Consider the following 104256-nt stretch of genomic DNA (forward strand, 5'->3'; position numbering starts at 1 on the left):
GGAATTCTTGGAGATTCAAGGGAATGGCTGCGCCGCGGGATTATTGGCAACCTGTCACCTGGCTACACCTGTGTTGCTGCAGGAATTGGAATAGCTCTCCTCCTCCCCCCTCCCTCTGTTCTACTGCTCCCGTGGTGGTTAGCTCAGGCGAAGGGCCCCCTCATCTCCACAGATAATAGCGAGGAGTGTGCGAAGCTTCGGGTCAGCTGAGCCCTCAGACGTAAACCGAAAGGCAGTGGACGAAGGTGAAAATATGTGTGCGGTCATGAGAAGTGATGGCACCCTCTCACACGAAAGGTACCTTATGCCATGGGGTGCGCCGCATCCAAACGAAATCCTGAAAACTGTGATCTCAGACCTTAATGTGGCAATTTGTCAGGACCAGACAGTCTGGTCCTCAGCTGGTTTGTCCCTGTCTGGGGCTGCAGGAATAGCAGAAACATTAATGTCTGGTGTTTAGACATGTCCAGTATCCACCAATCATCAACAATGCGCTCCAGTGCTCAAAACGTTAATCATTTCAGATACATTGTTTAAAATACTAAAATAACAGAATGACTTGTGCCTCAAATTCCTAGGCACAAGGATTGTTCAAGAAAAAGGCTGAAACTCAAAATTTTACCTAAATAGAGGTTTATTTCTTGCAAGCTGGTTTATGCCGCTTGAAAAAAAAAATAGATGGCTTCAATACAATTCAAATCAACACATAATCATCAGAAAATTATTGTTCAATTATTTACTTGGCATCAAGTGTTTACCCTCATTGACCTCAAAATTTGATATGAATTCAGGAAAATATTGGTAGCAAAGAAAAGTATGAAATCTAAATTATTATAGATATTATCAGTTCTGTTCTGTTCCACCATGTGTATATCAGATCAGGATTTATTCAGTGAATACTGATTGTTCCATCAGATAAAGGGCACCGTCTGTCATAGTTTATACGAGTTATAATGAATGAAGACCTCAGACTGTTTTATATTCCTTGATTGTTCACTGATGATTATTTGTTTGGCAAAAGAGTGGACTTTAATTTTAACATCGGCTCTCCTTTATGAAGGCGATGAAACCTTTATGAATGTATATTGGTTTGCAGCTACTGTTCTGTTTTGGTCTGTGCCGTTTAGATCAACCTAGAATAAGGTACAAGTTAACCAGCAGGGATGCGCGGTATGCCAAACACTCGGGGGCTCTGTGCAGTCCGTGCACTGCATGTGAGGCGTATCTTCATCAAAGCTGCTCAGAACGCGCTCCATAACCGTCCTCCCTTCCTCGGTGGCGCGCATCAGTCGCTGAAACGTGAGCGCGATTCTGTGTGTATATGAGAACTGTTTGTGAGTGTACCTTAGAGAGAGTGTGCAACTCAAGCCGTAGAGAGCAGTTAAATTAACGGGAACAGTTTCCGATGTATTTCACAGCAATGTGCGCATTACCGCGAGTTCTACACTGATCAGCGCGATAAACTAGGAAATAAGGTAAGGCAAAAAGTGCTTTGACAGTATGGCTGCAAATGAGATAAGTATTAGCAATTCTTGTTTATTTTTTACAGTACACACGATAATAACTGGCTAGAAATGTCTGCTGAAATGCATGTGCATTCCCAACAGGTTTTGAGCTTTGGCTAACAGCTTTTTTCTTTTCATGAATCATTAATGTCATGGTTTTAGTTTATATCCATTCATGTGAGGAGCTACAGTAGCTGTAAGATAAAATTTACTCATGTGTATCTTTACGCACGTTTTCCTTTAGTCACCCATTCATTTGGATTCAGTGAAATATTCGCAGGGATATTATTATTATTGTGCTGTAGCAGAAAGAGTTTGTCTTTGCAACCTTGCACTAAACACGTATAGACATAAACAGATAAGCTTGTGTTAGCTACAGTGATGATGAATAATTTTCATTTCTGTCATTACCTTCTCATTGTTGGACGTCAGCCTTTACTTTCTGGAGAGACGTACAGGGTCTTTTTGAATCGTTAACAAAATGACAAGCTGCAAGATTTCTCCTAGCTAAGTTTTCAGTAATGTGTTCGTAGTCTGTATTTTTAAATCTGTACATAAGTGTTATTTGGAGAGGGAAAAGCAGGTAGCAGTTGTGATGGTAAGGAAATAAAAAGCATCGCTACTTGATTTCGAGGCGAACGGGACGAGGTCAGCCTTTTTCATAAATATGTCTAGCTGGCTTTATGTATCGATTAACTAATTTCTTGGTCAGTGTAACCGTTTTGTGAGTAGATTGAGGTGGAAATACTGAAATAAATTAGTATATCTGACGATAACGGGGGTATTCTAACCGCTTTTTATCATTTTTGTGTTTAATGTTTTATGCTGGTGATGCTACAATAACGCAGCTTTCGCAAAATGTAGCCAAGTTAACGTTACTGTAGCTTGTCTTTTCGCCCGAGGAGGAGGGTGGCTTGGTCATCCATTTACATTGCAGGGTATTACTTTCCAGGCGGTGTGTAACGAAGCCCAATGGGCTACACAACAGACGGAGCGAGGGACAGTGACAGGTTGCGTCTAGACGTACAGTCCTTTTGGCAAAATCGAGTAGGCAAATATACAAGTTATTTGCAATATGAATGTTTAAATAGAGCAGCAAGTTGGTTTTGTGTTTGATCGAAGCTGTTATATTGTGTTCAGTTCATCAACGTTATGCAGTTTGATCGCATTGCTCCGTAGAATAATCCCAACGGGTTGTGAATTATTATAATAACCGTAACAAATGAATCTCCGATCAATTAACTGGCTTACAGACGTATTTTTTTTTAATCTTAGACTCCACTTGATGTAGTGATTCCTGTGTTTCTTTGGTGGATTGTATCGGTAATAACGGAGGAGGGAGGGGGGTTCACTTGGGCGCGCAGCAGTTCCAGCGAACAGGGCTTTCCTCGGCTTGCCTGGGAACGGGTGTTTTCTGCAGTTGGGGTTTCCCTGCGCTTCCCCTCTCGAAGCTCCTCAACTAATGGAGGCGATTCCATCATGGCCAGGCTGCTGCAGATTCTCTTGAATCATCTGCTTTTACTTTTAAAGGGCTGGACCGGTGTCCATTCTACACGCCTATGCAGGCTACCTCGTTGTAGCATCGGATCATGTGGCTGTTTGACCCCGTGCAAGATTTGCAATTTTCCTGCGTTTAGGTATTTTATTTACAGTTTAGCAACGCTGTTTATGAATGGGGGAGAAGTGTTTTACGGAAGGAGTATAAAAGATTGAATTGTTATTTTGTGCAACAATTACGCAATGAAGTATAACAGTCTGCAGCTAGCTATATCTTGTCTTCCGTCACCATTATTTACGTCCGAAATTTGTCTCGTGCTCAGATGTTTGAAGTCACGCTATCCGCGTTTTATGCAGTCTTGTGCCTTGCAGTGTCAGAGGTCAGCCTCATAAGACTGAAGTCAGTTTTTCATGTTAATTATATTGAACAAGCAGTCCCCTTTAACTGATTCGGGAATTGCAACCTTTGCTCTTTGAAGGTGGCATTTTGTTCCACGCTGAAATGTTCTTCTCCCTGGAGTGATCTTGTGTCGTTCTTAATCAAACAGATTACCTGCTTCACCAATCAAAATGAAATTGTCCCAGCCGTCTCCAGTCGTGATTTACCAAAAAAGCTCTTGAAGGGTTGGGGGGAGGGGGGTTGGCAAGATATAACACCCATGGCATTGTATGCTCTACAAGGATGAGATCACATTGATAACATTAAGATAAAACCCTCATTTTTCTAAAGGCTGAGTAAAACGTGAGTTAGGGTTATTGCCTTCTCGTGACCAGGCAGTGACGAGACTCTTTAACATTAAATGGCCACAAAATCCCCCCTTATCCAGCGGAAGCATCTTTTAGCCTGTGTGTGTATGTGTGTTTATCTCATCTGTATGTGTGTGAGAGCTCAGTCAGTCAGTTGTCGCTGTGTGAGGGTGTCGGCTGTCTGTCAGCCTCCTCCCTGAGTGAGCGTGACTGCGGCTCTTGAGCACTGTGAAGGGGAGCATGACCCAGCCATCATATAAAATGTCTATTATTCTTGCCATGCTTTAATCTGTGCTGAGTGCAAAACAGAAATTGACACTCCTGTCCTTATTGAGGAGTTTTCCTCTGTCTGCCCCCCCCCCCCCCCCTTCCCTGTCTTTGTCACTCTTTACACCTCCATCTTTCTCTCGCTTTTGTTCTTTCTTCCTTTTCTATGTCCCACAAGGGATCCTTGTGCTTGCTGTTTTAAGGGCAATAAAAGATGTCCTCCCTCCATTGCTAATACGCCAACGATGGGGGGGTACAGACATTAATTCAGAACAAAGACTGTTAGACATATCTTTATCCCTGCATTACCTGGTTCCCAACCTAAACCCTTTTTATTTAAGGAAGATACAGTGTTTGCTTAAGAGTGCACGATTCCTGGCTCACTCCTCACCCACAGCCACAGGCACCCTGGAGCAGGGCCTGAGGACATAGTGAGTAAATTAGCCAGGCTGTTGCACAGCCATGTGACTGCACACAATGATGCATGGGTCTGCAGACCCATCACACTCTTTCCCACTCCAGGTGGTTACATGTCTGACACGTCGATGCAAACCTTTGTTGGGGGTATTTGCATTGTCAGTCATTTACAAGTATGCTATTTTATGTGCATATTTGAAGCCGCATTCCAGTTCCTGTAAAGACAATACAAATGCACCGTCTTGCATGTCACACCTCTAGATATGGACAGTGATATGATAGATGGATTGACACATGCATACACTAACTATGCGGACAGAAGTGGGACCGCACACATGCTGAGATTGTACGTCATTTGTACAGGAATACAACACGCACACATGCTCCCAACTGCTCTCACCCACTGTCTCCTATTGGCCGACGTCCAGATACTGGGTTACCAGCTGTCCTCCTATTGGCCACTTCATCTGTCGTCATGGCAGGGGCTCCCATTTCCGTGCTGCAAACTATGCCATGTGTCCCCCCTCTCCCACCTCCCCCCCCCCCCCCCCCCCCACGCTACAGGTGCCTACGGTACCTTCTGCTGACACATGGCTCTCTTCCTTCCCCTGATCTGTATCACTTTAGTTCTATAAAGGTTAGGGGCACTGTCAGTACAGAATCCTTTTGATTAAATCCAAACACTGACCCATGAAATTGGAGCAGGGAATTACAAACCTGGTGCTGATGGTGAGTGCTCTTTGGGGAAAAGCCAAAAGCTGACATCAGTGGATGTAATTTGAAATCAGCGGCTGGCTGGAAATCGTTTGGCTCTTAAAAGCCGTTGGGAGTCAACTGGTTGAGCGTGCTCGCCAAGCGCGCTGAAAAAAATTCCCGTCACGTTCCTGCGCCGCGCTGTGCCCTCGCGGCACGGCGAGGCAACGTTGCGGCCACGTTGCGGGAATGCTGCACGGGCCGTTTGCTGGCTGGCCCTCCCGGCGCGTTTCTGCTGGGTGACACAGGGCTCTGTCACGCTGCGCTGCGCTTCCCCCAACGCTCGCTCGCGGCTCCAGCTGCCCCCCTGGGAGCGCGGCGGGCCCGCGCCCCTCCCCGGCTCCGCCACACCTCCCCCGGGGCCGGTCGTTGGATCCGCGCTGTGCATCCCGCTGCGTGGAGCGGGGCTTTGGCTGCAGCCTTGGGATCGTCCTGTTTTTGCACCAGCTGAAGCGCTCTGCACCTGGCTGTGTTTGGTCACTTTGGTATCAGCGGCTTGGTGAGGCTAGATTCTGGACTGTCCTCTTGAGCAAGGTAACTGAACCAAATTTTCCCCAGTGAAAATCCAGCTTTATCTTTCTGCCTGCTACATTCACTGTCATACATACATATACATGAATTTATCCAGCTGTGGAACAATCTGTGCAATGTTAGTTGCCCTAGATAAAAGGATCTGTCACACGCGCTCAAAATGGAGAATTACATAGATTGCGCATTCAGTGCACAGCCCGAGGTCGTGTACCGCCATACCGACTCGTTTCATGCTGCTATTTTTGGTGAACTGTGCAATCAGGGTTTCCCACTGCTTTATCCCCCCGATAACCTCACACTGATGCACAGGGCCGGGCCCCTTGCAGCCAAGGCGACGCTCCATTTGGGTTCAGTCTGTTTCGGTCTGGTGCTGTTTTGAAAAGCGGGGGCGGGGGGAAGCGGCGGCGGCGCCGGGCGCAGGCAGGGGGAAACGCTCATTGTTCGAGCCCCCCGGACAGAGCAGAAGGCTATTATCCGCCGGCCATGTCAGCGTTAACCCAGGCCCATACAGAGAGCATGTTTTTCTGTGGGGAACGCGCACGTTTTGTTTCCTTTCACCACCTGGGCCCGCCGCTTTGTCCGGGCGTGCTGACTGCCGCGGCCGTTTTGTTTAACACTTTGTTGCTCCGCTGCAGCCCGGCCGGCGTCAGCCGCTGGCCTCAGCCTGCGGTTACGCTGTTGTTTTTGACTGCGGGGCTTCACGTACTGTGAATTAATATCAATGTTCCCACCGCCGACGGTGACACTCAAGGACCGTGCAGCGCTGTGTTCATTAGCAGTGTCTGTTGTGTGATGCAAACCCACAATTCTCCCGTGACCGGTCCAGTGCCCCCTCACCCTAGCGAAACAGCACTGTGCAGCAGCAGCAGCAGCAGCAGCAGCAGACCCCCCCCCCCCCCCCCCCCCCCCCATTGAGCACGTGTGAGAGACAAGTGCAGGGTGTGGGCCAGGATCCTTTTCTTTCCTCCTCATTTCTGTTTCCTGTCAGGCACCCATATCTTCACTCATGGTTGCACTGCAGACCAGCCACTGTCCCCCATGTAAACAAAGGAAGAAGAGTGCTACTGGGGAGGCCGGGCTCAGAGATCTGGTCTGCATTTTTGTTTGGTATATGTGACATGACCAGGCTTGTGGCGAGGTCGATGACGTCGCACCCACGACTTCTCATAATTTTGCTTTGCGGGAGCGCTGGAGGCACGTTTTGTTGTTATTTCGCTGCTGTCCTCCCCCTTCCTTAATATTGCATAACCCGCTTCTTGCTCATGGGGGCTTTGGTGGAGAACTGAGAAGGCTGCTCCTTCTAAGGTGACAAGGGCCAGCGACGGCCAGGTAGGGTGTCAGGGGTAACGGAAACCTCCGGGCCCGTTGTCTATCGTTTATCCGTCTGTGTGCGCGCACGTGAGTGTGAGTGTGTGTGTGTGCGTCCTTTTCCTCTCACCCACGTCGCTCTGGTCTTATAATTGTAAAGGTTAGAAAAGGTTAGTCTCCATCACAGCTGTGGTAATTAGAGGGAATTGCATACTGGCCAGGGTCAGGTCTGGAACAGGAAAAAGATAAAATGTCAGAGATTCTACAAGAAGTGACATAACTATTAAACTCTGTGGGGTTTAATGAGTGGAAGGAGCTGGCTGTGTGTGTGTTGCTTGTGTGGAAGGGACAGATGTGTGTGTCTGTGTGGAAGAGACAGGTGTGTGTGTGGAGGAGCCATATGTGGTGTGGTAGGGCCGGGTGCGTGTTCGGAGGAGACGTGGGCATCTTGGCACGGCACAGAGAGACAGCAGGGCAGTCAGGCACTTCGGCACATCAGAGCTGGAGGAGTTGGCACCGCATGACCGACAGGAACTGACAGGGAGAAAACAGGAATGCAGTGGAGCTGTGAAATGCTCCACCACTCAGACACCAGCGACCGCTTTAGCAGCCCTCTAACTGCGTCTGCCCAGATATCAGATCTCACCCAATCGCACAGTTAATATGTCACACTCTTTCACTGAGCCAATCGCGGTGCTCTTCCATTGCCCTTCTGAACGGCGAGCAGGCCCTGGCCTTTAGTTACGTGGGGGGATCGATGTGTTGATCAGTTGGATCGGCGCAGTCCTCTCCCTCGCTCTCAGAAACCTCAAGATAACAGAGAGACGCCTGAAGCATGATAAGTTGGTGGTACAGTCGGTGGTGTGTGACAGAGCCTACTTCTGCTGTCCAGCACAGACCCCACCCTCTGTTGCAAGGCCAGGGATCAGCTTTGTGACTCGGAAGAATAAGAAGACAGTGTTTTATCTGGTTTCCAGACAGGAGCACATCAGTAATTTCTTTGTGTTGCTATACGGCACGTGACCAGTGATGTATTGATGTTGTTGTACAATATGGGTGTACAATGGCACCCCTGCATTCCAGCTCTCTCTTGCATTCGGTGTCTAGGGTAACAGAACAATGATGCGTGGTGGGCTGAAGGCTGATGTTGAAGGCTAGCCTTTGTAATGCGCAGTATTAATTGAAGTATATTAAACAGAGTGTACACGAGTCCCCGTCCGCCCACGAGCACAGCTCCCAACCTGTCACTGCGTCGGCACAGCCTCCCTCTGCCTGCGTAAAAGGGGCAGCATATCAAAGATGGCGTGTCTCCCTCTGTTGCGCTGTTTCTTTCTTTCCTCCCTTCCTCGGCTTTCATCCCTCCATCTCCAGAATCCTGACTCCTCTCCCATCCCCTACTCTGTCCCAGGCTGTCCATCCCTGGGCCCCACGCTGTGTCAGTGAACGTGTTCCTTCTAAACACTGTCAGATAATTGCATTCTGCCTCTTTTTTCATACAAAAAGGAAGAAAGAGGCGAATATTATTATCTAGAAAGAGTTCATTAAGGACCTCTTAATGCCGGATCAGGGATAGATCATTCCTCGGGACGGAGGGTGGGGGAAGCAATCTGTGTGGGCTTTTCTGCTGTGTCGGCCTTCCTGGGCCTGCACTCCACGGAAGCGGGTCTATTTTTCATTTTCAAGAGCTCCTTGATTAGCCTGGCACTGTAAATTGTTGTAGATTGTTAGCATTTTGGCACGGGCATAATTTTTGCACATCTCCTCCTCTCTGCTGACTCCTGCTAAGGCTGTTAGATAACTAATCCTGCATTATCTGTATTGAACCATTCACGAGCTCTTAAAAGCTTAGGGAATATGGTGAGCAAACCTATATGAGCGTGCCTGCCAGGCCGCTTCCAAAGGACATTATTAGTGTGTTTAATTCCTTAATGTGAGGCGCAGGGGGTGAAGCGTGCCAACTAGCAGAGGGAGTCCAGATGCATTGTACCTCCTGCCAGATGAAACGATGCAATTTTCACAGAGGTTCAGAGGGATATGCAAGCCTAAGTCCTTTTGTAACAATATCAATCTTCAAAGAATTGAATGAGCCTTTATACAGGATTAATAACCAGATAAACAACACTGATTTACTCATTTATCTCAATTACATTTCATTATTGTCATTTGGTAGATGATCTTATCCATAGCAACTAATGCATCTAATAAAGTGGCATGGAAAGTTGCACAAACAGGACTATAACTGGGACATCACTAGCTACATGCGGACAAATGTGGTGCTGATGTGATAATTGTTGGTTTGTTTGCATGTGAGGATGGGTGTTATAAATGTTAGGGAGACTATGGAATTCTTTTTAACAGTTTTACTTCCCTTAAGCACGCAGAATGTACATAGCAGCTGCCATATCATGCCCTCATGTTTTTTTCTCTCTTCTCGTTCTCTATCCTGGTATCGATAATTGCTCCTTTAATGTTAAATTGAACACAGTGTATGCTGCCATATTATGAGCACAGTTTTTTTTTATCTTATGCTGAGATCACAAGGCATACCTAGGTCAACATGTTATGTTATGCAATATATATATATATATATATATATAGAGAGAGAGACTATAGACAGAGAGACTATATGATTGCAAATCCAATTCACATACCCTGAGGTAAAGCTCCACATAAATAATTATACATAACACTGAAGGACACTAAAGAAAGTGCAAATATGACATTCATTTTCACAAAGAATCTATATTCATAAAGAATCTTTATTCATAAATAAAGACATATGTTAATTTAAAGAGCAATTGGGTGTATATCTTTGTGAAACAAATTTTTGTCACATCACTAATCACTAACGTTCATTCTTTTTTCTTCTTGTCTAGTCACAACAGAAGAATAGGGTTGTTTATTTTGTAATTCTGGTATTTTTTCCAAATGCCTTCCCATGTTGAAATGGGCACAAGACATTGCACAGGTCAGCCAGCTTTGCACAGTGGGCACTTTTCTGATGAGGTAGCAGTGTCAGACCACCCTCACACGTGGGCACAGCATGCCTGTGCCAAGCCTTCAAGAACCCCATTGCCAGTCGCAGGTGAGTAGAACATTCAGTGCCAGGCCAGCCTGGTGTAGATGACAGAGAACAGATAACTATACGTGTCCACATATTGGCTGGAAGGCCAACCCCTGCCCTTTTGTAAACTGACCTGTGTAATCAGTCGAGCTTGTGTCCGCTGTCCAGATTTCATTGGTTCCCTGCCAGTGGCGAAAGGTACAGACTGTTCGATTCGGATCTTTGTGTTTTCCTTCTCACAAAATAAGCCAAATAAGACAGACATTCAGCTGAACAGGCTGAGAAAGTCTTTTGGGGAATGGGGTGCTCCCAGTTAGGGTGTTACAATGTTGTGAATCACACCCTGAAATGAATGCGTGCGCACACGCACACACACACTCGCACACGTGCACACACACACACGCACTCACACACACACACGCACGTGCACACACACACTTATACAGTCACATTTGCACATATTGACATCTCCTGTAATTGCATAATGGAATGTGTTATCACAGGTTCACAGTGTCTGTTTGCGAGAGTGTATGAAGTGTTCCTCTCCTACCTGGGAGGATCTTTACTGAGGAAAGCCACTGTGACACTGCAAGAAGTACATATTTAGAAGGTGGCAAAAAGAGCCCTTCCACAGATAATAATAGCAGACTGAGGTGCTTCCTGTTCTTCCTGTTTAATATCCTGGTGACATGAGTCATGACAAGGAAATGAATATTCTTGTGAAAAATGGTTTCTTTCAATATATTTTCTGCCTATGAAATGTTATACGTTCATGACTAAAATATATTACTGGCCACAAAATATTATGCATTATTCAATATCAAATATTTTAGAATATATTAATCTGATTGTGGTATCTACTAGTCCGATGAGATGCATTATTCCCATTTTAGACTTCGAAACATATGTCAGTGTCATAGCTGCACATTATCATAATAATTATTATCAGAATATGTGTATCATCAGAACATGTACAAATGTACTACTGATAACTGCACTATGTAGATATGGCAAGACCCACACAGAAAAGAACATATTGAATAAACAGCGCATTATGAAGTAAGTTAAATTCAATGAATTCTCTTTAATGAACAGAAATTCTGTTCCAGCTACGCCGCTGTTACTGTGCAGAGTCTCCTCTCTTCATCAGTGGACCAGGCTTGCATCTCGGCGACTCCCGTCAGAATCCGGGTGTAGCTCATCAAAGCAGCCAGTGCTCTGAGCTCTTGATTCGATTATTGAACGCCGCGCGCTGGGAGAATGCTTTAAACCTATAAATTATGTAATGGTGACCAATGCGAGGGAGCGGGAGCAGGGCGCTGCGCTTCAGCGTCGTTATAGCGGTCGGGCCCCGCTCGGCGGCGTCGAGGCGAGGTGTGATGTGGCGCTTTTATCCGTCCGTGACACGGCCGCTTTCTGTCGGGAGAAAAGCTGACTCACGCCAACGATAACGTCCTTGGCGATTCTCGAGCAGCACCGGAAAGCTCTTGTCTGAGCAGTAAATGCGGCTATTATGTCCAAGCCATTGGCCACGTTTTCACTGGACTCCGCTGACTGCACGGAAGGCCTGTTTGCGCAAGGGGAAATGGTACCAGCGAGAGGAGGGAGTCCGCCTTTGACGCGTAACATGTCTGCCGCTTTGCTGCGGCTTTACCGACACGCTGTGATGAAAAGACGCAGGCCGGGCCCCTCGTCGCGCCCCGCAGGTGCCGGGGGAGATGTGACAGCGTGATGTGGGCAAACTGTGGACGGCCGTTTCGTTTGAGGCCGGTCCTCCCGCCCGCTCTTTGCTTCCTTCCACCGACTCCAGCCCTCCCCCGGTTTGGATTTATGACCGCAAACCTTAAATGTGATGAGGTCATTTGCTTTGAAGCACTGCCACTTTGAAGCGGTAATGAAAATGTGAAATGCGGCGAGGGTCATTTCAGGGCTCACTGCTGGTTGGTAGTTGGTAGCCTTTAGCAGTTTTGCAGCACTGGTGACCTGAATTGGTGTAATCCTGTCAGCAGAGACTGGGTCCTTGACCACCTCCTCTCTCTGTGCTCACCCTATTCTCTTTCCCTGCAGTCAGAATCGGACCTAATAAAGCTTTGTTAATAAGACACAAATGTTTGCCAAAGCATTTAAAAAGTCATCCACTGGCAGTGAAACAGTACAGAAAGGAATCTCAAGGGCAATAACTGTAATTTTCTTATTTTCTTTGCCTGTACTCTTTACCCTCTTTTTCTCTCACTCCGTCTGTCCTCTGTCCCTTTCTCTATCCCTAACACCTGCTGTTTCTGCCCTCCTTCTGTTCTCCTGCTCTTCGATCCAACCTCTCTCTCTGTATTTTTCTCTTTCTCCCTCGCTCGCCCTCATTCTCCTTACATACCATATGAACTGAGACAGGAGAATTACAGTATACATGTGCATTTTGTCTCAGTATTCATGTTTTGATGTATAGCAACTGCTAGCTTACAAAACAAATGATGCAGTCTTTTAATTAAATTAAGCCATCAATTTCACTGCTTTGATTGATTCTGTAATTTACTAGTGCCCAAATATCTGCTGAAATTGATTGGTGGAGAAGGCCACATTCCCTTTCCCTCCCCTATTCCCTGGCAAATAGGTGTTAGATGACTTCAACTAATCACAGTTTGTTTTGGGAGAGGGATTGGGTGAGCACAAAAGATCTCAGGCCAGACCCACATGGCTGCTGGCAGGAAGTGATGTCATCAACTCCAGTGTATTCTGCATGTATCCGGTGTCATACTCCGGTGCAGATCAGCTGACACAGTTGAGGCTGGTCAGGAGAATGCTTGCCATTCCTTTTCCTGTTTTTTTTCTAGCAGATGGAGGGTTTCTCAAGGAGTGAACAGGTGTAATGTATCTTATGTACTGCATTTTCATGAGGTGGACAGGTGGAAGAACTGTCATGCATTGTGCCGTAGAAGGGCTCCTTATTGGGGGAATAGGTGGAGGTGTTCATTCAGTCAGTTGGTGAAGGGCGTCTCATTGTGGAACGAGGTGGTCGTATTGATAGAGCAGGCGCAAGTTTTTGCCATAAGATAAAGAACTGAAGTCCTCTAGGTCATGGCAGGCATCCTTGAAACATGCAGCCTGTCTTATCAGGACCTGAGAGCTCCATTCTCTTATTCCATTCCAGTCTCTCATATGCATTTTAATGAGGCTGCCTGGCTTTGCCAAAGTGGGAAAGGAGGGAAAAATCAATGAGAAGAAAACATAAGGCTCTCCATCCCTCGCGTCGGTGTTCAGAATCTGTCAAATGCTTTTATTATTGCTCTGTATTTTTTACTGTTATTAGTTTTGCTTGTTCTTTCTGTTGTGAAACCCCAGGAGAATTCAGTTAGTCTTTGCAGTCGAAAGCGCAGGACGGCATAACAACAGGTTTTACTGGAGCTCACGCCGCCCCAGCAGCACACACGCTGACTGCTAAAGAGAGCAGGGTAAGGAGATAAACTCGCACGTACGCTGCCTTACCAAGCAACTGTGTTTCGCTCTGGACTCTGGCCTCATTCTCTCACTCTCACACACACATGTGCGCGTGCTCACACACACAAACACACACACACACATACACACACACACATGCACACGCACACTCACACACACACACACACACACACACACACACACACACACACACACACACATACATGCGCACACACACACACACATACACACACACATGCACACACACACACACACACACACACACACACACACACACACACACACATACATGCGCACACACATACATGCGCACACACACACACACACACACACACACACATACATTCATTCACAGATGCAGATACAAAACAGACGTGCACACACAGGCCAACACACACTCATACATGCACAGACATGCACGTCTCATCTCTCATACTCATGCTCACACACACACACACACACATACACACACACACGCGCGGTCAGCAGTATGAGGCCGTGTGGCTCACAAAATCATGAGCTGCCCTCCTGGGCTGCTGCTGTATCTGTGAAATAAAACCACAGGCATCACAGTGTTTTAAAAAACACTGTGATGGAACAGACTGTTCATGTGGGGGAGAGGCATTTGGGGAGGCATTTTTACATGTCCTCTGAGGGCTCTGGTGAAGTCCATCCACCTCATGGGTACCATACCCACCTGTATGTCCATGCCTTCCATTGCATTCTGACTCAGAAAAAAAACTTCTACAAACGGCTATCATGCTGGGTCTTCCTCATCATGTAGTTAAACTGTAGGAAACCACAAACATTTTGAATCCAGCAATAGCTCATGACCCACACCTTTCTTTTTGGGTTATTAGGGTAAAGTGTTGAACATTAAACATTTTCATGCATTCTAAAGGAATCTCTCCAGTACAATGTGGACCCGCTGCAAATGCATTAGTAAAAATTATATATGCCCATATAAAGGAGTGAATGCATTTGTTGCATAGAAAGCCATAATGTGTGTTGTATTGTATTCAAAATTTCAATTATTCAAAAATCAAGGTTTGTCTTGAGAACCATATGTGTCCATAATATTTGACCTGAATTAGACACTGCAAACAATGACAGTGAACTGACAGACACCTATGCATTCCTTGTTTTTTTCATTTCTTCTGTTCAGGAAAAGTTCAGATTGGATGGAAGTTAGTGTTATTCATGATTCTGTACCCTTCTTTACACTTCTGTGGGCTGACAGGTAAGGTTACTGCAAGTGCAGGATAAGTAATAAGTTGCTTTGGGATTAAGCATCCACACACATACACACACACACGCACACACACACATTGTAGGACAGGATGTTCTTACCCAAAGATAAACACTGTTGCCATGTACCACCCCTGCTTTGATGGAGGACACCAAAAAATGTCTGTCCCGTAATAATGCATAACATTCTCACTCTGTTCTTGTGATTATAAAGAACAAGCATTATAAGGAACATTATGTATATGAATACTAATGGGTGCAGCTGACTTGATGTCATTTTTGGGAAGTGTATTATATTACTCTGGCACATTTAAGTGAATCTGGTCTGTAAAAGAGAGAGAGAGAGAGAGAGAGAGAGAGAGAACCTGGATTTAGGCTTATGTTTTACCTCTGTTCTGGTATGCTCCACCTGTTCTCTCTCCTGTGCATCCCTGGTGAATGAGTGATTCACTCTTGTTACCAGAGCAGTGCCACAGCTGAGACCTTTTCTGCTCGCCAAGCCTGCAGCGTGGTGATGGCAACGGGCTGCTCTGAAGCGCTGTACCTGGGCATTTGCAACGCAACAGTTTCACAGTGTTAAAGAAATGTTGGGGGAAGGGTTATTTTTGAGCGGGCACCTGCCCGGGCTCCTCAAGGGCCTCGGTGCTAACACCAGCTGGTTTTAAAGGCATCACCAGTATATAAGCCGCTTTATAAAGGCAGCATCAGGCCAGGTCCCCTGTGTGTGCTGAACAGCAGCTGTGGAGGTTAGTGTCTCTGTGACGCTGCTGGCTGACGCACTGCCCGTAAAAGCAGCAGAAGGTGCATTTTACAAAAAAGTCATTAATTAAAAAAAAACTGAAAGCACAAGTCAGGATTCCGGGCATCTGCTGAGCTCACACAGCAGAATTAAGTTCCCTCCTTTCAGCAGTCCTGCCGCTGTTTTTTAAGCAGGGGTGATTGGACACAGGGCTGACTGTGAAATTGGCTTTGCTTCCAGCGCCCTTTGTTAGGTGTGGCAGGCTGGCATGCTGGGAGGGCCAAACTCCCATAAAGAAGCATCTGTCCAGAACTGTTGACACGGCCTGAAATCCCTGGCGTTCCCAGGTGAGGGGTGGGCGGTGGTGGGGGGGGGGGATTGGGGGGTTGGGGCGGCACCCATGCCTGTGGCTGCGCTCCGCGCATTAAGAAGACTGATGCCACTGCACTCTCTGCTCAGCGGGATGCTGCTCGGCTCGGGCCTCCGCCCAACACTCCCCCCACCCAGCCCCCATTAACTTTCCTCGCCTGGCCAACGCAATCGATACCCAGCATCTCCGGCTGCCCGGACCCAGGTGCGGCCGTCGTCCCCAGGGCGCCGGCGCTTCCCCATGTCATTTATCGTCTGTCTCTCCCTCCCAGCCCCGCCCGTCTTTTCTGTGGATCTGTCTGGGGCTCGGCGACCCCGACTCGCTGCTTTGTGAATGTCGGGGGAGCCTGCGCTTTCACAGCTAGTTATTCTCCATCAGGCCTTTATCTTATGTAACGGTCGCATTAGCAGCGAGCAACACTGAATCACAGGCCGGGCTTATCTTTTGTTATTCCGTCGGTAATGAAATGTTTTTATGTGCGAGGGCTGCTCCAGTCCCCGAGAGGGAGAGACGGCATCTGCACCTTAAGTGGGAAAGCGGGCGGCAAAGTCTGATTGGCTGGTGGGCGGCGGCAAGGTGGCGGCGAGGCGAGACCGTCTGGGGTAACAAGTGTGTAATGCGCTGATGATGCGGCCGTCTCGGACGGTAATTGCGTTCCATAAGCGTTGTCTGGGCACAGTCGGGTGCGTGCGCGTGTTTGTCATGCATCCCCGAGTCTCCTTCAGCCAACCTCTACGGCCGCCGCCCTCCAGTTGGGTCGGATCACCGTGAGCTGGAATGCCACAACACTTCACCTGACACCTCCTGCTAAGGGCGGAAATTGGGTGTGAGAAACTAGGACATTCTTGATTCCAGCAAAGCCAGGATGAGCACCAGACTTTCAACGCTGTTCAATACAGTCTCTCGGCTTTCTATTTTTGTTTTCTTTGGTACTTTTTTTCACTTCGGCATTTTGTTCTACATTTTACTTTCTTGCTTCTGTGATGTATTGGTGTCTCTCACGTTCCGTCTTGCTCTTTCTCTCGCTTTCTCAGTCTATCCTTGTCTCTTCCTTCCCCTAGCCCCCTCCTTCCCCCATTATGCTTTCTATTTGCTTCTCCTTCTCATCTTTCCCTCCCTCCTCATGTCTCTCCTGCTGTCTCTCTCTTTCTGTCCCTCGGCCTCTCTCCCCCGCCTCCTCTTGCTCTCTCTCGTTGTTAAATTCCGAAAGCGGGGATTGGCCACTGCAGTCCTCTTGGGCTACAGTTCCGAGGATTTTAGAATCAGCTTCTAATTAGCACCATATTTACACCTGGGTCGCCAGGAAAGTTTACTTCCTGTCCAAATGATGCCCTTAATTGAACAATTAGGAGACGTGCCGGAACTGCCCCCAGGCACTATGTCCCTGAGGACTGCCATCCCTCACGCGCATGTTAACCCCTCTAACGTCAGGATCTCCCTGAAAGGATCACCATGCACAGACCACACATAGACCCCAACAGCTAAGCACTTACTTGGCTCTCCAGCTGTACCACCCCTGACTGTACCATCATGTCCCACACATTTCCATAGTTTAAAACCATTGATTCAGCATTGTCTAACACTGTTTATTTTCGATGGCCAAAAATATATTAAAGCAAAGGCAGCCCTATTTGTCCACCTCCAAGCCTTCAGAGGAGTATTCGGTGAGCTATAGACGTGTTCATTTCAACTGTCCATCTGATACAATGCAGCTGTGTTTCCCAGAGACAAGGTATATCTCCTCCGTTTAGAGACAACTAAGCTTTATGGAGATTGGCAGGCTTCTTAACCAGTGAGACTCAACCCTTGCTTCTGACCTTTCCTGCCAGGTCCATCTTTAATCTCTCTGTAGCCCTGCAGGAGTACTTAGCGTGATTGCTCTCCCCGAGATGGACACAGCACTTTATTTTCCTCTTTCCCCCCGTTTATCATTTGTTCTTCCTTCCTCATTGGCCGCACTGTTTTTGTTCCCAAGACTTTTATGCGCTTTCATTTTTAATAATGTCACTCTCTATTGCCGTAGCACCCATAACCGGCTTGCCGTCTTTCTTCTAACCCAAGAAAGTCCGTCAGTCCGTCTCCTCCCCTCTTTAAGTAAGGCTGGCCCTGCCTCTCCCTCTCACACCGGTTGCCGCAGTGGCGGCACTCACCTGTTACCTGTCCGGTGCTGTGCGGATTTGTCACGCCGCTGAGAGGCTATATTAAACTCTGAAAGGTGTTAATTCCCATTTTGCTGTCAGCGCTATCGGTGTAAGCTAATCCCGTGCAATCACTTACCGGGGCGTGTACAGAGAGAGAGAGACAAGGCTCTTACTGTAATGAGAGAGTCACTGTCGCCCAGGTCCATATGACGGAGGGGCTCTCAGCACTCACACACACACACACACACACACAAACACACACTTTGAATTACATATGTAACTTGTAATACTCTCACATGTTGGCTCACCTTTACCGAGACACACAATTATAGAAACACATACATTGCTGACAGACTCAAAATATAAATTCCTGCACTCTCCAAAAAAACCACAACACACACAAAATACACAGTACAGACACACATATCATCACCCTATTACTTAAATAGACAATTCCATGCTGAGGCTTGCACTGACACCATCTCTCATATATAGGCACACATCCAGACACATATATAGTTCTAACACAAAGGGACTCACACACTAAGTAGTACATTTGCAAAGGCATGCTGCATTTGTCAAAGGATACCGTATCTGCAGCTTGACTAGTGCTGGAACAGGAGCTCCCAGCTGTCAGCAGCACTTCCATAAAAAACCCACAATACCAGGGGAAGCCTTCATCGTCTGGCTATTTGTGGAAGTGTGATTCTCACCAAACGTCAGCACATTTATAAGTCCCTATTACTTTCCCTTAGCATCAGTAAGAGTGTTCACCTTGACCCCAGAAGATTTTTGTAGTGTCCTGTGATAGACTGGCATCCTCTATAGGGAGTGTACTTGCACGTCAGGAAAACTGGGACCAGCTTCATCCCTCTGAGCCGCCAGGGCTCAGATGTGGATAACTGAATAAACATGGGCTGTCACACACACCTGGACACAACCACTTGCGCTTTAAAGCACACAAACAGTCCATACATTTGTATAGAGGCAAACGTTCGCCCTCAGCCGAACCAGAGATAATAACGTGTCAGTTTGTAATAAGCCTTTACTGCTGCGTGCCGGTGTTCACACTGCGACGGGGGCGCTGTTTAAAGTGAAATAAGGCCCCCCGGTCTTCATACTGTCTGCACTCACTGCTGCAAGCTGACAAATTTGTCTGCGGCGTGACAGGTGATGTAGTGCATGATTACCCAGGATGTGGTGGCAGCGGTGGGATGCTAATAAGTGCAGGACATTAGCGGCCGTGGGAGGGGGGCGGTGAGGAAGTGTCAGTCAGGGGCCCTGTAATTGCTAGAGCCCCCGGCACTGGCAGATGGATGGCAGCAAGGCCCGCCGCCAGGTCACGTGGCGTTCCCCGCGCTCTGCTGGGGGTTCTGCAGCTGCGTGGGTCGGGGGACACGCAGGTACGAGCGAGAACAGCTCTCAGAGCGCTCGTTCGGCGAGGCGGAGCGGTTCATTCACCCCTCACTCGCTCCTTGGTGTCTCTGGGATCTCGGGAGGTGTCAGATATCCCATAGTGTTAAGTGGAAATCAAACTGAACGGGGCCAAAAAACAATAAAGACAAGAGTGTGTAAGTGGTGGTGGGAGGGAAAGATGAAGTGAAGGTGGGGAGAGGGTTAAAAAGAGGGCGAGAGAAAGAAGACAGAAGAACAGAGGGAGATTGAAAGCCAACTCCCCCCCCGACTGCCACCACCACTAGAATCTTAGTCTTAAGAGCAGCAGTGCGGGACCATCAGCTGTTACAAGAGAATGACCCCAGGACTCTGGAGGCTCTAAGAGGAGTCAGAGAGGAGCGAGCTGCATGAGAACTCAGCCCTGAAACCATCGTCCCCGTCAGACGCGAAGGAAGTCAACCGCTCACACAGCCCCCAGCCCCCATACAGTCTAGCTGCGCTCACACAACTTTCCAGCACGTAATGTTCCGACATCATGGCTCTCGCTCTTGTTGCTCCACCATGGCAATGCTGGGAGGACACTGCGCAGACAGAGAATTAGGCCCTGTAGCAGAAAGCCTCTTAAACGGGGGCATTTTAAAGGCCGTGAAGTGATTTGAGGCAGGATTATTGTGTTGGGGAACACATCCATTTTTTCTTGCGTCTGAACAGGAGAGAGTTGCTTTGGGGCATTGGTAGAGCTTTGAATGAGGAATAAATCTGTTTGGTTCCACACTGTTCATGAATGTATGGATGCCCCTTATGGTGGGTGCAGCTTTTTCAGTAGCCCTGCATACTGGACTGAAGAAACAATGTGTATGTTTCTGGTGGAAATGTCTGTGAGTTTGTGTTGCTTCCAAGCAACATGTTGGCTGTAAGTAACACATTGGCTAGAAAAGAGCGAGAGAGTGGATAAGAAGAAAATATGGTGGCTAACAGTGGAAGAGGGAGAGAGATTTAGAGTGCAACTCCCTAAGCTCTCAACTCGGCTTCCCTTCCAGATTGTCATCTCATAGTGTAACACACACCCATTCCCCATACACACGCACACACACTCACACACACACACACCTTGTCTCCCGGCACAGACGCAGACACTCAGATTGGGTTGCCAGGGGCTGGCAGGGACTGTGATGGGTAGCTCCCTCATTAAATTATCAGCACAAGGTCCACTGTTGCTTCCATCAGTACTGTCAACACCAGCCAGGGAGGCCTCATCCATCTCATCCAGGAGGCCCCCTGCCCTCCATTCTGAGAGTGCGTGTGTAAAAGAGCCACCCAGGCTGTGTGTGTGTGTGAAAATGAGTGTACCAGAAAGATACAGAGGGAGGGACGTAGTCTGTATGTGTGTTTGGCAGAGAGAAAGAGACTGTGTGTGTGAGGCAGTGAGATATAAAGGAGGAATTGAAAATGTTTGTGTGCGTATGTGTGTGTGTTTGTGTGGATAGAGGGGAAGAGTCTGGTAGAGAGATATATATTCATAGAGAGAGGGAGTCTGTGTGTGTGTGTGATTGAGAGAAAGGAAAAAGTATGACTTATGAGAGGGAAAAGGAGCAATAGAATATGTGTGTCTGTGTGAAATAGAGAGTGTGGTTAAGAGAGAGTTTTTGACAGGGTGAGCCAAAGAAAGTGGGAGACAGAAAGTGAATATATGTGCCTAGAGACAATGTGTGTGTGTGAGAAAGAAAGAACGTGTATATTTCTACATCTGGTATCGTGTGTATGCGTGTGTGTGTGTGTGTGTGTGTGTGTGTGTGTGTGTGTCTGTGTCTGTAGCAGAGAGAAAATGCATGTATGCATTTTCCTGTGAGGGAAAGTTTGTGTATTTCTATGTGTGTGTGGCAGAGACAGAAAGAGAGAGAGACAGAGTGTGTGTGTGTGTGTGTGTCTGTATCTGTGACAGAGAGAGAGTGTCAGAATGAACCAGTGAGAGTGGAGAACGTGTTCCTGTCAGAAAAAGCTGTGAGTGGATGGACTGAACCTTATACTGAGAAAACTAACACTAATGAAGGCGAGTGAGGCTGACACCCTGGGATTCTGAGAAAAGGAAAAAGGAAAGTTATTCAAATGACTTGTACGGTGTCCAGCAGAAGCATGATAGGGCTGTGCGGTACTTAATGCATCGTACTGAATCACAGGAAGATCAGTAAAGCATGCCTTTTGAACTGTGAGCAAAGACCACAGGCCAAGTGTGGAAACAGACTCATTCCTGCGTGTTTCATATTTTTGTCACATATAGAAGAAATGGAGAACAAACCAGGGAAGAGACATGGTCCTTTATTCATATATACAGTACCAGTCAAAGGTTTGGACACACCTGATTAAGATAATGGGAAACATGCATTCAAAGACATCTTCAACTAAAGACATGATTAAATGCTTGAAATTTGTTTCTTAGACAAATATAAATGGTGAAGTTGATGCCTATGTATGAATTAATTTTTTTGTTTTTTGGCTATTTTGAAGAATCTAAAATGTAAGATAGGTTTACTTGTTTATAACATTTTTTTGGTCACTGCATAATTCCATTTCTGTTATTTCATAGTTTTGATGTCTATGGAAGACAGTAAAAATAAAGAAAGGAAAGTGTGTCCAAATGTTTGACTGGTGCTGCATATGTGTGTTTGTGTGTGTATACATAGATACGTTCTGTGTCTGTGCATGTGTGTGTGTGTGTTTGTGTGTGTATTCATAGATATGTTCTGTGTCTGCGCATGTGTGTGTGTGTGTTTGTGTGTGTATACATAGATACGTTCTGTGTCTGCGCATGTGTGTGTGTGTTTGTGTGTGTATACATAGATACGTTCTGTGTCTGTGCGTGTGTGTGTGTGTGTTTGTGTGTGTATACATAGATATGTTCGTGCTATAGAAAATTCTCCAGAGCCTGGAAGATGAACAGATCAGTAAACATGGAAACAGACCAGTAATAACACTATATTTCACCCCAGGGTTTACTTTAATATGGTATAACATACAACAGTAATTCTATAGACTTGCTGCCTTTAATTCCTTTTCTCTTAGGGATGTGTATGTGTATTTATTGATTGCAATCACATCTCAACATATTCACTTGCCCATATTTATGTCAAAAAAATTCAGTGTTTTTCAGACATAATGCAATTTTGGACAATGTGTATTGCATTTTAATAATCCAATCAAGCTTTTATTTACCAAGGGTGAAATCAGAAGCTCATGTTCGACGCGGGATTAATCGTGTAATGGAGAGATGTCTGTGTTCACTAGATTCACGTAGATGCAGGGAGGACATGTTGTGTCAATGGAGAATGTTTCTGTGTGTGTTTGTGTGTGTGTGTGCGTGCGCAGTTTAGTGAATAATCCATTGTGTCTGGCCTTCTGGTTGCTGCTCAGAGAGAAAAGTTTTGGTCTCGCTAATACAGTCAGCTGTTGATGCAAAGCTCCAGCGCCACAGTAAATCTGTCTTGTCTCGGACAGCTATTGAGCTTCGCGTGAACTGCGCAGGAAGGAAGCAAGGCCTTCCCTTCAGGGTGTGAGGAGAATCTCAGCTGCCAGCAGAGTCCCCAGCATGACCCAGGCACTGAGGGCCCGGGCGGGGTCGGAACTCGTCTCTACCGCCGGAGCTCGGCTGGCTGGTGCTGCCCTGATCACTTTAGAGCCGCCTTAAATGTCGTGACTGCTTTATGCCAGCGGGCCTGTCTAATCAGGCCCGGGCAGTGTGCACGGGCCCCACAGATCCATCCGAGTCCGCCAATATGTCTCTCCGCGGGGCCGCGGGGTCCTGGCCGAGATTTTCTCCCAGCGTCACGGTAACGTTGGGAAAACATTAAAGCTAGGCAGCCGTGATTTAAGGGCAGTGATTCCGGCTGATCCCTGCCTCACGCGGGGGTAGGTATTACCCTGGCAGAGAGTAATCCCCCTCCCTCGCCTGTTGGATTAAAGGAGGTCCCTCATTCCCCCCTCGCCTAGAAGTAGCACACCCCCACTGTGCCCCGTTGCATTAACACTTAATCCAAAAGAGGCGCGGAGAAGCATACTGATGATCATCCAATGGCCTGATCATCTTATTCTGCTGAGGAATCGGCTTGTGACGCATGTGTAAACGCACCCACACGCACACTCTTGCTTACACATGTGTGCTTGTTAGTCCGGATTGAGGAATGACTACTTACCAATCAAAGGATATGATTATGGGCTAATTAGTGAACAGCTGCTTGGTGCCGAGGCGTGACATGCGGGGTCTGTCAGCTGAAACATCATAACCTGATTATTCCTGGGGAGCCGTTGGGCCCTGCTCTCCTGCATTAGGGCGCGGCGTTAATGTGCAGTGATCAGCATTCCTGTTCTAAAGCCTAATTCACTGCCGGGCTTTCATCCTATTTGACGGCACGCGTTAAATAAATGAATTCTGAGCTCCTCGGCGTATTGATTTGCCCCGTCACCGCGAGAAACGACTGAAAAACAGCGCTTGTTTTTTTCCATAAATCGTGGAGGGGGGTGGGGGGGAGAAAAAAGCAATTTCGGTGGGCAGGCGGTGGAACGGGATCCGGTATGATGTGACGGCTACAGAACGTGAGTGCGGGCCGAGGAGAGAGGATACCCCGCGGCGGGCGCGCGAACGTTCCCCTCACATCGCACTAACAGCACCGCAGCACCACGCGCGCGTCGGGTGCTGGCTGCCCAGGCGGGGCAGACATGGTCTCTTGTCAGAGCCAGCAGTGTGAGCAGACCACGGGCCTGCAGCTTTGGCGGGACTTCCTCCCGCTCGTACATCTTGGCTCCCTATAACTGTCGGCCAGCACAGAGGGTGCTGTTCAGTGTCCAGCGCCGTCTTGCTGGCGGATCAATACCTACAGGTGGCGTGCAGGGAGAGAGGGAGGGGAAAAAGAGAGAGAAAGGGTATCAATAATGCAGGCTCCCTCTCCGCCCTCCCAGCTCCTCGCCCCGGGCGGCTGGCGAGGTATCGCCCTCCGGGGCGGGACGGGGCAGGCGCCCACGGACGGAATTAGTTATTAAACACCCGGGTCGGGCTGCCCGGCCCGGGAGGAGGCCGCGTATCATGTGAACGCTTGCGGGTTTCTGGCGCGGGCCCCCGATAGGCCAGTTGCGTCTGCACAGACAGGCTCAATTATCTGGCTGCTGTTCGCTCCCGCGGCGGGCGAATCTCAGACGGTAAATGCCTTATCTGTGCTGGAACGGGGCTCAGATGCGTCGCGGCGATAAGGCCCCAGGCGATTTGTCGCCCCGCTGCAGACGCTGCTGTCCCGGCCAGCGCTGATCGCGCGCGGGGGGGAGGGGGCGGGGGAGGAGGCGGCGGTGCCTGGAACGGCACCGTGGCGGTTCCGTTCGGCGATTCTGACGGACCCGCGGAGCGGGCGGAGGGCTCTTTTGGGGCTCAGACCCCGGCCGGTGTTGGGTGTCGGCAGGCCCGAACCCCAGGTAACCGTAGCAGATCTTGGAAAGTGAAATGCGATGCGGCCGCTCTCACAGCCACTGTTTCAATCTCAACCCAACAATGGGCCGGCGTGTCAGGGAGCGCATGAATGATGCAGGCGTCAGTGTCTGTTACGCTACGTAATGCTGCGCTGCCTCTCACCTGGGCCCAGACCACCGCCCCCGCACGAGACCGGGGGAAGGAGTGAGCCTAGCATCATACACACAGGCAAACACACACAAACACACACACACACACACACACGCACACACACACACAGGCAAACACACACACACACACACACACACACACAGGCAAACACACACAAACACACACACACACACACACACACACACACGCATACACACACACGCACAGGCAAACACACTCACACACGCACACACACACACACACACACACACACACACAGGCAAACACACTCACACATACACACACACACACGCACACACACACACAGGCAAACACACTCACACATGCGCACACACACACACACACACACACACGCACACACACACACAGGCAAACACACTCACACATGCACACACACACATACACACACACACACACAGACAGACAAACACACACACACACAGGCAAACACACTCACACATGCACACTCACACACACACACAGGCAAACACACTCACACACACAGGCAAACACACTCACACATGCACACGCACACACACACACACACACACACACACACACACACAGGCAAACACACTCACACATGCACACACATGCAAACACACTCACACACACACACACACAGGCAAACACACTCACACACACACACACACACACACACATACACGCGCACACACACACACACAGGCAAACATACTGACACACACACTCGCACACACTTACTCACACACACACACACATGCTCACACGCACACACAGTCAAACATGCACACACACTCACACATGCTCACACACACACAGTCAAACACACTCATACACACACACGCACACACACAGGCAAACACACTCACACACACTCACACACACACACACACACACACACACACACACACACACACACACACACACACACACACACACAGCACACTGTCAGCCCACACTGTCATACAGTCTCACTCAGCCATTAGTCACACAGCTGACCTCACAGCTACGAACGGCACCATCAAACGTGAATTCCCAATCACATGGACATGTCTGTGCACGAGTGTATGATATCAACGCCGGCCGTCCCTCTCTCCCCACCTCCATCTCAATCCAAAACCTAAACAGCAGATGTCCGGCTTCACAGCTCCCTCTCCCTCCCTCTCCCTCCTGCCGCACCCTCCTCTCTCCTCCGCTCTCCGCCGCCTGGCATCAACAAGGAACGACAGCCATCCTCGTCCCTGTTGTCAGAACCCCCCACCCCCCGCCCCCCTCTGGCTCGGTTAGGGACAGCTGCCAGGGGACACAATTTGTCGTTCTCATCTTTGGAAAGGAAATCTATTTCTCATTATGTGCCTCTCCCTCCATCTTCAGACTCCTTCGCGGCCTCGGCCGATCCCTGGCCACCCAGCATATTGAGGAGCAGGAGGCGTCAGAGGCCTTCCTGTTCAATTCCAGCGGTTACAAAACCTTGGGGTCCTTGGCAATGAGCCGCAAAAATCCAGCGAGCCAATTAACAATTGGCTCACAGTCCACCCGTCAGAACCGAACATGACTGAAGGGGTTTCCCCTTAGCTCAGCTGTCATGATCTATCAAGCGTCGTACAGGAAGAAAAAAAAAAAAAATGTTACATAAAGCCAATGCCGTGCAATCAAGTGCAATCTCTTAATTGATACCAACAGGCTAACTGTTCAGGTTCACTGTGAAAAGGGTCAGCTCAGAATCACTCATTATAGCTGTAAACTCTGCTGATATTATGCAGTAGCATTATTGTATATCCAGTATGTGATCACGTATTGTATATTACAGTATGCCTGCTTGGTTCAGTAGATTTTGTAGTTAAATCAATTCTATTATTTATTTCTACTGCTAACAAGCATTAGCAGTATACTAAGTATACTCCAGATTTGTCAGTTATCTGGAGTATAATATTTAGCAAAAATGACATGGATTTTATGTTTTTTTCCTATTTTCTTCTAGCTGTTACTCTGCATATAGTCCTTATTTATTGGATTGAAGATGTCAATACACACTTTTACATTACAAGACTGTTGAAATATAAAGTATAGATTGTGATTATAGAAAACACACATTGCAAACAAGAATGGTTTGGTTGCAAACAAAATTTTCAAGATCACATCTTTAAATATTACCCTGACATTGTATGCGATTTAAAGATACCTGGAATGTACACAACTGAGGCATATTTCATAGCAGCTGTTCTGTGTTAGCATTAGCATGTAATTAAATTCAGAAGGATCTGATTGTTTATCTTCGGGATTAAAATGTCTGGGTAGGAAAGGGACTTGTCATTCTGTTTTTATGAACTCTGGGTGCCATACGGAGATAATGTAATACGTAACAGGGAGAACATTGCAACCAGTCTAGTAATTCTATATCTACTGTATAGGGTTAAATTACTGACACAGACACTGCGGCAGTGATCCGGTCGGTATCGGCACGTGCGCGGCTGAGGTCTACTCCTGTGCTGGTAGGCCGCCAATGTAATGACGAAACGACGCCTTCTCTCTCGCCAGAAATCTGCCTCAGTCCCGTTCTGAGGGGCGCAGCGCAACACGAAATGGGCCAATGGATTGGCTGATTGATACCTGAGACCCCCGGGGGAGAGGCTGAATACCCAGCTGCTGTTAATGGCTTGACGGTTTTGTCTCTCACAGTGTGATGGTGCTTCTCTTCAGCAGGTAGCCCTGCGGAGGGTGGCTTTCATTGCTCGCAGGTGCCTGGCTAACATCCTTCATTGCAGGACTGAAAGTCAGGCACAACGCAGGGCTCTGTGTCAATACTACATCATGTTAAATAATATCGAATGCTGTTCTCCTGGTTGAACACTAACGTTGTGACCTGTGTAGGCAATATTTACCGACAGAAGCCTAAGTGATAGGAACGATAAACAGCTGGCTCAAGTCAGTGAGGCTGTGGTGTCAGTTTGGTTTTCAAGCACAAAATGTTGATTGGTTAAAGATTTGTTACAGAAAATATTGTAGACGTATGGTTTTTCTGACAGGGGAATGCTCTCTTCCATTATGTTAATTACATATTGACTATTTGTTCTTTTGCAATCATACTCTTAAAGTCATTTGCATTTCCTATTGATTCTGTATTGATACTATCATTATGTATTTGGCATTTATCAGCAGCTAGCCTCCCCTCTTTTCATCCAAAACCTGTACCGTGGACCTGAAATTTCAGATACAGAATATCCCATAATGTTCACAAATTAAAACCAGATGCTTATAGGTATTGTTGATTTCCCTGGCTCCATGTTGCTGCAGTCACTTTTTAAAGTGCTTGATACGAGTGAAATTATTTCAATAGCTGTATGTGGTGTTTGAATGGGCGCTAATGGCCTTTTCTGTTTTTAGAGCTTTTGGCCTGTGCTTTTACGTGCACGTAGCCATGGCACTGGTACACCATCAAGCTACTCCAGATCAGCTGAAAAGGCTGTAATAATAGCAATATTAAGCTCAATTGAACTGGTATTGCATTTAAGCCTAAGCAGGCAGGGATGTGGTTTGGAGCTTGAAAGGCATGAAGTTTATGTGGGATATTTCTGGTCTGCTTTTAGATGGACCAGAATGTGAAACGAAGCGGTTTTCTGAAGCCCTGTGAGCCGGTGGGGGAAGGTGTCACATGACTCCCTCACAGCACAGTGGGGCGAATCTCCCAGCCTCTCTGTTTAAAGATGCAGTGCCGTTACTCTTTCCTCAAGACTCCTCAAAAATATGTTGATCGGTCTGATGTGTCCAATCAGATCAGACCCAGTCACATTTCCGTTGGTTTTCCATTAGGTCTAGTCCCCGTTAACCACCCCCCCTCCACCCCCCCGCCCCCTGCCTTCTGCTCATTTGGGATAGATTCAGCTCTGAGTAGGATGAATGGCTCTGGAAAATGGATGGAACTGAATGTTATTTAATTTCCCATATTCTATGCTTCCACACTGCTTATGTTTCCCGTGGATTCATTAGACATGGCTCTACGGCAGTGAATGCAATGGGAGAAGACATGCACATCCGTCTTATCTCGCATCCCTGTCTCTCTGACTCTGCCTCTCACCCTCCTGTCTATCACTCCTGCTCCCCCTCTTGTATCTCCGTAATCACCCAATGTCAGTCCTCCCCTCTCATTTATTTTCGTGCCTCCTCTCTGTCTCCCTTGTTCCTTCTCTTCTCCTTGCATCGCCCCGCTCCCCTCGTCTCTCCCATGGACCCCCCCCTCTCATAAATACGCGTATCTGTGTCAGAACCGCGGCCGAGTCTTGCTCAGATGGTACAAATATAGAGCCAGGGACTGAAATTGCTACATGCGGCCGCTCGTACGCGGGCCTCCTCGCCCACGTCGTCGTAATGCGCCGTTCCATTACGTTTTAAATCAATGACAGAGGAAATGGAACCGAACAGATGCGGTTTGCCCAAGGAGAAGCGGGCCGGGATGCAAAGGGAGAAAGTCTTGTTATTAGCCAAGGAAATAAGGAAAGTAATTGACTCGTGTTGCAATTTTCCGACGGCTGTATGTGGAGGCTGCCCACTGTCAGCGGCTCGCGCATTATAAATAGCAGTCCTTCACACACTCTCTAATGATTTCCCAACAACAGCCATTCATCAACGCTCGGATAGGTAGCCAAGGGATATTATTAATGAGCGGGCTTGCTGTTTCCCAGCATGCAGTGCAGCGCCGAGACACAGACCTTTCGCCTCGCGCTTGGAGGCACTCAAGTCACAGACAAAATCTCTCAACTGAATAGATAAAGAAGCAGGATCACGGGACACTAACAATCTCAGTCATAAAAACCAACTGTCTTGTCTGGCTGTGTGTGGCTGGCACACTCGCGTAGACAAACACACGGACAGATGCATGCATATAGGTGTTTCTCCCCCCTTCCCTCAGCTTATCCCCACACACACCTCTGAGGAGCTTCCCACACTATGTAAATGAAATGCTGACTAAACACTGTTCTGTCTCCAACAGTGAAAAGCACAGGAAGCAAAAAAATGATAACTCTAATTTTTTTTATACCACACACATGCACACGTGCACACGCACACGTGCACACGCACATGTATACACACGCACACACGTGCACACTCCCAGTATGGCTGTGGGCTCAGGCCCAACAGCAGTGCAGCTGATTCCAGATTAACCCAGAGGCCAAGGGGAGAGATGAAGCCACCCAGCCCTGTAATGCCCGTTCCACCAACCTGCGCTGACTGTAATAAAAAGAGATCAGTGTGGCAGTAAAAACTCATCACTATATATGTATGTGTGTGTGTGTGTGTCTGCATTTGTGTGTGACTGCACTGCATTGCATTTTGGTTACAATGCATGACAGGATTTAAAATGCTTGAGAGGAGATACAGGAGATGCAGGTCTGACACCTCTTGGTTTCTGTCAGTTTAGAGCTTGTCTTGCAGTGTGCAGGTTCGCCTCCTTAGAAGCTGCCTCTTTCTTCACAACGTGTAACTTTGCTTTGTTGCACCTATGCCCAGCTCCCTCATGGCAGAGAGTCATTTTCCCCTGGTGCGCCATGCCAAGTGGGCCGCACCTCTGCGCAGAGCACACAAGCATGGCTCTTTCAGCGGATGAATGGGGGCACACGGAGGGGTGAATTCAGCTGTCAGAGGGAGACACTTCACGTTTAATCACATCCGGAGTCACGCTAGAGGGGCTGGGGCAGAGCATCAACGAAAAAGGACTCATCGCAGGGAGCTTGTCATCGCAGCGGCCGAGGGGAACCTCGAGTGTCAGCTTCAATGATAACGAGTGGTTTGAGCTCATTCCAGAGGAAGAACCGGATTTCCTCTCATCCCGAGACCTAGTGAAGTTTGGGAGAACCCCTGCCTGTGTATTCTGTCAGACAGATAAGATCAGTACCTTACTTTCCGATAGCATGGAAATGTTATTGAGTGCTCTGTCTGTGTTTTTCGGTCTGTTTATATCTATCTCCAGAGGCAGTGGGCCTCCATTTTTCAAGAGGCCAAGAGCAGAATGGGCTATTGATTTGTCCAAGCTCACAATCATGAAGTGGTCACCCGTGATTGGGCAGTCTGGCCTTGATAGATGTAGCTCAGGGATTTTCGTACCTGAAGTACCAAGTCCTTCCAATCCAGCAATGTTACCCCACCCCCACCAGTTAGAGTTTACCCCCACCCCTCCGAAACCCCGCTGCCTGCTGGATGTTCATAGTGGAATATGTCCCACCCTCTGTCACCTTGACAGACCTGTCCATTGAGATCAAGGAGGGGTAACACCAACCCTGGTTTGCAAGCTAGAGTTTCGGGTGTCTATTCCACCTGAGCTCTTAGTGGCTTCATTCAAAACTGTTCTTCTGTTTGACCACAGCTCCAGTGAGCTGTTTTTTGTCCCTGGTCCAGAGCAATGCATGATGGAAGTTTTTCCATGAAACCAGCGGGGGTGTCTGATAGGGTGCTTAGCGCTTGATGAAGGCCCAGCGGTGCTCTGCTGCGCCGCTTCATTACCTGTCAGGGAGGCGATGTGATGGTGACCTGCTGTCCAATGCGAGTATTCCCTCACTCTCTCACTGCAGCTTTGGAGAGAACGCCTGCAGCCAGGGGCCGAGAGAGCACCGAGGCTGAGCACCATTCAGAGGAGAGGCAGAGATAAAATTAAGAGCCAGACACAGCACATTCAGTTCCAGTTTGTATACACAAGAGAGGCCCGATGGCCCTGACGACACCCCTGTGGTACTCACGTGAGTCGCCCTCCGATGGATTGACAGCATTTTGCCAAGAAGGTCATGTAAACAACCACTGACTTGGAGTGGTTTGCGAATGGTTGTAAAATGAAATTTGTGGTTTTTTCTCGGAGATAAGTACCTGTGGGTGTCTTGATTCTGGGCCTAGTGTTGTGTTTGGTTGCTGGTGTCCATCAGGGCAGATTGTCTGAGGGCATGCTGACACACATGGGCAATACAGTCAAACTTAATCATCAGTTAATCACTGAACTCAAAAAAGATGCTCACCAGGGCTACTGTGACAGACTTGATTTAATTGCAGCTGGAATATAATTGTTTTACGATGTCACTTCTCACCCTTCTGAGTGCTTACTGTGCTTAGTCACCGCATGTAACCATAACAGTATGTATAGAATTACTAGATCAGTTGCAGCACTCTATTTGATATGCATTACGCCACCCAACCCAATATGGCAATTGACACTTGCGCACAGGGAATAACTGCCATACTTCACACTCCATTAGATGCTAGAGTCGCCGCAGCCTCTATTATAGATACAGAATCGCATTTGCATTTGAGCAAAAATTCAGATTCAGTGGCATGCAAATGTGCCGCCTGACCCTCCCATGCGTTCCATGGTTGATTTTAATAGATGACGGTGATTAAGTGTCTGCCCATGTAGCGCCCTTGACATCAATCCTGACGAGTAGGCGGAGACATTACTGGGTCAGTTGTTACGCGTGTCATGAGCATGTTCTGTACACCGTCTGAACTGGGCTGTGTTACTCGTGGGTCTCTGTGGTCTTAGTCCCCAGGAGGTGACCCCAGTAGATGCAGTACATGCACTGTGCACTTTGCCTGTCCTCAGTTTCGCCTTTTATTGGGCTTTCCCAGGACAGGGGGCGTTGCAGCTCGCGTGTGATTTCTGCACGGCTGCTTCGACGACAGCGAGCGGTTGAGTGGCCCTGTAATGGCCCCCGTGTCTGCAATGCCGTACCGGCGTCACTGCATCGCCCCGAAATGAGGGGCTGTGGGAGCGTCAGGGGGGTGGGCTATGCACTCGCCGGGGCGGGGCTACGCGCCCTCCTCTCACCTCTGCCGTGACAGGCCCACAGCGCCAGGGCGCCGCCGGGGGGACTGCGGCATCGCCATACAAACGTAGCACAATGGGCCGTTCCGCACACCGTGCCGAACAGCAGCGAGAGGCACGCTAACTCGCCTTCCCCGGCCGTCAATTGGGGGGGGGGGGGATTCGGGGCGCATGCTTTAAGAGCCGAATCACATGAGCCAGCGCTCAGCGTATTTTCAAAAGGGCACCCGGGGTTATTGTCTGAAAGAGGTTAAACAAGGGAAAGTGTCTGTTCCCACACGCCAAGCAAGAGAGGGAATGGTGAGGGCCATCCACTGCTCCGGGGTCAGTTTGCCTGACTGTAATCTTAACTCCAAAAATTGTGTGAAAAGTGGAAACTGATCCAAGGGCATTGCTTAGAGGCAGTATTCATTTATACTCCTGTGTTATATGCAATACTTTGTGTGCGCCAGGCACGTCCAGGGTGGAACCACTTTCTCAGGGTTCCATTTAAAAATACATTTTTTTGGCAATGACTTTCTGAGAGAACTTAAAATGAATTTAAGGCTCCAGTAAGTTGTTTTGTTTTATATTAGCTATAGCCAATTAAGCCAAGTGTTGAAGAATTTCATTCAGGGGTAGCCGAGCCTGCCACTTAAATGATTTCATTGTTTTTTCAAGAAACATCTCATTAGGCAGAACAATACACATGATTTGATTTTCTGTCCAGATGAGGACTTCACTCAAGTGGTCCAGAGCCGATGTCACTGCTTATCCAATTAGCCTCAGTGTTTTACAGCCAACATACATTGCCCGTGGAGGGGCTCACATGCAGTCGAGGCCTGTGCTGTTATACCTGTGCTGGATGAAGGACGGTTGAAGCTGGCTGACCCACATGGATGATGGGGGTTGTGCTGTAACTGCAAGCTGGCCCCGCCCTCACAGTGGCACGCAGCTCGTTCTGCTTTCGGGTGGGGGAAGGGCAGATGGGCCCCTGCACAAAGGAGCTCATTGCAGCAGTCACAATGGGATGACATCATCTCCGGAAGGAGAGAATGGCGGTGATGGTGAATCAGACCGGGCTGACATCTGGGGTCGGGGTGGGGGGGGCATAGTGGGCAGGGGACAGAATGTGAGGGGTCCACCCGGGTTTTGTGCCACGGTGAAAGTGCAAACATCCAGAGCACAAACGTGTTTATGTGTGTCTCTCTAATCCCTTTTGTGGTTTTTTTGTGGTTATTGTTTTCAGCAACATATGAGCATGCACTTGAATTCTGATTGTTATCTCACATTGAGACATCCATTGTTGACTCTCTGCATTGGGGGGAGGGGGGGGGGGGTATTTTCTGTACTGTGTCAACAGACACTTGAGTCGTCACTGCCTTACCGTACTCACCGTACATCATGACAGCCAAAATCCGGTGTAATAACAGCTATTGTGCAGGCTGGAGCTGATGACCTCACAGCGGAAAGTTTCCTACTCGGTTCCTGCCAGGTGTGGACTGGCCTGGGGCCGCTGGATGGGGTGCGCGGCATCTGTGCCACCCTTTTACTCCAATTAAAGCTGGCCCACTTCTAGCCTCCTGTTCCCTTGACAGCTCTGATCGCGTTTGTGTCAGCGGCATCATGGTGTCCTGGGGGGCCAAGCACGGTGATCTTATTAAATAATCCTCATCCCAATGACCTCACCACACACTAATGGCTCTCCTATAGGCCATAAACGCCATTAAGTCAAGAGAATTGATTCCAGATGGCCCTAATGGCCCTCTCCACCAAGTTTGAAGATGTGACCCATAACTTATTTGGGTTGTTTGTTCTTTTTTTTCTCCTCTTGTCTTATTGACAAGCTTGTATCTACGGACAGATATTTCATGTTTTATTTGGTATCACAGCTAAGTGATGGTTGAAAGTGAATAAAAGATAAACTGTTCCCTGCCATACATAATTGAAGGGTTAATCCTACCAACCTGATTCTGTGTGTATGTGTGTGTGTGTGTGTGTGTGTGTGTGTGTGTGTATACAATATCTTTGCGTGTTGGTGTTTTTTTTTCTTTAACAGGGACAGCACCAGAGGGGAAAAACTCTGGTTCTCTGGGGCTCTTCTTTGTCTTCGCCGTCTCCACACTCCCCTGTCTGCTCCCGCGGGAGCTTGCCGTAGGGGCCTGTGTACACGTAGTCTTTGACAATAACAATTCCCTGCTCTGGATAGCAAACAGACCCATGCAAAGTTGCTGCACGGCACAGTTTACTCAGAGGTTGTCTGCTTTTCTTTGTTTTGTGCTTTAAAAAAAAAAATCACCATCTGCCGGATATAGTCAATACGCACAATGGCACACCGACCCTGAGGAGCATGCTACACGCCCAAATGCCTCAGACAGCTGAGTTCTGATGATGGCTACATAAATAAATTCATTAGTAGCTGTGCAGGGAGTAACACCTATTATAACACATTTACAAAGTGTGAAGTAATATGACTTATAGACATTCCTAAATATTCATACCCACCTGTCACAAAGCAAGAGTAACCCTTATTGCATTCCATAGGTTACTCATGGATTACCCTCAATGGCAGTCCCCTGATCCACAGAATGAGTGATCGAGAGAGGATGAAATCCCAGATCTCTCTTTCTCTGAACCTCCATACCCTACTGTCTTATTCTCTCTCTGTGTGTCTCTCTCTCTCCCTGTCTCTCTCTCTCTTTCCTAACTGAAGAGAGGATTTGGGTGTTGGAGCGATGGGGACGGGTGCCTGCATGGCCCTTGTGTTAACAGGAGGAGACAGGCTCGTTGTCATAGGTTGCAGGCTCCCTTCCCCTGAGAAGGAGAGACAGTTCGGGGAGAGCTGTCAGTGCAAGAGCCATCCCACTTCTCGCACCATCCCCTCACTCGTACAGCCTCCGGAGCCGCAGAGCGTAACAGGATTTACAAGTGGCCGTGATTGCTTTTCCGCGCTCTCGCGTAACGCTGCTTGTGACTATTATCTCCCTATCAAATGTCAGCCGCGCTGCTATTCATAATGGAACCCCAATCCAACTTGTTCACACTTCTATTACATATTACATATTCCTGTGTCAGTCTTATTTGTACAATTATACATACAGTACCAGTACTGAATACATTTGAATTCTTTTGAATAGAGAATATCACATGTCACGCAGACAGAGTTTAATTGCAGCCCTAATCCCGAAGTGAAGTTTGATTGTCCCTATTCAGAAGTTAATGAAATCAAGTACAGCCTCCCCACCCCTTCCAAGAATCACTGATGAAAGAATGAATTGCTTACAACGGCCGAGCCCTGTGGGACTTATCCTTGTAAATTATTGCACTTAGGAAAATGGATTTGCTCACGTGATTAATATGATTCTGAGAATGAAAGGGCAGCGCTCTTCCCTGAAGATTTCAGTGCACCCAAGGTATGCGCTTACGGATGGGGGCACAGATGGTTTGGGGGCGTGTGGGAAGAAAGTTGATTTTGGGTCCCAGGCAGCAGGGAGGCTTGGCCCACCTCCAGGCAGGGCATTGGAAGGACGTCCGGCGCAGGCCCGGCCTGTTCCAGATTACGAAGGACACTTGTTTTCAAGCTGTGCCCATGAGGGCTTTAGAGGGGTTTGCAGAAAAGGAGGTCGGGAGCGGAAGCCCAAAAATAGACCACAGAACCTCCTCCGTGTCACTCTTCTTCATTGTCTGACATCCATGTCAGTTACAGTGTGGCGGTGCTCTAACGAGGTGGTGTTACCCAATCTTACAGTCATTGCTCTGTAACAACCCACCGTATATGATTGGTTTATGCTAATTCCAGTGTGACTTCGGATTCCTCTCAGTTTGACCCGGCATGTGGTTGTCAAATGAGAGAGAAAGCAGGCCGGATTGTAACTAGACAAGAAAGTAGCCTGGCCACGGACTCGTTCCCAGAAAAATGGAAGCTCGAACCAATTCCTCAGCTGCGATCTGTCTCTCATTTCCTCTCAATTTCATAACAGATGGGTACAATTGCTGCTCCCTTGTACCAGAGATATATTCACATGACATGTCTGAAATTTCAAATTAGTTTAGTTATAGTGGTTATGATCTCCCCCTGTTGCAAGGCCCTTCTTCATCATGAAGTCCTCTTGCTGCAGTAGCAGTAACAAAACCAAATCCTGCCTCAGGGAGAAGTCTGGCACTCAGATAACTGATTGGATTTAGTTAAACGGTAAGTTAGAAAGTGGCTAAATTAACTTGACGTAACAATCAGTGGTAATCCCACTTTACAAATAATGTGCTTACCAAAATGGGTCCGGTGCTCGCACATAGAGCAAAACGGCAATTGCATCAGGGTGAGCAAGCAGCACAGCGGAGCATCTGCGAATGTCATCATTAATGTGGGCTTGTATGATTCTGCCCGTTCAGCCAAAGGGTTCCTCGGCCGCTGCTGAGTGAGTCAAGCTGGCCCTGGGTGCCCGTGGCGTGCGGCAGTGACGAGGACGCGCTCTGCTCGTGCTGCAGATTAATGAGCGTTCCTTTTTAATGAGTTTGTCAGTGGCGGAGATGAGAGAACGGATCATGTTTGCGCCCGTGAGTGTGCACACAGCGCATCGGACACTGTGAGCTCGTGGATACACAGCATACGTTAACGTGCACTGTGATTGAGTGTCCTTCTCTGCTCTCTTCCCCTCCTTCTCTCCCTCCCTTTTCCCATTGTGATAGATCACCCTTTCAAACCCTTCACAGAGTCACCATGGAAACACCGGGCCTTGCGGAGAATATCTATGAGTTCGCTCGTAGCAGGGCTTCCCTCGCTCTCTCCCTCTCTCTCTCTCTCTCTCTCTCTCCCCTTCTCTCTCTCTCTGGCCTACTCATGTTAGCATTCATTTTCTGTACCCTTGTCTTTGTGACCTATATGTTTTCTGACCCAGCTCTCTCACTCTCAGCTTCTTTTTTTTTTCCTTTCCTCTGATCTCCATTTGTAAATTTCTCAAAATCCTTCAGTCCTCCCGCCAAAAAAATGGCAGCACATATCAGATCCCAGTGCATTACAATCTGCCCTGCCAAGGCTGACCATGTTCGCTCTGTGCACAGGGCTTCTCGGTTAATGGCAGAGCGATACACTTGAAGGAAAGCAACACGATCTCATCTTTCTCTCTCCTTCTGGCCCTCCCTCCCTCTACCCCTTAGCTGATTGGTATTCTGGGCACTACAGGAGAAGGGGTGCGATCCAGTAGAGCACAGTGTAGAAATGGTCCCCATCAGCAGTGCATCATGGGAAATTAAATTAGAGCACAAACACGCTAGGGCAATCTGGACATCTGGCAAGGGGAGATGGATGGTTCAGGGGAGGAATGGTATTTGGTTGAGGAACTGCTGGCCCCGGCGGTGCGTTTTGTGTGCATGCGCATGAGAGTGTGTGCGTTCATGTATTCCCATTGTGTGTGTGCGCGTGTGTGTGCGTGTGTGCGTGTGTGCGTGTGTGCGTGTGTGCGTGTGTGTAGTACTGGCCTGATTTTTTTAAAAAAATCTGTAACTACGTCCAAGAGGCAAGTGTTTGCAACTATGTTTTCAAATCTTACTGATAAAAACTGTGTAAGGCCTTTGCGATGTTTAAAAAGTACAGTAATGTGTTGTCAGAGGAAGAGTGTCAGTTATTTGCCATTATCTAGCACTCTTTCACCTGTGTACGCACGGCAGCCGTCCAGATTGGACAATATCACCACCACCAAAAGTGCTGACGTGTCTATTTATGCAGGTCTGCTGCTTTGCTGAGGGACCTTTAATGATGACCACACAGGTCGAAACATTGTCTTCTTTTGTAATGAATCACTGGGGAGCATTTAAACATTGCGTGGGTGCGTTTCTTTTTCCTCTCATTTATGTATTTTTTTTTACCATCCAGCACCTGTTTTAATTATTGGGTGTGTGTATAATTTTCTTCTTCTCTGCAGCTGTGTTACTGCCACACGGTAGGATTACGTTGTTCGTTATGTATATTGATATAAAATATATATCATGGTTTAGGATGTGTCGTACTTTCGTTTTTGTCGTCAGAGATGGCATTCAACCCAGCTTTCAGCGTGGAGCTGGCAGAGGCAATGCTGTTTCCGTGAGAGAGTGAGAAAATAAACAAGTGGGTTCGGTGAGACGATAATCCAGGGCATTGGCACCCACAGATACAACATGCAAACAGACACACACACACACACACACACTCACGCACGCACACGCAAGCACACATTTCCACCCAGACACAGAGAGCATAGACACATTACACACGCGCATACACCTCTCTTCACTCAGTGCCTCACTCTGAAAAATTTACACAGCCCTTCACAAAAACAATGAGGAGCCTGAGCCAAGGGAAAAACAGAGAATTTGCCCATTGAGAGCCTGGCTCCAGTTTGGCCTGTGTTCCATTCTGGTTTGAATCAAGAATTGTTCATGATGCCATTATCTCTGTCTGAGCAACAGTGTTGCTGTCTCCTCAGTAACCGTTGTCTCCCAGTCCAGCCCTCTCATCCTCCCTGTGACAAGTACTGTCTCTCAGCTGTGCTGTGCAGTGTGGCCCCAATACGGACTGAACAGAACATTGAGCTTATTCTGGTTACAGTCCTTGTTGATTAAAAGTCGGCTTTCTGACGCTTCGCTTTAAGGGTTGTCTGGCTGAGTCCATTTTATGCATCTGCTGGTTGCAGTTTTATGCCTGAAGTAAGCTCCATTTAGCAAAAATAAGGCAGGATTCACAAAGCCTTGTTTGGGTGTGTAATTATTTTGGTTCCATCCATTCCTTTCTCTCCCCCCCCCCACCCCTTTCTTCACAGGTGACCTGGGTCCACCTCCGCCTGCTCTGCCAGCTTCTTCTCCCCGCCCCCCTTCTGTTCGCCCCCCACCCCCAGAGGAGCCATGGCTCTGTGCTCCTCACCTCTGCACCTCCCCATCCTGCTCCTGCTGCTCCTGCTGCCCCAGCCCTGCACCCCCGAGTCCCAGAGGAGTGGCGAGGAGCGGGCGTCGCCCTCCATCTCCCCCGAGCCCTACAGCAACAGCACGGCTGGGGGTGGCAAGCGGTCCTGCACCGGCTCGTCCTACTGCAAGCCCGGCACCCTGCTGCCCGTCTGGAAGCCCCAGAGCCCCGGCCTGGGGGACCAGGTGGCCCGCGCCGTGGTCTACTTCGTCTCCCTCATGTACATGTTCCTGGGCGTGTCCATCATCGCCGACCGCTTCATGGCGTCCATCGAGGTCATCACCTCTCAGGTACGACCGGGGCCTCGCGTGCCCAGACCGCCCCTGTCCCATCACTCCTGTTGTCGATTGTGTGCGGTACGCCGCTGAAGTTGAGCGTAGCTCCACACAGCGAGACATATGGTCAGACTGCATCACAGGTCCCCAGGCACATTTGCTTCTCATGACACATTGCTCTCACACCATTCTGTTTATTGCACCAGATGCAAACTTGTCTCTTTGGCTGGTCTGACTGATATGAGAATGAGCTTTATGCCTTTTTAATGGCACTCTATTGCATTGTGTTGAGCTGAAGTGAAACACTTGCTATACAGCTGTACACTATTAATTTGTCAGAGGTATTGATTAGTGACACAAGCGTTTCAGGTTTTAGAACTTGAAATCAGCATTGCTGAAACCACGGTCAAAAGCGACAAAATCCGTAAATTCACACGGAAGTCTACACAAAAGCAAAACAAAGCTCTCACAAAACAGACCTTCCAATATTTGGAACAAAAACCATTTGAAAGTGCCCAGGTATTGACTGAATCCAGTTTAGTTCGTTTTGACCGTACCTGTGCATATGCACATGACTTAATTAGTAATTGTCAATTATCCATCAGCAGGAATAAATTAAACCAGAGGTAATGTGTAAGTATTTTGGAATATCTGGCTATGCAACTGGCTTCACTCCAAACAACAAGAGAAGACATGGCTGAAATGGCAGTGGTGGCCATCTTTGATTCTCTGGGCTGTTACGGAGGGACTGTCATCATGCATGTGGCAGAATGTACATCAAAATGTGGGATAAAATACCATTCCTGCCAAATAAAGCTGAATAAACCTGAAATGACGCGCTGACATTCCTCAGTATATTCTCCATAAATTCTCCCAGCGTGACAGCAATACGAGCACCTCAGCCAGCCGTCAGGGCGTCGGCCGTCAGTCAGACACTCATCGCTGTGCGGTGACTCAAGCGTCTGTCTCTGTGGCCTTCGTGCAGGAGAAGGAGGTGACCATCACCCTGCCTAATGGGGAGACGTCGGTGGCCACCGTGCGCATTTGGAACGAGACGGTGTCCAATCTCACCCTGATGGCCCTGGGCTCCTCTGCCCCGGAGATCTTGCTGTCAGTCATTGAGGTAAGCAGGTGGCGCTTACTCTCTCTCTCTCTCTCTCTCTCTCCGTGTAGCCCTGTCCTCCCAGGTTTAACTCGATTAGTCAGCTCACAGGCCTCGCCCCTGCCTGTCAGACCTTCAGCAGTCAGTGTTCTTTTTGTCAGACTGACACTTCAGTGGATGAACATTGATGCTCCTTTGCGTTAGCATTCATTAGCATTCTTGACTGACAGAAGAATAGCCAAAGTATTGATAATCGACATTGATTATCTGCCTAAAAGAACAGCAAATATTTTAACAGATGTAAGCAGTGATAACACATGAAAGCCTGTACCTGTAGGGCCATGAGGTGAGAGCTGAAGATGGCAGTTTAAAGTGTGCCGTTGCGTGTGCTCTGCTCATAGGTGTGTGGGCACGGTTTTGAGTCGGGTGAGCTGGGCCCGGGCACCATCGTGGGCAGCGCCGCCTTTAACATGTTCGTGATCATCGGGATCTGCGTGTGGGTTATCCCCGATGGCGAGGTCCGCAAGATCAAGCACCTGCGCGTGTATTTCATCACCGCCTTCTGGAGCATCTTCGCCTACATCTGGCTGTACCTCATCCTGGCCGTGATCACGCCCGGCGTCGTGGAGGTCAGTCAGTCTGCCTGTCAGGCTGTCTGCTCGGCTGGACGAATTTTGACTTACTGTGTGTTTATGCAGGAACGGCATGACCAGTGTGTATGTGTGTTTGTGTGTATATGACTGTATCTCTGTGTGGCTGCCTCCCTTTGGCAGTATCTGTGTGTTCCTTTAAAAAGTTTGATTTACCTTTCTCTCTCTGGCAGCCAGACATTATCATAGCAGTGGCAGTGTTCTAGTTGTCAGATTATGTGGATAACTAGCTGGCTGTAGGACACAGTGTGTCTGTGTGGATGCTGAATACGGCAGGCAGTGGCTGGTAATGGGCAGTGCTCGAGTAGTGTGCCCGCCAGTCTGAGAAATGGCTGTATGATGGGGATGATCCCTCTCTCACGGCCTCTGGTCTGTGCTCCCAGGTGTGGGAGGCCCTGGTCACCCTGGCCTACTTCCCTGTCTGTGTGATCCTGGCCTGGATTGCTGACCGCCGGCTGCTCTTCTACAAGTACATGTACAAGCGGTACCGGGCAGACAAGCGGCGGGGCATCGTGGTGGAGACGGAGGGCGAGATGACCCCCAAGGGCATGGAGATGATCATGGACGGCAAGTTCCCGCCGCGGGGGGGAGCGGTCGGGGCCATGCCCCCCGAGACCTGCCAGGAAGGCAACGGCACGGTGACAGCCATCACGAACCTGCCCAACTCCAACAGCACCGCCATCAACATGGAGAACAGCAAGGAGCTGGACGAGAGCCGCAAGGAGGTGAGCTCGGGGCAGGAGGTGGGGCAAGGGGAGGAGCTTAAGGAAAGGTGGCAGCTGGGTAACCAGGGGACAGGATGGATGATGATAGAGGGATGACTGGGAAGCAGGGGGAACAGGGAGCAAATAGGGTAAAGCCTATTGCCATGTGTTTCAGATTCTGTGACCTAGTGACTCATATATAGTAGTATACTTGGTTTCCTTTGTCTAGTCATGTTGTACAAGGTAACTTGTAGTGGGGCTTGAATAGTGTCATGCTCACACTCACTGGTCTGTGAGTGTTGTTAGCCTGGTCTGACACTGTTGCTCATTCAACTTGAATGGATACACTTTTTATTGTGCTGGAAGTCGCTCTGGATAAGAGCATCTACTAAATGAATGTAATGTGATGTAAAAAGACAAGGATAGTGAAGGTAGGATAAAAGAGAGTCAAAACAGCTAGAAGCATGGTGTGGCAAATGGAGGGAAGATGCTGGCTGGGAAGGAGGGGCAGATGAATCTGCTGTCTGCCTCAGCCAATCACACCACAGCACATCTCCTGGCGATAGATATGATTGGCCTGCTGATCTAAAGCCCTGTTGCCCTCTCCTGTGTGCGCGCAGGTGATCCGCATCCTAAAGGAGCTGAAGCAGAAGTACCCGGACAAGGAGCTGGAGCAGCTGGTGGAGCTGGCCAACTACTACGCCCTGCTGCACCAGCAGAAGAGCCGCGCCTTCTACCGCATCCAGGCCACGCGCATGATGATCGGGGCTGGCAACGTGCTGAAGAAGCACGCCGCCGACCACGCCCGGCGCGCCGCCGCCGCCGAGGACGCGCCCGAGGAGGACGACCTGGCCACCTGCAGCCGCATCTCCTTCGAGAGCGCCCACTGCCAGTGCATGGAGAACTGCGGCACGCTCAGCCTGGCCGTGGTCTGCCAGGGCGGCACTGGGGAGAGCACCTTCTACGTGGACTACCGCACCGAGGACGGCTCGGCCAACGCCGGCTCCGACTACGAGTACAGCGAGGGCACGCTGGTCTTCAAGCCCGGGGAGACCAGAAAGGAGATCAAGGTGCGCGTGTGTGTGTGTGCGCATGGGTGTGTGTGTGTGTGTGTGTGTGTGTGCGTTTGTGTGTGTGTGTGCGTTTGTGTGTGTGTATGTGTGTTCGCACATGCATGTGTGTCTGTGTGTGTGTGTGTGTGGTATTTCAGAATGAAAAATCAATTAACAATTAAAGCATGAAACATGCTTTGAAAACAATGCCCCTTAAAGCTTTGACCAGGTGAACGTGAGGCCATACTGAAACATTGGTCTGTTTCAGTAAAAAGCCATGTAACACATTGTGGGAATTGTAAGGAACGAGAATTCTAGAAGAAAAATAATCAATTCACTGTTTGTGGTATTGAACTGGGGGAATGTAAATTATAATGTTTAACACCAATTTCAGCCCACGCACGTATTCCATTGGGGCACAGATATTTAGGCATAAATTTTTGCTGAAACTGCAGGTACAAGCCCTCCAAAAATATATACTAAATATGATTTCAAGCTCCCCCTCCGGGAGTTATTACCCTCTGAAAATGGAATATGTATTTTTCCTTATTTTGCATTTTCTACTCCGTGTATTTGTTCGCTGCGAAATAAAAAAAATACAAACATAAATTCCTCAGAACAACAGGTAAGCTGTTAAGATTCAAGCAAGAGAAAGTGTATTGTGTAATTAGGACCGTCAGTGGTGTAGCAGCTGTCTAGTATGCAGATGTAAAGCAATTGCTTTTGAGTGTTTAGACCTGAAGTAAAAGTAATTCCCTTGTAGAGTGGTGGAAGACACGGAGTCCCACAGAGAAAACTGTCTCCCCTCGTTTATTAGGTGGGCATCATCGATGACGACATCTTCGAGGAGGACGAGCACTTCTTCGTGCGGCTGCTGAACTTGCGTGTGGGCGACGCCGAGGGCATGTTCGAGAGCGAGGGGGCAGGCCTGGCCCCCAAGGGCCGGCTGGTGGAGCCGCTGGTGGCCACTGTCACCATCCTGGACGACGACCACGCCGGCATCTTCACCTTCAGCGAGCGGCTGGTGCGCGTGAGCGAGAGCGTGGGCACCATGGAGGTGACGGTGGTGCGCAACTCGGGCGCCCGCGGCACCGTCATCCTGCCCTACCACACCGAGGCGGGCACTGCGCGTGGTGGCGGCGTGGACTACGAGGACACCCGCGGGGAGCTGGAGTTCTCCAACGACCAGACCACGTGAGTCGCGGAGAGCCATGCTGGGAAGTGCCGTTTGCCTAGTACTCGGAATCAAATACTCATGTCATTTACTGATGAGCGCTGGGAGGAAAGTTGGGAGTAATTAGTGTGGGACATTGTGGGTTTATAGAAACAGTAATTGAATCAGGACAGTCGCAGTGTTAAACATGTATAGTATTGTTTAATTTGAGATTATGGCAAATATTTCACCCTGATGAAGGCTGTTTTAGTCGCAACACGTTGGTTGCCAGTAGTTTTTTTAATGTTCTGGCCCAAAGAAAAGAAAGACATCTTAATCCACATGAATGCCTTGGAACTCTTTGTCTTTTTATTAACTCTTTCACCCCTGGCCACAAAGAGCACCAGCGGTTATCAGTCCTTTTTTCGCTTATATAAATATTTCATATGTTGTTGTGCACAGAACACACAGCAAACCAGCAGAGAGGAGAATATTTACTGGGCAACATTTGCTGCGAGCAGCACCTGGAGCAAGCAGTGCTGCTCAAAAAACCAGGGCCACTAACGAACTGAAAGTTCGGAGCTGGCGCTCAGGAAAAAAAACGGCAGAAGGAACACATCTCTTTGGTTGCCACAGCTACTGCCACTGTGGGAACATCACGAGAGCACTCCACACCCCGTAGCTGGCTGCTGGTTACAGAGGAGATGGGACTCCCCTGGCAGCTGGCCTGTGCGTACAGCTGCAGCTCGGCGTGGCCGAGGGGCTCGCGGCGTGACTCCGCCCTCCCTTCCCCTCCTCTCCCATGCCTCACGTGCTGCTCCATTATTCATCAAGGCCAAAGTTCTGTGAAGCTCGCCTTGTGAATTGCTGGGGATGGAGCTTTGCAAGCCAGCAGAAAAAAAGATAAAGAAAGCGCAGCCTCTGCTGAGCTCGACATGACATCTGTGTCTATTAGCGTGCATAAACCAGGCTGCGGGTTGGGTGTGTGTGTGTGTGTGTGTGTGCATCTCTGTGTTGCTGTGTCACCAGGTTAGTGTGGCTGCGTGCAGTGGACGTTTTAATGTCATTTTGGCAGTCAAAAATAATGTTGCCTGTTAGCATGCATATCTGCCAGATTTCAAATTATGCCTAAGTGTGGGTTTTGAGTGTCTGACTGTGGCATGATTAAAGTGTAAATGTGGTCTGTCTAATTTGCTTGCCACTGAGGGAAGATGCCAGGTGGCAGCCCATGGATCTTAATGTGCTCTTAATGTCCCCACAACGTTCCTCTAACTTGGCAGCAACGTTCAAAGATCACGCGGCAATTAGTCATGTGAACCCCAGCAGAACTCCATTTCGATAAGAGACTGGAATCTGGCTGCCTCTTTTCTGTTCCCTCACTCCTGACAAGCGGGTGAGGGTGGCTCGTTACCCTGTGACAGCCGACTTACGGCAGGCCCTGACAGGCACTTTGTAGCCAGACTCCGGGAGTGACAAATGAAGAGACCCATTCTCTCTGGCGGCTGTTAATCCAGCTGCCACTGCCAGAGTGTGGGGTGCGTTTGGGCTCTGAGGTGATAAAGCTTTGGGAAAACTCCAGCGCATACATGTAGCATGAAGCACTTCTGAGTGAGTTAGGCCGTATGTTCTGCCTATGCCATTATTATTTCATTAGTGCGTGGCGATAATGCTGTTTCTCACCGGTTTTGGGCAGGGACAGTTCGGGGTTTTGGAGGGGCGCACGATGGCCCCCATCTCACTGATAGGATGTCCTTAAAGGATCCGACTGTGCCATTAATCCTTTAATCTCAGAGCTTCCTAGGTCTTACATTAAACTGCTAGGCTTAGGGACCTCTCTCCCAGACATTAATGACAAAGGATAATAGGATCTGATGATATCCAATATTTATTGATCTGACATATTCCATATTTCATTAGCATTAATGTGCTAGGCATGAGGTGCGAGGGCAGCAGTGTGTGTGTGTGTGTGTGTGTGCGTACGTGTGTGTGTGTGTGTGTGTGTGTGTGTGTGTGTGTGTATGCGGGCATGTGTGTATACAGGTGTGCGATGCCCCTGACCACGTGCAATCACAAGTGAGGACACGCATGCATGCGCTGTGGCATGTAACAGTTGAAGGTGACACCTTGGGCGTGTCCCCGTACGTGTACATGTGCCTCCCGGAGCGTGTATTATTGATGGATTGGTGTCTAGCTGCTGACAGATCTTCTTCCCATTAAAGTTTCAGCATATATGACATTGGCCCACATGTCAGGCTAATCGTGCAGTTAGCTTTCCCTGTGCACTCTATTCCACATGAGATTAGTCTGAGCAAACAGCATAACCCAGACTTAGGCTAAACAGCACAGCAAAGCCCTCAGCTGCAATGCTAATCAACCCTCCCCAGAGCTACGCTGCAATATTTCCCTGACACAGATTACACTGCACAACATTGCCTTCAGCTATAATTCATTGAAAAACATTGCCCCTAGCTACATTGTAAGACACTCTCATGAGCTACACTGTACAATTTTGCCCTGAGCTACACAACACTGTACAACATTGCCCTGAGAAACACAGCAATAATTCATTAAGGCTACACTGTGCAACATCGCCCAGGGTTAGACTTTATTTCAACTGGCTACAGTTGTCTAAAATTGCACTGAGCTGCACTGTGTGTCAGTGTGACCAGTGCCAGACCAGTCACATGTGATGTAGTGCATATAGCGTTGCTCTGTGGTGTGCAGTGAAACAGTGCTCTGATCAAGGTGGTGGGACGCGCCCTGAGGAACAGCGTGACAATTCCCTGAGCAAACAGTCACACGTCATGGCTCCACAGAGCGCTGTGAGCCTCTGTGCAACACAGCCCAACGCAGCCCGACGCAGCCCAACCCGGCCTCCCGTACCTGGGCACTGTGTGCCTCTGACCCTGCCTTGGCTGCAGCCTTTGCTCCTCAAGTGAGGCTGTCCCTGTGCAAATTTTGTTGGAAATAGCAGGAAGCGGCAGCAAATGGGGCTCTCCCTGTGATATCGATTCCCTCATAAATGTCCGCTATCTCATTTTCCAATTTGCCACAGCTGAGTCCTCACCCACGGAGGGGTTCGATAACACCTTTCTCCGAGGGCCAGGATCGCCTGCTCTGCCAAGTGTGCCCAGGTGCGCATCTGCAAACTCGGGGATCAATAGAGCTGTCCTTGTTCATTAACAGCGCGGGTGTTGCTCCATATACACACTGTACACTTTTGCAGTGCAGACCCTCTCCGCCTATGAGTTCCTGCCCTCTGCTTTTCCTTCTGTTCTGGGTAAAGAGATCTCCTTCATCACTTTTGAGCTAGTTTGAAGGGGAAGGCTGGTGTAATCCTGCCCGTATTGGCCACCCCTTTGCTCTTGATATGTTTGACTGTCATTTTTAATTAATAGGATCGTACCATTCTGTCTGCCTCTGTGGTTGCAGCTTGCACTGTCTGTGGTTGCATTTTGTGACATGTAATTGAAGCACCACGGTGAGCATGGAGGGCTGTTGCCGGGGAGACATTGCTGCCCCCCTGTCGTGGCTGATGGATGGGAGGGCGTGGCTGGTCCACCCTACAATGAAGTGAGGTTTGCTGTTCTTGGCCTGAGGGAGGCGAAACACCGTTGTTCTCCGGTTCCCTCTTTTACCTGCCCTCTCTGACACTCTGTGTCTCTTTGTATCTTTCCATATCTCTTTCTCGCTGTCTGTGTGTCTCTTCTCCCTCTGTTACTGCCGTGCCACAAGGGGCCAAGTTGCTGTGGAGACACTTCACCCACAATGCCACCTGAGACTCTGACAGGAAGACAAATATTGTTGCCCGGGCAAGGAAATGAGTGCCTCCACCTGTCAGCGGGGCACACCTGCTCCATTCCCCTCTCTCTCACTCTTCTCTGTCTCTTTTTTCTTTCTGTTTTTCTTTATATCATTCCATCACTGCCACTCTCTCTCTCTGTCACTCTGCCACCTTGCTCTCCTTTTCTCTGTCCTTTGTTCCCTTGTCTTCCAGCAGCACCTATTTTTTTCTGGCCCATATTGTGAAACATCTGCTTCCTCACACCTCTCCCACACTCTGCCGTGTGATTGGGTGGGACGCGGCCCTCCCTGTGGAGGAAGCCCCCCGCCCCCATCAGGAGAGCTTGTGCACGAGCCGAGTCAAGCTGCACTGAGGGGGGGCTCTGGGGAGAGGGTGCACTCAGGGCCGGGGGGAGAAGGGAGGGGTCGGAGAGGGGCCTTTCCCCTCTGCCCCTCACCTGCCTGGATTAGAAGGCATCACGGGAGCCGGTGTGCATGTCTGCGGCTGAATTATTCAGCCTCTGAGTGATTAAATATTGAAGCAACCCCAGTCTCTGAAGTGATTTAAGTGGAGGCTGCGTGTGTTAATATTTCAGAGGTCGCGAGGGGAGGAAGTAACTGTTTGTCTCGCTTTGTGTGCTTCCTGAATACGTTGCGCGACATCTGTGGAAAAGAACCGGGGAGACAGTCCTGTGATTGGGATTCAGGGAGGCCATCACTCGGCTGTGGCTCAAAAAGTTCATTTTCCTTTTAACTTTTGAAGGGCTAAACTACAATGACATGGAACTGGCTGTTATGAGACCTACCTTCCTGCTAAAGCATAACCCCAGTAGTGTCCCCTGATTACAAACAAAGGACTTCCAGTTTAACTGTATACAACTCTATATCAGTACTATGTATTATTGTCTTTAAGCACTTTGATAGTCACCCTCATCAAGACTGAACTAAAGCAGACAACCTGTTGACATATAATTTAAAAATGGAAGATAAATTATGTATGTGTGTCTATATACATATTTCTATATTATGTATACATACATCTATAGTGTGTGTATATGAAATATGTATACATACGTGAGAGAGGGAGAGAAAGCAGTGGACAGAGGCAGCCGGGACAGCCGATACATGTGTAGCTGACTGTTTGTTTGTGTCCATTCACAGTCAGACCCTGCAGGTGCGGATCATCGACGATGAGGAGTACGAGAAGCACGAGAACTTCTTCATCGTACTGGAGGAGCCGCGATGGCTGAAGAGGGGAATCTCAGGTGTGTGTGTGTGTGTGTTTGTGTGTGAGCACCTGTGTGTGTGCTGTATATGGTTGCGTTTGTGTGTGAGCCTTAATATGCACATGAGCTGTAATATGAGCAGTAGTAAGCGTATACATAATATGTGACATAAGACGTGAGGCCCATCTCAGTCAGACTCTATACAGACAATTTGGCTTGGCAATATTCTCTACTACAGCTTGAGTTTGCAGATCAATAGCAGCGGGACAACGGGCAAACAAACTCAAGCTGTCTTTTTCATCAGCTGTAATAACGACAGGTAAAGGACTGTTTCAAACCAGGAGCTGGTGCTGAGGAGGAGATCGCTTCTGAGCTGATCTGATTCATTAAAGGACTGGTACTGTCAGTTCCAGCTCAGTGGGTGAAACTCAGAGTCAATGTGTGTCGATGTGGGACTGGAATTGACTAGCAGCGACAAGTGGAACAGGTAGTGCGTTGAGGCTGAAGCCGAGAGACAGAGTAATATAAAGGAGAGATTTTACCATGACATACAGAGTGGGACTCCCAAAAGGAAGTTCAGCTCTCCCCTGTCAGCCCCTGTGATGAAATGAGAGATGTTTAAAGGTGTTTGAGAAGGGGGAAGATGCTTGTCCTTTACTGTGTGTTTACACTGACTGCTCTCCTGTTCCCTGTCTCCCCACAGCTCTGCTGCTCAACCAAGGTAAGGCCACCTCCCAGACGCCCTGCACTTCTCCTCTGTAGCTCATTTCGCCCCAGCTGACACAGCATGTTTCTCGCGATGTTGTGGGAACGTTGCGGGAATGTGAGGATGTGGCAGGACCGTTCCGTGTGCTTTGAGTTTGCTGGTGAACTCATGGCTCTGAGCCTCCCTCTTTCTTTAGTTTCAAAGCTGCCATTTGAACACCCTCCAAGGAATCAATGCACCAGTGTAACCTGGACACACACACACACACACACACACACACATGCACAAAGAAAAACAGCAGAAATATATCAGGAGCTGGGTCATTCATGTCCTTTGAGAAATATAGATGATAAACCCGCACCCCCCTCTTTCCCACACCTCCATATAAAGGCCATGTTTTCCTCAGGTTGCCAAATAAGCAAAGGATCTTTTTCATCACACATGTAGCACAGACAGATTAAACTCCTCTCATGCCTGACACGGCTTCGCACGCCCTTGCGAAACAGCGACAGTGAGTAGGGAGGTTTTCTGAAAGGGCGCCTGATTGCAGCCGCACACCGAGCGGAGAACGCTGCGGGAACATTGCGAGAACGTTCAGTGGCCGGCTGCCGTTCGTTCCGTAATGAGAGCCTCCCTCAGACAGAGAGACGGGAGACAAAAAAGCGATCCTCACCCACCCGGCGAGCGACGAGCACAGGAGCCTGGAAATAAACCCTGCTCCTCGTCATCCCCATTCATCTTGCCAGCAGAATTAGCTGATGACTAATAGACTGAAATGAGACAGTGAATCACTCAGAACCGAAGCAGGGAGGTTTGATTAGCACACAAATTCATTTGTTGTGTGTCTGTGGCGTGCTTTTTGGCCCGCGCTGTCTTTTCAATTTGCCCAGCTGTTGGGCCGATTGATTGAGGAGTGGTGAATCACACAACTGTGCCTTCACATTCGACGTCTCCCCCTCTCTCTCGTTCTCTTTCTCTCAGTCCAAACCAATTAAAACTTCTTCATTGTCATGACAAAAATAATTCTGTTATTGCGAGGCATGAACATTACATAACCAACAAATACAGCGATCAAACAGGCAATTAAGGACCCGAGGAACAGCTGACAAAAAAGAGCAATATTGAAAGGGGCAGAAGAATGAAAACTCTTAAACGGGAATGACGCCCTGTAATTTTCGACACTTAAAAACTGTCCCCTTCCTTCCTTATTCCTTTTTCCTAACTATCCCTTTTCCTCTCTCTGCCCCTCTTGTCTTTATCCTAAACCTATCCTCTGATTCCCATTATTGCTTTTGCATCCCTCTCCTTCCACCACTCCATCTCGCTATCTCTTACTTTCCCCCCGCTCTATCTCTTGGCCCCAACCTTCTCTCCCTCACTCAATTTTCTCTCTCTCTCCCTCCCATCGTCTCTCTATTCCTCCCGCTCCCTATCTCGCTCCCTCTGTCCATCTCTGTTCTGCCCTTCTCTCTCTCTCTCTCTCTCTCTCTCTCTCTCTTTCTCTCCCTGTCTGTCCACTCTTGTTCTTTCTCTCTCTTGCTCTAATGTGCTCTCTGTCCCCCTCCATCTCTCTCCCCCTCTCCTTCTCTCTCTCTCACTCTCTTTCTCCCCCTCTCTCTCCCCCTCCCTCTCTCTCTCTCCCTCTCTCTCCCTCTCTCCTTCTCTCTCTCTCACTCTCTTTCTCCCCCTCTCTTTCCCCCTCCCTCTCTCTCTCTCTCTCTCCTCCCCTCTCTCTCTCCCACTCTCTCAGAGGACCCAGAGGGGGAGATGAGTGCGGAGGAGGAGGAGGCTCGTCGCATTGCGGAGATGGGGAAGCCCATCCTGGGAGAGCACAGCCGGCTGGAGGTGGTCATAGAGGAGTCCTACGAGTTCAAGGTATGCAAGACCCTCACCTGCCCACCCAGTACCGCCTGCACCCCTCCATCCCGCCAACTATTGGTGCTGACCACATAGGCACATACCCACAGCAGAGCATCATGGGAAATTACTGCCATACAGTCCTGAGCTCTGGCCCCACTTACAAACAGAATCACTGAGCACCTCTACCACTTATTAAAGGTCACATGTGGTCACATATGTCAATACATGAAATATAAAAACAAAGCCATCCATATGTCTTAGTATCTTTCATGTGTTCACAGTTGCCACTTTCACATATATGTGTGTATTGCACAATGTATTGAAATGTATTGATCCGTACACTCCACAGATAGGCTTGAAATACATTTAAACCATGACACATAGAATGGAACATGCCAGGAGGCTTCTGTAATCATTTTATGTAAATGTCCATTATTAATACCTGCTCCGCTTCAATGCATATGCCAAGTCCTCTATTATTTTTTTGCATTTTAAAGCCATGGTCATATCCAAAAGAAAATTGAAAAATAATCAACCGTGGGCAGAAATTGCTATCAAAATGCATCATTAATTTGAGTGCATGCTAATCCAGGGGCATTTATGCATGACAGAATTCATTTACTCCTCTTGTAAGACCTGAACCTGCTGGCTGGGCACCAGCCGTGTTGGTTAATGAGCTTTAATAATTTATTGATTCAGCCAGTTTCTCTTTTTTTGGCTTTTTACATTTTTCCAGTTTTTCACCCGACTTGCTGTAATTGCCGTTTGTACATTAGGCTCATCTCACCATGACAACCTCTGCATTCAACACAGGAGCGTGAGGTGCAGCAAATCTGATACACACACACCAGCTAGGGCTGTTTTTCACACTACAAGTCCCACAATGCACCACGATGTGGATACTAGGCAAATCTCGCTGACATCATCAATCAACCGTCATCAGCCTACAGTCTTCCAAATGAGTTGTTAAGTGCAGAGAACAGTGAGAGGCGGTGCTGACATACCCAGCTTAACCCCAGCTGAACAAAGCTTGTTGTGGCAGTGCTGTGGTTGGCTTCCGGTCACTGTCAGCAGATGACACAGCTTGGCTCAAACCCAGGCCATAGCATAGCCTGCTGTCAAAACAGCTCGGGAGGTTGTTTCTCACATTTTTAATGTGTACGATTATGGCATTTGAATGTGATTGGGAAATGGATGTGTAATATACCAAAGTATAGGTAACGTTAATGTGTTATTGTTAGATGTGTGGTAAAAATATAGTTAGTAATATAGATAGTGAACTTTTACATACCATGGAAAATATATACATTTTTACATCTCAGTTGTAACATTTAATGCTTTTTCATAACATATCAGCTTGGCACCACACATGGTCACATTATACAAATGTAATGTAAAAAAGCACAGTGGCAGTGTCTGCTCGACAAGAATGTGTTAGGTTCTTGCCCATGATCATAGAACTTTTTATAGTGAAGAAACTATCACCTGCCCTCTGACGTCCCCTCTCACCTGTCAGATCCGACAGAGAATGACACCCAATGGGATCCTCAACCCGGTAGGCTCGTGAGCCCCGCTCTGTGATTGGACAGGGCCTTGGGTGCTCTGTTTGAAACCTCTATCAATGACGAGGCAAGATCCGCCTTGTCTCTCTGACTTGACCTACGGCCAATCAGAGGGGTGGAGCCTTTTCACTCATATCCAGCTAGGCTCTGTCAGTTCCTGTGATTGGATGAGCTGGGGTCTCGGTCTAATGCTGAGTATCTGAAGGTTAAGTGGCAGTTAGAGGGGTTCTGGATATGACTGGACTGGATTTTTTTTCTCTCTGATTTTCTTGTCCTGAGTCTGGGATGTGTCTGGACTTGATGAGCTGTGAGGTGATCTTATTAGACGAAGAAGAATTCAGTTTTTAAAAAAAAAAAAAAAAAAACAGTGATTTGCATGTTTGAGTGTGTCTATTAATGCATGTGTTTTGCTTTTAGAGTGTTTTATATCATCAATGTCTTAGACTCACATCACAAGGTGAATTGTATTTCTAATAACATTTTATTATCTGACTAATAAGGAACAATTTGTTTCAGCTGAGAACATTTGATACAGAGAAACAATTTCTGTTATCAGATGCTATTTCATTATGAATCTCCTTTTTAACAAAAACATTCTGATTGGCCCACCATCTCTCTCTTGTCTGTGATTGCACACTCATGGTGTTCTCTCACTGTTATTTGCAGAGCACAGTGGATAAGCTCATTAAGAAGACCAACCTGGCACTAGTGATTGGTACTCACTCCTGGAGGGAGCAGTTCATTGAAGCGGTGACTGTTAGCGCAGGTTGGCTTTAATTCCTCCTTGTATGTATGTGTGTGTGTGTGCAAGTGTGTGTATATATGCGTGTTGTACCTCTGCATACCCATGTGCATGTATTAATTTGCCCAGGCAAAGCACCTCTTGAGAGCAATGGAGACAGAGAAACACGAGACAAATTAAATAACTGCACACAGAGACGCATACGCTTTAAATGACTTGAAGAGGCACCGAAGTTTGCGTCTGTGTCTGGAGCTTGCTGGACTGGCACAGTGGTTCCATTGTTCCCCCTGGTGGACAAATTGGCCCAGTACAGATTAAAAGACTCGCGTTTTTTACCTTTGGATACATCACAAGGTTTTGGCTTTTATGTTAAGTCGGGGAATTTGTTGTGGCCCATTTAAAACAACAATGGAAACAAGCAGGAGAGAATCTCCCAGCACAACACAATCATTTGAAAGGCAATAACCAAACTTGACTATGATTGGATTATTGATGCATTAGTCAAACATGAACACTAAGTAGCCATTGTAAGCGGTATAATGACATCGTAATTGATATGGGCCTTGATACCATACAAACATTTATGAAAATTTAGACATGCATGCCTGATAGGTAATTGTTGGACAATCAGTTGTAAAGTCAGCATCAAACTATACATGTATACATGATGTTGGTACTGTCTGCTCAGTGTCTCTCAATAGCATTTGTTTTAATTTGACTAAACTGCCCATAAAGCTGTTCTACCTGTTTTGCTAACTAACTTGCATTGTCTCCCAACTAGCTGAATAGTAGCAGAAAACTAGTCATGATGTACACATCCATCTAGCAACCCTAGCTAGCTTGGCAGCTTCAGTTTGTCTGGTTATTACAGGACAGACATTGTGCGGAAAAAAATTCTGTGTGGGTATGTTCATTTCAGTTTTATTTTGAGTGTCTTCTCCAAGAGAGCTCTTCAGCAAACAAATATAGCCCAATTTGCAGAGATTATTGGGTGGGGGAGGTGGCACATAGACTATGCAACAAATAGTACGACCTGGTGAGAGGAATTTTGAGAGGTATATTGAGAGGCAGTACATGGAACACTGAGAGGTAGTCGATGTTCAAACAATTCCGTGGGGTAATGGCATATAATAGTTATGGATCTGTGAGAGTATTCACAATTTGACCAGCAGAGGACACTGTTTCTCACAGAAGCTCTTCAATCGTGTTTTATTTAACCTTCAGTCACTCGACATGTGTTTTTATTCCTGGGAAGTAGTCATTGAATACTCAGTACTCATTTGAATGAAATGTCAAATCAGTATGCTGTATATGTGTGTGTGTGTGTGTGTTGTGTGTGTGTGAGTGTGTGAGGGGGAAAGACTGCTATGTAACTCAGGCTACATCCTCCTCCTTCCCAAGGTGATGGCGATGAAGACGACGAGGAAGGGCGGGAGGAGCGTCTTCCTTCCTGTTTCGACTATGTCATGCACTTCCTGACAGTGTTCTGGAAGGTTCTTTTCGCCTGTGTGCCGCCCACCGAGTACTGGAACGGCTGGGCCTGCTTCGTGGTGTCCATCTCGGTCATCGGCTTCCTCACCGCTGTCATCGGGGACCTGGCCTCTCACTTTGGCTGCACCGTGGGCCTGCGCGACACCGTCACGGCTGTGGTGTTTGTGGCCCTGGGCACCTCTATCCCTGGTGAGAGAGAGAGAGATAGAGAGAGCTTGCCTCTGCCTATCCTCAGTGCATGCTCCCGCACCTACCCGCACAAACAGTTTCTACATGCAATTCATCTAACATAAATCACAAGTCTCTCTCCCCTGTTTCTTCCCTTGTGCTTCCCTTGCTCCCAATATCCCGGGCCCCCTTCCTCCCTCTCTCTCTCTCTCCAATGTCTCTCCTCTTGTTCTCCCTCTCTCCCCCTCTATGATCTCTCTCTCTCCTTCCCTCCCTCTCTCTCTGATTCCTCTCTTCCCCTTTTCTCAGACACCTTTGCCAGCAAGGTGGCCGCCACGCAGGACCAGTACGCCGACGCCTCAGTGGGCAACGTGACCGGCAGCAACGCGGTCAACGTCTTCCTGGGCATCGGGGTGGCGTGGACGGTGGCGGCGGTGTACTGGCGGGTGAAGGGCAAGCAATTCCGCGTGGACCCCGGCTCGCTGGCCTTCTCCGTCACCCTCTTCACCATCTTCGCCTTCATCGCCATGGGCATGCTGCTGTTCCGCCGACGGCCCTCCATCGGCGGCGAGCTGGGCGGGCCCCGCATCTCGCGGCTCCTCACCACCCTCCTCTTCCTCGGCCTCTGGCTCCTCTACATCCTCTTCTCCAGCCTGGAGGCCTACTGCCACATAGAGGGCTTTTAAACGCAAGGGATGGGACACACACACACACACACGTAAATATATATACACAAATGTGCACAAACAAACACACACGCATACTTTGCATTTCTACATATCTGTGCAGAAGTAGGGCCTGACAAAAAACCTAGAAGGGTCACTCTAGAAACATCACATGATTCTCCCTGTTACTGCACACCTTGTAAACTTTACACACACACGCACATACATGCATGCACATACATAAACACAAACACACACACGCGCCTGTGCTGGACATAGACAGGAGAGCGGAGGGAACGAGAGAGTGTACTTTGTGAAGGGGGGGAGTCGGCTAGAAGGAGAAAAGGATGGGCTTCGGAGGAGAGACTGGAGGGTGGAGAGGTAGAGAGGAGAAGAGTCCGAGTGTAACACAGCACGTAGGGAGAGAGCAGAAGAGAGACAGATGGGACGAGAATGGAAGACTCTGAGGGATTCTGTTTACTGCACGAGCATGGTTCAGCATCACGGTGAACTTTTTTTTTTTTTTGGGAAAGGTCAGCCCCTCACCAGACCCCGTTTCTGACCGTGTCGCCTGCGTGAACCTCAAGGCATGATAGAACTTAGCCCCTACATTTGCTCCAGGCATCTGTTTGAACATCTCCCTCTGCGTTTTTTTTTTTTTTTTTTGGTACAGTCATTTTACTCTTACAGGTTCCTATCAGTTAAAGATGTGTTATTAATGTAAAGGCGAGGATTCCCCTGGATTCATCGAGTGGGTGGGGCTACCCGTGATCCATACCCACCCACTGCAGAGAACCAGGAAGCGGACTGAGAGAGCCCAATCCTTTGTTCCTGGCAGCATGAGGAGCCTGCAGCAAAAGACAACCAGCTGAGTTCAGGCCGACTGATGTCCAGAGTAACTGAGCAATCGCGTGACAGTGACACAAGGTCACAATGATGTAATGACTTATTATATATGTATTTATTTATTATTCAGTTATTAAAAACCTGCAGTTGTGGAGATGCTCCACTGTTGAGCATATGGGCTAGTGGCATGTAAAATGCACCAGTGGAGTGTATGGGCCAATGTCGCTGGTTCTTACACCAGCGGAGTGTACAGTGAGCTAAGCGACTCGTCTGCCATTTCACTAATAGCAAAGACCTGATTCTGTCTGTTAGAGTCTGGGTCGTTACAGTCTGCAACGGAAACACAGCTAGCGTAATGCTTTTGGGACTGTCAGTTGATTTGTTTTACTTTAAAATGAGGATGGGGCCCAGATTGCTGATGCCTGTGTTTGTGGCGTTGGGAAGAGGAGACGTGAAGGGTTCCTCGGATTTCACTGGAGCCTCAAGGACGGATTTATTTCACAGGAACTTACAGTCAGACGCAGACACACAGGTGGGATACATAAATATCACATGCACTTCAGTGATCTAACCTCCACCTCTAGTTTTATTAATACAACTCTCTATAACTTGCTCCATCCCCAGAGGCAATTCAATGCATTCACTTGCTTTACAGGCATGAAAAATAAACTGTATGGGGTGACAGTGTACAGATATACAGCACCCAGACTGGCTTTTCATATAAAAATATCAAATGCCAAGACATGCATCCTCTGGAGTTGGCCTTTTGAGGGACAGTGTTCCCCTCTGAATACTTCACAGAGTAGGAACGGCAGGCCTACAAGACGCTCGCCGGATTGGGCTTGTCCTCTCAGCATGACCAGATATGATTTTACATGCCCCCAAACCTTGGATTGATAAAGCAGTCAGGTGCACTACCATCCTTTCTGTCTGCCTTCGCTTTTCGGCTGTGAATTAGTGTAATTCCACACTATTGCCCTAAGAATGGACCTATTATTTAGTAAAGTCAGCATATTTATAATGTAAATAAGGACTGTGTATTTTAATAACTATTCCTTTGTAACTGTCCTGTGTGGTATTATATTACATTGGATTATGTTGTTCCTTTGCTAGACTGTCCTTCAAGCTGAAGCACAGATCCGATAGTAGTACTCACAAAGATGAACAACAACACAACAGACAGACATGTTCTCAGTTTTGTGTCAAAATTTAAAGTGCATTGTCAACATCCTAGCACTCTTGCACAATGTATAGCACACAATCAAAGCTTATGTTCAATTGTTGTACCTGTGTTCCCAACCAAACTGGGACTTAACAAACAGAAGCAAGGGGATCGGTCCATTGGAGAGCAGTTGAGGTGGCAGGAGATAGGTCCATAACGCAGATGCAGCTGTGGCAGGACAGATGCGATTGGTCAGCGAGAGGTGAGCTGAAAGTTCAGGGCCAGGTGAGGGAAAGTGTAATAAGCTGTTAATATTGATGTTGATTCAAATTTAATATGTCTGTCTTTGTGATAATCTGTAGTTTGTAACATTTGACTTCACAACAGCTGAGTCCTTTTTGATATGGTCGGCTAACCCTTTGCTATAATGTAATAGTGATGCATGACAGAGTAGTGGAGCACGGTTACGGCATGGTCAAAATACGCATGGACGGCAAAATAAAAAGACACACAGTATTTATTTTATTTGAAGAGCATAGTGTCAGCCTCCCCGGAGGCACTGATTTCAGTGTGGTCAGAGAAGGATAGAACTCCCGTCTGAGCTCACAAGGCACGAGCAACGACAAGTAGATTGTGCCCACACACACTGATCCAGGATCAGCTGATCCCGCCCTTATTTTCACCCCAGCCATTTTGAGCGGGAAGGCTGACCTCAGTCAATGGTCAGTGGCTGGGTTCACTGTCTTGTGACACCCTGGCTCCCCCCCTCCCCCAGCTGGTTGCTACCGCACAGCCTTTGACCGCATCAACGCTAGAATGAAACGCGTTTAGCAGCGCTCATTCATGCTTCCCTGTGACCGTTCTCTCTCATTATCACACCCACCCTTTTCCGAACGCTGGGGAACACTGAATACACACTGGGATTTTGGATTCGCTTCTTTTTATTGTACGTTTTGTATAAAGCTTTGACCGAAGTAGACATCACTCTGTGGCCAGCTCGTGGATAGAGTATTAAAGATGAGCTTGGTTGACCGGTGTGTGTCCAGGACGAAAATGAGGTACTGCTCACAGTGGGGAGTTTGGACAGAGCCGTGCGCAGGGGTCTGCACGACCTTGCGCTGGGTCCAGCTAGCACAATGTTCTCACAGTCACATTAGCGTGAAGAGAGTGTTATGTGTTAGCTGCTGACTTTGTACTGGATGTCCTGCTGATCACTGCTTTGAGGTACTGAACCCTAACCCTATACTGCCTTAAAAAGAGGGATTTATTTATTTATAGATTTATTTATATAGTATTTGTGTTGTAATATGTTGTGCAGTTATGTAAGCTTTTAGCAAATACCAGACAACAAAATTATTAAGAATTCATGTGCAATAGGCTGCCCGCACACACAGTCCTAGAGGAAAACAGTAGAGACACCAAAAAGGAGAAAGTACAGACTGAAGCTATGTACCCTATGCCTCCCCAGCTCCTGCAATACTGCCCTAGTGGGAGGAGCACAAAGGGTATGAGGGACGGAGTCTAATCCGTACCTTAACAAGTGGAAAGGCAATAAGGCAGCCAGCGGTGAATCATGCAAATGAGAGGGAAAAATTTGCTTCTTCTCCATAACCACTAGACCCAAGGGCTGGTTCCATGTGGTTATTCCCTTGAAAAAAAAGGATAATTAAATCCTATTATTTATTTATTTATTTATTTATTTATTTATTTATACTCACACAGCCTCATTTACACTGCATTTAGATGCGTAGGAGAAAAAAATACGTTTTTGGAAGCTTATTATCCTGGATCACAACTAAACCATGGAGAGAAATAATATAAGTTACAAACTTGGATGAGAGAACATTTCTATTTCTCACATTATATGGAAGACTATAGAAAACTACTGGTGAACTGGTGATCTGGTGATCTGCTGCTGCTGTGATGAGACCCAGTATTACAGGGTGAGGGGTAATGGGGGGTGGGGGGGGCGTGGTGAGGGTGGGGATCGTATTGTCTGGCACCCAGAGAGGGGCCGGAAACACCCACACATGCACCCCTCCCGCTCTCTTTCCCTCACCCACCTCATTTGCCTGCGCTGTCTGAGCACCAGCGCTGAGAGAGTTAGCCAGTGGAGGGGAGTGAGAGCTCTCATTCACACATGCCTGTCTGGCTTTTTCTCAGTGCTGCCCCTCTGGGAGGAAAAAAAAAACCTGAGAGATGCTGACAGTAATAACGAAGTTTATTCCCATTGTTTTACAGTAGAAGCTAAGTTACAAACAGCTTGGGAATGGAGAGTTTTCAATCATTTACGATATAATGTTGAAAAAAAAAAAGTTGTTTTGCAGACTACGAATCATTTGGGGAGCCATTTTTAATCACATTCATTTGCTCACAACTGAAAAATTGTGGTAGTCGGTGTCCAGATTCGGTGTTCAGTTTACTGGTTAGTTTGTAACTGGAGTTTGCATCTCTTAGATTCTACTGTACTGCAATTCAAATTGCACATGAGTAAATCAAAATTTAATGCTATGTGGGACTTTGTGAATTAGCACGAAATGAATGTGAAATATATACATATTTATCTGAAGATATACATATATATTTATACTGGTATATATGTATAAATATTTGTTGTCTGTGAATGTTATGTGTCTCTGGTTTCTTTCTGTGTGTAATGCCGATGGACTTCAGAAATATGTCCGACCATTTCATCAATGTTGTTGCTCATATGATTGATACAGTACATGAGGATTTTCTGTGTCATGGACTACTGCTATTTTGAATTTGGTCTCCTCTGAACGGCTTTGTAAACTTTTTAAGTGCTTCTTTCTATCTCTGCCTCTGAATACAAGACAGTAGCTTTTCTATTTCCAAACATTGCATTGAGTATTGCCAGAGCACTGATTATAGAAATTTAATAACAATGAAGGAACATTTAGATATTTTTCTATGTTTCTACTGAAAATGGGAAAATCTCGTTGCTGATTTTTTTTCATTTTCTCTCCTTTCTTTTTACAATAGCTGGCACCATAATCTTATCTCCAAATGATTTGTACCCCTTGTATATATGTGTCTAATGTTTGATCACCTGTCAGCCAACCTCAGTGGTGTATTTCCTGCAACTTTTTTATCAGCATATTTATTTACCTAATTATTGGTGACTGTTCCAAGCGCTGACTTCTGTTTACCGAGACTAGTCTCTTGAAGTTGAAGGACTTGAATGCAGGAAATGCAGTCGTGACTGGGGTTGCAATTTAATGTTAAATATTGTTCTTGAACCACAGTTATATTGCGTAGTTTAACATCCCTCTGTGACTTTCCACAGAGACATCCCAGATGTGGCTTTCCATCACATAGCATTTTCTCAAATGTTAATATGGGTTCTCAGTTGCGTTCGGTTTAAATTATGTTTAATGAATCTACATTGCACTGGTCTCATTGACTTTGAAAAGAATGAATACTACAATGGTTTCAGGATGGTATAATAACACCAGTGACGCAGAGTATGCATAACCCTCTCTCTCTCTGTTTATGAAGGTGTCATGTGGAGGTGAAAGTGGGTTGTGTGTTTGTTTGGTGAGGCCTTTACCAGTGCAAAACTGTCCTTAATTGTGCCGAAAATACTGCTTTTGTGTTTATCAATAACTGTTCTGTCCAAGCCATTGCTGTAATCAAGTGATTGCTCCCTGCAGTATTGATAGCGAGCTTCTAATGTGCAAATGCATGAAACACCCCCGATGTCTCAGAATGATCTGTGACTGAGATCTAGGTTAACATGTCAGTTGAGGCAGTCTTCTTTAAGCAGACAAGGTTTTGATTTTGGAGCCATAGGTGGGAAGTACAGGAATGTCATATCGGCTCCACTGGGAACGGAACCATCTAAAACCGAAGAGAAGTGAAGGCTGAAAACCCAGGGACCAAAACACAGTTCCAGTGTGTGGCCTGTCAAAACAGACCCAAACAGTACAGCGTGACTGCCTCACAGTACAACATTACAGTGCTAAGCTACTCACACTCACAACATAGGAGGGAAGCTTGACGTGCGAATGGTCTTTTTTTTATTATGTTTATTTATTTATTATCCATATGCAAAAAAGCTGTGAACAGGAGAATTTTCTTGTCCTTGTTGTTGTGTCTTCCTTCCTTGTTAGTTTGTTGGTACATGCTATCTCTGTGTCTGTATTAGTGTCTTCCCTCTCAATATTGGGTGCTCCACTCTGGGGTCTTGCTCACTTGTGTATTTTTTGTGCAAAATTACCTGTGACCCTTCCTCCCTGCCTGATATTTGTAGGAATAATGACTGATTTAAGAAAATAATATACATACAGTACTGTAACAAATAAATAGAAGAGAATATTAAAGTTTTTATATCAAAGGAAAAAAGCAAGAAAAAAATGAAATTGAGGATGATGACTTGTTTTGGAGAACATGGCATGATGTGTAATGTGTCCTGGAAAAAAAACAGACTTGTAATAACTCCAGTTGACTTTATTGAATATAGTTTATTTATTTTGAATCCTTGCTGTCTCTGTGTCCTTATTTCCATTGTGGGAAGGCTCCTGATTACATTGGACGAGTTTATTGCAATGACATTTTGCAGATTTTGCAGACTGAAATACACAATAAAAGGAAATAGAGAATGTTTTGAGTGATTGTTGGGATGATGGCTCCTGACACATTTGTGATGTCAAACACTCAGTTTGGGTCTTGGTATGACTATGGCCTTGAAGCTGAAAAAAAAGTCCTGTTCTCACCATGACTCTGAAAGGTAGTATGTTAAGAGTTTTCAGAACAACTTTGTCATTTGACAAATTTTCTGAAAACACATGCATATTCACACACAGTTGAAAATATATTCCTCAACTCAACAACATTCAGCTGGTTAGGGACACAAATAAAGGAACAGGAATATAGACACATAAGAAACTACAATCCTCTTTTCAGCCATATACACTTTACTGGTGTTAAGCTGCCATTTCCCAAGATACTCACAGGCAAGAGAAACTACATATTTGCATATTTGTGGGGAGTATGTAGGAAGAGCTTCAGCAATTCATGAACCTTACGAAAACATCAATGCACACTGTTTAGAAGCCATGCTTTGGTACTGCGTGTGGATGGTGTTTCAGTCATTTAAGGGCCTTTGTAAAACACCTTCATATGTGCATGTGAGACTATCTGTAGCCTACTGTAGTCCCATCAAAATAACAGACATCTACACTGGAGAAATATTGCACATTTTTAGCTGGCCTGATGGAAAAGATAAAAATGCAAATAATCTTAGGATACATATGCAAAATCAAAAAGGCCTTGCTGTTACTTTGTGCAGAAGGAGTTCCACTCATTTCAGAAATGAAAAAGCTCTGAGAGCCATAATATTGTGGTGAGTCCCCTGAAGAATCTGTCAATTCATTCATAGCACCCTACTCTTGCACTGAGGGAAGCAGTCCAGTCAACTTTTCAACTTTTCAATTCTAAAGCAGAACACTAGTTTTGTATATCAAGGCTATTCCTAGTCTTACTCATAAAATCTTCAAATATTTTAAAATGATCAAGGCTAGTATTTGATCATTTCGCTTGTGTCACTCAAATTTCCCTCGGAATTAATAAAGTATTTCTTATCCTTATTCTTATTCTTATCATTATACGCTACAAAATTATGGTCATGGCTGCAAAATGAGATCGGGAGATGATGTTCCTACTTCTGCTAATTAATAAGACCTGTCCAGCTAGTAGGCCTACTATTACTTGACCACCTGTATGTGGCGTGATTAGTTCCTGCTCGCACAAAGGATTGACCGTCCCAGTTTCAATTAAGATCTTGCTCCTGTTGCACCGCTGAACAAGCCCATTTAGCCCCTGCAGGGAAACCCCTCCTTCCTCTCCAACTCTAAAGGAGAGTGACATCAAGTGCGCATGTGCAGCAGTCACCCGGGTAGGTTTCGCGAGGGAGCGAATTACGGGACCGAAGGGGTAAAAAGAGGGAGGTTAGTAGGCCCTTGTGGCAGTAGGACAAGCCCGGAGTTTTTGACCCTATCACAAACGGAATTCATGTGATAAGCTGTCTAACGCGCACTTGTCTTTGTCCATCCAGAAGGCTACCGAATTTGATTTTCGATTCGCGTGGAGAGAGAAAGAATAAGACGTTCACTCGCGGAACTGAAGACACAGGCGGTAAGAAGCGGCGGCCATTGTTTATAGAGCGGCAGACGCTAGCTAACGTTAGCTAGCACCATTGCGCCTCACGCTACGGCACATAGCGTGCTGATGTTAACTAGTTTGCATAATGAGAGGCACAGGTGGAGAAAAAACTTGTGTTTCTAAAACGTGGTTCTGTAAAACAAAAGATAGAGCTAGCTAATTAACGGTGTTTTACTTTGGATGTTTAGGCTAGAGTAACTGTATAAGATACCTTCTCAAGCTAGTCTCCATGAAATTGGTAGCTAGGCTATCGAGACTTCTCGGGCCTATACTCGATCTGATGGACTGCTAACTTAACGTTAGCCAGCCAGCTGCATGGGAGAAAACTTGATACTCGTGTTTACCCTCAGTCGGCTTGTTGAGGTCGTTAACGTTAGCACGCAATTTGACTCACGTGGGAAGGCTAACGTTAGCTTGCTGGGTGAGTTCTATCGCAGTCGGGGGTCTGTTGTAAAACAACACAAACGTTAGTGGGTTAATTATTAAAATTCTTTCAGCCCAGCGTGTTCGGTTAGCGATTTTATGTTGCTTATTTCAGGGTGTGTTTCTCTAGATGTCGTTAACGTAGCTAAAACATTTTGATGGCGGCGTTGATTCACGCTTACATGGACTTCTGACCCAAGGTGAAAGTACTGCGTTATTTTGACCAGCTAGTCCACACGTGGTGTCGGCGAGCGAAGGCTGCAGTGCAATCTAACGTCAGCTCACAGATGCAGAGCAAGAGTTTAAGTAATGCGGGCTTTATTTAGCGTTCACTCTTTGCTCGGCAGACGCCACTTCAAGGTGACTCGCAGGGTTTCACTTGCTGTTGTCTGCCCCTCTCTTCACCCACCACCTGCAGGTCGCAGATGTCGTACTACTCGTCCTCCCACAGCTCTTCGCGCAACATTGACTGCAAGGTCTATGTGGGGGATCTGGGGAACGGCGCGGCCAAGGGAGAGCTGGAGCGGGCGTTCAGCTACTACGGCCCCCTGCGCAGCGTCTGGGTGGCCAGGAACCCGCCCGGCTTCGCCTTTGTAGAATATGAAGACTCCCGGGATGCAGAGGATGCTGTGAAGGGGATGGACGGCAAGTGAGTGCACTGGTATAGCTTATCTCATTTGTATGCCGTTTATTTTTTATTCATAGGCGGGTACGTCTCGGAGGTGTTGAATTGCTCGCATCTTCGAGCGAGGGATAGGGATCTTTTTCAGTCAGGGAACTGCATTGTCTGCACTGAGATCAGTGTGCACTTGAATTAATATCTAATGTATTGTATTCCATAGCTTTCCAATTTTGATCATTACCAACCATTAGAATGTTCTAGAATATTACAATATTGATCCAAGTGAATGTTTGCACTCATGTTTGCATTGCAGAATAATTGTGTACCCTTTCCCTAGTCCGAGACACTTTATCCAGATTAGTTTACCCTCATCACTAGCCTGCAGGTGGTTGAAGTCTCATAACTATAGTTGTGACTTTGTTTTCACAGCACACACAAGTGGTGGGGCAATTATTGTTGAATCCATGTACTGTCAGTTCTGAGCGCTGGTTTCGTAGAACACTGTAACATGCTGGACTTCCACATGTCTGTGTGTTCTTGGTAGTTCTACAAGTGGAGTGCAAGGGGTTAGCAGCTGATCAAAATAATGAGCATTTTAGTTAGTCGTTTATCGTGGCTGTCAACTCTTCCTCATTTCCCAGAGTGCTTTGTGGGACTCGGATCCGCGTGGAGCTCTCAACAGGGCTGTCCCGGAAGACCCGCTACGGCCGGCCGGCCCGCCGGCACTTTGACCCCAACGACCGGTGCTACCAGTGCGGGGACAGGGGTCACTATGCGTACGACTGCTACCGCTTCAGCAAGAGAGGAGGCAGCCGTCGGAGCAGGTATACTGAACTCCACGTGATGAGCCTTGATTCAGCTCTTCCTGTGAACCTTCGGGGAGCTGACCCGAAACCATGCCCTTCGTCTTGTCCGCAGGTCTCGGTCTCGCTCGCGCTCTCGGTCCCGCTCCAGGTCCCGGGGACGACGCTACCGCTCCCGTAGCCGTAGCAACGACCGGTAAGTTCACCTGGATGTCAGCTCTGTGCCCGTCCTCTCTGCGCTGATTCTGTTTCCTGTCTGTACTGACTTTTTAACTCTTGCCTTACCTCAGCAGGTACCGCTCTCCGTCATACTCCAAGCGCAGGAGCAGGTACGGCTCTGAACGGTCTTCCAAGTGCAGCTGATTTGTCCCACCAGGAAGGGGGTCCTTCTATTTCTGTGATTGTTGTACTGTTAAGAGGAGATGAACATCACATGTGATGCGACCAAAATGAGAAATTGTACCACTGAAAAGTGCAACCACTGAAATGACTTCTGTGGCTGTGGAGGTGCTGTGGAAGTTTGTATAATGTGTGTAATGGTTTCTCACATTATGCTAACCCACACTTCCCTCCCACAGATCTGGCTCCTCAGCTCGGTCCAGGTCCAAATCCAGATCTAGATCCAGGTCCAGGTCCAGGACCCCAGTGCGGAGGTAAGATCCAGTCTCGTCACCTTTTACATTTATTCGTTTGGCGGATGCTTTTTTCCAAAGCGACTTACAAGTCAGGCAGAGTACAGCACAAGCAAAAAGCCATGTAAGGAGTCAACAATATTAGAAGCGCTGCATGACCAAGTTTCAATAGTTAGCCAGACAGGGTACAAGATAGCTGGTAGACATGAGTTTTTTTTTTTTTTTATGAGTTGCAAACATGATTGGGACTGCCTGATGAAAAATGGGCAGAAAAGACATGTACATAAACATATACTGTCAAGACCTCCTAAGTTGTTCAGTGGCTAAAGCACTTGCCTTGAGCATGTGCGGAGTCCTACAACCAGGGTTCAAACCCAGCCACATCGTTTTACCGACATTGACCAACAGCCCATAGCGGCAGCACAAATTGGCGTCATTCTGCTAGTGATAGGATTGGGTAGGTTGGCCAGGTTGTGCTCGTCTCTGGCACACCTGTTCCACTGTAGTGTGCTTTATGACTTGTAGTGCAGAACGTAGCTGTGTGATATGTGCAGGTGTAGTGAAGGGTTGCATTCATCTGGCCTTGCCACAAGTGCAGAGGTTGTTGCACTGAACAAAGCTTGGTATACAATCGGCAATGCCTGAATAGGGCTGCATGGGGAGGGAGTAAGAAATAAATGTGTATATATTAACTAGATAATGAGTACAATTAGGTTATATGTTGTGTTTCTTGAGGGAGTCTACCCTCAAGTAGTAGTATTATATCAAGCAGTAATAGTCATAAACTCAGACAATGGGAAGTGACTTGGGCAAAGGTAGTGGTTGTAATCTTTATGGCCTGGTTGCTAGCAGGAGCACGTTTTCACGGTTGTGGCGGCTCTGTGTGCTCACGGCTTTTCTCCTCCGCAGCCGTTCTCGCTCCCGCTCCCGTTCCCGCTCCGCGTCACGGTCTCGGTCTCGCTCCCGCTCTCGCTCCAGGTCCCGCTCCCCCAGCCCCAAGAGAGATGGGTAAGTCCCCAAACAAGCTGACCGGTGTATTCTCCTGTTAACGCTGCTGTCATGTATGAGATCAGGGACTGCTGTTAAATTCCTTGTAGTTGTAGCCCTTTGAGCTATTGAAGTACTGTAAAGCATACTTAATTCTTGTTTGCAGGAATGTGTTTCAAGTGTACTAATGACATGAGCATGAAATTCAGAGTGCACACACAAGGTTATAAGGTTATTTCACCCCCCAGTCCCCCCTTCTGTTAGCTAGTGAGGAATGCAGTCATGTGATCTTAGATATTTCGCCACATACATTAACTCCTCAGCTCACCCACAGCCACCTGTTAGACTGTAACCTGTAGCTTAGTGTTTAGCGCAGATGTCTCTCAACCCTGTCCACCCTGAGAGACGAGCTTCCACCTGAGGTCTGCCGAAGTCCCAGAACGCACTGCTGCCAGGGGCACGACGGGCTGTTGGTGGGGCAGGGTTGGGGAGATGAGGTCAGAGGGAGGACACACTGTGGTCAGGGATATTAACTCGCACATTCCAGGCAAGCAAGGGGAGATAATATTGCCCCCCCTCCCCTTTTTTTTCTTTTCTTTTTTCCACAACACCTGATTAATGTTCTTTTCTCTTGGAGGTCACCCATCCAAGAATGACCTGGCCAGACCTTGCTTAGCTTCAGAGAGACACGCACAGAGCTGATGAGATCAGACTCCGAGGGGCACTGTTTGAGTGAAGGCTGGAGGTCCTTTTTTTTTTTTTTTTTTCTTCCTCCCTCAGATCCAGCCTCCCTTTGATTAGCTTCAGAGAGAAAACAAATCCCAAAAGAGAAAATCTGACGTGATCAGACTCCAGTGATGAATTGCTGCAGGCTTTTTTGTAGAGTGGGGGAGTCGACCGGCGCAAGCCCTGACCAGGTTCATCCTTGCTGTGTCTTTAACGTCCGCGAGGGAAAAGAGCTGACGAGAGATCAGTCTCCGCCACGGGGGTTAAAGAGGTCGTCCGACGCACGTTCTGACAAGACACTTCCTGCGCGCACACACACTGCTGTTCTCCCTCCCTCCCCAACCTTTGCATTTCCCACCTGAATGCTGCGCTGAGATCAGTCGTCCGCAGTCTTTTATGCCCCGCCCCCTCCAAAGCACCAGCCTCTTGCTTAGCTTCTGAGAGGGTGAGAGGAGAGCTGACGAGAGATCAGACTTCAAGACCCTCCAGTGTCTTCAAGTTCTCTCGTCCGTCGAGTCTCTGTTCATGTTGTTTCTGCCACTGTCTCCAAAGGTAACCAATTCAAGAGTCAAATGTCATTTATGATCAGAACCCAGCCCTGAACGCACAATACTCCCAAGACTACTGTAACAGATATTTTTACTGTTTCCCTAGTGTATTCTGTCATTATTGAACCCCCCTCCTTAACTTGTATGGGTATATGTATATTTGTTGAAACATAGGAAATGTGGGGGAAAATGACTGATTTGAAGGGGAGCAACCCATAGGAGGGTGGGGGTGGGGTTTGCTTTTACCTCATTTAGTATGGGTGGAATTTGATGTGCAGAGCATTTAACTGTTGCGTTCTGTGGCCTTGGGAGATACAGCATAACCACTCTTCCATATGGGCATTACTCTGTGGCTTTAGTGCTTTAATTTGAGCTGTTACTCTTTAGTCACACCTTGAAGTCCTGACGTAGGTGGCCCTTGTGTTGGGTTGAATGGCTGGGACTTGGGCTCCCTCATCCTGGGTTCTGAATCTAACGTGTTTCTGGTGCTGCTGCGACCCAGAAGCACTGCCTTTCCCCTTTTTTAAGTGCCCGGTCCACAGGAGTCATGTGACTAATGCTTGTTGGAGGCAGTCTTGGTTTCTTTATCCATATGAGTTTTCTGGTGTGTGTGCCGGGTGGGAGAGGGTGAAGTGTGAGCTCCATGCTCAGACCTCAGCTCCTGCCTCACTTGCAGTGTCCACTTTAGGATATCTTCTATCAAGCTAGCAAGCCTGTTTGATAGATTATCTGGGTATCTTTCTAAGGTAGCAAGTTGGGTAGCAGGCTAGTTCCAAGTTGGTTGTTAACCCTTCTAGGTGTTACATAATGAATTGGCTTGCTAACACCTTGATTGCAACAGTCAAGGAGTTTACTAGGCATTAATCAAGTATTGTCTTAATCAGTTGTATTAAGCAAACAATTGTCTCGATGTCTAGCTAGGTAATTTTTACTGTAATACAGATCACTTTATTATGTTTGCCATCCTCGAAGATTATGGCTGCATACCTCTTAATCTTGCTCACTTGCATTCTAGCTAGTCACATTTAGTACCTTGTTAAAGGTAGGATGCCTCTTATCTCACTTGCAAAAGTTCCACCACAGACACCTTCAGTAGGCAGATGAAAGTGAATTGCTGGAATGTGATGGCTGCATAGGCTCTTGTGGTGTCCTTAGTTCTGAGCGCTTGCTTCCTGTGCTTAGTCACTGAAGTCCTCAGTGCAGACGTGATGACCTCTGTTGAAAGGAACCCATATCTCCTGTGAATGTACTGTAAACGTAGGTTTATTGTGCAGTTTCCTAAAGCTGACAGAAATGAGTGGTTGGTGGGTGTGAAGTGAAGAGAGTAAGAAAGGCAGTAGTGACTTTAATGTGGTAGGACTGAGATGGATGCATTGAGGATGTCTTAAAGTGGGCACTGCATTCACTCCCAACCCTTCCCACAGGGCGGTGTTCACACCCTCTTGCCGCCACCTGCTGCTGAATGGCCCATTGTTTTCTTTTCACTGTTACTGATGACTGGATTGATTATCCTTTGTTCCTTAATCTGGGGAGGCCTTCTGCCACAGAGTCCTTAGTCTCCCAGTAACACTCACTGTTGTAGGGTGTAAGCAACCTTGCCCTTTGGTGCCATATGATTATTTAAATTGAGGATGAGTGAGTTTGGGAGTGAGGCAGGAGCTGTTGTGGGTTCTGTTGCTGGAGGTATTACTGATGTTAACGTGCAGTCAGCTGCCACCCTGTACTAACACAGGTCTCTGTCCATTTCAGTCGTTCCAGGTCGCCCAGCCAGAAAAAGAGCCCAACTCCCAACGCAGACTGACCGGAGAAAGGAGCACCCCCCCCCCTCCTCTCCCTCCCCTTAACCCCATCCCACCTTTCAAACCTAATTTGGAGCTTGAAGGCTTTTTGATTTTCTTATTTTTAATTCGGGCTACCCCTCCTGTTCCATTTCTACAGCAGTGCAGGTTTCAATTTTGCCTTGCCCAGTCCAGACGGCACATTCCAGAACCGCCTGTTCCAGTGTTTCTTTCAGCTGCCCTCTTTTTATAAATGAGAAGTTTAAATATTTAAACATTTTTAGCTATCTTGATTTGTACTCCAGGTAGCCAATTTGCCAGTCTTGCTTTCAAATTTTTATTTTGAGTATAAATATCTTTATAAATGCAGTCTGTGGTTTTAGCTGTAAAGTGTTGTAGGTGAGTTTTTACTGGACTCCTGACACCAGGTAGCTGGGCCCACAGGTAATGGCAAAAGTTGTACTGGAAGCATGATTCTTTTTTTTATTTAAATCTCATTTCCTGGACATTTGATTTTTTTTTTTGGTTTTTTTTTTTTTTTTAATAAAGCGGACCTGTACACACCTTGGCTTTCCTGTGCTTGTTTGGTAGTCTTGGTCTTTGGTAGAGAAATGCTGCATCTGTTTGAGGAACTGTTTCTAAAATGGGGAATAAAACCATTGTTTTGAGCATGCTTTTTATCAGTGGAAACATCAGTTTTTGTAGTGTTGATCCAAGCTATTTTTCTTGGACACAGCATCAGATAAAGTGCCTTGTTAACTGTGGAGTACAACATTTCATGCAGTAGTGCAGGGTTTTGAAATCCACTTCTCCAAAAGACAAGTAGTTGCAAAAAAGGTATTTGCCCGTTGTTTCACAGAATAGATAGATGCTGACATATAGTGTTAAAGGTAATCCACTTAAACCAAGTAATTATTTGCTGATAATTGTGTATGGGAAAGTAACTTGAATTGAACTGGTATAGCAAAAAAACGAAGAAATGTTATATCTAAAGAATGCAGCTAACACTTCCATTCAGTCATACAAGGGTGGAGTATTGGTCAGTTTAAATGTAAATCAATGAAGCCTGATTACGAAACTGGCTTTTCTAGCCGTAAAAACTGATCCGGATGATGCATTTAGCCGTATTATCTTTGGGGGATTGGATTAATATTAACTTGCCGTCTGCTTTTCGTCAGTATGAAGCAATTTGATCAATCATTGAAAGATGCTGCATATATTCTTACTAAACAGTATCATTGGCATTGCTAATTGGTTAATCCTAAGAAGACAAAGTTTTAACATCAGTCATGTTTTCACAGTAACTCAAAGCATAAAAGACTTTAGAAAAAAAAAAATTAGCCCTAATCTTACAAATATTTCAAACTAAGAAAATTCGACACGAGTGATTAAAGTGATTTTAAACGTGCTAAATTGTACCGTAGCGATAACACTTCCCGTGAATGATACTGCATATCATCAATAACCCAGAAGGCCACGATTTACAAACGGCACAATTGTGTCAGAAACACCGATGCTCGCAGTTAATTGTGAACCGCAATCGCCCTGGTCTGCGTTATCCAATTGTTGTGTTTCGTGGGCGTGACAATCCGAACTCGCTAAATCAATCATTTGATACTGTTCAAGACCGTCGAATCCGGAAACATTTATTTGTCGTTCAGATTTTTCATTGGATTATATTTGATGTGACTTTGTGATGGACGGGACGCCGGCACCAATCAAATGTCGCCAGAGGATTACGCAGGGCGTAAATCGAGTACTTCCTTTTTCTTTCGCTTTCCGTCCATCTCATTTCACCGTCACTCTAGCAGAAGGGGTTTAACTGGGACAACATGGCTGCACAGACGGGACGCTATTACAACGAGGGTGGCAGGGCAACGAAGCGACAGAAAACGGAAAACAACGACGGAGGAATGGCCACGGTACACTCAGCTTTTTATTATCTATAGGCCATTTATAAAATGTGCGCAATTAAAGTGGGGTCCTTTCTACATGGGTTCGCTTAACTAGCTAGCTAGCTCTTTTTTTCTTGGTGCGCGCGCACTGCCAACTAGCTAGCTAGCCTGTTACCTACGTTTGCTTCCTTCGCGAAGGAGCTAGCCAACTAGACTGAATGTTTATGATTTAAATATACAACTAGCTATGCTAACCGCTGGCTTTGATGATAATTCGCTGAGGAAAATAAATGTTGACGCAGTCAGTTAGTAGACTCTCCTTTTAGCCATACAGCTAACCGTAACGGCAGAGCTTGTGTTGGCGACGCATTGAATGAATGGACCGTGAGAACAGGCCATTTGTCTTTTGTTATAGCGGTACAAAGATGTAGGCTGGATACGACCGGATAGCGGTCCTGTGCATCGCTCAGCGTTTGCGTTAGCCAGCTAGAAACCACTCAGAGTTAACTTAGCCTGGCAAGCTACTTCGGGGAAGGTTAACTTGCAAGTAGTGCGTTATTGCAAAAAATAATTCCCCACGAGTTATTCGGCGTGCCAAAACCGGCATAAGGAACGCACGCTGTTAAATTAGTTAGTTTTGTTCACGTAACTCGGTAGCAAGTAGGACTTTTCTAAACGCTTATTGTGGAGACGTTACTTAACATAAGTAAGGGACAAAAGTAGTTCAAATGTAGATACCTAAAAGTAACAGAAACGTTGCCGCACGGTTGTCTTGATAAATGCCACAAACCGTCTAAGCTTTATAGTAAGTTTCTTAATTTTTGGAACCTACAGCGCAGTCTGCCAGGTCTGAATCACTCTATATGGTTAGCTACCCGTGTGTATAAAATAATCCACATTGTACAGATTAATCTAGATTGGACAAGCTTGCAATACCTGTATTTACCTGTGACTGTAGGAGGGCTATGAAGACCCCCACAAAACCCTGCCCTCCCCCGTTGTGCATGTGAGAGGGCTGGTGGACGGCGTCATGGAGGCTGACCTGGTGGAGGCGCTGCAGGAGTTCGGACCCATCAGGTAAAGGGTGACCGTGACCGTTCCCCTGTTATCTCACAGACTGGTTTACCCAGGCGGAAAGGTCATCCTGTTGTTTACAGACGCTGGGAGCACTGCACACACAGTCTTAACTTTCACACCGTCCGTATTCTCCTGCCAGAACAGCAGTGGGGTCACACTTTCTTTTCGTTATGTTTGTCTCAAGCTTTACCTGTTTTGGCTGGTTGTTTTGTGGTAGTATCATGGAAATGTGTCTACCCCACTCCCGATTTGTCAAATTTCTGTTTGGTAAACATGCATTACATTTGGAGGAGATCTGAACCTTGCATTTAGCTTTGAGACAAGTTATTTTCATTGCAGTGTTGCTGTTGCAAGCTAGTCAGGCAGTTCTCAGTATAAACTCAATCAGATGGTATAAACTTGCATTATACAGGGTACATTACCCCTGTAGCAAGTGTATTTACTTCTAATGATCACAAAGCGATGGAGACGGGGAGGGGAAGCAACCCACAAGCTAAGGTCTCTTATTTTTTTCTTTGTTGTGAATACAGAGAATTGGGTATTTTGGGAATAGCAAAGCATTGCCATGTTTGTCATTTTGTGCCAGTAGCTTACCGTAAACAGGGACAAAATGCAGATAGGCAGCAGCCTTGTGTGAGAAAGAGGTGAAGACTCAGTGCGTATAACGAGGTCCCTCTCCCCAGCTATGTGGTGGTGATGCCAAAGAAGCGCCAGGCCCTGGTGGAGTACGAGGACATGAACGGCTCCTGCAACGCCGTGAACTACGCCTCCGACAACCAGATCTACATCGCCGGCCACCCTGCCTTCGTCAACTACTCCACCAGCCAGAAGATCTCGCGCCCCGGAGACCCGGACGACTCGCGCAGCGTCAACAACGTGCTGCTCCTCACCATAATGAACCCCATCTACCCCATCACCACGGTAACACCTCTGCTCCTGTCACCCCCCTGATGCGTGAATTTTTTCTTAGAAAATACAAGTCTTACCAAATGGGAAGAAAAGTTTACATAAACAATTTAGCATCTTCAAATGGATCACAAATCTGTGGGACTAAATATGAATATGAATTTTTTAAGTTATACCTTTGGGCTGAAAAATAAGGTGTAGCGTACAGCTGTTTCTGAATGTACCCCTAAAATGACATTACGAAGGGAAGACATTCTAGGCTTTACTGAAACAATGTTGTCTTATGGAGAGGTTAAGTATTATATTCTAATGTATAATTTTTTTTATGCATGTTCTACATGATCTCAAACCATTTTCACCCTGTCTGTAGGACGTGCTTTACACCATCTGCAACAACTGTGGCCCTGTCCAGAGGATCGTTATCTTCAGGAAGAATGGCGTGCAGGCCATGGTGGAATATCCTTTACCCCTTGAGTGTTGAGTGAGGGCTGCATTACAGCCACCTGCCCTGTTGAGTGGATGTGACAGATTGTGTTGTTGATTGTGTTAACAAATCAGAGGTGGTTTCTCTTCCTTGACTCGCCACACATTCGACTCCGTTCAGAGCGCACAGAGAGCCAAGGCCTCCCTCAACGGGGCTGATATCTACTCAGGCTGCTGCACCCTGAAGATCGAGTATGCTAAGGTGAGGCCTTTAGCGCAGCATTGCATTTTGCTTTTTATTTAAGAAGAGCGAAGAGAAGACTGAGCACCCTTTCTTTTCCTTCCTCCCCCCCGCAGCCAACGCGCCTCAACGTGTTCAAGAATGACCAGGACACCTGGGACTACACCAACCCCAACCTGAGTGGCCAAGGTAACACGAGCAGCCTCCCTGCCTTCTCTCTGACTCTACTCAGCACCCTTACTGCCACTGTGGGTGGGTGGGCGGGGCAGGGGAGGGGGGGGACAGACCTTCAGGGGTAATTTCACCGAGCTCAGAGCCTGCCAGGGACCCGCCTTCCCGTCGCCGCTCCACGCATCAGGCGGGCCGGACGGGGGGAGCGGGCGCGGGCCGCCTCGGTGGCGTTGCCTCTGAAGCGCTGCGCGGTGTGCGGTCCTGTCCTCTTGTCTAACGCCACACTGCAGCTCTCTCTCTGCGCAGACACACGGCAGGGGTGCGAGGAGCAACCTCAGGGCAGCTGGCTTTATTTCGCACAGACACAGTGCTCATCCCACCCTGACGCTTCCACAGTGACTGGCATACGCGCACACACACTTCCCCATCCCCCCACCCGTACCAGACTTAGACACTGGTCTGTCCAGGTTGATTGGTCACTGTGCCACATCGTGTGCTCAGACTTGCAGCAGTCAATGCGAAAGTAGCATTCCAGGAACGTCAGAGTGCAGGGGTGGTGTAGCAGGTTAGGGCGGGGGACTAAACTGGAAGTCATGAGATCAGCTCTTGGGATACCTGTCCTGCAGGTACCAGTGTGTGTCATTCTTCAGCTTGGTAAACGGTGCCAGAGACCAGGGACAGCCTGAAATGCAGGCCGGACGTTTTGGTTGTTCTCATTTTATTGCTTGATGTGGGCGTTGATTGCAGTCTGTATTGTTTGTCTTGTGCAGACATGCCCAGCACATTATCTTTGGTAGAATGTGTGGGTTTAATGCGGTGGAACAGTTACATCCTTGAAGTGACGCCGTTGCTCTTCCTTATACCTGATTTCACCTGGTTTTTAGCACGCAGCTGTCTGTAAATTAAATTCCAAACAACAAAATTGACTGTGGGTTTAGGGATAAGTAAAGAAAGGTATTTCTGCATTTAGAGGCACTTGTAACAGGTATCTACCAGAGGTTACTTCAGGGCAGTGTGACTGTTGGTGGTGTTAAGTGAAGGCACTTCAGTAGGAAGCGGTAAGGGGATGTTTGACCCTCGTTCCCAGCCCCTGCGGTCTGTTGTAACGGCTGGGGTCTGCTGCGATCGCTGCCCTGTCGAAGGCCAGTTGCTCCTCACACCCTTACCGCGCACATATACGCAGGCTACCCAAAGCACTGAACCTACCGCAGAACACCTGCCACTCCAGCAGAACTCGTCGCTCGGTAACAGCGGAACACTGGGGGCAACAGACACTCCATATTTGCATCGGGAGGCACACTGCTGCAATCAACACCACTCCCAACACCACCTCCACCACCACCACCGATCCTACTCCTGCAAAGGACAGTGTTTGCGCGTTCCTATATCAAACAGACGGGAGGCGGCCCTTTCATCCCAAGAAAAGGGGGAGGGATAGAGACACCGCAAGACCACGAGAACAGACATTTCCCAACATCACCACAGCAGACATGTTTTGATAAAACTGACATTCCTACCTTTCCTTCCTCCTACTCCTATTGCATCAGTACAAAGCCACGGAGACGTCCTTCCTGTTGTCTTCTTTGACACGACACATTTTCCCCGGGGGCAGGGGGTCGAGGCTCATTGCTATTAAGCTATGTTTTCCCTGCCCCCCACCCCCCACCGCCCTCCCACTTTTTCAAACCAAACAGGATTTGACACTTCTCCACACTCTCATTTCTACGAAACTCCGCACCTCCTCCAAAATCGCACCCCTGAGCCGTCACCACTCTGCCGGCAGAGGATCTTGTGACACACCAGTCCTGAGAAGGGGAAACACAGCGAGACACGACACGCAAAGCGGGAGGGAGCCGAGAGCCTACTCACACCGAAACGAGTGAAACCTACTGACACGAGGCGAAAGAGGCCCTCCTGACACAACACAAAAAAAAAACGGGGGACGCGGGTGCAGAAACACGCGAACACCTCACCCAGAAAGCCCCCCGCATCCAGGTGCCTCACAGCCGATCCCATAGACAAGATGTCGCTCGACAACACTACGCCACTGGGGGGTACAAAGGCACACGCGTGGCCGGGTTACACGGGAAGGAGCACCACAAAAAAACAGAGGGGACAGAGATAACGAAGACACCGCAGCAGACATGCCGACAAGCATATGCACAGACAGACAGAGGCAGACAAACAGACTCCACGCTTTTCCAAAGCTCTGCCTTACCTCATGGATTCAGGTGTTCTGTTTTTGTTTTTATCCCCTCCTCCCCCCCCCTACCCATTCTGTTCTCGTAACCTCCCTCCTCCCTGTGTTGACCACCCCTCCCCCTTTCTCTGCATTTCCAAAAGCAGTTTTTCCTTTCTGAATACAACTTGTGTGCTTTCTGAGAAGTCTTGACGCCTGTGTAACGCCTCCCATGTGATGCAGGTTTGGCATTGTGTGTCTGTTGAGGACATCCGTCTTTCTGAAAAGGTGCAAAATGTCTGCTTTGCGGTCGAAGCACGGTAAGCAGATATTTATTTTCTGAATGAACAACCTCCGCCACCAACAACCACAAATGCTAAAAAAAATCCCTGCTACCTCCATGGCACAGAAGAACCAAAAAAGTGTGCTTTGTCTAAGTGGAGAGGAGAGAAGGATGGAAAGATGGAATGAGGAAAGAATGAAATGAAAACGGAATGGAAGAGAGCTCTTGGAGGGGGGCTTCGGTGCCAAAGTGCCCTTCCGGCAGCAATTGCTCCTTCCTGCACCCTCTGCCTCCTTTAATCCGTGCTGTAAGTAACCACAAAAATTCTGTCTTAGAAAATCAAACTATTTTTCTATTGTGATTTTATTTTTTGGCTGAATGCATTTGCTGTAAATGTTGCTTGGCAATAACGGGAGTCTTTTAGAATTGGTTACCCTGGCTTGACATTTGTTTTTATGTCAAATTAATGGGCCCTTTCTTTTGCCTCTTGCACTTTGCACGGGCCTATTTGGGCCTATTTGTTAAGGCTCTAAGCTCTGTTTTACAACAGAGGTTGCGTGTCGCCCTTCTAGATCTCGAGCATCACTTATGCTTGAGTGTGTGTGAAGGGGGATGGTACCAAGCTGAAAGACTCCCTCGTGATGGCACATTTTCTTCTGGTCAGTGACTATAAAACAAATAAAGGCCGCATTGCTCTCCCTGTCCCACCAGGGGGTGTCAGATCTGTTTTATTTTACTTTGTCTCGTTTGGTACACTCCTGGCTTTGCGGACTGCAGGCATATGGGTGGAGGATGGCACAAGTGAGCCCACCGGCTGCTTGTGTCTGCGCTGCTGCAGTTTCTGCATTGTTCAGAGTTATGTCATTACGTGTCAACTAGTGGTGCGTCAGAGACTGGTGCCCAGTCCTCGGTGTTGTGGAGGAGGCAAGGACTCAGAGTTGAGTGGTAGACACGTGCTGCTTTTTTTTTTTTTTTTTTTTTTTTAAATGGGAATCGCATTAGGAGGGCTGGCTTGGCCGGCAGCAGTCTTTGCCTCAGACTCTAAAAACTGTGGGGATCGGTGGGATAGTACAGTAAGGCAATGTAGGCAATCACTGCAAACTTTATCCTGGGACAGGAAAGTGGAATATTGTCATTTAATCAGTATTTATTTATATGGTATTTAGAATACCTGTACATCTGTATAATTATTAGCTTTTAATATTGTCGTTCTTTTTAATCAAGAGCACCGGTTCAATGTAAGTGTATTGTTCTTTAAGTGTGGTGTTGGCTCCATGTGTAGGTTAACACCCGTAGTTCCTCCGAATTGGAACCTTTGAACTTATTTTTAGATATTTGGGTGGTCATGTTCATACACAAGGCTGTCATGAGTATGATCTATAAAGTATCAGTCAGTTCATTTTCAAAGTGAAAATGTGGGCCATGAGGGAACATGATTAGAAGTGAGCTCTGAATGGTGATGCTGAAGGTACACATCTGAAGCTGAAATGCTTCAGAAACTTACAAAACCTCAGCTAAAGACGCACACTGAGTGTGTGAGCCCTTTGGCCAGCTGCTTCATCAAGAGCGTTAGCCTCGTGCAACAGCTGTTTAGTTGACATTTCACTTGGCATTTTCCATTGTGCTTTATTCTGTAAACGAAACATTTCTGGCACTACACTTGTTAAACACTGCACTCTACCAGAACTTGCCTTCAGCTGACCTTCCCCCTGACCAGAGATTTGTGGCCCTGACTTGTAGGAACCTCAGTGGTTAAGCTTTATGTAGCTGCTGTTGTATCATTCTAGGAGTAGCACTGAAGCTAAAGGAGGCTTTCATGCAGCTTGCCCACACAGATGTCAGGCATACACAAAAACCTCAGGAGCTGCTGTTGCACTGTCATGAAGGAATAGTTAGGAGTTATGGATCTGGGGGCGGGTATATCTGCAGTAATTCATCAAAAACACAAGCCCTTTTCAGTGGCCTGTGTAGGACAGAATATAGTCAGTAGAAACACGGCAGACTGTGCATCATTGATTTGGACTTTGAATTTATGGTAGTTTTCATTCATTTTATTACAGCAAAATATTTAATCTTGTTGATCCAGTTTGGTAACCATCGGTACAGCTCGCAATGTGAGTGTGGGGCAGATACACTACGGAAGTTCAGAGGGAGCATGGGCAGTGATGTAATATTGTGAGGATATTGCCCTTTGAGTACATTTAATAGGCCAGGCGCTTTGCCGCAGTGAACATGACCCCCTTAATGTCTGGTAGCAGTGAAATTCAGGAGTAAGCGATAGCCAGATGCCTGTACTGGAGCTGGCCTGAGACTTTGTTGCTGTTACGTTTGACATGTATATATGTGCCTGTACAGATGCAGAAGGAGATGGAAATTGGAGCAGTGCACAAGGTGTGTTTACATTACAATACTACAACCCTCTCTCTCCCCCTTGTGCCTAAATGCATTTAGGACTTTGGAGATGATGTGTTCGGAATGTCAGTAGTTTACATTCAGGCGTTCTTTTGTTGGCTGGATCCATATTTAACTAGTTGACCCCACCATATCTGTCACCAGTTTTGCTTAACAACCAGCAGTGGTTGAGACCATTTGCAGTCTTGGAGCCTTTGAAGTGCAGGTGGTTTGCAGAAATAATAGAGAATGGCAGTTAATTCCTGCCGGGAAGTTCTCTTTGGAGTTAGCCGTTTCAGTTTGAGGACCCCTGAGAACTTGTAGATATGACTTGACCCTACAGCTTGAAAGTACTGCTTTCTCCTGTTTTTTGTATGTTGTCTCTCTCTCTCTCTCTCTCTCTTTCTGTACCATTCTGCTCAATTCCTAAAGCCTGAATGGATGTTAACTGCTGTGCACTGGCAATCTTGTTTCCTGTCGCTTCTCAGCTGTTCACCTTTCGCTCTCTCTCCTTTCCTCCTCCTCCTCCTCCCTACCTACCTCTCTCTCGCCTCTCAGATATGAATGCCAACCCCAACAAGCGTCAGAGACAGCCGGCTCTGCTGGGAGACCACCCTCCAGAGTATGGTAAGGCTCTCGGGGGACAAGTCCTTCACGCAGAGACCCTCTATTCATAAACTTAACCCCAGCATCCACTCCTTAGCAGTTGGGAGTGGCTTATGCAGGTTACTGTACAGTGGCAGCAAGGAGGTGCTGTGTACCTGTCTCTCTAAAGCTCTTATTTTGTGTAGTGTGTTAATCCCCCCCCCCCTCCCCCTCCCCGCCAAACGTCTTTAGTGTGCACAGTGGGCCGGACCCATTGGTGTTACCCTGTGAGTGTTTATCTGCGCCTGCCCTTGCCCTCTCCTGCTCACCTTCCTCTCGCTCCACTCTCTCCTCCAGCTGGTCCACAGGGTGGCTACCACGGGCATTACCACGACGAGAGCTACGGGCCGCCACCACCCCCTCACTATGAAGGGCGCCGCATGGGCCCACCCATGGGGGGCCCCCGTCGAGGGGGACACAACCAGCGCTACGGGGGCCCACAGTACGGGCACCCCCCTCCCCCTCCTCCGCCGGGCGAGTACAGCCCCCATGCTGACTCCCCCGTGGTCATGGTGTACGGTCTGGAGCCCTCCAAGATGAATGCTGACAAGGTCTTCAATGTGTTCTGCCTCTACGGCAATGTGGAGCGGGTGAGTGTCCCGACAGAGTGGACGGGCGGGTAGGCCTATCTCAGAACCAGGACAGGAGCAGTAACAACCCCTTCCCCTCTCCTTCAGGTGAAGTTCATGAAGAGCAAGCCAGGAGCAGCCATGGTGGAGATGGGCGACTGCTACGCTGTAGACCGTGCCATCACCCACCTCAACAACAACTTCCTGTTCGGACAGAAGCTGAACGTCTGGTGGGTTTCCTGTGCAGCTTCACACTCTTGCTGTCAGCTACATGTCTCTCCCTCTCTTCTTTCTCAGTAGATCTAAGAGGCTTGTGTATAGAAGGTTTTACCCCCTCGGTGATGAAAGATTACCTTTGCCTAGATCAAATTGTTGCAGTGTAATCGGCCTACTTTGGGTTTGGGAGTCTGTGCTGGGTTTGTGGGTGGCGGCTATGGAAGCTTATCCTTCCCTCTTTCTCTGTGTGCAGTGTGTCGAAGCAGCAGGCCATCATGCCCGGCCAGTCCTACGAGCTGGAGGACGGCACCAGCAGCTTCAAGGACTTCCACGGCACCCGCAACAACCGCTTCACCTCCCCAGAACAGGCCGCCAAGAACCGCATCCAGCACCCCAGCAACGTCCTGCACTTCTTCAACGCCCAGCCCGATGTGTCGACTGAGATCTTCACACAGGTCAGTTTCTGAGAGGGCAGCCCCTCGGGTGAGTTGGTGGAACGTCTGGAAGGTCCAGGGAAAGGATGGCTGCGAGTGAGCTGACCACTGTGACTTGTCCTTTCAGATCTGTGAGGAGCTTGGAGTCAAGAGCCCCTCCAACGTCAAACTTTTCACGGGGAAGAGTAAGTGTGCTCCACACGCCGCCTTGGCAGTAAACTTCACTGTGATGTTTCTCGGTGGTCTTTGTGAACTCTCATGCTTTTGTGTTGTTGGTTTGATTGTGTGCAGTAAGGGTTCGTGTGTGTCTGTGTTCGGTGTTGGTAATTTGGACTGCTTGTGCTTCTCTTACCCCAGGCGGGGGTCCGGGTGAGCGCAGTTCGTCTGGACTGTTGGAGTGGGAGTCCATCAATGACGCCATGGAGGCCCTGGCCATGATGAACCACTACCAGATGAAGAACCCAAGTAAGTTCTGCAGATGCCTGATCATGCCAAGTGGCCTTGCATAGAGCGGGGTGCAGATAATCACACGACCCATCTCTTCTATCATGTGGCACCACCCTGTTGAGCAGGAGAGGGGAACATAACAGTGTAGTAATGTTCATGAACACCAGGGATGCCCGAGTATTTTTACTCTGGGGCAGGTGTATATCATGAACTGATAACTGACATCTGATGGTTATCAATGAAACTTTTCCACTGCTTCAATTTTATTTCAACTTGACTATTATTTCACTTTGAAATGATCTCATTGTCAGCGTGCAACAGCTTCAGCTGCACTCACTGTCACACTTCTAGTATTCTACTACCTCAATATTAATAACCAACCTTAATATTCCACAGAAAATAATCATGTGGGTTATCAGGTGTTGTGGGGACACATTAGTGCTCAGTGATTGTGATAGTAACTGATCTGAGCTTGCACACTCAGGATTTTTTGCATGCCTATTTACATGTGGCACTAGAGCTAGGTATCGTGGAGTGTCAAGATTAGCCTCAGTCCAAGGCATAATCAAACATACCAGTAGATTTTGAATGCTTTTCATAGGTTGAAGGATGGGTGGTTTTTGTTTATGTGAGTTCTAATGTTCTCTTGTTTCTTTCAGATGGCCCATACCCGTACACCCTCAAACTGTGTTTCTCCACTGCGCAGCATGCAAACTAAGTGGCTCCCGGCTGTCGACAGACTCCTCCCTCCTCCTCCCTAACTACCATGTCATCGACACAGTTTGCCCCTCCCCCATATACCTGCCCTCAGTGTCCGTAAAAGCAGTATGTTGTGTGTGTGTGTGTGTCTGTGCGGCCTTGTGGAGTTCTTTGTTAGTATGGAGCTTTGGCAAGTTGGAAGAGAGTTTGACTGATACTGACAGAGATGATGGGTTGTTTTTAGAGAGAAATGGAAAAAAGCTTTTGTACCAGTATTTTTTTTTTTTTGCTTTGAATTTTTAAATTGCCATTTTGTTCTGCTGTCTGTTCAGCACTACACCTATACATTAAAGTATCACCTTCTAATGGAAGGAAAGATTTCAACTTTTTGTTCTGAAATAAAATCGGTAAAATAAAATGTTCTTGTGCTTTCTTGACATGAATAAATGAAATAATCCAATGTTTGTTCACTCATAATGGGCCATAAATACTGCTGAAGGTTCTGTCACTCAGCATTCAAACACACAGCTGTATTGAAATTGCACCAGTTTTTCTGTTGGAGTTCTGCTTGTGACAAACCTGTGTGTTTATGGTTTACTTAAATCTGTTCATGACCAATTGTGGATGATTGGGCTATGACAATCTCAGTAGTTAAATTTATACCTCATTTATAGACCACTGTAGATGTACTATAAATGACATTGTAAAGTATTTTCACTGAAAAGACCAAGGTGACATGACTAGAATTATAAGTTTTGGTTTCTCGGAGAACACTTGACAATAACTTAACATCTGCATGGACAGTTGACCTAAAGGCGTCCTTGTTTGTTCATGTGCATCCATGCAGTGTCAGTAAGGGGGTCTTCAGATAGACTGTTGTACACCAAGTACTTCTCAATCCTACTCCTGGAGGCCCACTGTCCTGCATATCTTCTATCCTTGCTCCAAACACACCTGATTAGTGTGATTAACGTGCTCTTGATTAAATCAGGTGTGCTCAGCTAATCAAAAGTGCCACTGATGAGTTCAGACTGTAACCTATGTAAGTCGCTTTGGATAAAAGCGTCTGTTAAATGAATAAATGTAAATGTAAGTAGAGCAGGATTGAGAATCAGTGGTGTACGAGACCGAACAATTGGCTGGTCAATGAAGTGAAAATAGCCGTAAGCGAGCACTGCCTATTACGAGCCTTCTGGCTTGCCGTTGAGATCGGACGATGGGGGCAAGATTCAATCCTAACAAAACGCAGAAACAGACAGACCTCTGTATGAAACTCGAGAATACTGGAAAACACTGCGATATCGATTTGTTTCGGGAACAAAACAGGTGTTGCAATCCAATGCAGCCGATCGTCAATTTTGTCCACTTTTCAATTCACGCTAACAGTGGTGTGTTGTACTTGTAGACACTCCCTGCCTGTGGTGCGATTCGGTGTTGTCATTCAGAGTTGAACATTTGATCAAAGGGCAATGGCATCTCTCGTCCGGTCTACGCTGATGAAAAGTAAGCGTTCTTCGTGAGCACATACGGACTTATGAATCTAGCTAGCTAACGTTAGCTAGTCTATAACGGAAAATAACCGCATGTAGCGAGCAAGAACAGAGCGCGTAAGTTGTAAGTTAGCAACCGTAGCTAAAGTTGCTGCTTAGATAGGAAATTTGTTTGTTTTTTGTTTTGTTTCGTAGTTAGCTAAGCTAGCTACAACGAACATCTGCTACATTAACTAATAATTTTGAAAATTCGTTTGAAAATGGTACTACCAGTTTGCAAGTTACCCTGTTAGCTAACGGTAGCTTGGAATACAACGCTGAAAACGGATTGTCATTAGTTCGCGAGACTGTCTGGTTGCGTAGCTATGCGACTGCTGTTTTAATTTCTGGGGGTTCTGTCGTAGATATTATTTGTATTTACAGGGTTTAATTACTTTCTATTACGGCATTCTGTCCACGCTGACCCCAAAGGCATAAGTAGGCGAAAGGTCAGTTACACTCAGTCCTTGCTCACCCCTGAGCTCTCCAGACACAAGTAGCAGCTAACACTGTACGCGATCAATATCTCAGAGAAACTTGCAAATGTTTCATTTCGAATCACCTGTTTCGAGATATTTTGCCATTCGAATTAAGATATTGTTAACGTTAGCTGTTGTTTTGAAGCACACTCAACATTGCATTGTAGGCTCTGAAACGTGATCCACTTGACCAAAGTCTGTTTTAGAATACAACTACTACAAAAATGGGGTTGAACCGTAAAACAGCGCCTGTTCTTTTTCCGCTGTCTGTCAAGTGTTTCTGCGTGGGTGGGCAGTTATTGATTGTTCTTCACTTTCTGCAGCAACTGTGATCAGTGCTCAACGTGTCCCACAGAGTCTTACGGAGTGATCCTTCGCAAAACTGATTTAGGATCAGCTTTTATGAAGAGAGCATGACTCTCACTGTAGCTTGCATTTCCTCCCGCCTATGGTCGCTATCAGACAGGGGCTTGTGGCTGCCGGGTTTCAACGCGGTACGAGCGATGTCAGCGCAGGCGGGCCCCACCCCACCGTTTTCCACCTTGTCCGTGAGCCACCCGGCCAACGCGATCACCCACGTCGAGCTGCACCGTCCGGAGAAGCGCAACGCCATGAACCGAGCCTTCTGGAGGTATGGTGACGTTCAACACCTCTGAGCATTAGACCCTATCTCCTGCCGAAAGAGGCATTTATTTCCCTGCCGTTAACCCAAATGCCTTTTAACCCGTACATATTCAGGCTTATTTAGAATGGATTTTGCTTTATATGCACCTTCAACCTGCCGATATGGTAGTACTGTCAGATTAATGTCAACCACAGAAGAGCCAGATTTATTTTGCGATGTAATGACGTGTTGTGCAACCTACAAACGTAGTTGGTTGACGCACCTAAGCTACGTCACTGCTCATTTCTATAATTGTAGACCCTGCTGACCTAGGTCAGTACTTGTTTTTGGATCTGTCCACTTCCCCTGGGTGCATATTTTGAGGTCAGGTCAGCTGTGTGCTTCTGCATTCTCCTCTGTCTCACATGTATGATCCCTCTGCCTCCCAGTGAGATGGTGGAGTGCTTCTCTCAGATCGCTGTGGACGCAGAATGCCGGGTCGTCGTGGTATCGGGAGCCGGAAAAATATTCACAGCAGGTAAGAGAAACTGATGTTTTTGGTGGCAGAATATTGTCCATTAGACATGCAAATGAAGGCCAAAATGTGTGGGTGTAACCATGTCAGTGACTCCCAAATGTTTAATTGACATTGAATTTCCTTGCTGAGGCCTATTGCCCACTTTTGCCTGGTGTCCCCTCTCTCTGTCTCCCCTTCTCCTTGACGCCCCTTTTAACCCCGCCTCTAGGGATTGACCTGATGGACATGGCAAGTGACGTCCTGCAGCCAGGGGGAGACGACACGGCGAGGACCTCCTGGAACCTGCGCCGCATCGTCACGAAGTATCAGGAGACCTTTAGTGTCATAGAGAAGGTGGGCGCGTACCTCCCACTGACCCCTGCATCTGCCCTCAAACCTACCAACTCTGCAGGAGACAACTGTTGAGTGATTATAGTGCATAGGTTTGGTATTCTGAATGCTGGTACTGGAGGTAGTTGTGGTATACTCCTGTAGTGGGCTCCAGTATAATGTTCTGTTATTCATGATAATGTAGCTTAGATGCTGAGTTGTGTACATTAAATAAGTGAGGAAGCAACAACTCAGTGCTATTTATCAATGCCTTTTTCTAATCAGTGCCCCATTTTAAATGCAGAGTGTGTTGTTTGACTGTGCGCCTGTCCTGTGCCTGCTTTGATCGTGTGGTCTCTCTCTCCCTCTACCCCTACAGTGTCCAAAGCCTGTGGTGGTAGCAGTGCATGGAGCATGTGTGGGAGGGGGTGAGTGTGCACACGTGTGTGAGGGAGTGAAAATTTACACCATTTGACATCAATGCATCAATGCAGGAAGTCTGGCTGTTTTGTGTATGTGTATATTAATGGAGGATGTGTTCTATCAGGAGTGGACCTGATCACAGCCTGTGATATCCGGCTTTGCACACAGGATGCTTGGTTCCAGGTGAAGGTACGTCTGCTGACTGTTGGCTTCCTCTAGTTGTTCAGCGACTGGGTATGGCTCTTTAGTGATTTGCGATAACACTGTTCAGCCACTAGCAAGACTGGGGATCACATCATCCCTGACCCCTATGTAGAAATTTGATTTGAAGCTGCTGATCTCTGTGAATTTTGAATGCCATGATGCCACATTCTGTTGTCCGCAGGAAGTTGACATTGGCCTGGCAGCAGATGTGGGGACACTACAGCGTCTTCCCAAAGTTATCGGTAGCCGCAGGTAGGAATGACACCGTGCCATACGAAAGCTCCATGTCGTTCCTTCTAGTTTCACTGTAACTCATTGGTCCAGTCAAATTCTTGTTGTTCCACTAGTCCAGTTGCATTCTGTTGCTTCATGTCATGCTTTCCCGTAGACAGACGCTGGCAATAGCCCATTGTTCTGTCAGATATTGTTGAGCTTGAGCCAGCGTGACTTCATGCCTGCCTGTCTGTGTTCCAGTCTGGTGAACGAGCTGGCACTGACAGCCAGGAAGATGTACTCGGATGAAGCCAAGAGCTGCGGACTGGTCAGGTGCGAACTGCCTCTGTCTTTGTGTGCGAGTGTGTTTGTGTGTCTCCATCAGCCTGTGTTTGTCTGGTGTTGAGTAATGTCTGCCTCAGTGTCCCCAGATTGCATATATTTCTGTTCGGTCAGCTGCTGTGTTTTTGCATATGGAAAACAAATACACAGTTTCACATACATAATGCATAGTGTCACATACGCATGATGTCAGCGGCCCCCTGCACACTTGTGATGTACATCTCCCGGTCTCTAGCCGGGTGTTTGCAGACAAGGAGGCCATGATGGCGGGGGCTCTGGAGCTGGCTGGGGAGATAGCAGCCCGCAGTCCGGTCGCTGTGCAGGGAACCAAAATCAACCTCATCTACTCCAGAGACCATAGTGTAGCAGAGGGCCTGGATTACATGGTGAGACATGTTTCCAGCACACACACACACACACACACACACATACATATGGAAAAGCACTGTGTTGTGGTATGTCAAAGCCAAAATGTGTGTCATACATGGTACCTGCCTGGCTGAACATAACAGCACCATTGTCGTGAAGTTGATAAACACCGTTAAAATACATTATTGTCATTAAGCAGATGCTTTTAACCAGAGTGACTTACATAGGATACAATTTTTATGAATACAAATGTTATCCATTTATACAGCTGGATTTTTTTTTTTAATTCAGGGTTTAGTACCTTGCCCAAGAGCGCAACGGCAGTGCCCCGGCAGGGAATCGCCCCAAAAACCTTTCCGTTACGAGCACTACTCCTTAACATTATGCTACACTGCCGCTCCGGATCATCATATCGCCATATCTCAGTCGAAAAGAGCCACAGATTGAAATGTGACTTGGCTCTCTTTGTCCCTGTGTTACTCTCCCTCTCTCTCTTTTTATCTCTCCATACCTTCCTGCTCCGTGATACCATGTCCCTGTCTGCCTCAGGCCACGTGGAACATGAGCATGCTGCAGACGCAGGACGTCATGAAGTCGGCTCAGGCCGCCATGGAGAAGAAAAGCCCGAAGGAAGTGCCTTTCTCCAAACTCTGAGAGCCACTGAGACGGAGAGGAGGGCCAAGCAGGGCCGGAGAGCAGGGAAGGGAGCAGCGAAAGGAACACGCCCAGAGCCTCCTAACACACAGACACCGCTGCTTCCACAGGCGTCCTCAAAGACAAATTGATGTGCTGTTAAGACCAGAGGTGTCAGCGAGAAGGGGTTGCTGGATTCGGTGGGCAGTTTGCCCCATGACAGCACCATCCATCAGTGGCTATAACCATCGTGCACCTCTCATGTACGCCACTGTCAGATCAACTCACCTGTGACTAATTTGTTGTGCTTTAAATGTACAAAGAAATAATGTGAAATGTATTCTTTTACAAATAAACTGTTGTCTGGTAGAACATGCCGTCATTTTTGGCGTGATTGGTCATGACTGCTGAGTGAGCGAATGAAAGTGCTGAGTGTTAAAGATCGTTTTTCATCTTACTGTTTTCACAATTACCTGTTAATTGATGTAATAGAATAATTACTAGAATACTTACTCTGAATCGTTTTCTAGTTATTATTCGTGTATCTGAGGCGATGTATGCGGTTGCGTTATTTACTGGTTTCATTTTGGTTAGTATGTGTTTTGTTGTATTTTTAACGGTTTTACATCAAGTTAGAGTACAGCGACACGTTTCACGAAGTCAGCAATTCTGAAAAACAGGGAAGTCAGTCAGTTAGCGTCCCCAACGAGTCCTGCTTTGCCTCAATTTATGGGAACTGAAAGATAGGCAGACGACGCTGCGCTTCGATAAGACGCAGTGGACAGCTCGGTTGGCTTTCAGTACACACTTTATATAGCCACTCGTGTAGTTGCTGACGGTCGTCTGCCGGACACTTGCTGTTGCGCTCCGTTGTGAGATCTGACAACCTCGGTGATCAGCGCAGGACTTTTTTCTGCGGTAGACAACGTGCCAGAGGTTGAAGTTAGCCTCTTAAAGTCCGGATCGTACTACTTGGGATAAGTCAGTAACATGGTCCCGTCCACCATCCGTTGCGTTTATCTGTTGCTGCTCATCAACTTCGCCTACTCTGGTAAGTCACCGCTTTGCTCATACTCAGCTGACCTGATCAAAACAAGCCAAACAAGTACAATGGATCAAACAATGAGACTGGGAACTATGAGCATGTGAGGTGTGATGATACACAGTTCCGGTTTCACTTTGGTTTGTCTTTTGTATAAGTAGTTTTTCAAATACTGTCGAGTTGTCATGACCGATTAAATTAAATTTGGTATATGGACTTTACTTTTTGTCAGTTCCAATTTCAAAGGAAATGGTTCAGACACGGTAATTTACAGTACCGTGTTACGAACCTAAGTAAACGCAGATGCCCATATCGTAATCCACAGCAGTGATGGGGGACGAATTACTGCGCAACCAAAACCAAAAATCAACATATAACTACTAAGAAATTGAAGTTTAAAGTAACGAGTCAGTATTTAATAATCCAGAATGCCATTTTTCTATCGATAGAGCAACGTCATCAGGGAAAAAATGTAGGAAGTTACATGTTGTAATGATGTTCTGAAGAAAAGGATAATCAAGACTGAACACCTGACATGCATCGATAAGTAAGGTCATGTAGGGATACGTCTTTATCAGCTGCAGGCGTGATATTTAAATAAACATGAAGAGATCCGCTATGTTACTTTGATTACTCCTACACCCTGCGAGTGCTGGGGGCTAGTGGTGAAAAGAAGATATGACAGAAGCATGGCTGAAATTGATAAAAAAAAAAGTTCAAAACAAGTTCAAATTGGACAGCTGATTGACGTGTTTAGCGTTGGCTCTGAAAACACTGGCTTTGAACGCTGCTTGAGGCTCTCTTGCCGTAGTTATGAATATGATATGTATGAATGCGGCTTGCAGCGCATTGATATGCCACATTACACCTGCTCAGCAATTTACCTTAAGAAGTCAGTTCTCTGTTTCAGCAGTGCATCCTCTTTTTCACCGACCCATATATATGCATATCATTAATCTCCCCTGTGGAACTGCTTTAATGTGTTTTAATGCCATCGCTGTCCCGCAGGGCGGGTTATGAGAAAGATAAAGGAGCGTGTGCACCAAGTTCAGTACCAGCGGGCAAAACATCACCTGCTGCTGGGTGCTGTCGCGGGCCGCCGGCCTGTGATGCAGGTCAAAGGGGGCATCATCCACCAGCCCCTGGATCACTTTGACAGCCTACTCCCTGGCACCATCCCGCAGGTACTTAACAGCACACACACTATGAGCATGCACACACACCATGACTGTAACTCATATACACCCAGGTGCAGTGCAGCAACGTCAGACATAGAAGCTCAGCATCTATCACAGACTGTACGCGATAGGTGCTGAAGTGTCAGAGCATGTAGTGTGCACCCAGCTGACTGCACCTCTTAAAATACACACACTGCCAGTCTATAAGCTGAGCACAAAAGCATATAGATGTTTTCTCTTGTCTTGTAGTATAATGAACTACAGCATATGTAAATAATGAATTACAGGAGGAAACTTAATTTTACTTCCCAGCTGATGTAATAAAATTAAATCACCCCTTTCACCCCTGACATTTATATGTAGCTTCTGCCTATAGCTACATTGCTGGATTGCACAGGGCACACCTGAAGATGTGACATTTGTGCATGCACTGACTTTTTTGTTTCTCTCATTACTCTCCCTTATCTATCTTATCTTATCTTTATCATTCTTTCATTCTTTCTCTCTCTTTCAGAGGTTTTTCGTGAATGAGGCGTACTGGCAGTCTCCAGATGGGCCGGTGTTCCTCTACATCGGAGGGGAGTCAGCCATCTCAGAGTACAGCGTACAGGCAGGTAAGCCCTGCCCACACTCTCACTGTCCGTCTGAATCCCAAGCATTTTTGTCATCAGCAGAAATTTCACACAAACATTTTCCCTCTGCAATTTAGTAAGGAATAAAAGATGAAAAAAATAAGGTGAAGCTTGTGTGCCTCCTGGCCTTACCTCTCCCTGACCTCTGGCTCTCCTTCTCTGACCCCCTCCACCACCCAGGTCACCATGTGAGCATGGCCGAGGAGCACGGGGCCCTGCTGGTTGCCCTGGAGCACAGGTTCTATGGGGAGAGTATCAACCCAGATGGCCTGAGAACGGAGAACCTGAGATACCTGTCCAGCCAACAGGCGTGAGTGTGACGGAACAGGAAGGAGAGTGGAGAGGGAGTGGACAGTGGTGGGGAAGGGTGAAGAGGGAGGGGAGGTGGAAAGAAAGAGTGAGGGAGGAAAGAGAGGGAGGAATAAGAGAGAAGAGGAGGAGAGGTCTGAGAGGGGAGATGGGGTGAGGGACTCGAAGGGGGAAGTGACGAGCAATGCTGGAGGCAGTGGGGAGATTGATGGAGGTAGTTGGATTGATGGAGGTAGTTGGCTGAATGTCAGGCAGGGAGGGAGAGGAATGGAAAAAGAATAAGTTGCAATGATAATGTGAGCTTAGCAGCTGGGGAAGGTGGAGTTTGGGTGGTGAGTGTAGTACTTTTAGTCCATGGCTCCTTTGCTCCTTTTTCCCCCCAGACTGGCTGATCTGGTGGCTTTCTATGACTACATCAGTGACCGCTACAGCTTGTCCCACAAGAATACCTGGATCAGCTTCGGGGGCTCCTATCCCGGCTCTCTGTCTGCCTGGCTCCGCGGCAAGGTGTGCGCCCGCTGCATCACTGACACGCCCACTGTTCAACCAGCGCGCCCACTGATTGGTTGTCACGACACCGACAGACTGACTGACACGGCCCCTGAGCCACTAACAGATACACCCCCTGCCAGACGCAGCGGTTTCCCACCTGACACACACACACAGACACACTAATGCACGCGCAGGGCACTGCCTGATTGACACTGACCTGCAAAGCCCTCAGTGTCTGCGGGCTAGCCAGTACCCTGCCGTCACACGGTCACTTTCTATCATTTCAGTTCCCTCACCTCATCTACGCCTCCGTGGCCTCCTCCGCCCCGGTCAAAGCCAAGCTGGATTTCTCCACCTACAACAAGGTACACAACGGACGGACGCTCTGTCACATGAGCTGTCGCATATCTTACCGGAGCTTTATTGACAGCAGCTTCACTAACGGTTTTAACAAACAGGATGTGTTCTGTTCCAGGTGGTGGGAGAGAGCCTCATGGACAAAGGGGTTGGAGGCTCAGTTGAGGTGAGAGGCTTCTGCATACTCTTCCTCGTGTTTGTGATCATATACCTTGTGTGTACGTGTGCCTGTCCGTGTGTGCGCGTGTGGTGCATGCGCTTGTGTTTTGGGTGTGCACCTCATTTCTCAGCGTGTGTTTGTGAGAGCACGCATCTGTTTGTGTCCCTTTTGTGTGAATGTGCTTGTGTTCTTGACGTGTACGCTTTTAACTGAATCCTCCGTGCGTGTACGGATATGCAAGTGTGCTGTGTCCTGTCTGTATATAACTGATTTCACAGCATGTGTATGCATGTCCCTGCCTATGTGCCAGGACTGCGTGTGTTATATGACTGGCCCCTTATTGTGTGTTCCCTCAGTGCGTAAACGCGGTGTGGGAGGCCTTTGCGGCCGTGGAGGCGGCCCTCCTCGGGGGCAACGAGACGCAGGCGGGCAAGGACTTCGGCTGCTGCACCCCGCCCACAAAGCTAGAGGACCAGACCGAGCTGGTGCAGAACCTGGCTGACATCTTCATGGGCTCCGTGCAGTATAACCAGGAGGGGGCGACGCTGAGCATCGACAAGGTGTGCACGATCATGACCAATAAGAGTGAGGAGATCGAGGAAGAGGAGGAGGCCTACGACAGGCTGGTGAAGCTGGTCGCGGTACGCTCTGCTGCACACGTCACTGCTCTTCTGTTACCCACACACTGCCAGTCCTGGAGCTTCCTGCAGTGCCTCTCACATGCTCTTACTTACTTACACACAGCTACCCTTAAACTCCCTCAGTAACTGTTGCTCATTACCTCTACTCACACATTAATACTCAAACCCACACTCATACATTGTTAAATTTTCAAAAAGCTATTGGGGTAGTTTGCATAACCCATTTGAACCTGCCACCAGACGAGGTGGCCGAGTGGTTAAGGTGATGGACTGCTAATCCATTGTGCTCTGCACGCGTGGGTTCGAATCCCATCCTCGTCGAGCTGTTTGTTTTCCTGAATGCAATTCAATGCCTTGCTCTAAAATCTTGGGACAGCAGTGTGCTGTAGTGGTATGTAGCCAGGCTTGTAACCAAAAGGTTGCTGGTTTGATTGATTCCCCCCTAAGGCGCTGCTGTTGTACTGTTGAGCAAGGTACTTAACCCACAATTAGCTCAGTAAATGTCCATCTGTATAAATGGATAAAATTGTAACATATTGTGTGTAAGTCACTTTTGATAAGAGTGTCTGCTAAATGACCATAATGTAATACTTTTTATTGATATTGTGACAGATATTAAATATACTAGCATTAGTGATCAGACAGCTCAGGCAGAGACTAATAGATCATGTTGAATAGGGTTTTTTTTTTTCCTCTCTCGGTCACTGTTTCAGATCTACCGGGCAAGTGAGGAGGTGCCCTGTCTGAACATCTCCCATGACCACGAGGTTCTGGAGCTGAGCAACACCACTGTGAAGACGACCGGCGTAGGAGAGAGGCAGTGGTACTACCAGACCTGCACTGAGTTCGGTTACTGTGAGTGGGCTACTGAACAGCACAGGGGCTCCCTGTGCATATGTGCACAATAGTCCCAGGGTACTGAGGAGGCCCTCTTATATTAATATGTAGTCCTTGAGTCTTAAAGAGTCGTTTTCACGTTACTTTCCGTCATTGGATACCGAGGAGACCCTTTTATCTCGAATTTAGTCACTGGGTGCTGAGGAGCACCTTTACTTTACTTTTAGCGCTTAGGTACCAGGGAGCCATTTTTACATTACATTTAGTCACTAGGCACTGACATGCTGTTGCCATTGTAACTGACTCAACAGCACTAGGGTTTAAAGTGGAGGGAAAAGGAACTGCAATGCCAGAAACTGGCAATGACAGTGCAAGTTCACAAAAACATATTTGCTGGCAGATCCGAGTTTGAGCTAAAAATAAAAAGGTAAGTCGGACAGCAAGCCTGTTGCTGTGTTCCACTTATGTGTGTCTCTCCTGCGAGCTCCTGAGCTGGATTCCAGAAGGCACTGCTAGTTTGAAACTCAGTCATTTTCATACTTGATTTTTCATGTCTTGAGAAACTTGAGTACCTACTCATACCTTTTGTGATCCTGTGATGTATTTATCAATTCTTTATTTGGGTGGGTTTTTTAATACTAAGGCTCAGGCTGCGAACGACAGCACAAGCCCCTCAGAGAATCTTGACTGGTTGCATTTTCAACGCTGAACATAAATGGCAGGATTGTTACGGTCAGGTGTCCAGTGGCACCAGCCTGTTAGCGTTCCTGTTTACATATGCCGTTTGCAGGTGTGTAAACACTAACCGTGCTGATTCTCGTGCAGACCAGACCTGCGAGGACGCCTTCTGCCCCTTCTCCCGCATGTTAACGCTGAAATCTCAGACGGAACTCTGCCCCCTGCTGTTCGGCATCCCTCAGAGCAGCCTCCATTCCAACGTCGCCTTCACCAACAAGTACTATGGCGGCGACCATCCCCAAACGCACAGGGTGCTGTACGTCAATGGTAAGGAGGATGGAGGGCACTGTCTTTTGTCATGCCTAATATTTTTTTGACTGTGGAATGAGACTCCAATGGAAGGAATTGTCCTGAAGGTGATATAGAAAGGGAGTGGGTAGCTCTTTGTGGCCTCAGGGAGTTTGTGACATCTGTCCTGTGCCCCTCACCCCCCAGGTGACATCGACCCCTGGCACGAGCTCAGCGTGCTCCAGAATGGGACCTCGGTGGACAGGGACAGGGCCATCGTCATCAAGGGCACAGCGCACTGCGCCAACATGAACACGCCCCAGGCCTCGGACCCCCCGGCTCTCACAGAGGCTCGGCGCGTAAGGGAGGGGAGGAGAGGGAGAGGGAAAGACACAGAAGAAGAGAGCGAAACTGCAGGGAGAGAGAAAAAGGATACTGAGAGAAAAAGAGAAAACAAAGGGAGATAGGGAATAAAACAGAGAGGAAGGAAAAGAAAGGGAAGAATACAGCAGAGAGGAAGATAGAGAGAGAGAAAGAGAAAGGAGGGAGGATACAGAGACTTGTGTATTAGCAGAGAAACACAAAGAAGAGTCAGTGTGATTCTTACCTGTACAAGGAGACAAAACTCACAGAAGACAACATGTAACCTATGGAGGGAACATTTTTCATATAGAGATGTAATTCAATTGTCATACTTAGATAAGTAATTTCTTCCTCATATAGAGATATGTGATTCCTGATTCATATAGACATACATAATTCCTTTCACATATAGAGATACGTAATTTATTCATCGTGCAGACATATGTAATCGATGTCAGTAAAGCCTTTTGGATGTCACCCCCTAACATCACCTGTGTCTCAGTGCCTGTCCTTGTCTCTGTCCCCTGTGCTGGGTCCTGCAGGAGATCGAGGTGCACGTCGCCAGGTGGCTGAAAACTGCAGCGTGGGAGCACATGTGAGGTGGTCACGGCAACCAGCGGCAAGCCTCCTGTTCGGAGTGCCCGGCGACACGAGTGACCCCACGTCAATCTGCCTGGCAACCTGAGTCGACACCACTCTGGCTTTCCAAGTGACTCTCACAAGTGCAACCCTGAACTCATGTGTGTGAGCGTGTGTGTGTGTGACATTAATCATTGCTGAAACACATTATTCATTACAAGGCCTGCTCATCATAGCTGGCTTTTACAGTCATGGTTGGGGGTGTCATGAGAGGTTGCCTTCAAGATGAGGTCTTCCAACTTTTCCATCATGACAGATTCCTGTTTTCCGACATATTAAATGATTTTAACCCTGACCAAGGCAAATATTTTTGTAGGGAGCAAAAATAACTCATCTTCCCAACTGCATTAAGGCTCTTTCGCACTGCAGTATTATTCAGCAGTGGTGAGCAGTAAAGAAGACTATATAGACTGTATTTTGGCTACAGTTTGGTGGTTATCACAGCCATTGAATAGTTACTTATGTGGGTAGAGGAAAAGTGCCAATTTTATTTGGATCATCCTTGGCATTTTAGGACAGATGCACTTTTTAAAATACAAATACACTAGCAACACTTACTGCTAAAATGCAGTCATAATGTACAAATATAAATGATATGATATATCAACTGTGGGAATAAAACAACAGGAAAATAAAGATTCCATTAACAGCATGACAACAAGCAAACAACAGAAGAGAGAAATAAGAAAACTCAGAACAGAAACTAGAACGCTGCCATTTGAGGATTATTATTATTATGCTTTTTGGCTTTATATAACAGTATATTACATTATAAAAGCTACAGCCCAAGTCTGAGTTTTGATAAGGCAATAGTGGTAACTGTGGAATGTAGTGTGCTGCTGGGTTTTTACACAGTGATGTCTCAACCATAGCTGCATTTTTGCAGTATTTTAAACATAACTGCCATAGAGGAGATCATCTTAATATTGATTAACTGAACGTAGTTTAACATTAAGCCATATGAACAAGCTGTGGAGCTCAGATACCTCCAACCTCCACATACAAGAAAAGAAAAAACCAATACAACACAAAACATAGAAATTACTGCTGTGTCTTCCATTAAATGATTTTTTTCCACCATTGGGAGGATTTTTCACTTGTGGGAGAAAAGCTCAATAAGTGTCAGTGTGCCTGGAAATAATTTTTATGTGTTAATCGTTGCCCGTGTGGATTTTATTTCACATGATGTAATCATATTTAATCTGAGTACATGCATGCTGTATTTTAATCTCTTTCCTAAGAAGCGCTAATCTTTATCCCTGCAGATTTTGTACTGGAGGTGCATTAATTAATGGCTGCTTCTTGGTAATCTGTTGTCACCGTTGTCTCAATCAGGTTGCATGTTTTGATTTGATGCAGACATGTATGATGCAGTCTGAAGAGGCTGTGCTAGTATGCAGTTTCTCCTTTTACCAGAGGGTGGTACTGTTGTTCCACATAGTTTAATATCCAGCATTTCCAAACTTTCTTGATTATCACGCCACCTTCAATCACCTTGTGTGTCTTGAATGGTCCCAGTTCCACCTCCTTATGGGAAACATTTCCCACTGTGATTCCAGTGGTTTAGCTTGTTATTCATTGTCTTTTTGGTTGATGTGATTTTCACCTATCAAGCAATTACAACTTCAATAATTTTACAGTGGAGTGACACATTTTGTACATCAGTGCATATAAAATAGTCCCTCTTGCATAAGATGCCTTTCATAATCTCCATTAGCTTTACACAACTACAAAAAGCAGTACTACAAAGCTATGCAGCTGTATTATTGTCCAACTGAAAATTTTGCTTCAGCAATGAATTCTACAATCACTATAGTAAGTAATTGGCCAACTTTGATTCTTTTGTTTTAGTACAAAAGGATATTTTAACAGAAATTAAGCACAGCATGAGTGGAATGGAGCTACAGACTATATTACTAACTCTGTAATCCTACTCTAAATTCAAAAGTCAACGTCCAACTTCTGCAAAGCTGTTTGGGGTTAGAATTACGAGGTACCTGAACCCCCATCTTTCGCTTTTACCGGGACACCACCCATAAGTCTCACGACAAACCATGCAACAGCATGTGCACAAGCCACAAGGAGACAGTATGGACCTCATTTATAGACCTCATTCAAAAAATGCTGTGCAGCGACTACACAATCAGGCACTTGTTCGGACAGCTCCCCTGAAGCATCAGGACCCCAAGAGTCTGCTCCACAAAGGAATGCAGCCCATTCCCAGTTTAAGCAAAGTTCCCACAACCTTGATGGGACAAGGCTCACAGCTGGCAGCGAGAAACATCCAAAAACACGCACCTTCCCTTCACCTGTCTGACAGACTGTCCCTGTCTCAGAGGGATAGCTGTGCCAAACAGTCCCAGCTGTGAATTGTTAGTGATGTATGTGTAACTTGGTGCCTGGCAGCGCCTAAAGATGCACCTGTACAGCTCAGTCCTTTAGGGTCCGCTGACCCCAGTGCCGACAAGAGGTTAATCCCTACACACACACACACACACACACACACACACACACAACTGAAACCCAGTTCCCAGCTAAAAAGACTGTTATCAGGATCTCATCCAGGCACTATCAGCAGCACTTGACAGCAGCCAGGGCCATGGGGCGGAGGTACCTTGCCTCAGGTGATTGGAGCAGATAAAGATCGATCACCTATGGTATTTGAGGGCGTGTTCATGAGGAGTGAAATGGAAGATCCAGCAAACGGTCTCTGGGATCTCCCTAAACGCCACAGAAGCCTTTTTTGGCAGGCTCAGCACCCTGGTCAGCCCCTCTGGAGCTCTGCAGTAGATATGGGAAAAATATATTTTGCACAGCCAAAATGGACAAGGATAGACTAATAAACCCCAATATCTGATTTTATTTGATTATTATTCTATGCGTGTCCAGGCCACCACTTTAGACAGGACCTCCTCATATAGAATATTGTGTAGTAATAGTAATCCTAGTAATTCTGTTTCTACAAGTGCTGTGTCTCTCAACTGATGTAGACAGATCTGTCACATCAAAAAGGTGCAAACAGCCATGTAAAATATGAGGAGGGTGTAAAGAGGCTGAAATGGGAAGGCTGGGAGAGTGAGGTTGACATTGCAAGCACACACTGAGAACTGAAACGGACACAGAAGAGAGAAGGTGAAATGGACAGAGCCACAAAGGAGCTACAGAGAGGGACAACACAGAAAACAGAGATGAGAAACCCCGCCATGATGATACGTATGCAACAGCTGCATTCTGGTTCTCACATTGCTGCTAATGTGCCTGAGTCACACTCTGCCGTTAATAGTGACTATTACACATTTACTGTAATTACACTTTGTTTGGGCTCCCATTTAGACAATGAGATGTTTTGAAAGTGTGTGTGTGTGTGTGTGTGTGTGTTCTTGATGCTGTCCCAGGCCCATCTGTCTCCCTGTGGGGTGTAGGGGGGAGATTTGGGGAGGGGTTTATGTCATGCCCCTGCTGTTCTGTACTGCCCCTCACTGATTGATCATCTCCATTCCCCCCCGGGTCACTCAGGTCATGACCTCTCAGCACTGACCCCCCTACAGAGAATGTTAAATCACCCACACACACATTGTGGCACACACACTCACACAGTCATACCTAGCTTTTATGCATATACAGATGGCGTTTCACTCACAATAACACACTTTCCACTGCACACACACACACATTTATGTACATACACACACACAGTCACGTGCACAAACACACACAGGTGCATACACAAATGCACAAATATTAACCTTCCTCGCAATGCAGCTAGCTTTATTATCATACAGCTGTACTGTATAAATTTGCAGTGGCAAACATTATACGCAGGTCATAAATACAACAAACTGAAATGTTTATGAAAAAGCAAAAGCAATACAATAATTCTTAAACAGAACAAAATTTGTGATTCCTGAAATAATACTGCATAAAATATTGAAATGCTGTTTGACAGCGCAATAGAGCATGCGGCCTCTCTTCCTCCCTTTCTCATCTCCCTCCCTCCCCCTCTCTCCCCCCTCCTCTCTCTCCCTCTCCCTCGCCATCTCTCGCCTGTTCCCTTGATCAATGAGCAACCGCCAGAACCACAACTATTAATCAGGGCCTATCGGCTATCTGTCTCCTGGAACAACCAATCACGGCCCACCGACAGCTGGCCCATGACAAATGGACGTGGGAGGGAGGCGCATTTTATCTGATCTCGGCCAGGTCACAGCGCAACTGCACTCACGGACGCCTCGAGATGCTGATTGAAAAACAGACGCACACACACACACACACACACACACACACACACACACACAGACACACACACACACACACACACACACACGCACACACACACGGCAAGGACTCAACACAACTTAAACACCCAGACCATTCCATTTTGTGTCCCACCTGATGTATGTTAAAGCTCTCTCGCCAGGTTGATAAGTGAGGTTCCTGTCCTCTTTACCCCCACTGCACCCGAGGACCACGCCCAATGGACACGTCCCGGGGACACTGTGAGACGGGGGTCCCTGCTGCTGTTTTTTTTTTCCCAAACTGGTTGCCGGCTGTTTTCGGTTTTAATCAGTGTGGTTTTAAAGTTGGTATCTTTTCATTTATTCCTTCCAATAATCTGTTAGATTATGAATTCGCTTGATGGGCTATTCATCAGAGAGCCAGTTCGAAATTGAGTTAATGCCCCCAACATATAATTACATGCTCTGAGGACGTGTTTCAGTACCGTCTAAAGCAAAAAACAGCGTGACCTATCATCATTATTTGTCTGAACAACTTATGCATACATACATGAAGCGGACCAGAGCTAGATTAGATTTATCAGCCTTGTGATTCTGCTGAACTCTCTCTCTCTCCTTCAGTCCCCCTCCACACCTGTCCATCCATCATTGCCATGGCCACCCGAGGAGTATTAATCCCTCTGTCCAATCCTTCAGTACCTGGGGCAAATGAAAGAGAGGACAGGAAAGAGGGAGGTGGAGGGCAAGAGATGGATAGATGAGGAGAAGGAGGGGGCAGGGGGAGAGAACAAGCCTGAATTGCCTTCTCCAAATTATTTCTCTAACATTGCAACAAAGTTATCATGAGAATGTAGTGTTGCTGCAATGGTGATGCATTAGCCAGGAGCACAATGCTTCTGGGATTCACCCAAAACAATGGGGCAGAGCAATGTGCATTTACAGTACTTCGTCCTGCTACACATCTCATCTCTAAGTATATTTGAGTGTGAGTGTGTGTATGTGTGTATGTGTGTGAGTGTGTGTGTGTGTGTGTGTGTGTGTGTGTGTGCGTGCATGTGTGTGTCTGCGTGTGTGTGCAGAGGAACGTCTTTTCTGTCTGACAGATGTTACACTCTTTTGGCCCCATTTCCACCCCGTGGTTGTCTTCCCTTCTGTTTGGAGTCTTCATCCTTACAAAACAAGCCAACCCCTTCCTCCTGTATCCAGCTGCAATCAGTAACAACACACCAACAGCTCACAACAACAACAACGACTCTCGAAAGCACCAGAGGAGCTTGTGGCAACACAGCAACAACTCACCACAGCTAAATAGCAACAAAGGAGCAACTCACAGCCACACACCAGAAACTTACAGCTACACACTAGCAACTTACAGCAACAAAGCACCAACTCAAAGACCACAGTAACAGCACATTTTAAAACATAGGACATAGCCAAGCTGGCTAAAACCCGAAAAGCACTAGACACACCAACTTGAAATCAACCAACACCCTAATAAGCAAGGTACCATTAGTCCAATGTCAAGCTTCTAGGTGTATGTGTAGGGTGGGGGTGTTCAGGGTGGATGTTCACAAATGCCTACAAATGTGAAAGGTATATTCTTCTGAAAGAACTAAGGATAGCCATTTTGACAACTTTTGAGAGACAATTCAGAAGAAAATACTACATTACTTCATTGTCCCCATAGAAAATGTATCTGATCGGAGTGGCACTCTACTGCTCATTTCTATTAGAAGGTGGTGATAAATGCAAGGGAGAGAATGCATATCAGAGACACAATGTGTTTTAGAGTCATGCAGACATGTACAATTACTAAGTCTGTTCAATGATCTGAATAATGTATTTTCCCTAGCATTGAGTATAAATGTTTAAGAATGATAGAGGACAGACTCAAGGCAAACTGAGTGAAATGTGGAAGTCATTTTTTCACGGAGGAGCCCCAATGAGTCACCATTCAGCTGCGAGAACTAACTATGATGACAAGGATAAAAATAAGAGCAAATGCATGTCCAAAGTGTTGCTGCCAGAGGATTTGAACTTAATTTTTTACATTTACATAACAATAAAAACATTTACGCAAAAAAACTAAAAAATCATTTTACCTCACTCTGAATAATTTGAGAAAGCTGCTACAGATTGCAATGGCAATCAGGTTCTGAAATTGTCTACATTTGCATTTCTGTAAATGCTGTGTTGCATTAAAAACTCAAACTAATGGACATTTAAATACAAGGAAACACTGATGATAATAAAACCGAAGTCAGCTTGCCAACATGCCACAAAATACATCACTAAAGCACTATGCATCAGAAATGTCACAGTTAGATCACATATGTCACCTCCAACAGCAGCTGGATCCACAAGTGCAGCTACAAGTGTAAAGTTGCAAAACCACATGGCAGTCTGAAAACCAAGTGTTTGCATGATTTAACAAATGCATGAACCTCATGCACTCCAGATGCAAAATGTAATTCATCTGCTATATTTGAGCCATGCATTGCATTAAAATGTCGCAGTAGCGAGGGTTACAGGCAGAGCAAGCTTTGGACAGGTACTGTAGGTCTAGTATTAGACAGATAATCACAGGGA

At 47.2% G+C, this 104256-nt stretch overlaps 5 protein-coding genes and 1 non-coding gene across 14 annotated transcripts; all 6 read left to right on the top strand.

The window, feature by feature from the left end:
• The first annotated feature begins 1285 nt into the window (after nucleotides 1-1285).
• On the top strand, nucleotides 1286-60854 carry slc8a2b (solute carrier family 8 member 2b). Its single transcript, XM_036536060.1, has 13 exons — nucleotides 1286-1475; nucleotides 39609-40038; nucleotides 41009-41146; nucleotides 41527-41754; nucleotides 42159-42500; nucleotides 43100-43549; nucleotides 44349-44725; nucleotides 49629-49732; nucleotides 50397-50414; nucleotides 52150-52274; nucleotides 54488-54587; nucleotides 55965-56243; nucleotides 56532-60854. The coding sequence occupies exons 2-13, from the start codon at nucleotides 39691-39693 to the stop codon at nucleotides 56906-56908; spliced, it is 2886 nt and encodes a 961-aa protein (XP_036391953.1). The 5' UTR covers nucleotides 1286-1475; nucleotides 39609-39690; the 3' UTR covers nucleotides 56909-60854.
• Nucleotides 60855-64784: 3930 nt separating this feature from the next.
• LOC118782937 (serine/arginine-rich splicing factor 7-like) lies at nucleotides 64785-72073 on the top strand. Of its 7 annotated transcripts, none has more exons than XM_036536566.1 (9): nucleotides 64785-64864; nucleotides 64972-65051; nucleotides 65920-66150; nucleotides 66765-66947; nucleotides 67042-67122; nucleotides 67217-67255; nucleotides 67505-67579; nucleotides 68468-68566; nucleotides 71569-72073. In XM_036536566.1, exons 3-9 carry the CDS (start codon nucleotides 65927-65929, stop codon nucleotides 71618-71620), a joined length of 753 nt encoding a protein of 250 aa, XP_036392459.1. In that variant the 5' UTR covers nucleotides 64785-64864; nucleotides 64972-65051; nucleotides 65920-65926; the 3' UTR covers nucleotides 71621-72073. The 7 variants fall into 7 exon arrangements, 6 of the variants coding, with proteins under 6 accessions (XP_036392459.1, XP_036392462.1, XP_036392461.1 ...); XR_005005180.1 differs by adding an exon at nucleotides 69183-69823 and having other exon boundaries at nucleotides 64808-65051; XM_036536569.1 differs by having other exon boundaries at nucleotides 64808-65051; nucleotides 69183-72073.
• A 1311-nt stretch (nucleotides 72074-73384) lies between these two features.
• LOC118782748 (heterogeneous nuclear ribonucleoprotein L-like) lies at nucleotides 73385-84458 on the top strand. Of its 3 annotated transcripts, XM_036536286.1 has the most exons (14): nucleotides 73385-73519; nucleotides 74451-74569; nucleotides 75253-75490; nucleotides 75846-75931; nucleotides 76064-76160; nucleotides 76256-76328; nucleotides 81128-81163; nucleotides 81722-81790; nucleotides 82106-82398; nucleotides 82486-82607; nucleotides 82847-83048; nucleotides 83155-83212; nucleotides 83385-83492; nucleotides 84134-84458. In XM_036536286.1, the coding sequence occupies exons 1-14, from the start codon at nucleotides 73430-73432 to the stop codon at nucleotides 84190-84192; spliced, it is 1650 nt and encodes a 549-aa protein (XP_036392179.1). In that variant the 5' UTR covers nucleotides 73385-73429; the 3' UTR covers nucleotides 84193-84458. The 3 variants fall into 3 exon arrangements, with proteins under 3 accessions (XP_036392179.1, XP_036392180.1, XP_036392181.1); XM_036536287.1 differs by lacking the exon at nucleotides 81128-81163; XM_036536288.1 differs by lacking the exons at nucleotides 81128-81163; nucleotides 81722-81790.
• A 945-nt stretch (nucleotides 84459-85403) lies between these two features.
• Nucleotides 85404-90188, top strand: ech1 (enoyl CoA hydratase 1, peroxisomal). The gene is made up of 10 exons (XM_036536837.1): nucleotides 85404-85676; nucleotides 86644-86812; nucleotides 87235-87323; nucleotides 87532-87656; nucleotides 88012-88060; nucleotides 88180-88244; nucleotides 88441-88511; nucleotides 88734-88805; nucleotides 89050-89200; nucleotides 89733-90188. Exons 1-10 carry the CDS (start codon nucleotides 85643-85645, stop codon nucleotides 89835-89837), a joined length of 930 nt encoding a protein of 309 aa, XP_036392730.1. The 5' UTR covers nucleotides 85404-85642; the 3' UTR covers nucleotides 89838-90188.
• A 386-nt stretch (nucleotides 90189-90574) lies between these two features.
• LOC118783308 (thymus-specific serine protease) lies at nucleotides 90575-97547 on the top strand. Its single transcript, XM_036537109.1, has 12 exons — nucleotides 90575-90867; nucleotides 91867-92042; nucleotides 92551-92650; nucleotides 92849-92978; nucleotides 93361-93484; nucleotides 93757-93834; nucleotides 93945-93992; nucleotides 94343-94627; nucleotides 95341-95482; nucleotides 96290-96469; nucleotides 96638-96789; nucleotides 97336-97547. The coding sequence occupies exons 1-12, from the start codon at nucleotides 90807-90809 to the stop codon at nucleotides 97390-97392; spliced, it is 1533 nt and encodes a 510-aa protein (XP_036393002.1). The 5' UTR covers nucleotides 90575-90806; the 3' UTR covers nucleotides 97393-97547.
• On the top strand, nucleotides 94867-94948 carry trnas-gcu. The gene has a single exon. It is a non-coding gene; the product is annotated as a tRNA-Ser (tRNA).
• Nucleotides 97548-104256: the final 6709 nt, after the last annotated feature.

Source organism: Megalops cyprinoides, chromosome 9 (genome assembly GCF_013368585.1).
Source record: "Megalops cyprinoides isolate fMegCyp1 chromosome 9, fMegCyp1.pri, whole genome shotgun sequence".
Lineage (NCBI taxonomy): Eukaryota > Metazoa > Chordata > Actinopteri > Elopiformes > Megalopidae > Megalops > Megalops cyprinoides.

Bases quoted from the DNA above. Each gene is read 5' to 3' on its own strand.
- ech1 (XM_036536837.1), top strand. From the start codon at position 85,643: ATGGCATCTCTCGTCCGGTCTACGCTGATGAAAA. The intron at 85,677-86,643 runs GTAAGCGTTCTT...GGTCGCTATCAG, and splicing joins CCGGTCTACGCTGATGAAAA to ACAGGGGCTTGTGGCTGCCG. The intron at 86,813-87,234 runs GTATGGTGACGT...TCTGCCTCCCAG, and splicing joins ATGAACCGAGCCTTCTGGAG to TGAGATGGTGGAGTGCTTCT.
- LOC118782937 (XM_036536566.1), top strand. From the start codon at position 65,927: ATGTCGTACTACTCGTCCTCCCACAGCTCTTCGCGCAACATTGACTGC. The intron at 66,151-66,764 runs GTGAGTGCACTG...CTCATTTCCCAG, and splicing joins GTGAAGGGGATGGACGGCAA to AGTGCTTTGTGGGACTCGGA. The intron at 67,123-67,216 runs GTAAGTTCACCT...GCCTTACCTCAG, and splicing joins CGTAGCCGTAGCAACGACCG to CAGGTACCGCTCTCCGTCAT.
- slc8a2b (XM_036536060.1), top strand. From the start codon at position 39,691: ATGGCTCTGTGCTCCTCACCTCTGCACCTCCCCATCCTGCTCCTGCTG. The intron at 40,039-41,008 runs GTACGACCGGGG...GCCTTCGTGCAG, and splicing joins TCGAGGTCATCACCTCTCAG to GAGAAGGAGGTGACCATCAC. The intron at 44,726-49,628 runs GTGAGTCGCGGA...GTCCATTCACAG, and splicing joins TTCTCCAACGACCAGACCAC to TCAGACCCTGCAGGTGCGGA.
- LOC118783308 (XM_036537109.1), top strand. From the start codon at position 90,807: ATGGTCCCGTCCACCATCCGTTGCGTTTATCTGTTGCTGCTCATCAAC. The intron at 92,651-92,848 runs GTAAGCCCTGCC...TCCACCACCCAG, and splicing joins AGAGTACAGCGTACAGGCAG to GTCACCATGTGAGCATGGCC. The intron at 96,470-96,637 runs GTAAGGAGGATG...CTCACCCCCCAG, and splicing joins CAGGGTGCTGTACGTCAATG to GTGACATCGACCCCTGGCAC.
- LOC118782748 (XM_036536286.1), top strand. From the start codon at position 73,430: ATGGCTGCACAGACGGGACGCTATTACAACGAGGGTGGCAGGGCAACG. The intron at 75,491-75,845 runs GTAACACCTCTG...CCCTGTCTGTAG, and splicing joins CCATCTACCCCATCACCACG to GACGTGCTTTACACCATCTG. The intron at 82,399-82,485 runs GTGAGTGTCCCG...CCTCTCCTTCAG, and splicing joins TCTACGGCAATGTGGAGCGG to GTGAAGTTCATGAAGAGCAA.